Source organism: Chelonoidis abingdonii, chromosome 1, assembly GCF_003597395.2.
Source record: "Chelonoidis abingdonii isolate Lonesome George chromosome 1, CheloAbing_2.0, whole genome shotgun sequence".
Lineage (NCBI taxonomy): Eukaryota > Metazoa > Chordata > Testudines > Testudinidae > Chelonoidis > Chelonoidis abingdonii.
This window is the reverse complement of record NC_133769.1, coordinates 164,688,004-164,805,801: the sequence shown is the minus strand read 5'-3', so window position 1 is coordinate 164,805,801 and position 117,798 is coordinate 164,688,004. Positions and strand designations below refer to the sequence as shown.

At 44.1% G+C, this 117,798-nt stretch overlaps 3 protein-coding genes across 3 annotated transcripts; all 3 read left to right on the top strand.

Annotated features, from left to right (window-relative positions):
- The first annotated feature begins 8,262 nt into the window (after positions 1 to 8,262).
- Positions 8,263 to 26,269, top strand: TIPRL (TOR signaling pathway regulator). The gene is made up of 7 exons (XM_032791016.2): positions 8,263 to 8,464; positions 10,695 to 10,874; positions 11,722 to 11,821; positions 17,006 to 17,137; positions 18,919 to 19,014; positions 21,100 to 21,162; positions 23,131 to 26,269. The coding sequence occupies exons 1-7, from the start codon at positions 8,364 to 8,366 to the stop codon at positions 23,278 to 23,280; spliced, it is 822 nt and encodes a 273-aa protein (XP_032646907.1). The 5' UTR covers positions 8,263 to 8,363; the 3' UTR covers positions 23,281 to 26,269.
- Positions 26,270 to 29,822: 3,553 nt separating this feature from the next.
- Positions 29,823 to 47,605, top strand: SFT2D2 (SFT2 domain containing 2). The gene is made up of 8 exons (XM_032791002.2): positions 29,823 to 29,955; positions 32,511 to 32,597; positions 33,975 to 34,060; positions 35,995 to 36,076; positions 37,869 to 37,904; positions 37,994 to 38,052; positions 39,595 to 39,624; positions 41,196 to 47,605. The coding sequence occupies exons 1-8, from the start codon at positions 29,893 to 29,895 to the stop codon at positions 41,233 to 41,235; spliced, it is 483 nt and encodes a 160-aa protein (XP_032646893.1). The 5' UTR covers positions 29,823 to 29,892; the 3' UTR covers positions 41,236 to 47,605.
- A 9,750-nt stretch (positions 47,606 to 57,355) lies between these two features.
- TBX19 (T-box transcription factor 19) lies at positions 57,356 to 77,368 on the top strand. Its single transcript, XM_032791039.2, has 8 exons — positions 57,356 to 57,725; positions 65,541 to 65,805; positions 68,312 to 68,446; positions 69,307 to 69,368; positions 70,502 to 70,563; positions 72,726 to 72,914; positions 74,830 to 74,965; positions 76,264 to 77,368. Exons 1-8 carry the CDS (start codon positions 57,529 to 57,531, stop codon positions 76,493 to 76,495), a joined length of 1,278 nt encoding a protein of 425 aa, XP_032646930.1. The 5' UTR covers positions 57,356 to 57,528; the 3' UTR covers positions 76,496 to 77,368.
- Positions 77,369 to 117,798: the final 40,430 nt, after the last annotated feature.

Genomic DNA, 117,798 nt, shown 5'->3' with positions numbered 1-117,798 from the left:
TGGCCAGCATAGCGAGTTGATCAGCACAGGTGACCATAGAGTCCCAGAATCACAAAAGAGCTCCAGCATGGACCAAACAGGAGGTATTGCATCTAATCGCTGTATGGGGAAACAAATCCATGCTATCAGAACTCCAATCCAAAAGACAAAATGCCAGAATATTTGAAAAAATCTCCGAGGGCATGAAGGACAGATGTTATAACAGGGACCTGCGGCAGTGCCATGTGAAGCCTACCAAAGAACCAGAGAGGCAAACGGCCACTCCGGGTCAGAGCCGCAGACATGCCGTTTCTATGATGAGCTGCATGCCATTCTAGGGGGTGCCCCTATAACCACCCCACCCCTGAGCTTCCGTCCTCCCCCACTTCTCCCAGGCTACCTTGGCAGTTATCCCCCCATTTGGGTGATGAATTAATAAAGAATGCATGAATTTGAAACAACACTGACTTTATTGCCTCTGCAAGCAAAGATCAAAGGGGGGAAAGGAAGGCAGTTGGCTTACAGGAAAGTAGAGTGAACCAAGGGGGTGGGTTTTTGTCAAGGAGAAACAAATAGAACTTTCACAGCGTAGCCTGGCCAGTCATTAAACTGGTTTTCAAAGCTTCTCTGATGCACAGCTGCTGTGCTCTTCTAACTGCCCTGGTGTCTGGCTGTGTGTACTCAGCGGCCAGGTGATTTGTCTCAACCTCCCACCCCGCCATAAACGTCTCCCCCTTACTCTCATAGATATTGTGGCACACACAGCAAGCAGTAATAATGATGGGAATATTGGTTTTGCTGAGGTCTAACTGAGTCAGTAAACTGTGCCAGCACACTTTTAAATGTACAAAGGCACATTCTACTACCATTATGCACTTGCTCAGCCTACAGTTGAAGTGCTCCTTACTACTGTCCAGGCTTCATAAGCCATGGGAGCAAGGGATAGTCTGGGGTAGGTGTGACCGCGCAGTGCTGCCGACTGGGAGAGCAGCCTAAGGCAGAAGCCTCCAGCTGGCATCATATTCCAGGCAGGACTGAATCTCCATTAGGCAAAACTCAAGAAGAGAATGACCTGGAGTCATTCCCATTTTTGTCCAGGCATCCACGACAGACCGCATCAAGGCCAGCCAGGGGCACCCATGTCTCCCCAGGCACCCTTGACCAACCTAACCAAGGTCGGCCAGGAGTACCCACGGAACAACGACGACGACGGCTAGCAGTTGTATTGCACTGTCTGCCATCTGCAAGGCAAGGAGATGCTTCTGTGTAGCACTGCAGTACCACGTCTGCCAGCAGCACCCAGGAGACATACGGTGACAATGAGCTGAGCGGGCTCCATGCGTGCCATGGTATATCGTCTGCACAGGTAACCCAGGAAAAAAGGCGAGAAACGATTTTTTTGCCATTGCTTTCACGGAGGCAGGGGAGGGGGCCTGGCGACACGTACCCAGAACCACCCGTGATAATCTGTTTGCCCCATCAGGCATTGGGAGTTCAACCCAGAATTCCAATGGGGGGGGGGGGGCTGAGACTTAGGGAACTGTGGGATAGCTACCCACAGTGCAATGCTCTGAAAGTCAATGCTAGCCTTGGTACTGTGGACACACTCCACTGACTTAATGCGCTTAGTGGGGACACACACAATCAACTGTATCAAATCAATTTATAAAAAAATCAACTTCTATTAAATCGACCTAATTTCATAGTGTAGACATACCCTTAGTCCTGCCTTGAGTGCAGGTGCTGGACTAGATTACCTCAGTGAGGTCCCCTCCAGTTCTATGATTCTGTAGAGCAAAGGGGAGCTGGGAACTTGTGTAATGCTGCAGGCAGGGCAGTGGAACCCAGGTGCGAAAGCCAGGCGGCTGCTGAGCTAACCCTGCACCGCAGGTCTGAGCCCGGCCCCGGGAGCCGAGGGAACTGGGAAGCAGGAGAGCGCTGAGCAGCTCCTGCTGCAGACCGATCATCCGGGGAAGACCAGCATGGGGTGGCAAAGGAGCTGCGAGCCTCCTTGCACAGGCCCATTGTCCCATCGGAATAACACTTCTTTCCTTTCCTTCGCCTGCTGCTCTAGCCGGGCCCCCTGGCGTCCGAGTGAGGGACAAGCTCAGCCCCGGCGCGGGCAGGTCCCTCGTGGCCCGAGCCTGCTGCAGCGAGCTCCGCTCCTGTCCCAGCCCGCCCGCGGCGCACTGAGGCAAGGGAAATCGCAGCGCCTGTCCCGGGCCCAGCGGCCCCGATCGGGACCTGGCCAGCTCGCAGGGCTCGCTAGAAGCAGGAGGCCCCCACCCCCGAAGCTGTCTGGGCCCGCCGGCTCTGCAATCGGAGATGCAGCGCTCGGCTGCTCCTCTGCCCTAAGATCCAGCCTCCCTCCCCGCACGGGCTTGTCCCTCCTCCGCACACAAAGGCTGGTGCGGGAGGGAAAGTCGCGGGAAAGGGTGGGGCCGAGGAGGCCGCAGGAGCAGGGGGCAGCGAGAACCCACCCTGGGCCGGGAGAGCTCCGCAAAGGAGGCACAGACACACACCCCCTGCAGCTGCCCTAAGCGCCAGTGAACAAATCGGAGCGCTTCCGCCGTGGGGTGGGACACACTCACCGCCGGGCCGGGCCGAGCCGCTTCCTCCTTCCTCCGCTGCACTCAGGGGCGGGAGGTTTCGGGTTACAACGCCCGGGACCCCCCACAGCTGCCGCCAAGAGAGAGGCCCGGAGCAACTGCCCATCCCTCTTCCCTCCATCCCCCTCAATCCCTCCTCCTAACCTCCATCCTCCTTCACATTCCTCCTCCTTCCTCCATCCCCCTTTCCTCCTCTCTCCGTTCACATCCCTTCTCCCCTCCTCCCTCTATGCCCCTTCCACACATTCCTCTTCCTCCCTCCATCCACCCTTTCCTCCTTCCTCTATCCGCCTTCCACATTCCTCCTCTGCCTAGCCTAGTCCCTCTATGTCAGTGATTCTCAAACTTTTGTACTGGTGACCCCTTTCACATAGCAAGCCTCTGAGTGTGACCCCCCTTAAACATATTAAAAAGTGTTTTTAATTAATAACACCATTATAAATGCTGGAGGCAAAGCGGGGTTTGGGGTGAAGGCTGACAGCTCACGACTCCCCACGTAATAACCTCACGACCCTGTGAGGGGTCCTGACCTCTATGTCAATTTTCACATCCCTCCTCCTAACCTTCTCCTTCTAGCCCCCTTTCTGTATCTCCTCCTAATCTCCACCATCCATTTCCCTTTCACATTTTTTCCATCCAGCCTCCTGTCCACATTCTTCTTTTTCCACCACCTTTATCCATCTCTTTCCATCCCCTTCCTCTTCTATGCCCCTTCCCAGATCTTCTTCTCAACATCCTGTTTTCCACGCCCTCGATCCTCCATTCCTTTTGCTTCCCTCTCTTCTCTTTCCCACCTTGCCTTCTCTCCTCTATCAGTTTCCAATTCTCTTCCCATGTTTCTCCATCAGCCATCCCCCTTTTCACTTTCTTTCCTGACAGGTATCTTTTCTTTCCACTTCCCCATCTGCCACAACCCCTTTCCTCCTATTCCTTTGACCCTCTGTCTACCCTGTCACCTTCTCTGCAATTCTTTTCTCCCGGCCCCCCTTCATACTCACAGGTCCAAATTCAGAGGTGATATGTAACTTAGATTCCAGTACCCTAATTTAGACCCTTGTCGACATTGGTATATGGCTTAGTGTGTGTGGGGGGGGGGATCTATATGACCATAAAGGAGTCTTGCTGTATGAGGAGGTTGACGGAACAAAAAGTTTTGAAGCTAATGATTACACCCCACAAGGCTGCTCTACATACTACAGCAGAGGGGGCAAACTACAGCCTGCGGGCCACATTTGCCGCGGACCGTCCTCCCGGCCCTGAGCCGGCTGGGGAGCTCCTCCGGCCCTCCCCGCGTTCTCCCCTCCCCTGCGCCATGCTGCATGGGCGCGTCTGGATGTCAGGGTTGGCGCTCCTGCAGGCAGCGCAGCAGCGTGTCTGGCTCTGGCTGGGTGATGCAGCTGCCTAGACAGGCTTGCTCTGAGCGATGGTAAGGGGGCCAGGGCCGTGGGTTGGATAAGCCGTGGGTTGGTAGGGTGCGTGGAAAACTGGGGGGCGAGGTTGGATAAGCATGGGGTCTCAAGTGGCTGTCGGAGGCGGGTGTAGATAGAGCTGGGGTAGTCAGGGACTAGGGGGAAGGGGTTGGATAGGGGTGGTTTTGGGGGGCAGTTAGAGGTGGGGGGTCCTGGGAGGGGGCAGTTAGGGGACAAAGAGCAGCGGGGGTTGGATGGGTCAGAGGTTCTGAGGGGGCAGTCAGGAGGCGGGAAGTGAGAGGGGGCAGATGGGGGCAGGGGCCAAGCTATTTGAGGAGGCACAGCTTTTGCTACCCGGCCCTCCATACAGTTTTGCAACCCCAATGTGGCCCTCAGGTCAAAAAGTTTGCCCACCCCTGTACTACAGCCTCATGAAACTATTAGCTGATCTACAGTTTAGAACAGATAGAGCCCTTTGCATCTGGCCACTGCTCCTCTCCCCAAGATGTGCTTTCACCCCTACACTATAGTTTGCATGGAAGGACACATAAGGCTGTGCAAACTCTATGCTTCCCTTATGCTGGAGAATTCCCAGGATGATTCTGGCCCGTTTATGCTACAGGGCAGCCTAGAGCAGCCACAATCTGATCCAGCATCTAATCATCTCATTTTATTCAGTTGACCATCTAACATTTTCATCTAATCTTACCAATCCTATCAATCAATATGTTGGCACTGCATATTTTAGGCTCACTACACTATCATAGATATTTTGCTCAATCTTCAAAACAATGTCAGCTTGGGACAGAGTCCAAGTGCCAGATTCTCTGCTGCTGAGATCCACTCAGTGCGTGTGTGTGTGTGTGTTTGAGTGAGACAGAGAGAGAGTGTGCAAACGGGTTAAAGGTTAAATCTGGTTAAAGCTCCCTATGGGAATAGCTATACCGGTATAAGCACTTTTGTACTGGTACAACTTCATCCATTCTAGTCTAGGGGATGTATATTGTTTAATCTATACTGGTATAATTATATTTAAGGCTATGATTTTAGTGCAGAGGTCACAGTGTTCATGATAATTGTGAACTTGAATCAAGTCGGTGACCCTGCAGCCATGGCTCCTGTCCCATGGGCCTGGGCCTCCCCGCCCTGGGCATTGTGACATGGCGTGTGTGGTTGCAGCTGTTACAGCTCAGAACAACTGCACCTTTATTCCCTGCTGTGGAACAGCATGGGCACCTCCTCTAGGCTTCTGGTTCCCCAGCCATTGTCTCTGTTAGATGAAGACACCCGTCCCTCTCCTTTCTGACTGGAGTATTTCCTGGCTGCACAATCCTGTGATTCCCCCAGCAAAAGACAGGCTGCTTAAGCAGGCTTCTTTTGCCTTGTCTTTGGAGGTGGGTAACAGTGTACTTGCCACAGTGCTAAGTTACCACACAGCTCTTTCTAAGGAAGTACATTTGTAGAAGCAAGAAGTGTGTGAGGCAAGTGGAAAAGAACTGCATAAAAAGTTGTTGCAACCTTGTGTAAATAAATATGAAATGTAGACTAAAGTCTAAATAAGTAAGAAAAATAAAATATCAAAATAACCTATGTAAAAACAAAATGCAGCTGTTGCTTATTATTGTATGTAACAAAAGGTATAAATGCTTGCTGTAATTGTTTACCTGAGAGACCTGCCTAGAAGGGGGAAACCCTGTGTTCTAGTGCACTCTCTCCCTCTATGCAATTGCTTGAAAATAAAGTATCTGACTTTGCTGCACCCAACCAGAGAGTTGAGAACTATGTTTTTCTCTGACAACATGGAAAAAATATTAAAACAATAAAAGAAACTTTATGCATGCTAATAAATTTACCAAAGATTACGCCAACTCCAACATGGGCTCTGGGAGATGAGCAATCCTTCAGACTCCCACACAGGAATTTACAAGTTCATAACATCCTTTTGTCAAGAACAAAAACATTCATGAGTTTGTGAGGCACTCATTTATCCAGTTTGGGCCTTTGAAGAAACCATGAATAGGTAATCTGCCAGACAGAGTTTAAGAGGTGGGTCATTTACATTCCCTCACCCAGGGCTTAAATTCTCAAAAGATCATTTCTCGGAGCTCCCCTCCCCCATTCAAAACTCCAGGCTTTAGCCCCATGGTGCCTCCTGCGGGGCTGAAGCCCTGAACCACAGCACATGCCAGTGCTGAAGCCCTGAGCCACAGCGCCTCCCGTAGGGGGAAAGCCCTGAGCCCTGGTGCCTCTTGTAGGGCTGAAGCTCTGAGCCCTGGCACATGCCACGGGGCTGACCCTGATGCTGTCAATGGATTTGAAAATATTTAACGGAGCTCTGTTCTGGTGGCCTCCAGCTGAATTTAAGCCCTGCCCTCATCCCTCATGCATTTCCTAGGAAACCTGATCAATTAACAATTTACACTGTTGCAAAAAGTTCTTTGAAGTTCCTAACCATGATAATCCCGGGCCAGACACCCCAAGGAGAGAATACAGGGTTTCCAGCCACTGGGTGACACAGCAGCTGCATGGAAATTGTTCAGCTCTGCACTTCTGGGGCAGCCACCTACTGCACCTATGGCCACAAGTATTTCTCAAGTCTCCTCATTACAGTCACAGTTAAAATCATAACAAAACGAAAAAGACAGGAGGCCAGCCTAATCCCTGTCTGCTTTTTTCTCTTTCTTGCCCCTTGACCAGCTGCCACACCATTAGGCTGGGTGATTGTCCTCATGTCCTTGGTCAGAGTATTTCCCTTTATGACTCTGAAATGGGCAGGTCTTAAAGCTGGGCCCAGTGGCAGAAGGTGATGTACAGGCTTTTGCTAGGGCAAGCACGTGGGGGTGTTGTGGGCTTCTTGTTTCTCTAGAGGTGAAAATCAGCAGTACGGGGTGTGAATGGAAGTTGCCATAGGAGGAAGAAATGAGTTGGCTGAGCAAAGCATTTTTTTCTCCCCCCTTTAGAAGGCATTACCCTCCCCATTGGGGAATCAAACCTCAATCTCATACATGATACACACAATAACAACAACAAAGGGGGAATAGCCTTGCACAAGACACCAAGTATGGGCAGCTTAGACTACACAGGCCTCACCAAGCAACACCACCCCAGCTCTCTTTTCATTCTTAAAGGCTTTGGCTGCAGCAACAGCCCTGGGAAAAGACCGGGCCCTTTTTACATGCTCTTGCCCAACAGGCCTTTGGGGGCTATACAGCTCCTCCCACAACACCTGTCTGGGACTTTGTCCTCACTGAGGAGCTACTCAGCACCTTCTTCCTCTCACAACTGTTTCTTTCTTCCCTCACATAAAAACATGGATTTTTTTAATTAGAAAATTTGGGGGCTTTTTACCATAGAAAACTAGGATCCCTGGTTATAAGTTTATTTTACATGTAACCATTAATTTATTATACTTTGACTTGCTACTTCTACACCAAGGGTTCTCAAACTGGGGGTTGGGACCCCTCAGGGGGTCACAAGGTTCTTACATGGGGGGTAGTGAGCTGTCAGCCTGCACCCCAAATCCCCCTTTTCCTCCAGTATTTATAATGGTATTAAATATATAAAAAATGTGTTTTTTATTTATAAGGAGGGGTCACATTTAGAGGCTTTCTATGTGAAAGGGCTCACCGGAACAAACGTTTGAGAACCACCACTCTACACTTGTTTTCACAACAGAGAAGTGCCATGTGTGAAACAGAGCGACCATCTGAAGTGGAACTGGTAAGCTGGGGTGTGCTGCTTCTTTGGATACTGCAGATCTATGAATTCTGGGTGTCCAGCGGAAGAGGGGCTGGTCAGTCCAGGGGTAGGCTGGAGGGTTGAAGCACCTGCGATGCCCATGGAGATGGGGAGCTGACCCATGCAAGCAGGTACAGACAGCGCTAAGGGCAGGCGGCAGCGAGGTCCCTCAGCCTTGGGGACGCCAGAAAGCGCTGCAGTCCCCAGGGAGGGAGGGATGTGCCAACCGGGGCAGAGCTGTGGGCACCTGGGCCAGGTCGCAACGCCCGGAACAGGACTCAGGACCGCCCCCGCCTCCCTGCTCTGAGGGTTGGTTGGCACCGCAGAGACTTGCACGGCCCGTAGCGCGCGGCTGGGACAGGGCCCAACCCAGCAGCAGAGATTCCCAGCGCGCGCCCAGATCGCTGGGAGATGTTGGTTCCGGCTTCCCTGGGCCGTTGTCACGTGACTCCGCCCTCTCCCCGCCTCTTTTTCATCTTTCCATCTCCCTGGCACGCACCCAGGTAAGTGACCCCGGAAGCGGAAGTGCAGGTGGTGGGTTCCGGTTCCGGTGGTGCTGTTGCTGCGGGGAGGCCGGCAACCACCTTTTCCTTTTCTTCCCCGTCCCGGCCCCTCCCCCGGCTCCGCCATGTACCCCGTGTTCCAAAGCACCAGCCGCGACTTCACCTTCGGGCCCTGGAGACTCAACGCCGCCCGGACTCATATCATGAAATCGGCCCAGGCCGAGAGGTGGGGTCGCGGGGCGGGGGGTCGTGGCCGGTGATTCCATTTCCAGGCTGGATGGGGGCGGGAAGGGGATTACAGACCCGGCTCGGGTTTCACCGATCGGACCCTCCCTGGATGGGGGCCGGGGGCTGCCTGTGCTTGGTCAGCGGGTCCAGTCGGGCCGGGGAGCGCCTCCGACAGACGAAGTGGGTCTTCACCCACGAAAGCTCATGCTCCAAAACGTCTGTTAGTCTGTAAGGTGCCACAGGATTCTCTGCTGCTCCCACAGGTCTGCGTTGTAAACCTGGGCTCAGGCTGTGGTTTGAGCCCAAATCCCCCTGCTGCCCACGCTCAGGGAGAGAGCTCGCCCGTTGGTATAATTATACCACTCCCAAGCAGCGGCGGTAGCAATGTTGGCGGGAGAGCGTCTCCCGACGACATAGCGGTGTCCACACTGGTGCATTTGTTGGTAAAACTTATGTCTGTCATTGATGTGGATTTTTTTTTATACCGCTGACTGACAAATTGCTAATGTAGACATAGCCTGAGTCCCTAAGCATGGGTCATACAAACCTGGGTTTATAATGCAGTGTAGGCATATCATTACTGAGCAAGAGCTGAGTTTCTGGTAAGGTAATCTCCTCAAGAGGCACTGCAGAAAGATTTATTATTGAAAAAGAACTCCAATAAATGTAAGTCCCAAATGGCCATCAGCTGGGATCAAGAGTTTCTTTTGCATCCCTTGTGTGATACTGTGGAACATCTTTTGGTTTGAGAGGCAGGGATGTTTTTGGTTTCCTCTTCCTAAGGTATTCAGGGCTCTTGTGGATTCCTCAACTCAGGTTTTCTTACAAATGGACCACTCGCCTGTTCACACGTGGCAACAATTTCTGTTTCTATAAAGCAGTGGGGGAGACTGCTTCCTTCAAACCTAACATTCAGGTTTCAGACAAACTTTAAGTAAATATAAATATTTCAGACACATCAAGAGCAGATAGTATGAGCAAGATGCCATTTTTGCAGTCACTTTTCAAAGTAGAAGTGCATTGCATTTGTACAGTGCCCTGCACAATGGGTCTGTACCATGATGCAGTAAATTCTGAACTTGTTTAGCAGCAGGCATCTTTGATAGTTTGATATCTGTGGATCTCAAATCCTATGGTAAATTAAATCTGTCAGACTTACTTCGGCTCTTTTCAGTCTCTCGCCAATATGTGACTTTCAGTTTGTGTTGCATTTATTTTTGTGTGATTCATTTGTTTGTCATAAACTTATTTCTTAAAAAGCTCTTTTATGTAAGGCTGTGTCATGTTGAAAAAATGTTTGTTTTTTGTGAAGTCCTGAATGGACTATTTTATTTAATTGCATTTTGTAGCAAACTGTGTTGTAAATCCAGGCAGATGAAATCATAAAGTTTGGACACTATTTATCATAGTACCTAGGAGCCCTAGTCATAAAGCTGGACCCCATTGTGCAGAGCACTGTACAAATGCAATACCCCTGTACTTTGAAAAGTGACTGCAAAAATGGCACCTGGCTCATTCTGTCTGCTCCTGATCTGTCTTAACTTATAACTGCTTGCTTTAGTGACTAAAATAACTTTTACTGCATTTTTTATCTGATAGCTCTGCTCAATGATTACAGTTACAGAAGAGAGAGAGAGATGAATTCTTGTCTTTCTAATCCTTTTGTCTGCAGAGCAGATTCACCAGAGATAGTAATAGCTTGTCAGCTTGAGTGCTTCAATGTAGACACTTACTAAGGTGACAGGAGGGGTTCTCCAGGCACTGTAGTAAAACTGAAAGGCGGTAGTGGTGTCAGTGAAATAATACTTCCATTGATCTAGCTCTGTCTACACGGGAACTTAGATCAGCTTAAATACGTTGCTCAGGGGTGATGATCTAATTAGATCCAGGTCTTTGGAGTTGTGCTCTCGCTCTGCTCCAGCTCCAGGCAAAAACCTGCAGTTCCACTGCTCCAGAGCTGCTCTGCGCTCCAGCTCCAAGTGCCGCTCCAAAGCCCTGATTAGGCCAATCAGAAGTCGACAGTTGTGGCTGGTCTACTGTAGAAAATTTGAACTTCTCCATGTTTAAGAGATCTTCTGACAGTGTTGAGGAAGAGAGGAGACTATTGGAATGTTCTGTAGCGTGAAGGGACAATGATCACTCAAATTAAACTGCTTTTGGGCACAGTTACAAAGTCCTGCAAATGTAGATTGCAGCCTTATTGATTTAACTTCTTTGTCTGCATGCAGATTAGCTGATGAATTGCACATGCCTTCCCTCCCAGAAATGATGTTTGGAGACAACATCCTAAGAATTGAGCATGATTATGGCTTTGGAATTGAGTTCAATGCAACAGATGCTTTAAAGTGTGTAAATAACTATCAAGGTATGATTAAAGTGGCTTGTGCAGAGGAATGGCAAGACAGCAGGTGAGCACTGCAGTATTACCACAATACCAGGGTGAGCATTAATGTGATGGGTGATGGAGTGTGATATGGTGGCTAATGCAGAAGACTGGCAGCCAAGGCTCAGTCACTTAAGCTTTCTGTGCTTCAGTCTCCCCATCTGTAAAAGTGGGATAGTTATACTTGCCTGCTTCTCAGGAGTATTGTGGTTTACTTAACACTTGTAAAGGACTTGAGTTTGATTCTGCTTCCATTATAGTCAATAGAAAAATTCCTGTTGTGATTTGAATGTTGCAGGATCATGTCCTTTGACATCTTAAGGTGAAAGGTGCTATGCAAGTACAAAATGTTGCTATTGGAGGTTCCTTTTTGTAGAGCGTTTAGTCTTGATACAGAATTCTACTGTATATTTATCAAGTTAGCAGTGATGCTGGCAGTATATGAAGCGAGGCACAGAAGAATCAAAACTGTCCAAATGCTTAAGATGAAGTGGAGTATCGGTTTAATATCAGATACATTCTGCCAGCAGAATCCTTGGGTTGAGCAGGCAAACTTAAACTGTACAACACTTGACAACATTAAACTAAAGACTTCTGTCTAAAATCATATGAACGAAGCACTTATGCTATGGGAGTTGATGCTTGGAATGGTCTTCAAAATTACTAGGTAAGCATGGATATTGTCAATGAGAAGCAGTACTATATAGATGTGGCCTGACACTAGAGTCTTTGCACAGGCAAAACCACTATTTCCAGGAAGTTTTGGCTGTTTAAGGACTTCAGTGTTGGGACCAGAGTATATGTCTCTTGTATGTAGTATTGTAATGTTAAACACTTACTAAAAGTGTGGTATTTTGTCTTCCTTTGTTGAGGACTGAGGCTGAACACACGAAAGAAGTCGTTAAACCATATGATTGGACCTATACGACAGACTACAAAGGAACACTATTAGGAGATACTGTAAAGTTAAAAGTGAGTCTTATTTCATGAAATGATCATTGCATCACATTGTGTATAGATTTACTGAAAAACAGAGCATGCCTTCCAAAATAAGGTTACATAGTTTTGAAGAGATCTGTTTTCAAAGTGTAATTGGGGTTTATGGAGTCTTCAGTATTTTTTTCAGCAAATCACAGTTCACTTTGAGTAATGTTGAGGTTTTCTTTTTTATGTTTCTGAATTACATATAAAAATGCCCCCAAAGTCCCTTGTATTTGGAATATACGGCTGTGTATGGGGGTTCTTAATGCTTTTTGAGTTGCCACTGAAGTCCTGAACTCCCCAGATACATGAGCACCAAAGGTCTCCTGTAATTCTGTAGTACCCTAAGCATGCAGCGTGCCAGTTGGCTGTGATGTTGTACCCCAGATTTGGCTGTTAATCAGTGGTGCTGTGTTTACATACAGTAATAACTTGTGTTCCTACCTCATTTGTGACAACCTGTCCCCAATCATAACTAACCATTTTAAAGTAGCCCTGAAATATCCAGTGCATCTGCTTGATGTTAACAATTTAAAAAAAAAAAAATCCCTCAACCTCCTACCTCTACTAGGCAGATGAATTCTAGTTAATCCCCTAGCATTACTATAGTTATTTAAAAACCCTCAAACTCTTAGGTCCCTTTGGAATGAATTGTGCTATATAAATATAAAACTTCTCTTGTTGGCCAAATGGCACTTGGCTGGTACTTTTTCAGAGAGGGTAAGAATGATAGCTTTCAGTGTGTTCCTAGAACGAGAGGACCTGGGAAGTGAGAAGGATGCCCAAGTTTTCTGTGCTGTCAAGGAGAAGCATTTTTTATTATCTATCTATAAAAGATATTGATGTTCGTATAAGTTATGGAAGCTTACAATATTTATAACCAAAATACTATTCAGAAATATCGATTAATACATGTCCCACTGTCTGGCCTGGCTTATGATTATGACTGCCAACCTCAGGGCAGACTGACAAAAACAGGACACATATACCAAAATGGTGGTATGTTCTATAAATAGATTTCACCAAACCAGTGACAAGTATGAACTCCTGGATCACTATACCAGTCTTACAATGGAGTCACAGACAGTCCCCTTGGACTCTTCAGTCTATCTTGCCATCCAGTTAAGCTGGACTTAGTGATACATGATCATTTACACCAAAAATCACAAAATATTCAGTTTGCTTCCAGTCCCAAGAGGCAGGGCCGTAGCAACAAAGAACATGGCCCCCTCCGAACATATGTCCGGGGCCCCTTATCGAAAAAGTCAACGGCATATTTCGATGACTTTGTCGCATCTGAGATCACAAGATTCCAAGTGTGAGCTCCACATGGTACATACAAGGCACGGTCATTTATTTCTAGCATGCGGGCTTGAACTCCTTTATTCTTTCCTCTCATATTTGCGCCGTTATCATAAGCTTGGCCTCTCATGTCAGCAATGTCTATTCCTAAGTTGTTTGCCTTTTCAAGAAACGCTTCCAATAAGCCCTCGCCAGTTGTATCTATGAACATAAGAAAACCAACCAAAACGACTTCACGAATATTGACACCATCTTCGCCTTGCATGCAACAAGCGTAACACCACAAACATCTGTTCTTCATTGTGACACACTGGAAGTACAGCCAAAATAACTGATAAGATTTTGCTTTTTAAGCGTGCGCTATGTTGGTCTCTTGAATGTTACTGGACAAGTCTGAATCAGCTCGTTTTGGATCTTGTGGATGAGTATGAACATGTGTTCTCTGCCTCTTAATACATCTGTAAACGTTCGCTGAGGACAGTACATACTTGCAAGAATTTCAAACAGTCCCAAAGTTGCCATTCGAAGCGATCACCAAGGTTTTCATTACTTCTCGAATGCCAAGTTTCTTTCAGACAAGAATAATAACGACATCACCATTGCGTACAACATTTCTGCCAGAAATCTCTTCTTTCCGAAAGCCTGCAATTCGGTTGGTCATAGATAGTGCAATGTACAGTTTACTATGCTCTGATCGAGTTCAAACCATTTCACCATACAGTCTTGATGACCTTTGGCCTGTTTCATGCTGAGTGAAGTCTTTTTGACCAGGGCTTTCCAAGCAGATGTTCCACGGACGTACCAGTTATGTCAGCCAGTGCCAATAATTTACAACAAAACAAAAAATGGCATTCTTTCTACTGAGTTACATTAACCCTGAAGCTTCTTATTTTTTCTCGCATTTGCATGGTTCGAAGAAATGAGTACTTTTGAACCTCCGTCTTTCCTCGTTAAATGGAAATTTTAACTTTCTTCTGCGTGGTGGGCCACGTGCACATGTCACACACTTGGCCTGTCTAATTATAGACTGCCAATCTCTGGTCGTCAGTCAGTTGGTTCAGATTCAGACTTCTTTCCTGCCAGCAGGTGGAATATTGTCACAGTTTGTGTTGTAGAAACAACTGGCTTTCACCTTCGACTTGTTCACTTGAAGCCTTCTGAACGAATTCTCGCTGCTTAGCACTGTCCGTTATGTGGCTGTACCTGTAGTTGAATGGAGGCAAATACTTGACAACTTTGGAATTTTCTCAAGTTCCTTCTCGGCATCTTTTGCTGCCTTTCATTTACTAGCTCCGCTCTTATTCATTCTCTTAGACATCACAAAGCAGGCTTCTGTGTTGGAAACGATAAACTAAACAACTAAATTAATAACATTTATCTGCCGACCGCCATTATGAACGCAAATACACATTCTTTGAATGGGTCCAACTAAAATTCGAAACTGACCGACAGACAACTGATGTAGCCAATAGCATTATGATGTATCATAATGACTTCACGGTTTTGTCAGTAAAACCGACATGGATTGTGCAATAGCGTCAATAAATGTCACTTACCTAGTTATACCTTACATTTTTTTTTTGCCACTTTTAGGGGCCCCCTTCCTTGCGGGGCCTCCTCCGGTCAGAGGGTACGGAGGGCGCTCGCTACACCTCTGCCAAGAGGCCAATCATTTACCGCAGATCAGTTGGTACCCTAGATCTTACACCAAAGACAATGCGTGTAGCCAATCCTGTAAAAACTATCTAAAGGTTTTAAAAAAAAAAATGAGTTAGTTACAGGTTAAAGCAAGGAAACATACACGCACAAATAAGTTGCAATAAAAATCCCAAGAGTGACAGAGTTGTGATCTGTCAATTCAAAACAGGGCTTTGGAGCGGAGCACAGATCTGGAGCGCGGAGCAGCTCCAGAACATTGGAGCTGCGGGTTTTCGCCTGGATCTGGAGCGGAGCTGGAGCACAGCTCCAAAGCCCTGGTTCAAAATGTGTTTCAGGGCAGATCCAGAGGTAACCCCTGGTGATCTCTGGCTTCAGTTTAGTGTCCCTGACCCTGTGAGAGTTCAAACAGCAAAGAGATGGAAAGTTTTCATGTGTCTTTGGGCTTGTCTTCATGTATAGTGCTACAGCGACGCAGCTGCAGCGCGTTAGTGAAGACGCTACTGCATCGACAGGAGAGCTTTGCCTATTGGCATAGTTACTTCCTGAGAGACAGTAGCTGTGTCAGTGGGTCGGTATCACTGCATTGCTCAGGGGTTTGGATTGTTAAAGTTATACCATTATAGGTCTGTAGTGTCTACCTGGCCTTTATTTTATTTTATTTCCTTTGTTTGGCCTACAAGTCCATTGAATGACCTTCCTTGCATATGGCATTTCCAAGATGTGATAGGGCCATTCACCAGTCCTTTGTGTTGCAATGTTCCTTGATGGCCCATCTGATTTTGATGGTTCTTCTGGACAGGCTGGAGGGATCACTCTTCCCATAGTTCACAAGATTAGAGGAAACATTTTCAAAGTTATAAAGCAAAACTTACATACTTCCTGATAGTATGGAATGCAAACGTTACAAATATGATGAATTCATGCAGCAACTTACAAACAATCTATAGAATCTAAACACTAAATACATTCTTATAAGACTCATACCTATTTTAAGCAACACTAACACATAAATGAGCTGGTCTGGTCTCCAGCTATGAGTATGTTAGATCTTCGCTAATGCCTGCAGTGTTGGCAAGAGCTGGCACCTGGCGGCCAGCATCACAAATACACTCAGTACTTCCCCAGCTGTTTGAAATCTAGAACTTGAGACTTGAAATTAGAGGAAGGTTTCTAACCATTAGGGGAGTGAAGTTCTGGAACAGCCTTCCGAGGGAAGTAGTGGGGGCAAAAGACTTATCTGGCTTTAAGACTAAGCTTGATAAGTATATGGAGGGGATGTTATGACTGGGTAGTTTATTTGTACAATTTGCATTTTGGATATCGCAGCTATAATGTCTGCTCAATGGTCTGTGATGGGATTGTTTGATGGATGGGAAGCTGATTACTGCAAGAATCTTCTTGGTGCGGGTGGTGGTTGCAGCTCATGCTCAGGTTTAGCTGATACCCATTATTGGGGTCGGAGGAATTTTCCTCCGGGCGTTGCAAGGCTCCTGGACGGTTTTTTCGCCTCCTCGCCAGCGTGGGGGCAATGGGTTGTTGCTGGTGGATTCCTGCAGCTGAGGGTCTTCAGATCTCAATTTGCAAGATTTCAATAACTCCAGTCGAGGTTCGGTGTTATAAATGTGTATGGGTAGGGTTTTGTGGCCTGCCTTGTGCAGGAGGTCAGACTAGATGATCATATTGATCCCTTCTGACCTATGAGTCTATGAGTCTATGAGATGCTAAATTTCACTTGAAAAAAAGTAAGACCCATGCTCAGCCAGCCTCAATCTGCAAGATGACAGCTCATGGGAAATCCTAAACTTTGGGTTTCTTGTCTTGTTTGGCCATGTTTCCTCTTGGAATATTTAGCTTTTAGCAATCTTTTTCTATGAGAAGCTCAGAGACCTTTGACTGAGCACCACAGAAGTAAAGCTGTATTAAACCAGGGAGTTGAAGAGTACAAGGTTTTCAGCAGAACACGTAGTCTGCAGATATCTTATGCCAAGTTATGCTAGCGAGACAAGGTGGGTGAGATAATATCTTTTGTTCGAGCAACTTCTGTTGGTGAGAAGAGCTCTGTGTAAGCTTGAAAGCTTCTCTCTCTCGCCAAGAGAAATTGGTCCAGTAAAAGTAATTACCTCACCCACCTTGTCTCACTAATATCCTGGGACCAACACTGCTACAACCACACTGCCAAATTTTGCTAATTATTCTTAAACTTAATTTTCCTAGGTTGTTCCTACAACTGATCACATCGATACAGAGAAATTGAAAGCCCGGGAACAGATTATGTTTTTTGAAGAAGTTCTGCTGTTTGAAGATGAGCTTCATGATCATGGCGTTTCAAGCCTGAGTGTGAAAATAGTGAGTTTAATCACTTCCTATGTACATAATCTCACCTGCGCACCTCCCCCCCCCCAATCATCTCTAAGTTGAAGTTAAGGTAAAGTAAAAAGCAGACTTAATGTGTTATAGGTTTGGTTAAAACTCATTAAATTGATGAGTTGAGCAGCAGGCCTTCTTTCAGGTTAAATGTAAGACAATTGTGGCCTCCAAGACAAAGGCACACCCAAGGTCACACAGGAGTTCTAACTATGTTGGTGGAGGGGGATTTTTAAACTGAGTACTGATTTTGGAGTAAGAGAGGAGTGTTTTGTGGATGCGGGGAGAGAGCGAGACACGCACACAGAAGCAGAGAGAGAGAATGGTGAGCAGACATAGCCTGGAACCACATTAGTGTGGCTCTGCGACATGCTGAGAGGAGAGGTTTTGGGTCAGAGTACTAGCTGAAAGTTTGGTTTTGTGAGCAAAGAAACAGTCTCCTTTTTTGTTTCTGTGGGGTTTTTTGTTTTGTTTTGTTTTGTTTGTTCCTCTTGCATTTGAAGAAACAGGACTTTGTACATTGTTTGTAAATAAACAAAAATACCAGACTCCATCATGAGTGTTTTCTCCCAACGGGAACAACCCACAGATCCCTGAACTTTCACAAGCTGTTTGGATCCAGAGTGGTAATAGTGCAATAAACTAACATTTAAAAATTCCTTCAGTGTAAATAATCAAGGTGGTTTTAGTGTTACAGGTAAGGAACATTTTCTAAAGGGGATTTACCTTGCCTCTGTCCCTCTATAATAACAAGCTTGCTTCTGCAGTTTCTCACCTGCTTCACAAGGGGAGTTGAGGATTAATTGACTGAAATTTGTAAAGCACTTTGTGAGTACTGTAGAAGCGTGTATCAATTACTAGCAACATCCTAGTGTTCATTCTTTTGTTACAAAATCCTGGGAGCCTGTTAAATGAATAGGATGGGATCTATCCCCACTGCCTGGGTTCAAGGGGTGTGTCTATACTGCAGTTGGTGGTGTGCTTGCCAGCCCAGGTAGAGAGAGAGAGACACTTGCCCACTAGAAACAACAGAATGGCGATGGCAGCATGAGCAGGAGCTTGGGCTAGCCACCAGAGCACGTACCCAGAGGGCTGGGTGTGACTGTACTTGTGTGGCTAGCTCAAACTGCAGTCTGTCATTGCAGCCACACTGCTATTTTTAGCATGCTAATATAAACCGAGTTAGTGCATGTCTCTCTACTGCTGGGAAGCACGCTCACAACTGCAGTGTTGAATTACCGTGGGGGGTGAGGCCTGTCTTATGTGATGGCCTGGATCGTAATATTGAGGAGTTATGTCTGTTTAGGAGACATTTAATGCCCCAACTGGCCAGTATATTTAAAATAAGGGTTTTTTTGTATTTCTTTCTGAAAACATAATCTTGTAGAAGAAAAGGATATTGGTATCAGAGGTTACAAAGAACAATCTTTCCCCCTGTCACTGCACTAGGCAGGGCAGGATCATTATAAATGTTATGTAACAATCTGTTGAGTGGTGTTCATTATGTACATTGGTATTTTCTCAAATCTTTTGAGGCAACTATAGGAAATCATTAGGCACAGACCTTGACTGCACCATTTAAAGATCACTGGCTCCTATTCAGTTGTGGAGCTCCAGTGGAACTTATACTCTTCACAAGACCATGGCTTGGAACAGTCCGAGCGCTCCTAGCACTAGTGGTTCTGAACTTCTGGGCTAAATAGCTGCATATTTTACAGTAAAATGTCGTAATGTATTCAGTTAAACATCTGGTTTTTTTGCAGAGAGTAATGCCTTCCAGCTTCTTTGTGTTGTTGAGGTTTTTCTTGCGAGTTGATGGTGTACTTATCAGGATGAATGATACAAGACTTTACCATGAGGTAAACACCTAATATCCCCGAGGTCTGTTTTATGTTCCACTTGGCAGAATATGGCCTGTACAGTGTTACTGTCATTGTATGCAGTGATGTTGTAGTGGTGTCCATCCCAGGACATTAGAGAGACCAAGTGGGTGAGGTAATATCTTTTATTGGACCAGTTTATCTTGGTGAGAGAGACAAGCTTTTGAGCTTACACAGAGCTGTTCTGCAGGACTGGGAAACTAACTGAGAATAGCACAGCTAAAATGAGTAAGTTTCCCAGACTTACAGAAGAGCTCTGTGTGAGCTTAAATGCTTCTCTCTCACCAACAGAAGTTGATATGATGAAAGATATCACCCCACCTACCTTGTCTCTCTAGTGTTACCTTCTGTCAGAAGAATTGCAGAAGTCGCACCAATGCTGGCTGATGTTGGGTTAGGGAAAGTAGAGGCTAGCTGAACTGAACTTCAAATTTATTATTTTATGCATGTTTATTACGGTAATGCCCAAGGACCCACTAGGAGTGGAGCCCCATTGTGCTAGGCACGGTACAAACACAGTAGCAGACAGTCGACCTGAAGAGCTTACAGTCTAAACAGACAAGACAGACGAAGGGTAAGGGAAAGAAGTAGAACATACAAAGTGAATGATATGATTTTGTTCTCTATGCTAATTGCTCTTAACTTCCAGGCATCTCCTGGTGGCTTGTTGTGGCTCACAGCAGCATTTACTTATCTCATTTGTTCGTGTATCTTACATACTTTTCCAGTTTTTGAGGAGGGACTAAATTTTAGTGACTTGCATATAGAACTGAGTCAGAATTCCCAGTTCTCTGTCTGACTCATGCTGTGATTTTGGGGAAGTTGGTTTTTCTCTGCTTTAATTTCTTATCTCTAAAATGTGGATAACTTACCGAATAAATGATATTGAATTTTTATTGCTGTCTGGAAAGCACTTTGAGATGCTTGGATAGTATGTGCTTTAGAGGTCTCTTTTTCCTTTACTACTTCATTAAACCAGGTAGAAAGCTATATGACTACCGGGACTGGCTAGCTCATGGATTCTCAAACTGGGGATCAGGACCCCTCAGGGGGTCACGAGGTTATTACATGGGGGGTCATGAGCTGTCAGCCTCCACCCCAAAGCCCACTTTGCCTCCAGCATTTATAACAGTGTTAAATATAAAAAGTGTTTTTAATGTATAAGGGGGGTCGCACTCAGAGGCTTGCTATGTGAAAGGGGTCGCCAGTACAAAAGTTTGAGAACCACTGGGCTAACTGTTGCTGCAAGGGTACTGGTTATATGTGTACTGCTCAGTACAAGACATAATTCAGCATTATTTTGTGCAGCCATTTGAGTCACATGCACATAGTGACTGGCTCCATGGCAGGCAGATCATTCTGGAATAAAAGACAGTCTGCTGTGGAAGTCAAAATCCACTGTACTGTAGCTACAAATTCAGATATTGCCTTGAAGTCTGAATTTTCTGCTTCTCAAGTCATACAGCTCCTCAGACCTGTAACCATGCATTTGGAGGAGAAGGAAACTTGCGATGGTGAGGCACCTGAGGCATCTAAATTTGACCCCTTCTTCAGTATTTAAAAGTAGGCTGCTATATTCTGCTGCTTCTTCCCTGTCTCTGTTGTTGAAAAATATCCTGTTGCCTTGTTGCTCTATGGCTGATTTCTGGAGAGTGCAATTTTTGTGACACTGTTGCCAGACCAAGGTGCAAGAAACCCCTAAGATTGCACTTGAGCCGCAGCATCCCATGAAACAAGATCAGGGCACTTCTGGGATGAACATGAGGTATTGTTTGTTCCTCTCTTCAGTGCCATTGATGATGCCAATAACTGGGCTTCAGCTGAGCAGAGATTAACAAATATATTAAATCATAGTTCTTGTTTTGCAGATAAATGACTGCTGGGAGATAGATTGAAATTACTAAACTTCATTTTTTTCCCCACAGTAAACTTAAATCCTAGTCTCTACACTGAAAAATCTTTAGCCAACAAAATCCAGATGTATTCAAATTCAGTTTATTTACAAAGTTCAGTTCATGGAATAGTAGAGAATATATTTTTTGTAACTCTTTTCTCTCTTATTAGGCTGACAAGCCCTACATGTTACGGGAATACACATCTAAAGAAAGCAAAATTTCAAGCTTAACGGTAATGCATTTTAAACATGTTTTTTCCATGTATACTAGCTTCAGTGTCTTATGTCTAGTGTAGAAAGTGCCATATCTGGTCAGAGCTCTGCTTGTTTAGCCTGGACCTGAAGAGAGGCAAAACTCCTCCTGACTATTGTGCAATGCTATTTGGAGGAAGATTGATTCTTGGCCCTTGTCAATAATCAGTGCATAAGATGAGACGTGGTACTAGATTACTCTTCATCTTTGTTTGAATAGTTATAAATATTAGGTTATTAATAGAATTATTCATGCACAATTTAAGACCCCTTGATCTCCTGTGGCAATTAATTCTGCCGGCTAGTGGTTGCCTACCCTGCTAGCAATATTTGAGGTCTGTTTACTAGCATAGACTGATGCAGACTGGCTGATGCAACTACTATAATTAGCCTTTAAAACTGAAAGGCCTATGGTCTTATGCTACTAAAGTGCATTTGTACAATAGTATAAGCGTTCAGAGAGAGCTGCAAGACTGAGTTCTTAGAGATAGGAACTAAGAGTTGGGAGTACTGAGTTCTATTCTTGACTCCACCACTGACTCATTGTGGGACCTGGAACAAGTCACTTAATGTGTCTCTGCCTCATTTTCCCCATCTGTAAAATGAGGCTAATGCCACCCTAATTTCTGGGGGGATTTCTGGGGCTTTTTTATAAAACATTGGATATCCTTAAAAGTAGGGGATTTTGCTATAAGAATGACCCTTTTTTATTCAGCATACTGTATATGATCCCTGCATATCTGAATTAAATCTGTTTAATGACAGAATGTTAGTTTGTGTTGTAGAGTCCACATAGCTAGCGGAATGAGCTGGATACTGTTCTGCCACATTCTTCAAAATGATCATCTGAGCTACAGAATCTGTATTACTGGTCATGATAAAGGGACAGAGCACAAATGGATTTCTCTAGTTGAGTTTGCAAAGCTATACCTGTTAGGAAGAAATCAGCTTTTGACTTGTAAATTGGGAACATCGGATCTAAAATGCATTCAGAGAAAGTAGTATGAACCCCAGCATGTTACATTAAGAGCCAGTTCGAAATTCAACAGCACTGTGCTTTGGTAAAAGCCTGAACAGGTTGCAACGTGGGCTGCATTCTAGCAACTTTTGAGTAATCTTCCAGGTTGTAAGTTACTTTAAAAGGCTTGAAGTCAGTGTTCTCAGAATAACTCTCCAAATGTCTGTAAGTAACGAGGCAGTGTAGTCTTTGGAAGCACCTATTGAGAAGAGAGAGTTTGTAAAATGCCACTTTCGTTGAATTGTCTGGTTTTAATTTAAGATGCTTGAATGCAACACTTCTTAACACTTAGAATTAATGTATTTCTACTCTGAAAATGCAGGGTTTTTTGGTAGTTTTGTTTACTGAACAGATTGATTCCCTGTGTGTATTCAGAATTCTGTCTGCTGACTTCAGTGTCTAAAACTTTTACTTGTAGCTGTATTGGGCTCTTCAGAGCTAAGAGGAAGTGCATTGACATCAACAGAATTGTTGATATGCTAGTCTGTTACACCTGAGCTATTCCATTGAAGATGTTGGAGTCATTGGGAGACATTAAACATTGGACTCCACAATACCATTTTCAGCCACTTTTTGGAGCACAAATTCAGTTTAAAAAATACAATCAGTTTAAAAAAGTGAAATGTAGTTATGAGTACCCCGCAGTTGCCCCTGACTGTCCCTGCCAGTTTTTATGGTCTTAGTTATATTTTTCTATTAAATGTTTTTGTTCTGAAAGACTCACAGGGAGAAGGAAAACTGAGTGTACACAACATGCAGTTAAATGCATAAAGTACGTTGAATAAATAGTTGTCTGATCTTGTGTGTTAACTGTAATCAGTGAATATTTCATACAGATGGGAGTTTAAGTTGACTGGTTCCCTGTAAACATTGCTTTGAAAGTTTTCCTTTGTCTCTTGATTTATTTCTAACTAAAATATTTACTCCTTAGCATGTTCCACCCTCCCTGTTCACGGAGCCTAATGAGATCGCTCAGTATTTACCTGTAAAGGAGACTGTTTGTGAGAAGCTAGAATTCCCAGAGAAGTTGGATCCTGAGCCTACAGCCTCATCAGAAAGCACATGCATGGAATCTAAATAAATGTGACTTTATGTGGACTTGAAATGAGCCCTCTTCTGGAGATCATATGATCACTTGACCATTACCACTGGGGTAGTTTCACTATTTATGGGCTAAAGATCATTTGTTTGGCTAATTTTTCTGTAGCCTTAAGGGGGCAAAAAGCTCATTTCAGAAAGGTTTCACTAATGTATATATTGTCCTTTTTTTAATTATTATTATTTCAAACCTGTGTTTGGAATTAATGATAGACTGGTAACAAACAGGAGAATTGCCTTGGAGAATAAACCTCTCCCATGAATAGCTGTTTTTGTTCTGTTTTGAGCATTTGGCAGCTATATTGCCTAAACCGTCAACCGCTAGCACCCTGGATCAAGAATTTTGGCTCTTGGTACCGAGAAGCTAGTGTAATCCACAAAACTGAGCAGTTTTTAACAACTCTATGTAGAATTCTTCTACAATAAAAGGTTTTGTTCCCTGTGATGTATATGATTGACCTTCTGTTGTACATTAGAGATTTTGCTTGGCTCCCCTGGGTATAAGCTAATATACAAGTTAGGTAATTTCTCTGAATTTTAATCCTAGACATTTTATTGGAGGATATTTATTCTTCCCTCCATGAATAGCTTTAAAAAGCATTACAATTTCAGACACATTATAAAGATATCACCTTGTTCGGGAGCTATTAACTTAGAGCAGGGAAATGGCTTGAAGTTAACAGAAGCCCACACAATGGTAAGTTTATAAAGTACCAATTCACCTGATATCTAGTGGGGCTGGACTGTCTGACAACACTAATCTGGCTCTTACTACATTAGCAGCACACCTAATCCAAGTATCTAGTCATTAAAATGCATTCTACTGCATTGACTTCCCAGCCAGCACCCCATTTAGTTGGTTGTGGCCTGACAATCAAACTGCTAAGTCCCAGGTATTTCAATTCCTAAAGGGTTGAGGTATTGGTTTTTTGAGACTGAAGTTTCCCTAGCTTTAAAGGGACACTGTCAAATATGCTAGGCCTGAAATTTAGGTTTTATTTCTTAAATCCTACAAATCCTAATAGATTAAAAGTGCATTTGTGTGTATATTCATGCGTCTGTTCCAACACAATTTACACCTTTGTGGATTTAAACATTTACTCTATGTAGTCATGAAACCTAAACACATAAATGTCATTATAGCATGAGAACCAAGAACCTAAAGTGACAAATCTGGTTTCATGGCCATATTGAATGAAGTGCAAGAATTAAGTGCAGGTGATGACAAAAAAGTAAATCTTAAGTGTTAAACTGACTTAATATTCCATGATGGTGGCAATAGTTCAGATGAGGGAAGAAAACTTTTAATCTTATTAAGAAATGTATATATTCTAATTCTTCTCCGCATCAAAATATGCAATTTAGAGTTGATGAATAGTGATAAAATGTTTCACAAAAAATTAAGAAAACCATTAAGACTTGAAAGAATGAAAGCTGTTTTGGTTTAAGATGACACTGAATTTTAGAAAGAGCTTCTGCCATGATAGTGATGGCAGGTGTCTTTCTGAAGATTGGCTTCACTAGTGCTGTAAGGCAGTATGGTCTAATAGAGTGGGTATGGGGCTGAAAGACAGGAACTCCTAAGCAGTAGTCCTGGCTCTGCCACAGATTCACTGTATAGCAATGAGTAAGCCACCTAACCTTTCTGTGCCTCTGTTTCCCATCTATAACATGGGGGTAATACATTCCCACCTCACTGGATTTGTGAGGATTCATTTGTAAAGTATTATATCAGTGCAAAGTATTCCTGAATCACCTGCAGCCTTACATTTGGAAAAGACTAGCATGCAACACAAACATATTAAATGGTTTACTATCAGTTTGATTCAACTAGAGAAGAGGACTGAGTTTAAAATATAACTAACTACTCAAAGAGCTAGCTAATTTCCAGGTAGATATTACCCAGAGACATCTAGACTGTGGGATGACTGAATATGTGACCACCGAGAGGCAGGTAAACCCTCATATGCAAAAATCCCAATTTATTCTTTCTCCAGCACTAGGCCCCAGCTACCTCCAAGCTGCTTCTCCCCGCACTTGGTTCCTAGTCAAGCCCCCCATACCTAGATAGAGTGAATCTGGCAGGAAAGGAATTTGACATGGAAGCAGGCACAGTAAATTAATTTGGGGAAACACATTCAGGTCTCATTCAGTGAGGGGGGAAAAGAAAGCAAAGGATGGGAACAACAGTGAGCAAAGAGGGAGGGCCATTGCGGGTAAGTAAATCTTACTGCATTCTTTATTTAAGGCATATACCATTTTAGATGTCTCTTAAGAGGCTTAAAAAAAATCAGATATTTTGGCGTTGTGGTTGGTAGTGATGGAGAGGAGAGTTGGGATGCTGGTAACATTGGAAACATACCTGTGTCCTTGCTCAAAATACTTTGGTTCAGGTTTGGTCAGTGATAATGTTCAGCTCCATCACACTGAGGCAGGATGGAGGAGAAAAATCCACATAGTCCATGTCTATTATTGAGAAGGGGTGTATTGCACGTTTAGCATATATTGTGTGTCATAGCCATTCCATTACTGCTTCCAGTGTTTTTGTGATTTGTTTAAAACAGAGCTGTGAAGTTCGCACTTATCTCTGAATATGTACACATCTGAGATCCATCTTTTTTGACTACCATGCATTTAAATGGAACGTGCACCTTGGAGAAATCACAGGATCCTATTAGAAAGTTATACTTCCCTGCAAAATAAAATGCTGTATGGGGTTTTTTTCTTGTCACTCTAAATGTGTTATGTCGTGTAAATACACAAAAGGCTGTGAAATCGGTGTATTGGATGCTGCTCAGATACAAGCTTCCCAGAGGAAAGAAGCCAGTGCCAGTCTTACGTGATATGCACAGGTTGTATGCCTCAGAGGGATGGAGGATGTGCTTCTCTGGCAATTTTGTGGTCAGCTTAATATGTGATGGTCTATATTTGTAGTTGTCTATCACTAAATAAAATGTATGCAACATTTTATAGTTCTGTCAAAGTCTGAGTTTTATTAGAAAAACGTAAAAGGAATAACCGTATACTTGGATGATATATATTAGACCTTTTTTCAGATACTTGTATCTCATGATACACCATTTTAGATATGAAAACAAATAGGGGAGCATTTCCCAAAGTGCTGCTATGTAAGGAGGGGAACCCAAAGGCCTAGCTGGAGGGGCAAGAAAGATGTATGAACTAAGATAGCTAAACCTCAAACAGCCCATGGCAGGTTGAAGGCAGGATGTGATTGGTTTAATTTTTCTAAAGCAAGTGCATGGGCTCGGGTTTCAAAAGTTTGGGAAGTACTGTATTAGAGTATAACTTTCAGAGGTGATGAACACTCCTGGCTTCCTTTGAAGTCAGTCTGAGCTGGAATTCTTAGCACATCTGACTCTTTCCACTCTCCAAGAACTGATGCAAACTGTGTATACGTGTTGAAATTTAAAACTCACTTTAGTGCTAAATGTTCAGGAATAACACTGAAACTAAAGCAGTCTGAAGAATCACAGTACTGCATCTCTCAGGGAATCTTGAAAAAATTAGGGCTGTCAAACGGTTAAAGAAATTGTGAGATTTAAAAAAATGTGATTAATTGCAGTGTTAAACAATAGTAGAATATCATTTATTTAAATGTGGATATTTTTCTACATTTTCAAATATATTGATTTCAATTACAACAGAATGCAAAGTGCACAGTGCTCACTTTATTACAAATATTTGTAGCATAAAACATAAATAGTATTTTTCGATTAATCTCATAGAAATACTGTAGTGCAATCTCTTTATGGTGAAAGTGCAATTTACAAATGTAGATTTTTTTTTACATAACTGCACTTGAAAACAAAATAATGTAAATCTTTAGAGCCTACAAGTCCACTCAGTCCTCTTCCTTGTTCAGCCAATTGCTAAGACAAAACAAGTTTGTTTACATCTATGGGAGATAATGCTGCCCGCTTCTTCTTTACATTGTCACCTGAAAGTGAGAACAGGCATGTTTAGAATATCTAGCACGTAAATACCTTGCAATGCTGGCCACAAAAGTTCCATACAAACATCTGTTCTCGCTTTCAGATGAAATAAATAAGAAGTGGGCAGCATTATCGCCCATAAATGTAAACAAACTTGTTTGTCTTAGTGATTGGCTCAACAAAAAGTAGAACTGTGGGCTTATTGGCTCTAAAGTTTTACATTGTTTTGTTTTGGAGTGCAGTTATGTAACAAAAAATCTACATTTGTAAGTTGCACTTTCAGAATAAAGAGATTGCACTGAAGTATTTGTATGAGGTGAATAGACAAATACAGTTTTTCATTTTTGCAAATATTTCTAATCACAAATAATATAAAGTGAGCACTGTACACTTTGTATTCTGTGTTGTAACTGAAATCAATACATTTGAAAATGTAAAAAAAATTCAAAAATATTGATGATAAATTTAAATTGGTATTCTATTAATGTTTAACAGTGTGATTAAAGCTGCAATGAATTGATTAATTTTTTTAATTGAGTTAATTTGTTTTGCGTTAATCGCCTGAGTTACCTACTGCAATTAGTTAACAGCTCTAACAAAAAAAAAAATCCAAACAAGACAAAACACTGCCTGTCTACTGCTGGCTTCATGTCTGAAGAAAATTACTGGATGGTAATTAAATTAAAAAAAACAAAACAGGAAGTCCATGAGGGCTCTGAAAAAGCTACACAGTACTGAAGATACAATTCTTGCTTTACATGTCTATGGATGTACTTTCATGTCTGTGCAGATCATGAATGTTTGAAGCTAGTTTGTCTGGCACAATGTTGTCACTTATACATGCCCTGTTTTGTTGCCCTAGTTGAATTTCCCAGTGCCACAAACCGTTTTTAGAATGAGTGGAATATCCAATGAGCTGTTTGAAGAATGAGTCTAAAGTCTTGGAAGATAAGGTATAATTTTTTAAAAAATGAAAAATGAATGTTTTCATCAGAATATACCTATAATTACTGCGCAGAAACTGGATCTGCACTTCCAAGGGTGTAATCTTACTTATTTCTGTCCAGAGCTATGAAGAAATTGCTCGTTGCACCGGTGTTTTGGTGGGTTCTTGAACTGATGTTAGTACAAACCGTAAAATAATTTGTTTGGTGTAATTGAAGTTATTAAATGCTTTGACATTTTTAAGTCATGTACTTGTTAAAATAGTGCAACTTGACATTTTCAAAGTTTAGCACTGTGGAATATTCTTAATGGAATTTACAATTCCAAATTGAAGAAATGTTTCCAAATGCATTGTTTGCAAAACAGAGAGAAGAGAGCAGTGTCATTATGAAAGCATGTATATTGCTGTTCTTGTATTAATAGCTTACAGCATATTTAGTAACTAAGTGCCTGATCTTGTGCTCTTGAAATCAATGGAAATTTTATGATTGACTTCACTGGGTGCAGGAGCTAGCCCTATGTGTTACCATCTTTTGCATACTAGGGCCTGATCCTGCAAACACTTCTGCACATCTATATGCATGTGAATAGTGCATAAAGCATGAACTAAAAAATTTGCTGGAGCAGGCCAAAAAGGCAACTATGGTTGCGTATAGTCTCAATGTTTCAAGTCTTCAATGATCTTGCTATATAAAGAATTGATATTCTGGAAGCTCAGTAAAAAACCTTCTTAAGCATTAGCTAAATAAAAGAGGAAAGCAAATACGTACCCAAAGAAAGTAGTGAAGAAATGAACAGAACACTGTTTTTTGGAGTTTTTTAAAGTTGATTAGAAATAAGACACTATGTACAATGGTGGTTTTTAAACAATAGTGGATCAGGGAGAAAACTTAAAAAGGTGAATATGCTCCATTTTAAGAAAAATAATAAAATAGAACTTGCGTTTATATAGGTACTTGACATGCTATTTATATTATTTTGTAGTAATAGATCACCTGAAATATGGCTGAAGAAATGTGAGTGGACCCTTTTGTGCAGGAGAATGACTTAAGAAATGTTGCCAAATCCAAGCATTCAAAAATCATGATGCAGGTGCCCTAAACCAGTGAGATTGACTTTAAAAATACGATATTAAACATAATAAATGTTTGCTGCTTTTTTCATTTGTGTTCTGTTTTTTGAGCCTTTGGATTAGACTTCAGTCCCATTCCCCAGCATTTCTCCACAATGCTAATGTCTAGAAACTTTTTAAATGAAAGTTCAGATTCTCACAATTCCGGGAGCTGGGGCTTTAGGGAAAGCACCAAATATTGGGAGATTTGCCATAAAAGCATGAGCTGGCAATGCTGTGTTGGAGGCTGCTCTGATTGGCAGTGTGAGTGTGTAAAAAGGAGCAGCAGGCCACAAGTGAAGGCTGATGCCTCGCTAGTAGCTGCCTTGGCCTAGGAGGCAAGTGCCACAAGGGTCTAACAACACCTTTGAGCAGAGAGGCCAATACAAACTACAGTTCCCAGCACGCACTGCGCGAGCGGCTCGGGACTACATCTCCCATCATGTACTGCGCCGGATTAGCCGCGGGGTTGGCTAGAAACAGGCGACTTCCTTGCCACGTTGTACGCTGGGAGTTGTAGTCCCGGGGGCGGGGCGCGCCAGCAGCAAGGTAGTCGGGCACGGAAGCTGGTGTCGGACCGCGCAGGATGGACAAGCTCAAGCGGGTTCTGAACGGGCAGGACGCGGAGGAGCAGGGCGGCCTGAGCGAGGTAACGAGCCCCCCCGGCCCCTCCTGCTGGCCGGGCCACCGCGGCTTGTCCCTGCTGCGAGCCCGGGCGGGGGCGGGAGGCTCGTGTCAGGGACTGGGGAGGCGGGCGAACCCCGCGGCCCCCCCGGGAACGCTCTGGAGGGGGAGCGGTGCCCTGCCCCGCCCCGCCCCGGGGAGCTCGGCTGTGCAGCGCGCTCCGGCTACTGTCCGAGGGGCTGGGAAGCGAGCTCCGGTCCCACATGCGAGCTTTACAGGGTCACTCCCCGCCTAGTCCGATGGTTCTCAGCCAGGGATAGCGGTACCTCCGGGGGTACATTAGCTCCTCGGGATAGTTGTCTCGTTTTACAACAGGCTACAGAAGAAGTGCCAGTGAAGTTAGTACAAACTCAGATTTCATACGATGACTTGTTTATGCTGCTCTGTATCCTGAAATGTAATTACAGGGTTTATATTCCAAATGATTTATAATTATTTGGTAAAAATGCGAAGGGAAGCAAGGTTTCAGTAGCAGTGCGCTGTGACAGTTTTGTATTTTTAGGTCTGATTTTGTAAATAAGTGGTTTTTAAGTGAGGTCAATCTTGGGGGTCCACAAATCAGACGCCTGAAAGGGATATATAGCCTGGAACGGTTGAGAGCACTGACCTAGGATACGCCTCACTGCAGTGTAACCCTGAGCTCAGACTGAAGCCTAGCTCCCGTTCCAGCCGCACAGATATTGTGCTAACCAGGATCAGAGCTCATGTTTTAAACAAATGTTATCTGTACTATCAATAACTTTAAACATTGTCAGAGTGTTTAAAGGGAAAGAATTTTAGCCACCGGGTGTATCTCTCACTGTTTGTGCTCTTTGTTGACTCTCTGCATTTCTTTCCTCTTAGACAATGTAAATCAGTTCCTCCTTGGTTTATGGTTTTGTTTTCAGGTTCTGAGTGCTACATTGTTTGGGTTTCAAACACTGCAGGGGAATGCTTATTTGTTTCTTTTAAACAAATTGGTTCGTTTTTACAAAAATAGTGTAAACATTTTTGTTCTTGGATTTTATAAAAAGCTACTTCCTGCAAAGCTTAAATCTTGAGCCAAATTTGATGCCATGCAACTTTTAAAATAAAGGGGCTTAATTTTTTAAGAATGTTTTGTATGTGGAAAGTTGACTCAGCTCACTAGAAACTAGTCTGGTATCATATACTTAAATGATTTCCAACTGAATGCATGAAAACAACTTCATAGTCACATCCAACTTCTTTCCCTCACCTTCATCCCATGTCTCTAAAAGTAAATACACTCTAGTGTGTAAAGGGCTAACATCCTCATGTATTCATAAATCTTAGAGTTCAGTAACTTTTTGCTGTTCAATGTATCCAACTGGATGTTTGTGGGTAGCTAGGAAATATGTTGCAGGACTTAACTCTGACTAGAAGGATGAAATAGCACCATTATAGTTCTGGTCCATTTTTTAGATGAATGCAACACAGAAAACAAAACAAATTGTGGTGCTTTTTATAAACTGCTTTTTCTTTGAAAATTTTGAATGGAATCTGCCTGATTTCACATCCAGTGAATATCGAAATTAAGGGTGGTAGAGGGGAAATTGATGAATAATAACTGAGAGGATGGCTACATTACAAGCGCTGTAATGTCACAGCTGTGGTGCTGCAACTTCTCTGCTGCTGTGTTGTAGTGTAGACACTTGTTACGGTAATGACAGGCTTTTCCACCACTGTAGAAAATCCACCCCCACAAAAGGCAACAGCTAATTCTATGGAAGAATCTTCTGTCGACCTAGCAGCTTCTGCACCAGAGCTTAGGTTGGCTTAACTACATTTTTCAGGTTGTGAATATTTTTGCACACCTGGGTGAGGTAGTTCCAGTTGACCTAACTTTTAGGTGTAGGACCAGGCCTTAATGTGGAGGTGAAGAACCTATGCTCGCTGAGGGGGTATGTGTCTGCTAATAGAAGAACAGGAAAGGTTTGGTATGTAGGTATGAATATAGCAGAACGAACAGACTATATAGTGCTGTGGCAAGCTATTCACTTATTGTAAGTGTCTAGGACTTGATAGGGGCCTCATTCTGTAGGTAATAACATACAGCTCTTGTTTACTTCAGTGGGAGTTTTGTTTGCAGTGTAGTTTCAAAACTGAGCTCTCTGTTAGCAATATTGCTGTTGTATATGGATTCACTTTTTATTTATTTTTGTGTTCTAGTGGAATATTTTTCACATGGTGATTAAGCTGCTGATGGAAATAGAGCTATAAAGTTTGTTTTGTTAAGTTGGGACACAAGTTGATATGTTAAAACTGAGATTCTCAAACTGGGGGTTGTGACCCCTCAGGGGGTTGCGAGGTTATTACTTGGGGGTCACGAGCTGTCAGCCTCCACCCCAAATTCTGTTTTGCCTCTAGCATTTATAATAGGGTTAAATATAAAAAAATACATTTTTAATTTATAAGGGGAATCACACTTAGGGGTTTGCTGTGTGAAAGGGGTCATCAGTACAAAAGTTTGAGAGTCGCTTTGTTAAAGGATATGTGTCTTTATTTGTTTTTGGCTTTCAGATAGTTGATGCAACTTCATTAAGCTGGGGCACAAGAGTGAAAGGCTTCATCGCTTGTTTTGCCCTAGGAGTTCTGTGTTCTGTCCTGGTAAGTTCTTCTTTGTCTGTCAACTTCTGCTCTAGGAGGAGGCTTGTGATTCGAGCACTGCAATTACTTTTTATAGCACCCCAAAATGGATAACAAAATGATGTACAAACTGACCCTAGTTCTGCTAATTGCTTGGGATTTTGATTAGGCATCTGGACTGGAAAGGGAACACTTTGAAATACAGCTGTAACATTAAACTAAAAAGAAGATGATCAGTTCACTTCCTCTTTGATTTTTGGAGGACTGGGTGATGTGTGGATCATTACGCAACTTGTATGGAACGTGATTCTCAAGTACCAAGGGGAATGATATGAGGTTGGCTACATGGGATGGGACTGGTAAACTAGTGCTGGGGTTCAGGAAGGGAATAGGATTCAGGCCAGGCAGGAGGACTGAGCCGGGCAATACTAAGGATTCATCTACATAGGTAAGTTGAGGGATTGTGTGGGAATGTTATTTAATCAGTCTATGAAGGTCAGATCAAACTGTTACAACAGAGTCAGAAGGTACGCTTTTGTTATGAACATGGTCCCTGACATGGTAAAACTGGCCTTGTAGATGGAACTACATCCTTTTGTACTATATCCATGTATCGGATATTCCTACTTTTGCTTAAAAAATAAAGATTTGCACAAATATGGCAAAATTGCCTATTTGTGCAGAAATTGATTTCAGTTTCAGGGATTGTTCCATCCCTGATGAAAGCAAAAAATTCCCAGACCCTTTTTATATAAAAGGAAGCTGGGTTCTGTCAGAAAGTATAATGCTCTGACCACTATTAAGAATGTGAACAAACACAAACCAACTTTTGTAACTGCCATTTGGGTTTAAGCTTTTTAGTGCTTCTTCAGTGCCACTGAAAACACTGTTTTGGGGCTATTTTTGTTTCCACATGAAACGATCTTTATCCAGTCAGGTCTATAAAATCATGACTGGTCTAGAGAAAGTGTTCACTACTTCTCATAACAGAAGAACTAGGGGTCACCAAATGAAATTACTAGGCAGCAGGTTTAAAACAAACAAAAGGAAGTGTTTCTTCACACAACGCACAGTCAACCTGTGGAACTCCCTGACAGAGGATGTTGTGAAGGCCAAGACCATAACAGGGTTTTAAAAAAAAACCCCTAGATAAATACATGGAGGATAGGTCCATAAATGGCTATTAGCCAGGATGGGCAGGAATTGTGTCCTTAGCCTCTGTTTGCCAGAAGCTGGGAATGAGCGACAGGGGGTGGATCACTTGATGATTACCTATTCTGTTCATTCCCTCTGGGACACCTGGCACTGGCCACTGTCAGAAGACTGGATACAGGGCTAGATGGATCTTTGGTCTGACTTAGTATGGGCATTCTTATGTTCTCTTATCTTCCTTTTCAGGGTACTTGCCTGCTATGGGTGCCAAGGAAAGGACTAGTTCTCTTTGCAGTATTTTACACTCTGGGGAATATTGCATCTCTTGGAAGGTAACATTTCTGTAAATTAGCTACTTGATACAAAGGCAGAAAAAGGGAACAGAATGAGGGTGTGTGAATGTATACATGCTTGCCTGAGTGGTGGAAATGATGGGACGTGAGGCTGAATGTTCACTTCTATGTACGGATCTCTAAAATTGAGGAATAATAGAAGAGGAACAAACATGACTGATTTAAACAGTCCAGTTCTTGGGAAATGAAGAGGTTTCAACTGGTATTGTGTCTTTACTCTTTGAATCAAATATTGTCTGGATATACTTGCTGAAATAAGAGGAATCAAATCTCATGCTTCCTGCAGAGGCCAGGAAGACATTGTGGCTTTCTACACTTTCCTCTGAACCATCAGCTATTAGTCCATGCTGAAGGCATATCTATATAGCTAGTCTCGCTGGCCTCACAAGAGACCTTGGCCATTATTGGGAAGAGGTCTTCATTGATCTATTTACAGTGTGCAACTTACACAAAAAACAAACAAGATTTTTGGATATGTAAGGAATGGGGTGGCAAATAATATGGAAACTGCTGTAATGCCATTACATAAATCAAAGGTGCAGCCTCATCTGTGGTGCTGTGTGCCATGGTGGTCACCCCATCTCAAACAGCATATTACAAATTCGAGCTAGAACGCTTGGTTTTTTAAGGTGGGACACGAGTTGATATGTTCAAGGATATGTGGGTCCTTAATTTTTTTTAACCTGGACTTTGCAATATTTATCATGTAGAGATTTCTTTTTCATTTAAGAGCTATGAGAATGATCAAAAGCATGGAAAAACTTAAGACTGAAGATTGAAAAGATTGGAATTCTTTACCTTAGAAAGAGGGAATATGATACAAGTACTAAGTAATGAATTTTCTAGATGGGTTAGCACAGGAAACCCTGTTCTCCTTGTCTCATAACATAAGAATCAGAGGACACTTAAGTAAAATTAAAAGTTGGGAAATTCAAAGCCAGTAAAAGAGAGTACTTTTTCATGCAGTGTGTAATTTGACTGTAACTCATTGCCGCATGACTGGGAGGGAGGGGAGACTAAAGAAACTCCCATCATCCCTGGCATGCAGTAGAATTAAGCATGCCAGTGGCTATGTGGCTGTCCTGGGTATATGCCATCTGGCTGATCTTCACAGGAATACTCTACTTGACTACTCCTCTCTCGTCATCTGTGGCTGGCTTGAGATTGCTTTCTTCTCTCTCCCACCACCCCATCTCCTCCATTATATGTATCTTGGGCTGCTCTTGACTGAAGCAATGGCAGCCTGTTGTCAGCAACAGGTGGGAGTAGAGGAGTCATCTTAGAACCAGAGAGAAAATGTGTAAATTAGCTGGACCAAACAAGCTAAGATTTAAAAGAAATAAATGAACATTTGATCAATTTAATCTGAGCCTTACTATGCTACAAAGTCAGCCGAGTCCGATGGCACTTTAAGACTGTGTCTAGCATGTTGATAGGAAGTGAACTCATTGACTTGTGTGTGTAAATGCAGTCCAGGTATCTCAGGGATCACTTTCGTCAAATCAGAACGGAGACCTGGAATGAGACCCATTGACCTCCACCAAGCTTGTCCCTACACCCCTTTTGTAATGTTTAGACTCCATCTCTGTTCAAATCCAGATTACAAATGTCAGCAGTTGCTTCTTCTGAAGACTCTTAGTTTGTTTGGTGCCCAGTTCTTGGTATGTATCTTCCCCATTGTCAGTAGGATACTGATTTTTATTTTGTAGTACTATCTGGCTGTCTTTGCTATACAGATAGCACCAATCACCATAATAACATAGGCATTTGTATCTAGTACAGTAGTGACCCTCTATGACAGAACGTCAATTTATGACAGCACAGTAAGCATGCTTGATTAGGGCATCTTACAATCTAATTTTGTTGCTGTATGTAGATGGTTTTACCTGTCTGTGTTGTTTTGCTTGTTACAGCACTTTTTTCCTTATGGGACCTGTGAGACAATTGAAAAGGATGTTTGAGCCTACTCGTTTGATAGCTACTATTGTTATGCTAGTAAGTATCAAAGGATCTTGTTTTAACTAATCTCATTCAGTGCAAAATTCCAGTACAAAGTCATCAATACTGCTTTGATCTAGTTAGGTTTCACTGTGCTGCATTTATTCCCGTTTTTATAGCACTGGAGAAGTATATAGTTATAGAGAAAACTGAAAAAGGCAGATCCCCTGTTCTGAAGAGCATAGCCTAAATCAGGGCACTACAGTACAGGGGGCAGTGGTTTAAGTGCACGAAGAAGTAGAATCATCATCACTGGGGATTGGTAGATGTTGCTGAAGTGGTTTTGGAGAAATCTCACACACACATGCAACATGAAAGAAAATGTGAAGGCAGGAGGGGGACTGGGATTTATTTAGAAGAGGGTTTGGGATGAAACAAGTGGAGATGTAGGCAGACAGAAATGTAACGTTAGAATGTCAACCCTCTTATTTTTATCTCTTATTTCTACTTACCCTAGCTGCTAGTTTCACTCTTTCTTAAAATGCCTGTAGATGATGTTTCATAACAAGGTACTTGGAGACTCTAGTCATCCTCAGTTGACTTACAGCTTCATATATTATTGAATTTTTGTGGTATCTTTGCATCTTAGCCTAATGCATCTAGTTAGTGGTTTTCAACCTTTTTTCATTTGTGGATCCCTAAAAGATTTCCAATGGAGGTGCAGATCCCTTTGGAAATTTTAGGTGTAGTCAGCGGATCCTGAGAGGGTCTGCAGACCGCAGGCTGAAAACCACTGTTTTATGGTAATGACAACCTTTTGTGGACCCCTTAGACACAGATTGAAAACCACTGATCTAGGTGGTTACTAGTCTGTAGGCTCTTTCATCTGTGAAGCACCTCAACAGAGGGCTTATTTTCACGTACAGCAGTGCAGCTGCAGCGCTTTAGCGACGATGCTGTCCCATGGTATATTTAATCCACCTCCCTGAGGCGGTAGCTCTGTTGACTGGAGAAGCTCTCCCATCTACAGAGCGTCATCTACATGGAGGGTTAGGTCAGAATAACTACATCACTCAAAGGTGTGGATTTTTTACACCCCTGAGCCAACGTAGTTATACTGATTGGCTGGGTCTACACTACAGACCTGTAAGTGAAAGTGTCAGTCTTCAGATGTAAATTTAAGGAGTCTAGCAAAAAGCCCCTCCAGAAGTGTCATAACCGTGCAGCTCCTATTTTATAGTAGATATAGGTTGTAGACATTACAGATACCTGAAGTGGATGGATCATTCCTACATTCAGGCCTTGTAACATTTTAAAATAAATATAATAGTAGCTAAAAAGTACTTGAACATTGTTCATAATCTCAATAAATATGAACTGGGTAGCTGTGTAATACCCCAGGGCTGCTGTTTTAGTGATTTCAGCAGGAAGCAGATTCATGGCATGTTTAGAGACTGACAAATCAGAGCTGCAGCCAGAGACAGAGAGCAACTGGAAAGTTCTATGTTTCTATTTAGATAAGAAAGCGAAGTAGTATACTTGAATGAGTACACTAACTAAAAAAAACGGACCTGGGAAAAAGTAGGAACCTACAGAAATTGCCACAAGCTGTGGAAGCCTTCTGCTGTTCCTTGACTGCAGCTGTGATCTTCCTTTTGTGACGTTCACCAGCTTGCTGCTTTATTGCATATTCAGAAATAGTATAGATAGGACATTTTAAATAGCATTTTTTACATTGGATCAGGTAAAATATTGCATTTCCCTTCAATCTTCCTTTATATTTGCAAAAAATAAATATATTTTAACTGTGGAGTAATCTCTCTAACTGAAATTTTCTGTTCTCTTCTAGTTGTGTCTCATTCTAACATTATGTTCTGCTTTCTGGGTGAGTATTTGGATCTTGTATATAGCCAGTGCACACTAACAAATATATGTGCTCATTATTTGATTGCATTATTGTCTGTTTTCTTTCAGTGGCACAACAAGGGGCTTGCTCTCATCTTCTGCATTTTGCAATTTTTTGCCTTGGCATGGTAGGTAACTTTTTCTCTCTCACACCCACACACACACCACCCCTAATAGGGGCAGGTGTAGCATCTGAATTCAATGGGTATGCTATACTAAACTCTTCTAGGAGATGGATTTTGAGTTATAGTCAAGGGGGCACCAGCCATCTGCAGCAGCACCCTTTCCCCTGGCACTGCAACCGTAATCCTGGCCTGGTGTAGAGGGGAGGTTCTGGAGAGGGGTAGGAGAGTGCAAGCCTGCACCACAATAGCAGCTCCTGGGCCTGGCTGCAGTTTCAGACATTTCAACCTGGCACACAGGGCTGCAGCGTCACTCATGTTTGGCACCATTGATTTGATAATTTCTGTGAGTGCAGCTGAACCCATGAACCCCTGCTAAAGTTGCCTCTGTGTCCCCCACCCAGTAACCTGGATTAAAATTAGCTTTAGTTGATAGACTGTCAGAGGACTGTGAAGTTGTATGAATTATGGTAGGGGAGTTCTCCCTTTCCTCTCGCCACCCAAACACTAACCATCTACCCAAATTAATCCTAATAACCTGATCTTCATGAGTGACTGTCCAGCAAGGCGTTTGACGTCAGGTGGCTTGTCCCTGCTGTCTGTTCCAGAGTTCTACTTGGAATGGGCTGGGGAAGAGCACTTCTACTGCAGAATCTCTCACTGGAACTCTCTCCCAGAGTGTCTCTTGCTCTTTTTGGAACCAGCAGCAAGGTTCCCTTGTTTGGATCAGTTTGCCTTTGCCCATTCAGCCTTCCCTTTTACACTAGCTCTTCCTTTCTGGATTATATTGTTCTTGACTGTTCTCTTTATTTTGTGTGGTTTAGATCAGGATTGCTTAGGGCCAGTTTCCTTTTCATTATTATAACTTTTGTACAACTTCCCAGGTTCATTGCTACAGATGCTATAGAAATAGAAGGTTGACTAGGTGTCCTTATCCAAGTCACTCAGTACATGACTAGCCAGATGACCAATCCTACTTGCCCCAGGGCTTGGTGCATGTAGGGTTTCAGAGAGAGGAGAATTATTGTTAATAAACACTTCTATAGCGAGTCATAGCTTTGCTGTGGCTCTAAGTGAATTCCACAAAGTTGTTTTCAGGAGTGTTTTGTCTTTATGTACACTTGGCCCAGGTCTGCATTAGCGGGGGAGGGGGAGTCGACCTAAGATACGCAACTTCAGCTATGCAAATAGTGTAGCTGAAGTTGGCATATCTTAGGTCGACTTACCTGGCTGCGAGGATGGCAGCAAGTCAACCGCTGCCGCTCCCCAGTCAACTCAGCTTCCGCCTCTCACGAGCTGGAGCTCTGGAGTCGACGGAGGGCATGATTGGGGATCAATTTTATCGCGTCTAGTGTAGACGCGATAAATCAACCCCCTATAGATCGATCACTACCCGCCGATCCAGCGGATTGTGAAGGCCTGCCCTGAGACACTTCTATCTCTGTTTCAGTATGGTGTGGGGAGGAGTTGTTACTTTTATGTGTGACTCTAATGTAATCTGAAGTAGATGGTAACTCAGTTTTTTTTAATGTTCTCTTCCTCTCTTAGGTACAGCATTTCTTTCATACCGTTTGCAAGGTAAGCTTGATTTTTTTTTTTTTTTTTTCCTTAGTGAATATCTATTAAACTCTATCTTACAATTAAGTCCCCTATAAACTGTATGACTTTAAAATGGTTATATGCTGCCATTTTTTCTGAATAACCTTAGAGTTGGTTACAAACTAAACACCTAAGAATTTTTTATCCATGACTGAAATGCAGCTGTTTCTGGGATGGGACATGGCAGCAGGGGGATAGGAGTTCTTACCATTCCCCTCCTTTCTCCTCCTCCCAGTAAATTCTTCAGGAAACATCAGAGTTCCCAGCATGTTTGCTGGTTTTTTTGCTGAAACTCATCCACTACTTTTTTTTCAAATGTTGAATGCACTGAAAGGCACACTGCATTCTGAGGCATGTAAAGTGCATGAAACTGTGTGAATATGCTGTCAAATAAATCTCACAAGTTATTAAACTCCCCCATGTTCTCAAACACTGCTGCCCTCCAGAATATTGATGACAAGCTTGTCCTGTCAGTTGCCAAATCCACCCAGGTCCCCTGTGACAAAATCAAATGGCCTTCACACCTGCAGAAATCATCCCACGCTGCCCAATGAAATGTAGGCCCATCACTTGAGGGAGATGTCCTTTGTCCTCCAGCTGCAGAGGTGTTAAATATCTGCTTCACCTTGAATGATTTCTTGCAACATGTCCTAGCTCCTACACTTACCAATCTGTTCTACCTAGTACTTAGTGCATGTCTACATTTAAAATGCTGCATCGGCACAGCTGCAGCGCTTTAATGATGACACTCTTAGCTGACAGGAGAGAGCTCTCCCATCGGTATAGTTAATCCACCTTCCTGAGAGGCACTAGCTATGCTGGCAGGAGAAGCTCTCCCGTTGACCTAACCCCTTGTGTAGAAAGCATTAGGTTGGTGGATTTTTCACACCCCCGAGTGACAGTTATACCAATATAGGTCTGTAGTGCAGACCTGGCCTTCGTCTCAGTGAACTAAAGCCACTTTACCCCTGAATGAGAGCATCCGCACAGGTGTTTAGCATGGCTTCATTTCTGTGCATTTACTTCACACCTTTAGTTGATTTTCCATAACTTTACTGAGTGTTCCCAAGTAGTCAAGTCCTTAGCTATGTGGTACATAGTCTGCAATGGAATCCTAAGAATTGCCTTTTGAAAACATAAGCAATAATCCAAATTATTGCAGATGAACAGTGGAGCTAAATTAGCTGTCCTGTGGGAACCTTAATTTAGATTTTCTTGTATGCATTTAAGATTTATTTTAATACTTTTCTTAGTGTGTATGCATACAAATGTGTGTCCAGTTCTGGCTTCCTTCCCTCCCTTTTCCCCCCCGCCCCCGACAAGTACATAGGTGCATCTCATTTAAACAAAACTTAAAGTTGTCTCCACTATGTAAATATCATCACACAGGTTGCGTACACATATGTTATGCAGGGGGAATGCTGCAGCCTTACATATGGAAATGTACATTGTGCAGGAATAAATGTCTAAGTCTTCAAGCATTGTTACTGCAATGAAATCTTTGGGGAAGCAGCCCAGTCACGTCAGTATTTCTCTCTCTCTCTCCACAGGGATGCTGTGAAGAAATGCTTTACTGTTTGTCTGTCATAACAGGTATATGTGCTGTTTTGTGACACTCTAGGAAGTACAGTGGAATTACGCTAACCGTTTTGTATGTACCTTCCTACTTGTGTCTTAAATATATGCCTTGCAGCTTCTAGTGGTTGGCTTGTATTAAAATCCAGCATATGCGGTTACTTGTAAACAATAATAGCAGAATAATGAAGTGGTGCTTTCTGTAACATTTAGCCCAGCTGGACTGACATCTAGAATTCAGGTTTTTTGTTGTAGATAAATTACACAAGTCATGCAGAGTGAAACAAAAATAACATTTAAAGAGACACTGTTAGCCTAAAAATATTAGAGTAGATCCTACACTGGTGTAAAACAGCACAGCTCGATTGTCTTCAATGGAATTATGTCAGTTTACATCAGCTGAGGATCTGTTGCATAGTAAGACACCAAGCCTGCACTTTCTGACCTCCTCCTAGCTTTGAAATAACTTTTAAAGCCCTAATGTCTCACCATTTAGATTTGTTTAATTTTTTCACTGGACAATGAAACTCTCCTGATCCATTCTTACTTCCTGGCTCTCTTGCAAGAGCTCAGTGCTGCATGGTGGGATTTATAACCCTACCAGGGAAGGTTTCAGTCTAAATGGGAAAACTGTTTTGGCTGAATATTTTTGAAGTTTTCATTTCTTTACCCAACTACTAACGTTTGGGTTTAAACTACTGACAGTGTCTCTGTAAAATAATAACTCAAAAAGAGCATTGATCACCATGGGGAAAAGTGCTAGGAATTCAGTGCAACCAAGGTAAATTAAGAGGCCCTTTACCGTCTATGGACCTGATTTCTGCAACTTGCCTGCAGCAGCTAGCAGTATCACAAGGCAGGAAGCTGCATTTCTTACATCAAGTTAGGTGCCCATCCTGTTCCCAGCTCTAGTATGGGAGAAACACAGAACCCAGGACTTGGTAGGTAAGCAAAGGAAAAACTAAGCTTCGGTTAATTTTCTGGGCACAGATTCTATCAGAGATTCTTTCTAAATGGTCCATATGTCTTACTTTAAAGTAGGAAAGCATTTCTATACACCCTTTAAAATGAAAAATCTCTACAGAGGGTGGCAGAATTAGTGTTCAAAAAGGAAGAGACACTATTCTTCTGACTTACCACTCTCATCGGTTCATAACATTTCTCACTTCTCTGCAAAGAGGTGAGGGATCATTAAATCCCCCTGCGGTTCAAATATCAATCTGTGGACCAGAAGAAATGCACAAGCGTATGATCTTTAAGTGTCTATATTCTGTGAAGAGTGATAGTAAGCTGTACTTGCTATTGCTAAGGAAATATATGCAGGATTAAGCTGCCAACTTGGAACAAATTCTACCTAGTGGCTGGGATTTTTATGACGCCAACAAGTTCCAAGACCACCTTAGCATCCTCTTTCTCGGAATCCTTAGCCAAGTTCTTGTGTGAGCTCAATACAGAGTCATCCGGCTCCAAGTTGTACAGTGGCTCATTGGCAAACTTGGTATAAGTTCAGTCCTTAGACACTCTTATGCTATGTGAGATACTGCTTTACCACTTCTCCTTTTAATGCATCCTTACCTTACTAGTACAAATGCTTATCTTTCACATTATGGGCTAGGACCAAAGTCTGGTAAGATGATGATCAGTGAGGTTTTGTAGACGATTGTTTGCAAAATCTTGGTGTTTTTTGCAGGGTTCATCCTTTGTTCTTTAAGGCCCTACCTACCTCCCAAAGACTACCACATCAGGGAGCCCGGTCACAACTTGTAACCTCGGGGCAGACGTGGTTCCGATTTGTAACATAGCTAGGACCTTACCCATGGCTCATAACCAAACTAGGCCAGCAACAAAACAGTACATCAGTTGCACAGTTTCCTTCTCAGATTCTAATAAACGTTCTGGATGCCATGAGTTATTTAAAAAACAAAAAAAGAACCTTTTTGTCCTTCAGTCGTTCTAGATCGCTTAGTGCGTTCCATTGTCACAGGATTCTTCTCAAAGCCCATCATCCAGTTTAACAGGATATCTATGGGCTTCTTGTGGCTAAAGTTACTTCCTTAGAAATCCATTAGGAACAGAACAGACCTTAAAAATATGCTCCAGGTATGCTTGAAAGTATGGGAGAGCTATAGAGAACAGGTTCCTCCATAAAATAATCTGTGTTTATGAATGAAAGGGAATGGGGGAATTAACATTGAAATTAATATGCTGACGCCATTATTTTTTCCACGCTTATTCCTTGAAAGGAAGGAGCAGTGAAGGACCCAAGAGACACTTTTCTGTTTGTACCCCCATGGTTTTTAAAATCCGATTTCATGATACCTTAAAGCAGTAGCCTCCCTGGGCCGCCTAGGTTTTAACAAATAGCGTTCATCTCTCTCCTTCCCCAGGAAGAGGCTCAGCCACCTGGGCAGATGCCCTGATCTGTTATCTTACTCTGTGTTGCAGTCCTGTTGGGTGGAGACTGTGGAACATTCCCCTAACAACAACCTTGCTGCTGTCCTCTGTATGCACACCAGCTCTCCAGGGGTCCTGGCCACAAGATATTACTAAACTATTCCACTTCCACTATGAAAGCAATTCTGGCTTCAGCTGTATGCTACTAAGGTCCTGAAGCCTCTGTACCACCACCTGAAGTCTAGATCCTAGGGACTAGAGGGGTGTAGAAGTGCGACTGCTGACTTTTCGAACCACAGTAGCCTCCTGATTTGAGCCAGAATCTATACACAACTGTAACCTCTGACTGTGGTTTCTTGTTACTGGGCAGTGTGTTGCTGAGCAGGCAGCCTCTCAGGGTTGAAGCAGATTCCCTTAGGCACTGAGAGACGCAGCAGCAGACACTCATTAAATATCCATCAGGGGGTGGCAAGTGTAATCTTCTAGGCTCTGTTCAGTTAGGGTCCCCCCTCCCAAATCATCTGCACGTGGAGAGCTTGGGGAAAACTAGGGACAGTTGCCCCATTCACATTGTCTCCTGTTGGTGTTCTTGAAGCTGCTGCTTGACTGGTCGTTTTGTAACTCTGTTAGAATACCAAGTTCCCCCCCCTTTGGAGGTGATGAAATCCCACTTTTCACATGATTTGCAGACAGGTGGACACCAGTCATTGTCCAGCAATTGAATTTTCTCTGGGGAGATGATTCTCATTTGCTTTCAGGCTGCAACAAAGCCTAACTCTGTTTACACACATACAAAGCCTTGTCCATCTCTCACAAACGCATCACATTTTGGTTTGGGCAGTTTGGCTTCTTTTGGTGGCTTTATTATTTCAGCTGCTTCTGAGCTCTGATTTCCAGGGAGCTGCATTTTTTAATATGGCTTTCTAGTTTATTATGCTTCCTTAAGGCTGCATGATATAGTGGTTAAAGCAGAAAGCTGGGAGGTTTGTTTTTTTCCTGGCTAGGACAAGTCACTTACACTAAGGCACACAGGTTAACTGGGAACTGAGCCACCTCCCAGTCTATATCCTGCTAAAGGATCCTATCCAGGTTTTTTGTAAGAGTCTTTGCAGTGTTTACAAAATGCCTCTGTAAGAGGCAATTAGAAAATCTATCCCTTAATGCCTTGCTCGAGCCCAAGTTTATATTAGCACTAGCGTCTCTGTGGGAATTCTTGGAAAGCTCTATGTAAGTAGCATATGCGTCCTTTCCCCCCAAAAGTGCTGTTAACCAAGTCCATCATTGTAGGAGCGTAAGCAATTAAATCCTGCCATTCTGGATTGCTTGTTCCTGTACTTCAGATCACTCATTTCTTGACTGTCACTGCCTTCATAAAGGGCTAGCACTTGCACTGGAATGTTGCACCAGGGCACACAGCTTTCTAACCCAATCAGAAGCACTAGAATCAAACAGCAGTTTTATACACTGGATAGAACTTTTGTGTCTGCATATTAGCTGCTTAGAACCTTCATGCTAACTTTTTGACAGAATGGTTAATTTTATAAATAGGGAATTTAGGATTTGGAGCTGTACAGTAATTTGTTGCCAGCACACAGATTGTCTGGGTGTCTTAAATTTCAGATCCACAAACTAATTATTTTAAATGGCCAGTTTCAGCCCTACAGCTCTCGAGTCAATAAGTTTAGTAAACTGTATTTCATGTAGGGTTGATGAATGTCCTTAATGGAGTGAGGTACGGGAGGGGGACTCAGAACTTTGAAAGAAAGGGGAGGGCAGAGGGAATGGAGGCATAATAACTACTTTAGTGACAATAGTGTTCATATTATCCTCTGGCTTTGAAAAAATTTTCCATGAATGAATCATACTCTTGTGGTTGGGGGGCTAACTGGGTAGGAAAGACTCCATCCAGACTGTCTCCAATATGAGAAACACTCAGGTTTGTGGGTTCACCTCCAAATGGCATTGCCTAATAAAACCACTTCATTCTACTGAAACAAAGGCTTGTGACTTCTACTTGCTCGTTAACACCTCTGTTCAGATTGCTGCTATGTTTGATTGCAACTGAACACTTGCCTTGTTACTGAAAGGTTGCATTCCCATATTTGTGCCTGTAATTCACCTGTCCTCTTTGTATGCCTGCCTATTACAGTAGTCACTGTATTCTACCTGCCTTGCATACACAGCTCATCCACTATGGTATCGAACAACATAATAGTGTAGTTAATGTGGAAGTAATGAAACTGGACAGTAGAATACATTCCATGTGAACTCATTTGCACTGACAAGGCAGTTATTTTTGTTGTGAAACAAGCTTCCTTGTGTTTTCTGTTCTGGTGAGTGGTTATTTATTGATGGGTGGGTGGGTAGGTAAGTGTCTTAAAGCCACCAGATTCCTGTATACAGTTCCCCACATTCAGCACCTTTCTGCTGAGTGTGTAGTACATCAAGAACACATAGAAAATAGTCTTTCATTCATTTAAAAAAAAATCATATGTTGGATCTCAAAGCTTCTTCCCCTTGCCACGCTCCTTCCTAACTTTACAGAACACACAACCACAAGGGCTGAGATTTTCAAAGAAGCTTAAGGGACATGCGTACCAAACTCAGTGGGATTCAAGTATCTAGCTCCCTTAGGCAGGGTTGAAAGTCTCAAAGCAGCTTGTCTTTCATTTGCTGAAGCTGCCGTACATGTTAATGCAATGCTACTTTAACCAAAAAAGGCCTTAAAATGCAATTCTAGCCTGGAAAATAACTTTAAAAAAAATAAAATGCCTGACTTGTCAGATTCAGTAGGAACAGAAATTAGAAAAACCTTTTCACCTGGAAAGAAAGCACATTAAATAGAAAAGGCTATATGCAATTTTTAATCACTCTTCTGAGTGGAACCTGACTTTAATGACACATAATGAAGTGCACTTTGAATACTGACACTGCCTGAGGCTTTTTTAGTGATAACAGCATTTTAGAAAAAGAAACAAAATATTCACTCTTGTTAGTAATTTTACTATTGTTGAATATTAAAGACAAGTTGGATGGGCAATCTTGAAACCCAAGGATGTGTGTTTTGTACTCTGTACCAGGTCTTAGATACAGAAAGTAATCTTGTGAAAATTACTTTTCAAATTTCACATGATGTCGGTATGGATATTCCTGGAGAATACAGCAAAGCTACCAGAATTCTGCGCTGCATCCTGGGGCAGGTTTCATTCAGGGAATTGAAGCTCTGTGCCAAATTTGTGTAAATTGGGAGCAGATTGCATCTATTTTATCTTCAATGCAGATGTATGACCCACTGTTCCCAGCATGCAGTTTACTATGGTCCACATTTTTCTATTAAAAATCGTGTCCATAAAGTGTATTGTAGAAGTCTAGTGGGGGAACGCATTTGGCTAACCTTCATGTACCAAGAGATGACACTTTCTTGTATGTGATTGCAATCTGTCGTTTTAACTAGTTTAATTTCTAAAAATAGTTTGCAGTCAGTTCAGTTGCCTTATTTTCATCATGTTAATACCTTCTTTTCAAGATCAACACCATTGGTATCTGTAATATTCTTGTTAAAGGTTCTAAAAACTATTCAGTAAAAAACCCATGTTTTTGTCCTAAATGCAAATGTGTCCATGTTAAGACCATAGTAAATCCTAACCAGATTGTGAAGGTAAGCAAAGCTGCTAAATATGGGGGTATTCCATTTTTAAAATCTCGTGCCGAGCTTTGAAATGTAAATGTGATTTTTTTTAAAAAATAGCTTTATCAACTGAGAGAGTTCTGTAAAACAAACAAACATTTTGTGAAATTCTCCACTACAATAACTGTTTTGTATTATATGCTGCTTCTGGACCTTTTATATATATCCTGGTTGCTTTGTCTGACTTTGTAATTGTTCAGTAAACGTTTTTAACTTATTGCAAAAAAATTTCTGTAATGAAGCTAGATCCTAAGACGTGTGAACATAATTGTTTTTCAATAAAGTTGACACTGCAGTAAATGATCTGTTGCTTCTCAGTTGCTTTTAATTTTTAATTTAAATGATGCAGAGTTTTCAGGTGAAACCACAAGTGAAGTTAAGTAGTCCATAGAAAATAGAATAGTACAAAAGGACTTCTTTTATTTTAAATTCAGCTTGTGTGTGTGTGTGTGAGAAATAGGAGAAGATCGGGTGAGGTGGTATAGAGTGAATATAGACCTGAGAGCCAGGAACACTTGGTCTGATCCTCTCTCTGACACTTTCTTTCTCTGATCTTGGTCAAGTCCCTTGATCAAAAAGCAGAGACCATTTTTGAAAATGTTGATATGCCCTCATTTTTTGGTCTGCCTGTAGTTACTCACACTGTTAAAGAATTGGTTACAATTCTTTAGAATAAATGGAACAGTTACATGTCTGGTCGCACCCACAATGTGCTAGGCTCTATTCTGTGTAGGTTCTTGTACTGCATACTGTAGTATGAGTGCCTTTCAGTAGTGCATTAAGCAAGATGGCTGATATGTCGTATGTGTTCTCTCATCTCTCCCCAGGGGGAGAACTGTATGCAGTAAAGTATTTTGTTTTATATTGACTAATATACGCTGGTTAGCATACCTGTCTATTAATCTGATAATACTGTCTGCAACATATATTCCAAGCATTTAAGTATATATTATTAAGCATTAGTACAGAAATTATAGAGGCCAAATTGGCCTGTGCCTTTTGTTATAGTCCTGTACGCACATGCTAAGTGTCCCATAATACCTTGAAGTGAGCTTGGGCTCGAGTAGATAAGAAAACTGTCAGTATCAGTACATACGATTATTTCCTCACGGCAACAGGAAAGGCATTACCCACAGAAACCTAGAAGGTGACTTCATGCCTCTTAGTACTTGGAATGCATGTGCTCAGAAGAAAGATAGGGGTGCATAATGACCTGGAATGCGTGGGTTCAGAACAAAAGATAAACTGGTACATCATGGTGCCAGAAACAAACAAGGTAAACAGTGGTTGATTAAATTCAGTTTCAGGAGACAAATGTAGTACCTTTTTTACTGGTAAACAAGTAGTGTATAAAATGATGGCTTTAGGAATGTAACTTCTTGGAGCACACCTGTGTAATGTGAATGTAACATCATTTCACTGGATTGCTGTTCGAAGACTGGTGTATAGAACCTTTTTCCTGTACTGTTTTAATAAACCTGATTGACATTGATTATTGGGTCTCCTGAGTATATTTCACAACAAACCACCATGTGCTCAAGCAAGTGACTATACAATTGATCCACATTTAGGATTTTTAATATATACACATGTGGCTATGTTAGAGAAGGCAATGTCAAAGAAATGGACCTTGCACTTACAGCAGAAGGTGGTGAAGTTTGTGATGGTCCTTAGTTCCTGGAGGAATTCATTCCACAGTCTTTTTGGTGAGCCCTTGAACTGGAATTCCTGTGCTGTAGGAAATTCTGAAATTTCAAAAAAATATTTTTTTCCAAAATGAACAAAAATGGAAATTTCCTGCAGTACATGAACTCCGTTATTTGGTTTCAACATTTTCAAAATGTTTTGGAAGGTCCCTGCTCTGCCAGGAGCCCTGGGAGGTGGGTTGAGAAGTTGGAAGCTCTGGCAGTCCCCAGTCTGGGACAATCAGCCTGGAAGACTGCCCTGGAGCCAAAGAGCCTGCAAACCCGAGCTCCCCAGCATCCCTCTAGGCAGGCTGCCAAGCAGCAGGGGAGCTGCAGAGCTGAGAACAATTTTTCCAGTGGAAAATCAGAGATTTCCAACAGCATTGACATTTTTCTGCAGAAAATGTTGATTTGTCCAGAAAGTGAATTTTCTTGTTGGAAAATCAGACAGCTAGGGCCCAAACAACTCTGTCTTTAAGTGTTATCTCAACACACATGAAGACTCAGGCCTAAAGAGTTTACTGTCTATCAAGTCCCTAGATTAAGTACAGAAGGGTCCAATATGATCATCTAGTCTGATTTCCTACATAACACAGTCCAGAGGACATCACTAAGCGATTCCTGCATCAAGCCTATGATGTCTGGTTGAGCAGGAGCATGTCTTTTGGAAATGTATCTAGTCCTGATGTCAAGACTTTGAGCTATGGAGAATCAAACACATCCCTAGGTAAGTTTGTTTCAATGGTTAATTACCCTCACTGTTAATTTGCTCATGTCTAGCCTTCAATTTATCTAGCTTCAGCTTCCAGTCAGTGGAATCTTGTTACGCCTTTCTTAAGTCCTGGGGCAGAGACTGTGTCCCGTTTTTCTAGGTGGTGGGCAGGTAGCATATTTCCTGTTGGGGATGAGAGACTCAGAAGAGTGATTTGCCTCTTTCCCCAACTCCCTCTGTGCCCCCCTCGCCTTGTGTTTTTTTTTGTTTTTTTTTTTTTTAAGATTTTGATTTACTCAGGGGAAGTTTCCTGTGATGTGAGAAATTCAGTGTCAGGGAGAGGTTAGGATCTGAGAGGGTTTAATTTCTGTGTGTGCCGCCTTCATTGTTCCAGTCTATGTAGCAGCAGCCCAAAGTTTAGTGTATGATGGTGATTGCTTATCCAACATGTACAGGAGACGCTTAAGAAATAGGGTTCTGCTCCTTTTTTCTTTCTACTCCCGGGAGACTTGATCATGTGAGACAGGGAGTGAATACACTGAGATCTGGAGGACTTGCTGTAGGTATGATTGAGGGGAAGATTTGGAATGGGGATATTTTAGTTCTTTTGGCAGCCTGCTGGAGGTGCTCTCTCAGGCAGGTGGATGAAGGGGTAGCTTTGAGGGCTTGGGCTTTTGATTTTTGTGGTAGCAAGCATTGGGCAATGATGACATGGCAGAAATAAAGTGCATAAGAGTTGTAGGCTGGAGCAGCTGTTTCAAGACTGTCCCAGTGGCTTTGTCTTAGCTACCTCTCCGGATGACAGGATTGTAGGGGGACAAAAGCCCTGGCTTTCTTTCATGCTTTTTAGTGCAAGGTCAAAGGTTAAGGTACCTACTATACACAATTTATTGAAAACTGACCCCTCAACTTTGCAAGCTCACCATGATGGATGCTGCTGGGCCTATTTTGCATGGTCATCTCTGGCTTAGTCTTTGGTGCAGGGTAAAACAAAGGTGCAGGAAGTGCACTTGTGATTGCATTTGGGTTTAAATGTACAAGGGCTCTTACACTCATCCCCCAATATTGTCTACCTTGCCTAGCAGTGTGGGTCCCTCTCCTATAGGAGGCATCATGAGGTGGATTCTCTTCCACTGCTGCTAAACCACCATGACACCTATTAATTCTCCACATCCTTCCTGAACAGGATCTGACTCTTATGAGGAAGGCATTTTCCAAAGCTTCTGAGTCTGCCATCTATGGGATAGGGGCAAGAAGTAAAAATGATTATTTTTCAAAGATGATGCTCTCCTGCAGCTCCTATTTGCTTTGAATAGGATTTGGGGGACTCAGTCCTTCTGCAAAATCAGTCCACTTCAATTTAGGTGCCCCATGTATGGATTTAGTGCCTTAACTGTATCGAGGCCAAAATCCTAACTCTTCTTTCCCAGTGTAAAAGATCCCACCTACTTTCACTTCTGAGAAGGCTCTGAAATCTAAGGGTTAAAAAAAAAAATCCAAAGTAATGTTCAACCTCTGTTCCTCAGCTTCCCAACAGTGGGGCAATAATATCAATCCACCACAGAAGCGAGGTTGTGGAGACAAATTCGTGATTGTTTTAGAGCTTGGGGATCCTCAAAGTGAAAGAAGGGAGGGAAAGTACAATAATTACCTTACAAAATATTTTTAATCAGTCTAGTCAGATCAGATCTGTTTTCAATTTTCTTTTTCCCTCCCGAAATAGAAATAAGTAGTTCCATTTTCCTGTTGCCTATGATCTCCACTGAAATTCCAGACAATCAGGTCCCAACAGCACAAGTTGTCTACATATACACTAGAAACACGTCTGTTTGGCTTTGCATAGAAACTAACCCCTTCCCAACAATAATGAAAAGACTAATCTTTCCTAAATCTCTTGTAGTCCAATAATCTCCTAGGGTGCTAGATTCATGATTAAAAACACTGCTGAAAGCAGCTGTCTTCTTTTTTTAATTATAACTCCATACTTGGTGGATGTTGTTTCCTGCTAGTGTCATGGCGAATGAGGTGTTCAATTTCCCACGGCTGCTGGGACTGAATGTTCAGAGAGGCTTACTTATTCAGGTGGTTCAATGGATACTGGGGAGATGGAAAGAGTGATTCTCGTTCTCGTGGATTTCATTTTATCAAGAAGGGTTCTCTTTTATTTGCAGGCGTGGGCCTGAAGACAAAAACTGGCTATTGAATGTCAGATGGAGAACAAGCCTTGTTAATTATTTTTTCCTTCTATATCTCAGCAGCTGTTGGCCAAAAAGGGTTTGAGTTTAATCAGACAGTCAAAGAAATAATCCAAGCAATGCCTAGGCGAGCATGCTGATTGTTGGAGCTCAGCAAAAAAAAAGTCCTAGTGAATCTTTTTTTAATGGATTTAGCCTCTTTCCCCTTTGCTGTTTTTCCTGACTTTCTTGGGTCTATTCACTTAAAATTATTCACCAAATAATTATATAAATGAATTTTGGATTTGGCATTAGCTGTTCACCAGGACTGTCCAATAATTTGAAATTTGAGCTGCATTGGTTAGTTTTTGATTGGATGCAAGTCACACAATACTGCTTCTGCTCCCTGGTTGGATGAATATAACTCCTAGAATTGGGTTTTCAATGCAGACTCAAATTTATAAGCTAAATATTAGCTTTTTGTACATAGTCATTGTTTTGCCAAATATCTCTGGTGGTAAATTTGTGCACTGAAGTATTTACAGGAAGTAAATGCAAAAAGTGTATGAATGTCACTCCTGCAGCCATCCTCTCCCTATGACTACATGAGGAAGATAGAGTTGACCAGTTTTATGTGTTTAATGATTGATGAACACAAATAACCAGTGTTCTGTGTTCACTTACCAAGGAAGCTTCATATAGAAGCAAATACCAGGCATGGGGCCATTTTCATAGATTTCCAGAGTTGAAAGGGACCTCAGGAGGTCATCTAGTCCAACCCACTGCTCAAAGCAGGACCAATCCCCAAGTATTTTTTTTTTTGCCCCAGATCCCTAAGTGGCCCCCTCAAAGATTGAGCTCACAACCCGGGTTTTAGCAGGCTAGTGCTCAAACACCGAGCTACTCCCCTAGAAATAAGACTCAGCAAAGGTTTGGAACAGGTCAGGGAATCAGTAATTCCTACATTCAGCTTCTGATCCCAGCAGCCTGGAAATCCAAAATGACGACAGTTCCACCCTTTTTTTTTTTCTTTTTTTTTAAGTAAAAAAACATAAGAACGTGTACTGGTCAGACCAAAGGTCCATCTAGCCAGTATCCTGTCTACCAACAGTGGCCAATGCCAGGTGTCCCAGAGAGAGTGAACCTAACAGGTAATGATCAAGTGATCTCTCTCCTGCCATCCATCTCCACCCTCTGACAAACAGAGGCTAGGAACACCATTCCTTACCCATCCTGGCTAATAGCCATTAATGGACTTACCCTCCATGAATTTATCCAGTTCTCTTATAAACACTGTTAAAGTGGAAAGACAAAATTAAATTTCCCCAAACAACTCTGTTCACTAGTCTATTATCTGCTTTCTGGCCTACAACTCGTTCCATCCGGGCAGCTAGATCGGGCAGATGTTTGTATCTTCCCGAAAGCTTTATAAAGTGGGTCTTGGGGCATGCAGATGTTGTAAAGCATGAAGAATCTGGCGCAAGATGAGGCTTGAGATACAGATTTTAAACCGATCATTTTTGGCCTGAGTGCTCTGCAATATTTTTGGCATGCAGCCTAGGTGTGTCGTCAGGTGTTTGTGTTTTCCAATCCTAGAATAGTGACCAGTGCAGATCACCGCAGTTAGGATGGACTGTCACAAGGAGCATGAGTCACTATCTAGCCATTTTAAAAATGAGCCACATTAGCTCGCATCCAAAAACCCAGCTGACCAATTATTTGAACAAAATGAGCATTTTTCCCATTTCAATAATTCACATAGTTTTAGATCCATTTAGTTCCAACTTCGCTGATAAACAGTCAAATTCTCCATTGGGCAGATCTATGGTCTGAAACATTTTGGCCTCAAAGCTGTTTTCATGGGATAATGACTGGTGACAAGGGGCTCTAGAACAGAATGGCCAATGTTGTTCTTTATTCGAGGCATTATTCTTGCTTCCCTTACAGGATGCTGGAGCCCCAGTGAGGGGTTGCTGTTGCATCTCTCGATGGCTGTGAGAACAGTTGTTACGTGATGGGAGAATGAGAAAGTTGCAGGAGGACCAGATACAGAAGAAAAATGTTCTATTTTTGCCTTGAATGCAGCATTTGCCAAACTTCCAAAAGTTGAGCTCCGCTTCACAAAAATGAAATCAATCACCATCCCACCCAGAAACCTTGTCGTTAAAGGCCATCCATCTTAATACATCCTCGTTGCCCCTGCCCCGGCTTGTCCTTTGGGCCCTTCCAGGGTCCTTTGGGACCTTCCACACCTTGATGTAGATCTTCCTACCATGGCCCTGCAGCTCCTTTCTTATATACATTGATGAGCCATGAAATAATTAATAGCATTGACATTTAAAGTACCATTGCTGGCATCTGACTTTGATCCCTGAGTTCACACCTCAGAGCTATTTTTCAGGCTGTCTGCAGACTCAGGCAGACTTGCTAGCTCAGTTACACTCACTCCACAGTTTGATGGGTTTGTTGTTGTTTTTATTTTCTGCAACCATAACAGCTGTAGACTAATTTTTAAAAGGTAAAATAAAAGCTGGGACTCTGGAGGCTAATTGAGAGGTTTGTCTGTCCCACTTCAACCCCTCTAACTAGTCAGGGAGGGACACACCCTGCATTTTGGAAAATGCTGATGGTTCAATAACCCCAAAGCTATATTAATGCAGCTATAAGACTGAGATTCTACTTATGCAAATGTTTGGACAGTTGAGCACCTGAAGTGTATTTCCCTTTGCTGACATTTTTAAATGTGGGTACTGAAAGTTTGGCACTTCGATCCATCTTGAGGGTCCATTTAAAGTGCTTGCTATGGAAGTGTTCAGCACCCACAACTTCTGTTGTTTTCAGTGGAAGTGTTGGATGCTGAAGATCTCAGAAAATCAGGCCACTGGTTTAGTTGGCCTAAATATGGATCTAGGTGCTGGCTCTCGGCATCTGAGTTTGCATTACTGTGTGTGGTGCTCACATTAATATAACACACCAAAGGAAGTTGCTTAAACTAATTTGCTGCATCCAAAAAACAAACAAATGAACACCCCCCTTCTCGTGCCCCCTGAATTGTTCCAGTGTCACAAATAAGCCTGCTAAACATTAATCAAATCCATCATCTGCCTGTGACTAGCAAACAACTGGCCTCTAGAGATTCAGCGACAGTATCCCCTACTGCTGTCCTGCTTCCTTTCCTCTCCAACCACTGTGGTCTGTTTATTTCTGTGTGTACATTGATTTGCCTGGAGATCTGAGCAACCTGATGCTGGGAGTTTGGATCGATTTTCAGAGGTGCAGCTGAGCAGGTACCACTCCAGTTGAAATCAGTGGGCCTGATGGGCAGTAAGTATCTCTGAACATTAAGTCCCGTGTCATCTTATTTATCTGTCAAACGAACATGCCAAACTACAGCTATAGAAATAATACCGTCATTATGTGGCTGAGTCATCACTGCTGCAGGTCCCCATCTTTGACACTCCTGAGTTCTGAGCAACTGAATTCCTAACATTAAGTTTGCATCTAAATAATGTTTGCATTTAATCTCCTTGGCATGAAGTAAGAAAGATTTTAAAAAATGGCAGGAAATCTGTATGTATGTATTTAGAGCTGGTTGAAAAACTGATGATTTTTCCCAAAAACTTTGTATCAATGTTGAATTTTCAAAAGATTTCAACTAGTTTTAATTTATTTTTTGTATTTTTCCATGTTTATATATAAACAACTAAAAGCCACCTGCCCTGTCCTCTAGGTGCTTGTTACAACATTTGACATTGTGCAGTGCATACAAAAAGAACAACTTATCCTCTCCATGCAGCAGAAACAACCAGCTGAAGTATTAATTTATAAATACTCTACCCTACACAAATTCACTAACCCTCATCACCACCCATCTCATCAAAAACCTCCTGGCTTGATTTTCAGAGGGAGCTGAGCACCCCAAAATCCCGTTGACTTCAACACGCATTGCAGGAATCCAGCATGCTGAAAATCAGGATATAGTGGGTATTAACTGCAGGAATGAGCCCTAATATTGCAACTGAGAAAGGAAGCTGACTTCTTGGAACTGACAAGGTAATCTAACTCACTTCTTTATTACAGGAAAGCTGATCAGAATATGGTACTTTAAGGCTGACAGTATCTACGGGGGAGGGTTAGCTCAGTGGTTTGAGAATTGGCCTGCTAAACCCAAAGTTGTGAGTTCAGTCCTTGAGGGTTCCAATTAGGGAACTGGGGTAAAAATCTCTCTGGGGACAGGTCCTGTTTTGAGCAGGGGGTTGGACTAGATGACCTCCTGAGGTCCCTTCCAACCCTGATATTCTATAGGAAGCAAAATACTTTAAAAAACCAAGGTTTGGAAATAGCAGGGCTAAGAGGCACAGTGGCAAAAAACATTTGAGCCTTGTCTAAATTACAGCTTCCTCTGTTGCTACCACTGCTGGGAATTGAGTCCTGATTTGTTCTAGTGTAAACAAGTCTCTTCAGTCTGGTACTGCATGAAATCTTTGCAAGACTGGAGCTCCCCTCCTTTGAGGCTAAATTCCAATAGCCTCATTCTGTGCAGGACTCTACTGGAATCAAAGGGACTACTTGCAGAATGAGGTACTATTCAACACAAAAGGGTGCAAAATCCAGCCCTGTGTGCTTAGGAGCACGACACCGATCAGGCTTCTTGTCCTGTAAAGTCTGGTGGACTTTGTAAACATGCCATGGGTCTGATGGACCTTGTTAAATTCTGCAGACTGTTGAAAGTCTGCCAGACCCTTAACCACTCATTATAAAGTGCGCCAGACTTTTATCAAAGCAGGAGCTGAATGTGTTTCTTACAATGAAACGAATAACTCCAAAAATACGCCCTTCCAACTTCTCAGAAAAAATCAGAAGCATAAAAGCGCATCAAGGGCTGTTGAACTAAACAAGCTTGAAGTTCTCTGTCATGTCGTTTTTGGGTGACCTGAAATTATTAGTATACTTTCCAAAAAGAGAACTGTACCTTTTAAAAAATCCCATAGATCTGAACCGCTGCTTGTCCTAGACTCCTGACATTTTGAACATGCACTGAATTGTCCTCTAGGCACAAGACCAGATGGGCAAAATTTAGGTGCAGAGGGGCCTTTTTTTATTGTTGTTCTATTTTAAGAAAAAGGGGAGCAGGGTGAGCACATTGCGATTTCTGATCGAAAGCTCGCAAGACTAGCATCTCTCCACCCCAGTCTTGAATGTTGCTAGCTGACTCTTACCCCTTTGGCTGGGGTTTGCATCAGCACAAGCACAATTTCCATGCATTGTTTCAGTTTGGAAATGAAACAATTTTCATTAATGGAAACCCGGTTCTCAAACAGAACAATTAGACCCACTTCAGATTGAAAAAACATAAAAGCCCATTAATTTGGATGGAGAACTCTTCTTCCCAGGCAGCCAATTGCGTAACCAGGCTGCCTCCCACCTGACTTGATGAGTAATTAGGAGATAGTCCTCTGTTTGTATGTGCATGTGTGTCAACCTTAACACACTGGTGTCATTGTCCCATTGGGACTTCCAGGGGGGAGGAACAAATAGGTGGCCAAAGATCAGGGAGAGCAGATTTGTTAGTGTGGCTAATTAATTGGCTTAGGTTGAGGTATGCTTAGGGTTGTTTGTTTTTTGAGCCAGCTGAGAAGTTTGTGACAGTACACCATGACTGATCTGGGATGTAAAAAGCCCAGTGACTGCACTGTCTCCAGACTGCTCAATGTCGTGGAGAGCGAACTCCAAGCTGGCAGAGACAAAGGGGACCCGACCGAGAAACAACTCCAGCTTGTCTTGGAGGAGGCTGCGCTGTGGCAGAGGTTCAGGGAAGTCACTAACGAGATGATCGTGACCAAGAACGGCAGGTGAGTGCTGTACTGTCCCCAGTGTAATTAGCGTATCCTACGGTATATGGAGAATATTAGCAACTGCTGTTTACATAGACTAAAGAAAATTGTAGCCATGGTATAATGTTGTTAGTGCTGTGTGTGCATCCACATATCCTGTGCAGGGAGGGAAAGGCAGTCTCAGAAACAGCCTACAAACTAAGGAGGGTGTTCATGTTCCTTTCTGAATACTGACAAACCATTTCTGTGCCCTTTTATCCCTGATGGTAAGAGACACTGCAAGAAGATATTTATTGCCTTGGAACTGAACAAAATAGTAAAGAACATTTCCCAGGGGAAGGATAGTTCCACCTCCGAACCCCACTGCAAGGGCTTTGCAAATGATTCCCTCTGAACACTGCTTATTATAACAATACTCAGTGCTTAGATAGTAGCTTTTCATCTGTAGGGCTGAATGTGCTTTACAAAGGCAGAGCAGTGTCATTATCCCCATTTTACAGCTGAGGAAAATGAGTCACCTACCGGGGATCATATAAGTCAAAGTAGGTCTCAGACTAGAATCCAAGTCTCTCAGCTTGTTGGCCCAGCCACACACTGTCCTGTTTCTGTTGCCCTGATACGCAGTCCTGTACAAACAATTTGTGCTAGAAATGGGTGCAAGACAAGCCCGTTGGTAGCATATAGGTGTGGTACAGATTTAACAGTGCTGCTGCTCCATCGTCTTTGGCAGAGAACTTGGAAACTTGGATGGAACTTTGGTAAGTGATTTATTCACAAGATCTAAGGAAGTCAAAATGTCCTCTGCATTGCTCATGATTCTTCCTAGGTGCTGGGCACAATCAGTGTGTGGGGGCACTCTACAAAATGCAAAGGAGGAGACAGTGCTAAAGCTGGAGCCTTACTGAGTGGAAAAGTCTAGCACTCTGCTGAGCTGGAAGTGAGAACTGTCCACTAAAGGTGCTCCCACTCTAAACTGGGCAGACCTTGCCATTAGATCTGTAACACACAGGCGGTGACTAGAGGAAGGTCCAGTCACAAAGCAGAGCAGAAATTTCAGTTTTTAAAAGCACACAGTTCTTCCTTTGCTGGATTGTCTCTGGGAGATTTCATAGAAGATGTGCATATTGAGGAAGGATTGCAACAAAGAGGGAGAAAGAGCCAAATGGAAGGGCTGGCGTGTGTCAATCTTGCAGAAAGAGGTTAAGGCCAGCAATTTTCTGATGCAGAAAAGGGGTCATCGGGTGAACTGTGGTACTAGCTGCTAGCACCTGTCATGGATCATAGCAGTTAGAGATCAAAAAAATCTATTCACTCAGGAAGCCTACGCCCCTGCAAAAACAGCTGATATTCCTGAGTTATCAGCTATTGAACTGATACCACACTAGTATTGTGTTCTTTCCCATTACAGGTGAGTCTCATCTTATGTACATTTAACATGCACAAATTCAGCTTTGCACGGTCAGCCAAAAAAAAAAAAAAGAGAGAGAGAGAGAGAAAAATAACAATTTAAACACTGTGCCTGTGGTGCGGGCAATTCCGCCTGCCATTACACTCAATGTAATTTTGACTATACGTGATTTTCACTTTATGCGCTGACAGCGGAACGTAACCCCAGCGTAAGATGAGACTCGCCTGTAGTGACCTGTATGGAGAAACAGACATCTGTTTCTTCTAAAGGCCTCGTCTACTTTCAGAAGTTGTTCCTGTTTAAATTCAGTTGGTTCTTAAATGAATGTCGTTAATGCAGAGCCAACTCCTGTGTGGGCATTTGTTTTGCTGTAAGCATGGCTTATTTCAGCTTGGCTTAAGCTGTTTCCTAATCAATTAAAGCCAAACCCAGGCAAGCCTGTTTAAAGTCAGATAAAAGGGCTTTGCATTGATTTAACTAAATTGGTTACAAATCACACCCTTAGGTAAACCAATGCAACTTCCTTTTGTAGACCAGTCGGTAAACAATCAGTGTAGACTATACTGCCTATCCCTACACAGAATAATGCTTTACCAGAGGTAAAGTGTACAAGTGAATATGTGTGGATAATGATTTTTGCCATGGGGAAGGGGGAGTTTGATGGGTCTGTTATCAGGTGTTCATGGTTACTTTTGGGTGGGCTATGGATAGCTTTCCACGGATCAAATTCTCAATATTTTTGCTTTGTTCTAAACTCTGCCTTCATTATCAACCTGATCCTGCCCCCCCTGAAGTCAATGAGAGTTGTCACTAACATCAGTGGAAGCAGGACTGGGTCCTTTCTATAATAGAAAACGTAAGTTGTCTTATAAATAAGTTGAAGTACAATAGTCTCTGGTTTATGGCCCTAAGGACAGTTCTGTTATTAGAGGGTTTGGGGCTGTTACTATAAAATCATGTAGGCCAGAGGTAGGCAATCTATGGCACATGTGCTGAAGGCAGCATGCGAGCTGATTTTCAGCGGCACTCACACTGCCTGGGTCCCGGTTACCAGTCCAGGGGGTTCTGCGTTTTAATTAAATTTTAAATGAAGCTTCTTAAACATTTTAGAAACCTTATTTACTTTACATACAACAGTAGTTTAGTTATATATTATAGACTTATAGAAAGAGACCTTCTACAAATGTTAAAATGTATGACTGGCACACAAAACCTTAAATTAGAGTGAATAAATGAAGACATGGCACACCACTTCTGACAGGTTGCTGACCCTTGATGTAGCTTTTGTAAAAAGGCCTCTCTTTGAATTTCTAAAAGTATATTTTAATTAAAACCAGAGCACAAGCTGGGGAAACATAGACAATGCCCTGCAGAATCCAACAGGGCTGCCCAGAGGATTCAGGGCCCCCCGGGGCAAAGCAATTTCAGGGGCCCCTTCCATTAAAAAAAAGTTGCAATACTATAGAATACTATATTCACATGACACTGGCCTAACCCTGCTCCCACTGAAGTTTGTTAAAACCCCCATTGACTTCAAAGGGAGGAACGCGGAGCAATTTTGAAAATCCCATCCTAAGAGCTTTATGAACACCCAGGAATTAATCCTGACAACACACTATCAAATCAGTAAGTGTTGTTATCTGGAGAAACTGAGGCCCAGTGTGGTGAAGTGACTTGGCCAAAGTCATCTACCACATCGAAGGCAGTGCTACGAATAGAACCAGAAGAATGTAAGGCTGCATAGCCTTAAAGTTCAGGACTTAGCAGCACAAGTATAACATGTACAATGTAACAATTTCTAATAGATTAGTCTCCAGTAGGCACTGATGTTTCCCCAAATGTGCTTGCATCATAGTGACTCCAAGTGCCCACAATGAATATCAAATCAGAATTAGAGACTTTGATACTATAGCTGATATATGTATCTGATACAATGTAATGCTCCGGTATAATAATGTAATTGGCATAGCAGGATATAGAGACTCACAGAAATTAGAGGTAGATACATGTGATGTTTTGGGGATCACGCAGCCCAGGAAGGAGTTCTGTCACTGCCTGCTCTGTATCCTGGGGTGTCTTTATGCTGTGATGCGATGGCTCAGACCCCTGACACCAGTCGCCTGCCCACAAGCACAAGGTCTCACCCTGGCTTCCACCAGCCTCGTTCCTCCCTGCAGGGTGACATGAATGGTCCTTCCAGTCCTGAGACTCCCCAAATCCATCCTTCATGAATTCCAGGCACTTGGGCTTTCCCCTCTGGCTCCTCCCCGCGAAAGGCATGAAACCAGGCCTCAGACAGCAATTTACTTTGGCACACACACTCCACGTGGTTTGCACATCGTAGACTTGTTTGGCGTAAAACTAAACAAAAGGTTTATTTAAATAGAAAAGCCACAAATCCAAAGATGGAGGAGGAAGGGAAACAAACATACAAGTCACACAGAAAATAAACAGGAAGATGCAATCTCAGGCTTTCCATTTCCACATCGGATAAAGTCCCTTGTCTAATACAAGATTCCTTGTGCCTTGGAACAGTTTCCCTGTATACACCCTAGCCATAAGGAGCAACCAGTGTTTCATGGACAGCACCTGCCAACCAACTGTCCCTGTTTCTGGATGAAAAATTCAGTTTCAAGCCTTCTTTTTAAAAGGCTTCCCTTCCCCCCACTCCCTGTTTTTTCTTTCAGACTAGGTAATTCATGGTTACTCAGACTGGGGAAATCCCCAGTCATAGGTGGTGGAACTATGGGTGCTGAGGGTGTGGCAGCACCCCTTGGGCTTGAAGTGGTTCCTGTCATACGCAGGGTTTACACTTTGGTTCAATGGCTCTCAACACCCCTACTATACAAATTGTTCTCGCTCCCCTGTCTCCAGTTGTTTCAAAGTCTTTCCATTAGCTTTAATGGTTCACCATTGTCCTTTTCTGGGCTGGACAATGGCTGGGTACTTGAAGCTGGAATCATGTACACAACTGGCTTGGGAGATAGCCCCTCCCTGCCTAATTAGCATCACCTCACAACAGGGCCTAGAAGTAAAGTTGCATCACAGTTACAATTTACAACTTTCTATCTATACTCATACATACATTCCTAACCTTGGCATGTACACATCTCCTAATGATCATCAAGTTCAGAACATTGCAAGCTTTCATGAAAGACCTTACTCGATATGTTAGAGTAGCAGCTGTTAGTCTGTATCCGCAAAAGGAACAGGAGTACTTGTGGCCTTAGAGACTAACATTTATTTGAGCATATGTATTCAGTACGTTTTTATAGTACAATATCATTGTCTACAATCAGTTAAATCAACCATTCATTTCTGGGGTTTAGTCCATCTGTTCTCTCCTTGGGGCATCTGAACTCTGATTGCCACAAGAAGGGCTGGACATACCAGTTATTAAACTGATATACCACTTAATCCTAGTTCGCGATAGTATGAAACACATCTGAGCTGTGATGCTGATGCAGTGAGATTCACCACTGTTTTTTTTCTGTGCTGTTTGTTAGAGTTGTTTCCATATCCTAACCATAACTTAACTCCTGATTTAAAAAGTTTTATCTAAGTTATAGCCCCCAAATCACTGTAGTATCTGAGTGTCTCAGAATCGCTAAAGCATTTATCTTCATATCACCCCTGTGAGGTAGGGAAGTGCTATCATCCTCATTTTATAACTGGGAAACTGAGGCACAGAGAGACTAAGGGCTGGTCTATATTGAAAATTTACATTGACATAGCTACATCTCTCAGGGATGTGAAAAATCCCCATGCCCGAGAAGTGCAGCTATGCTGATCTAACCACTGGTGCAGACAGTGCTAGGTTAACAGAAGAATTCTTCCATCGACCTAGCCACTGCTTACTAGGGAGGTGAATTGACTACAACAATGGTAGAACCCCTCCCCCTAACCCCATAGATCACTCTGTCATACAGTCAAGTATCAGAGGGGTAGCCGTGTTAGTCTGAATCTGTAAAAGCAGCAGAGAATCCTGTGGCACCTTATAGACTAACAGACATTTTGGATCATGAGCTTTCGTGGGTGAATTCCTAAACATAACAAAGAAGCAGAGTTTGCACCCCTGTTTTCAACCTCACTGCATGCTTTCTAAGGTTTGCAGTGGTAGGACATAGCGGTCTAGCAACCTGTCCTTAGTGAAAACTGGGGGTGGGGAGGAGGAGGTTGTGTGCCTTTCCCAGGTTTTCAATTAATATGGATCAACATGGAGAGTCATTCCCATGGACAGCTATCAGTAGGTGCCACCAAACTCCTTGCTGTTATCCCTACAGAAACTTAAGTTCTCACCCCCAAACAGTCTACCCCCAGACTCACTTCCCCTCCTGATCATTTTCAGAACAGCACTCTTCCACCAGGCCACTTTTCCATGGACAGGCCAGAGTGCTGCCCCCAAACCCTCTTTTCCCCACCTCTGCACTCTCCCAATCACCCCCAGGCTTACTCTCCAACATGCTCCCCGCACAGCCCCTCCCCCCCCACCCCCAGCCTCCCTGCTTGCCTACCACCTGCAGCTTTTAAATGTTGCTATGTATCACTGACATGGCTAACAGCTGGTGCATCTCATAGCTTGCAAGTTGAATGAGAGAAGTGTGGGCCTCAAGGGGGAGTGACGATGCAGGTGTGGGGAGTGATGTTAATGAGTGGGGCTGTGGTGAAACCAAGGGGGCAATATGTGTTGGGGGGACCATGGCAAGAGTAGGCTTATTTACAGCATGGATTGTGTGTGTGTGTGTGTGTGTGTGTAAAAATAAAACTGTATGATGTATACAATGTAAAAAAACAAAACAGTCTCCACACACTGAACAAGAAAACAAAAATTCCACAATGCAAAGCTATTTGCTAGACATCAGTAGAACGAATTCCCGCTCAAGATGCACATGCAACAAGTGTGCATTTTTGTGCACTAAGGGCCTGATCCAAAGCCCACCAGTGTCAATGGGAGTCTTTCCATTGACTTCAATGAGCTTTGGATCAGGCCCTAATTGAAATGATCTTCCTCATTCACTGTGCACATTAATCAACCATATAGATATGCAGGTGGCTTTAAAGCCTAGCCTTATTTCATATAACAGGGTTCAGAAAAGAACTAGGTAAGTTCACGGCAGATAGGTCCATCAATGGCTAATAGCCAGGATGGGCAGGGATGGTGTCCCTAGCCTCTGTTTGCCAGAAGCTAGGAAGTATTTTTTCACCCAATGCACAGTCAACCTGTGGAACTCTTTGCCAGAGGATGTTGTGAAGGCCATGACTATAACAGGGTTCAAAAAAGCACTAAATAAATTCATGTAGGATAGGTCCATCAGCGGCTATGAGCCAGGATAAACGGGGATCGTGTCCCTAGCCTCTGTTTGTCAGAAGCTGGAAATGGGCGACGGGATGGATCACTTGATGATTACCTGTTCTGTTCATTCCCTCTGGGGCACCTGGCATTAGCCACTGTTGGAAGGCAGGATGCTGGACTGGATGGACCTTTGTTCTGACCCAGTGAGGCTATTCTTATGTATGTATGTTCCATATGCGCCTTCAAGCATCCTATATAATTCATAGACTCCAAGGCCAGAAAGGCCATTTTGAATATCTAGTCTGACCTCCTGTATAACACAGGCCATAGAACGTCCCCAAAATAATTCCTAGAGCAGATCTTTCGGAAAAGCACCCAGTCATGATTTAAAAATTTGTCAGTGATGGAGAATCCAGCACAACCCTTGGTCAATTATTCCAATGGTTAATTACTCTCCCCATTAAAGATGTACACCTTATTTCCAGTCTGAATTTGTCTAGCTTCAACTTCCAGCCATTGGATAGTTTTACATTTTTCTCTGCTGAATTGAACAACTCCTCCCATCTTAGTGAATTTTCTAAAATGTCTATGTAGTGAAGGAAAAATTTCAATCTGCCTGTGTTGATATATTTTGTTTATGGTCAGAGTTATGGTTCCCTATTGGCTGATCAGGGATAAAAGTGGGGACATGTGAATGATTTTTTAATAGTTTTCTAGAAACTGAGATGTTACAATTATAAGATCTGAATTATCGCTGTCTTTTAGCTCTGTACTACTGAGGCATAGGGATTTCCAACCACCTCTCCAGTGGAATAAAGTTGGTAGCCCTAAGAGTGTGACTGGTGCAGGACAGTATTATCAGTTCTGGTCCCATCAATCAGGGTGATTTTGGTGTGAAATTCCATATTTCAGGTGAAACATAAAAGCATTTTGTGACTGCTTCTGACTGATCAACAGAAAACGAAAACAGAGTGATGGCAGCCCTTTAACATCATCTCTGGTTCAGCCAAAGTGAGAGTAATTTGTTTTTTGAGCAACTCAGGGAGCGTCTTTGCAGAAACATACTAACAAGCCTCTTTTATAGCAGGACTAATGGTGCTTCTCCTGCTCCTGCCTTCTGTTTCCACTACAGACGGATGTTCCCGGTTTTAAAGATAAGCGTGTCAGGTTTGGATCCCAACGCCATGTACTCTTTCCTGTTGGACTTTGCCCCGACCGACGGCCACCGCTGGAAGTATGTGAATGGTGAATGGGTGCCCGCTGGGAAACCAGAGCCACCAAGCCACAGCTGCGTCTACATTCACCCAGACTCTCCCAACTTCGGGGCACACTGGATGAAAGCCTCTGTTTCCTTCAGCAAAGTGAAACTTACCAACAAGCTCAATGGAAGCGGGCAGGTACAGGACAATGTTTCCCATACACCTCTTGTCTTCCATCACAATCACCTACCAATCAAGAAATATCAAGGGTGCATTTATGCAATTAGAGGGGCCCTCTTCACCCACAGATGCCAATTATTCTCTGGAGCCCAAACGTAAACAGGAATAAACAGGTCTTAATTGGCACTTTCAGATTTTAATGGACTTCTTGATGTTAAGAGAGACAGAGAGTGCTGTGGGTTACTTAATCATCAGGGGCTTTTCATAGTTTCTCTTGTGTGCTGGGTTTTTTACATAGAACTTCAGAGAAAGGGGAAAAAACGGTTGTGGGTATTAGGTTTTTGTTGTTTTTCCCCATGTTGTTTGGTGTAAGTGGAATGTTGGCAAGAGTCAGATACCAGAATAAAAGGCTGCTCCTAAATGAAATAATTACTATGTCTGCTTCTGCCTCATGATAATTATCAATATTCTATTGAGTCAGCTTTGGTCTTTGAAAGGAAACTGCATGTACTAGAAATAAGTGACATTCACTTTGAGCCCCTTAAAAATACAAACAGAAAAATTGGTTTGGACTGTTTTTTTTAAAGATGTATCTGAAAGTAAAATATTGCACAAGATCTTTCTGTTTGCTTGTTTGTTTTTGTACAAAACTCCTATATTGGAAGCTACTTGTCAGCCAGGAGTCAATTCCTTTCAAGTAAATATTTAGGCTTGGAAGGATTTGATTTTTATCAGTAAATGTCAATTTTACTAGGTATACGCACAAGCTAACAAAAAATATTTCAACTGATGATAATCAAAATGTACAGATAGGTAAAGTAAGAAAAATGCTGCTTGAGAACATATTAGTTTGACTTAAGGGTATTGATTTAAGCATAGTTTGCCATGATGTTGACAATTCGTGTTTTAACAATTATAAAGCTTTAATTTTTCAAATCTCAACATCTACTGTCATTAAATAATAATCATCTGACCCGCCTCTCGTTGTCTGTCATGCCCATAATTTTGTGCAACTGTGAACTTTTATATATATATATAAAAATAGAAAAAATGCTTAAAAATAAACATCAATATTATCTGTCAAAATTATATGTATGTATAAAAAATTGAATTCTGCCAAACCTATAAATACTTTCTTTACTTTAACCTTAGTCCTGAGTAGTATCTTCTTATTGTAGTATTTCTAATTTGTTTGTTGTCATTTCTATTATGCTCACCAAGGCACCTCACAAGCCTTAAAATTTAGCTTTAGAGCACTCTTATGAGGTAGGGAATTGTTTATCTCCATGTTATGGATGGGGAAACAGAGGCATGGACAAGTGACATGCTTTGGCCACGGTCATACACGGTGTCAGTAGCAGAGCTTTGAATGGAATCCAATGGCTGCCACGTTCTGGTTCACCATCTTAATTATAAGACCATCCTTCCTTCCTAACCCCCAGAAGGGAGGATATTTTTGAAGGATGGGAAAAAATGATGGATAAACAAATCTGTCTGAGGCTCTACTTCCTCTTCTTAATCACAATGTGATACCTGTAGGGAAGTATTTTATAATAACAACAAATAATTGTATTGTTCACTGAGGACCCCTGGTTTGTTCAGCACTATGCAAAACACAGAAAAAGAGTGTGGTCCCAGTGCTTTTTAGGCCAACGCACCTCTGGGTGGGGATTGTCTCGTCTGTTTGTACAGCTTCCAGCACAGTTGTGCCTCAAATCTGACTGGGGTCTTCTTTGGGCACTATCATAATATAAATATTTACTGCTGCATTAGAAGCATCTAATGTAATTCAGCTAGAGTTTGTCCCTGTCCATACCCACAGCTAGGACAGAGGGAGGAGAGAAGAAATCCTGCTCTCTCTCCTTCAGCAACCAGGAATTGGGGAGGGGACAGAGTGTAGTATGGAATCACAGAGAGGATGACCCTGGAGAGCTGTGCTGACATTGGGTTTGCACTGTGATGTTGGTACATGATGTCCCCTCAATATGGGACTGACAACGAGTATCAATGACATGATGCAAATACCACAAGGCCAAGGTTAGGTCATTGCTCGTAATTCCTCTGTGGCTCTGTTTGGTGACAAACATAACTCTTCAGTTGTTTCAGGCTGGGTATTACTGATGGAGCTGTGACAGTCCATGATAATGTCCATACTGGGTCAGACCAAAGGTCCATCTATCCCAGTATCCTGTCTTCTGACAGTGGCCAATGCCAGGTTTCCCAGAGGGAATGAACAGAATAGGGCAATTATCAAGTGATCCATCCCCTATCATCTAGTCCCAGCTTCTGGCAAACAGAGGCTAGGGATGCCATCCCTGCCCATCCTGGCTCATAGCCATTGATGGACCTATCCTCCATGAACTTATCTAGTTCTTTTTTGAGCCCTGTTATAGTCTTGGCCTTCACAACATTTTCCGGCAAGGAGTTCCACAGGTTGACTGTGTACTATGTGAAGAAATACTTCCTTTTGTTCGTTTTAAACTTGCTGCCTATTAATTCCATCTCTCTTCCTTGTTTTCTGCAGATAATGCTGAATTCCTTGCATAAATATGAGCCTCAGGTTCACATCGTTCGTGTGGGAGGTCCACACAGGATGGTGATGAACTGCTCCTTTCCAGAAACTCAGTTCATAGCTGTCACTGCTTATCAAAATGAAGAGGTAGGTGGGTAATAATGTCACACAATTTGGTCATCGCGAGTGAGAAATATTAAAAACCTAAGACCTGCCAGATCAGCACACACCAATGGTGAAAATAATCCAGTATCCTGTCTCCCTGTCAGTCCAGAGTGGATTGAAGGCCCATCTAATCGAATACTCTCTCCTTGCTGGAACAAAATATACCTGTGGTCCACCTTGTCTAGAATCTGACTGCAGTACCAGAAGAGGTGAATAGTCAGGCTAGTCTGATATTCTGCGTGCTGCCATACTGGATTGGTCTATCTGTATCAGTAGCCCATCCCCTTACCATGCTGGAACAAACTGACTTTCTGTCTTGTCCCATATCTGTCTCTAACACTGGCCAGTGCGAGATATTTCAGTGGAAGTATAACCCCTCCACTCTTCCTATAATGCACCCAGACTATTGTACTATACCATGGGGAAATTTCTTCCTGACCCCAAGCTATAACCAGGCTGTGCCTTGAAGCTTGAGGGCTGGTGGCCCTTGTCCCTTTTTTCCTAGTTAATGTCACTACAGATATTCATATTTCTATGCAATTCAGCAGCTTTGGGAGAAGTATTCACAGTAATACAGAATTTGCCATATTGAATCGGACCATTAGTTCATCAGTTCTGGTTTCCTGCTTTTGGCAGTGACCAATGTCTGATGCTTCAGAGGAGAGCAATGCTCCCACACAACGCACCTGACTGACATATAGCCACATGGTAGATAAAATGCCTGTCTTTTGTTTCACTAACTGAGGCAGAACTCAGTCCATTCAGTGTACTCTGGACAATGCTGTGTCAAGTCTCTGTTAAAATTACCTTCACTAACATGCCTTGTTTTTTGTAAACCCAAGATAACAGCTCTCAAAATCAAGTATAATCCCTTTGCCAAAGCCTTCCTGGATGCAAAGGAAAGGTGAGTTCGGCTTTTACTCAGCTTGATGACTTTTGCTGCTGTTACAGTTAAAATTGTAACAATACTCTGAGAAATATAAGGGGCAAATCCTAACCTCCTTTCCACTGCTATAAATCCAGAGTAACTCCACTGAGGTCAGTGGTCTTAATGCCAGATTTGTCATCGCATTGTATTTGTCATCACATTTAGTCCTACATGGGTGAATGCACTGCTGATACAAAATACTGAAATATCATCTATTGGTCATATTTTATAAGAAGACTACTATAATTACAGTATAGTTACATTACGGTTATCTTTGGTTTTGCTTTTCAGTATATAATTACCACTAATTCATAGAAATAGAAGTTTAACGCGCTGACTGTTTGTGCTTCTTATTAACCCTTTAATGTTGCATTTCATACATATAGTGTTAAATTTTAGGTATGTAAGCTCCATTGTATTTACACTTTAATTATTCTCAGATATTCTCATTTCATGTAACTATCCAGTTATATGAATCAGTAGTAACCACAGATATCAACCTAACTACTGTCAAATTGCAATGTTACTACACTGTAATTACTATACCTTTATGGTAAAGTGTGACCCATTTCATTAAAATAGTCTCCATAGAAGATCACTGTATTTAAGAAGTTAGAGAGACCTGCACTGTCAGAAAATAAATGTATTTATTTGTCATCTTTAAATGGTTTGTATGTGCCACCCATGCTAAGAAAATATGGCTCGTTGTCCCCCTCCGGTGGCTGGACCATGTATAGAGGTGTATGGGTCTGCTACTGCCTTGAAGTTAGTGGACTTGGTCCTTTCACTCAAGCAAAAAAGGCTCATGTACTTAGATCCAGAGCGCTAGGGTTCAATCCCCAAAAACGACAGAGCCAGGGGCAGTGTTGCACATGGAATGAGGCTGGGGTTCCTGTCTTCTTGACTGCACCTCCTGCATAGTGCAGAGCCTGTCTATAGTTCTCTAGTGATCAGTTGAAGATGGCGGACTTCCTTTTTTGTCATTTTCCTTTGTTGATGAAACCTAAAATTGAACAATTTTCAGTTTTTTTTTCAATTTCCATTTCCCTAACCCTTTTACCTTCCTTTGAATACAGCACAATGTAACCACTCATTATTTTGTCTTTCAGAAACCATCCCCGGGACACTCCCGAAAATGTTTTGGAAGGTCAACATATGACATATTCTCACTGTAAGGTTTCTCAACATCATTTTTCTCATGGGAACTTGAAGTATTATGTAATATAATAGGTATTATGGACACAGGATGCGCTAGACTAGATGGCCGCTATAGAATCCTGTCACTGATGGAAGCCAGTACTAGAAATACTTCAGAGGGAGGTTCAAGAAACCATGTAATAGGCAGCTATGGGATAATCTACCTACAAGGACATTTTCTTTATAATGCTCGAAATTTAGAGGTTTGCTTGAGCCCAGCAGTTTGAGACTTATAACCTTTCCAAAGCTGTGTTCTTTTTTTGTTTTAGTATTATAACTCTGGAAACTCTTGTTATCCCTACAAGTGTCCCATCATTATCGCTGGGTGAATGCTTCATAAAAAATAGGGGTGAGGGTGGTTATTGTTTTATTGAAATTTGGCTTTTCTTCCATTCATAAACTCTGATATTTGGGAAAAATGTTTTCTTTCCAGATTTGTACTGACATCTTTCTCTTCTTGCCCATTCCACAAACTATTTTGATTTAATTTCCCATTATTATTTCTAATTGCCGCCATGTACTTTATAATCAGTCACACTGGCAATTCTGGTCCCACATCTAAATGAACTTTGGATTGCCCATCTTGTTTTGTTCCTGAATGAAATTAAGTTTGTACAAATGCCCATGAACAGACTGCATTATGAAGTCCCAACCATAGCAAACAACAACAAGATATTTAATTTGCTCAATAGTTCACAAGAAAGTCACAGCTATCTGCTCAGTATTATTAATACTGGGTGTTTGTGCATCACAGCCCTCCAGTGTCCGGAGGCCTACAGAGTACAACTCTTCTATTTCAGTCCGGTTGAAGAAGAGCCTCTTTACTTCCAGTAGTAGGTACTTCTGTTTGTGTGCCAGAAGGCCCTGGGTTCGTGGTCTCCCTTATCATTCATATGGGTAGCTGGCAACTGTGGCATCTGTATGTACAGCACATGGTGGGTGTTACAGAATATGTAGCCCATGGATGTGCAGCATACGGAATTGCTTGAGAGGCAGTGAGCTCAACATTGTGGATAGGCATAAAGGCATCAAGTTACACTGTTCTTTAGAGAAATGCCAAACTCAGGTGCAGTTTGGGTGGATTCCAGAAGGAGGCACAGCCAGCTCTCTTTGGACAGAGGAACAGATGAGTCTTCTGTGGGGTTTTTGAGGGAAGTGAAAGTTGGAGTGAGGGGTTAGGACGCGATCCTAGAAGACAACTCTATTCAATATAGATACTGATTTGTTTGACTAAAACTATCTTGCTTGGTAATTATAATTTGCAGGCAATAGTGTCATTTAAAAAAAATGACAAATGAAACCCAACTCCTGATGTGTATCCTGGGGATTAAATTTGATTTGTAGCCTGTCTGAATTTGTACCTAATGTACAACTAACATAGGGTACATGCTTCTGTTTGGGCTGTTTAAACTCCATGGGATAAAAAAGTCTCTGCGTTAGCAAGTGTTTTGCACCCCTTTAAAATCTGAGTGGACAATCAATACATGAAAGTGCCAGGTTAATAGCCAAGATCTCTCACTCTGTAATCTTGGCAGACCTTGTTAGGGGTTGGTACCTTGCTATCCTCTTTTGAATTAGAGGGCAAACTGAGGTCCTGACCATTTGTGCTCATTAAAGATCCTATGGTACTTTTCATAAGAGTAAGGGTATCACCTCTGTGTGCTGGCCAAATTACACTGCTAGTAAACTAAGTTTGTTTTCCTAAATCTGCCCCTCTTCATTTGAATACTGTAGTATTCTTCACATCCTGCCTTAAGCTGTTGTGTAGTACTAAGAGTTGAAAACATTATCTAAGTTGTATTTGCTCTGTGCTGATAAGAAGCTGCCATGTTCCACCCTACGTTGCATTTCACTGGGGGAGTGAATGGCTTCCTTTCTAAAATTTGTGAAGTGCTGGGGGATCATTTGGGATGAAGGTGCTATCTAAGCATTAGCGATATTGTTATCTGGTATCTAAATGTCTTTTTTGTGGCTTAGAACTAATTCTTTGGTACAAAACAAATGCCAGGCAACAAGCAGGTTTCCTATTGTCTGGAATTCTTGTGCTCTGGCAGGATATATTATTAGGAAGCCTGGTTACTTTCCTTATTCAGATTTTATTAATTTTGCTTGCTGTTTCTTCCTTTCCCCTCGCAGTAGGTGGCTGGTTGATTTCCAACCCAGAGGCAGTGTGCGCAGCAGAAAACTCTAATTATCAGTATGGAGGAGCTTTGTCTCTGCCTGCCCCGCATTCCCACCAGGGCTGTGAGCATTATGCGGCCCTTCGAAGGCATCGGGCTGCACCATATCCTGCTTCATACATGCAGAGAAATCATTCCCCAACAGGTAAGGCTGCAATGTCTCCTCACACATAGCCTGCACAATTCTTCCTTACATTAAAAGAAACAGCAAAGCAAGAAAAAACAGAAGTCAGTGGAGAGAGCACAGTGTGTGTCTCTTCTGTATCAGTTTGCACTGAACTCTAAAAATAAAATAGCTCCTGAACTCCATACATGAGGAGAGTATTCAGAAATGTAAAGGTGCGGTTCACAGAAAACATTATCTCTAGCTTGCCTGCATATATATATACCTGCCCCTGGAAATTTCCACTACATGCATCTGATGAAGGGGGTATTCACCCATGAAAGCTCATGCTCCCAAACGTCTGTTAGTCTATAAGGTGCCACAGGATTCTTTGCTGCTTTTACAGATCCAGACTAACACGGCTACCCCTCTGATAAAAGGCTAAGTAGGTGAAGATAGATGAGAATGGGAGAAGAGCAATTGTTTTTAAATTACTTTTTATTAATTATACTAAAACTCCCAGAACCATTTCAGACCTTCCTTTCACTCCAAGTAATGAAACAGTATCCCTCCAGAGTCTAAAGCAGCCCTTAAGGGAATATTAAGAGCTGATTTGGGAACAGGTTTTTGTATTGTCAGTGTGTCCTTAGAGCCCCCTCTGCCTGTAAATTCTCTGAGGTGCTCTGCTGTGTCCCATTTAGTCCTTCATCTTCCTGTCGTGACTGCCAATTAATACCAATCATGGTGGCAGTTTCTCTGGTATGGATACATGTTCACCAGGAACAGGACTGAAAGCATCAGTTTGTTTCACATAGGTCATTTAACAATCAGCAACTGGTAGTATCTTTGCTCATTGTCGGCTTAGGCTGGATTTGAACTGACAATGCTAGAGATGAAAGTTTCTACATTCCATTTAAAGCGGGTTAGAACCCAGAATTTCTGTTCCACAGGAAATGCTGACATTTCCAAATTTGGTTTGTTCTGAATCAGAATGAAAAACAAAAATAAATTTAAAAGTTCCCGCAAAACAAAATTTTTGATATTTTTATTTGTTTTTGTTTTGGGTCAGCCAAAATGGTAATTTTTTGATAAAATAAAAATTTTATTGAGATTTTGACTTTTTAAATTCTAATATTAGTCATAAGTAGAGCTGGTTGGAAATTTTCCATTGAAACTTGGCTTTTTTGGAAAATGTCAATTGTCTGGACCAAAACATTTCACCGAATCTCTTGCAGATTGCCAGAATACAAGCAAGTTTTCATTGGAAACCAGCTGGTGTTCCGTTGTCCACAGCTCCATACCTGGGAGCCTGCCAGCCCTGGCTTGCTGGCTGGAGCTGGGTCTCTTGGGCTGGTAGGGTTTCCGCTTTATGGCTTTGGGGCAGATCCACCTGCCATTCTGCCCCGGGGTCAGGGTGCATAGCCCCACCAAGCTTCCCCTGTGGAAACAGGAGCCTGGAAGGCCTGGGACACCCAGCTATTCACTCAATTCTATTTATAATATAAAATACATTTCTAAGCAAACAATCATTTTGAAATGAAAATTTGAACCGTTCTGTTGCGATAAGGTCGGCACAGAACACATCAACCTTTTCAAAACGCTCACCATTTTTTTCCAAACAAAATTTAGTCCAAATAGATATGTTTCCATGGAAAGTTTTGATATCAACAGTATGGCATTTTCCAATGGAAAAATGTTCTGTTTGAAATTATTCAGCCAGCTCTGGTCCTGTTACCATTCCTCTGCCATCCAGACTAGTGTCGTGAGTCACCTTTTGAGTGAAAAAACCAGCAGTAAAGTAAGTTTGTTCTTCCCTGTGTGCTTGTTGTCGCAAGCCCATGGGGAGGAGCCTTAATTAGCCAATTAAATTCTCTCTCAGTCCTGCCTGTTTTCTACATTCTTTTATTGCCTTGCAATAACTTGGTATAGTCACCAAACTTTTGTGTTCCCTCCAAAGTGAATTTGATCGAGAGCTCAAGCAATAATCTGCAGATGTTTCCAGGACATGATAGCTGGACTTCTTTACCATCCACTCCACATACCAACTTGCTTTCAGTACCACATGCCAAGGGAACTGCCACTGCGGGTCCTAGGTAAGGATACAGTGGAACCATAGATATTAGAGAAGGGACAAGCCCAGAAGTTTCTCCTTCACTGCGATTAGGCAGCATGGCTAGGAAGCTTGTGCAAAGGTTTAGAACTCAGGACTTTCTGACCAAGCCTAGCTCTGCCACCGTCTCATTGCATGGTCTTGCCCAAATCACTGTACCTCAGTTTCCTAATCTGTAAAATGAAGACAATAATGTTTACCAGCAGAGTTTTGTGAGGCTTAAATAGTTAATCTTTGTGCTGTTCTTTGAAATGGAGAGTACTAAATAAATGGTAATTAGTATTAGCCCCACCCTTTAGCTAGTGCACATTAGTCCTTTCAGTCTATTATTTAACTTTTAAGAGAATACTTAGTCAAGGGAAGGAGAGGAGCGAGAGTGAGCCAGCACTTAGTGTAGGAATGGGAGTCAGGGCTTCTGGGTTTTCCTTCCAGCAATAGAAAGGCATTTGATCCAGGGGCTATATAAATGGGACTGGGTGATAGGACTCTTGAATTCTATGCCTGGCTTTGGTGATTGACCCCAGGAAAATCACGGCTGCGTTTTTATAAGAATTCACTAATTGTAGGATCCTTATTTTCTGGGTGCCCAACCTGAAAATCCTGGCTTGATTTTCAGAAGAGCTGAGCACTTTCAACTCCAGCTGACATCCATGGGAGCTGCCGGTGCTCAGCACTTCTGAAAGGCAGCGTCTCCTTTCAACACATACAAACTCAGGCATCCCAAATTAGTGGGCACTAAAATATTTTGGCCTTAATCTCACTGTGTAAAATGAGGCTGATAATACTTGGTTTCACTGGGGTATTGTGAAGTCCAGTTCATAAGAAGTTACAAAGGTATCAAGTATTATTAACAGAGAAGTTGAAATGTTTTGAATTTAGAAGTTTGGATGCGGATTTTAATTTTAAAATTCTGAAAGTCACTGGAGAAAGTCATTTTAAAAAACATGTCCTCTCCTTGGCTGATCAGCTGCAGAGCTGGTGGAACTATTTTCAAAATTTAGAACTATAAACCTTTTCAGATTTCAAAATTAGCTTCACATTTCCTCCTCTTTCCCCCGTTGCCCCAAACCAGCCCTAGCTCTTAGTGGGTTTTCACATAGGAGCTGCCAGTTGAGACCAGTGGCCTGTTGAGTCTGGAATGCTATCATGGACAGTAGCCAATACTGGGTAATGCACTTTACTTTGCCACATTGTGCCATGGAAGCGGGAGGGGGTGTTAGTGTTAATCTACTTTGAAATACCTGTTTAAGTTCTATTGTGGTTTACTCTGCTTTGTTCTAGCCACTATCCCTGTCTGTGGACAGTCAGCAACAGTGCCCTTAATGTTGCCAACCCAGGGAGTGACATGAATGGCAGCACTCCAGGCACGTTCCTGCGAGGTAACATCCCTTTGCCCACCACTTCTGCCTCGATTCCTATGCAGGGAGCAGCTGCCAGCAACATGGAAACACCAGGGGAACCCACTCTAGCCAGACTAGCTGATTCTGCCTGGACATCCTTGCATTCGTTTTAAAGGGCGGGAAGCTCTTTAGGAATGTTCTGGAAGATCCAAGCAAGCCTGACAGGACAAGAACTCCTCCTACTATCACAGTTCAGAGTGGGGAGGGGACATGTACACAAGGAACCTATTTCAGCGATGCACCAGATTCCATGATAAACCTTGCACCTCTCTATTTCCAAATGAGCAATGAAAGATTGAGTCAAGAGGCCTAGTACAAAGGAGAGGGAAGAGTTAGAGGGGAGTTGGCCTCTTGTTGTACCATTCAGCGCTACAGCAGACAGATGACTGATCCAAGTCTTTAGAGTCAGCTTTGCTTCCATGTCAAAGCAAAGGGGCCCGAGATTTAGGTCCCAGTGAACAGAAGTGGCATCTGGGTATTTTAATGGGATTTCAAAGGCATGAGTATTGTAACTTAGGCCAGCCACAATTAGATTGCTGGCAGGGACTTCATAACAACCAGAAACCATGACATCCTCATACAGTCCCTGAGCAGCATTTTAAAGTGGAAATGCTGCCCGGAAATGCCCTAGTGTTTTTAAATACTTGTTTTATGAAGTTCTTAAAATTCTTGAAGCTAACTTCCAACTTGGAGGAAATTGCCTTCTGTCTCCCTAAGACACTCCCCTCTAGTTTCACCTGCATAGGGTGGTATTCTTCCCTTCCTCTCCTACAGCTGTTATGTAATCTTTCTGTGCTATAAGAAAACCTAGCAAGGCTGCCAAAAAATTGGCTGCATTTCAGCGTTGAAGTGGTTCCTATACAGAGTTCGTAAAGTGATGTATGTTCTTTAAGTGGCATATATTTATTATTATTTTTGAGCAAATAGTTACAAAAGAGAATATTAGAATCTTGCATTTCCACTTTGCTTCAGGGTGCAGACAGAGTAAAAATAAACCACAAATGAAATGATTTGGCTTAGTTTCACTGTCTTACCAAAATAATAATAAAAAAAGCACCTCTCTTACTTTAGAGGCTTCAGACAAAGTTCAAAATAATCTCAGCCCAGAAAGGAACTGTCAGTTCCTAGCTCTGCCACTGACCTGCTGTATAACCTTGGGGCAGTCCCTTCCCTTCTCTTGCCTACGTCCTCATTTTGCCTGTCGTGTCTATTTAGATTGTAACTTCTTCAGGGCAGGGATTGTCTTACTGAGTCTGTGTACAGTGCCTAGCAAAATGAGGCTGTGATCTCACGTGGGACATCTAGCTGCTAGTGTACTACCACCACTGCTACTAGCTTCCCGCCCCCAGCAGACCATCTCCCCCCATTTCCCAAACACCAGCTTCCATCAAGTCTCTTCAGACCCCGAAGCCTGCCTAAGGCCTTGCTCCACCCTGATACCAGCCACTGGAGTAGCTAGGGAAAGCCACAGCTCATGCTGTGCCGTTTATCCTGCTTTCAAGCAGCATTAAACTGCACCAAACTGAATTGCAACATCCGTGAGTACAGGAGAGGCCTGTATTTATGCAGCTGTAGCGATGCCAGTGGATGGCTATCCACGGCATATACCCACTGTAGACAAGGCCTAAGAAGACAGACCTTGCAGCCTTCCCTGAAGGTCAGCAAATCTGAGATACACAGAGAAGAGTGTAGTTAGTTGACTGTTGCTCTAGAGGTGGCCATCTGTACTATGGTAAAAGGAAAGTACGACAGTTCTTAAATTCTCTTTAAAACCAGTAATCAATTCTTGTTGACTAATGAGAGGTACTATATTAACAGCACGACAGGCTTAAGTCCCCACTGTAGTTACATAAGAGGCCAGGGCAGACCAGGCTTCCCATGACTACTCCACGTTGTTGTGTCTGCACAAGTGTTTCAACGGGTGTCAAATATGATTGTGGGTCTTCTCTTGACCGTGAACTGGACTGATACCAGTCTCATTCAGGCACCCCAGGGCAACTATCAGAGTAGAAGCATTTTCAGTCAGGCTGGCTGGTGTACAACTGACTAAGCTAAAGATGAAACACTCTGGTACCAACACCCCTGCGCTGTCCCCTTCAGATTCTCTCGGTATTGTTGAGACACGTTATTTCCTCTCAGGACACATGTTCCAGTCAAGGCCACGTCCCCACCTGACTCAGCACTGCCATTAGTTTATTTGAGGTGGACCCCTTTGCCCTCAGAACTGAAACCACCAGGTTGCTTCACTGCCACAAGCCAGCCATCCGCTAATGACTCTTCATTACAAGACACTTGGTCAAACGGGAGGTAATGACTTTGGTAAAAAGTGATGAAGTCTGTCACCCCACTCTAGTTTCCTGCAATTATCTGCACTTGAAGTGCAGATGAATGTTAGTTTATCTTTGTTTTCCAAATCCTCTTCAAAGCATGATAATTAAGTTTCTCAGTGTTGGTCTCTTCTGGTTTGTAGACACAGATTTTAAACAAGTGGTTCTGAGCCCTTCTGATCACTGCAGCAGTCTCCTCTAGGAATAGGTTTATTGACTAATTTGTGCTACCCTCTGCTGGCTGTTTCCCCTTTCACAGCACAAAAGCTACATTGTGTGGTTATGGATATTGCAGAGGGTAGGGTGACCAGAGAGCAAATGTGAAAAATCAGGACAGGAGGGTGGGTATTAATAGGAGCCTATATAAGAAAGACCCAAAAATTGGGACTGTCCCTATAAAATCAGGACATCTGGTCACCCTAGCAGAGGGTAACCAGTGACGCCACAGTGTTACAGGATTTGCTGTTCTCCCCAAATAGTTAGATGACAAAGGATGAGTTAACACATCTTCTAACTTGCTCTTTTTGCCAGATCCACATACTGGCTCTTGAGTCATTGAGCTGTGCTTTGGCTATGCTGTTACCATCACAAGAAGTTATGCAAACTGTGGTTTTATTTCATTGATGTGGAAGTGGGGACAGAATGCAGCGAACTTCCCCATAGGTGTGTTAGCTCTACAGGACCGACAGGAGAAAAAAATGGATCAGGGTGATTACGTACATAGGCCTACATCCACAAAAGGTACTTGGGCATCTAAGTCCCAGGGTTGGCTGCACTGTGATCCACAAAACTCCCACCAAATCCTGTAGGAGCCTAAACTTACTCAGGCCTTGGCTACACTTGAGAGTTACAGCGCTGGTGGTGACTTTACAGCGTTGTAACTCACTCCCCGTCCACACTGGCAAGGCACATACAGCGCTGTGTCTCCTTGGCTACAACGCTGCTTGTACTCCACCTTGACGAGAGGAATAAAGAGAACAGCGCTGCTGCTGTTGCAGCGCTGGGGTGCCAGTGTAAACAGGGAATAATCTTAGTACTCTGTAACTGACCTCCGGAACCTTCCCATAATCCTTTTAAGTAAAGATAACTCTTTGTTTTGTTGTGATGCCTCTGTTTGTTTTGTTGTGAAATTGGGGCTCCCGGACCTGCTTATCAAAAAAACAAACACAGCTACTGTTTGCTGTGAATGAGCGAACAGGCAGGGGGCTCCCTTTGAAAGGCTCACAGCTATTGTTTGCTTGAAGAGAGGGGAAGGGAGGGGGCTTGAGGAGAGAAGCAGCACAGCGCTTGGGAAGGAGGTAGGGGGTCCGTTTTGGGGATGCTGCTTATCTGGTCTGTGAGGAAAAAAACAAAGAGGGCTAATTGCTTTCAGTGAGTGAGAGAGGGGTAGGAACTTGCAAGGCAGCTGCTGACACACAGTGTTGGCTCCAAACATCCACTCACTCGCTCCCCCACGCTCCCTGTCACACTCCATCCCACCCCCCTCTTTTGAAAAGCACTTGGCAGCCACTTGAATGCTGGGATAGCTGCCCATAATGCACGGCTCCCAATGCCGCTGCAGATGCTGCCAATGTGGCCACGACAGCACACTGGCAGCCGTCAGTGCGGACAGACTGCAGCGCTTTCCCTACTCAGCTGTACGAAGACAGGTTTAACTCCCAGCGTTGTACAGCTGCAAGTGTAGCCATACCCTCAGCCCTTAAATTGCTGCCTCTGGGGATGAACATGGCTGCTTTCTTATCTCCCATCTAAACCCCTAGGACTCTGCACGGTGGAAGGGTCCCAGTTGAACATCTACACCACAACTAAACAAACCATTAGCCTGAGCTCCACAACCCTGAATCAGCTAGCATCATAGGACTGAGGTGCCATTTTCTAAAAATGTAGTATTTGGTGGAAGATAAAACCTGAGCCAAGCAGGGGGTATCCCTCTTTTACTTGGGAGATCTGGACAGTTTGTGTAAGGACATCCGTTTCCCACAGAATGGATTTCCACAGTAGTACCAGCTGGTTAAATGTGCCAGCAGCCGAGGTATGTTATTCTTCAGGGAAATGTTGTGCAAATGGGGAGAGGATTTTGAAGTGGCACTTGCTCTTAAAGGCAACTCAAGAGGAGAGTATGAACGGCCACAATTGGTCAGGACCTCAGTTCTAATCTTGTCAAGTGTTGCTGATGCGTGTGTGTGTGCACGTGTGCATGTTCTGCAGACATTCTGTCTTCTGCTGAGGTACAATGGGATGGGTGCCCAGATTTTCCCAGAATGCATTCATCAAACATAGGCAGGCACGGCAGCATGAAAAGCATGGATATGGAGCCATGACTGAAACATGGCTCTGTTGTGGGAACAGCTATGTGGTGACACAGTTCAGCCACGCTTGTTATAACTGGCTTAGATGAGCATGTCAGGACCTGGTTCCAGAAGCATGGTTGGGTGGCATATTGAGGACTACGTTGAAATTGCAAGCTATCACTTTAAGAGCAGGGGGGTTTCCTGGTCCTGCGTCCAGCCTAAGGAGCTCTCTAGGGAAGCATGCAACTAGCAATCAGTCTGTAGCCAGCCAGCCTAGAATAAGGTGGAGTGAGTTGTGCCTCTCTGTTTAGGGAGCAGCCTGCTTCGTCTCTCTGCTCTGGTTTTGGCTCTTGTGTGTCATTGTTCTGAATTCTAAGAAATAAAGTAGTGTTACATTGCAACTTCCAGTGAGAACATTTGATGTTTTTATCCAACTTCTCTGTTCGGATGCTGTGAACACAACAGGTTGCACTTGTATTATAGCCGGGGTTACAAAGGGAAGGGCGCACCTAATAAATCATCTTTATTTAGCTGCACGGTGCTCTCCACACCATCCTGGGTCATATCCTAAGTACTGACCAAGATGGAAAAGCACCAGCTATTGAGTCACCAGCATCACTTCTAGCAGCACATTGCTCTTCCCGCCAGCCTGTGACTCATTAACACAACCATTGGTGATTCCTTGTTGCAGCCCTCTGCCCCTTTTTCCACTATTGAGAGACATGGCTCATTAAACCCACATCATAAGACATTCAGTTCCTAAGTTCTCATGTTGATCATTTATTTTCCAAGACTAAACTTTTTTTGGGGGGGTGAGACAGTTGAAGCACGTGCTCCCATGGGCAGATGATTATTTGCTTAGAGTCAGAGTTACCATGTTTATTGCAAGTGAGATGTTTATTTTATCCTCCCAGTGTGGAAATATCCTAATTATGGATGGAGGACACGTAGAAGGAAACAAAGATTCGCTAGGAACTCTGCAGTGCTCTGTCTGCCGTTAGAAAGTCCCATTTTTCTACTTTATATTATTTGACAGTCTCTCAGCTTACAGTGGTTCTGTGATGTTTTGGATTTGCCCATGACAAACAGGATACAGAATGTGCATGGAAACCAAAAGGCATCCTTGGGACAGCTGGAATACCAAAACACCTTGAATTAGACACTGAGGGAAGCCCTTCCAAAAAGCGCTTGTGTTCTCTTTTTACCATATCATCTAAAACTCTAGGTGGTGCTCTGGCTCTAACAAACTGGATGGCCCTTTAAAAATGTCTTTGAAATGTTGCTTACTGATCGCTATGATTCGTAACAGCCATTTGTTTGTGTGTTTTTCCTGTTGCAAGATTTCTTTTTAGAAAGGGATGAACATGGCCTGGACAAAAAATAGAATTTTAAGTTCCCGATGATGAGAGGTTAGCAGAAATCACATTGAAATATTGTGGCTTATGATTTAATATGGCATAAACTAGCCATCTGCTCTATCTATTTATACCATATTTGTCCCTGTGGTAAGTGAGCACCTATACAATGCAATCCTGGTGCTGTTCTGAATAACTTCATGCTTGTCTGTCTGTACATATGAACAGAAAGGGTAATTGGGCCTTCAGAATGGCCAGACTTTAAATTGTCCTTGATTATAACATATGGGGTGAAGGTGATGCTCAAATCACATGTATTTGGAGTGGTAGGATCATAATAGATATAGAGAAGGCCCATTACATGATGAAATCCATCCCCTGCTCAAGAAGATGACTGTTCCCCAAATCAATTTCATCATGACTTATAGGATGTGGAGTTTGCACTGTGCCCTCAGTGGAGAGTCTCAGAAGAGCTAGGTTCTCTTTCTGGCTCTACACTGACCTGCAATGGGACTGTGGATAGGCCTTTGCCTCTGCTCCCACACCATTAGTCTGCCGTGGGTATTTAGACTGTAAATTCATCAGGACAGGGACTGTCTCTTACTGTGTGTCTGTACAGTGCCTAGTGCAGTGGGACTGTGATCTCAAGTGGGGCCTCCAGGCAGCTCACAGCAAATTAATAACAATGTAATAAGATATTAACTGTCTCCTTATACTGGTAGTGTGTGTGTGTATGTGTGTGTGTGTATATATATTGCTAGAATTGTATTAATGTATTGATAAGGATAAAATCAATTAGTAGAACTCCATTTCTAAAATGTAAGTTACTCTTCCACTGACTATATATCTATTCATTGAGTAGAAAGATGATTTGTAAAATTTTTAAAAATGGGTTTTTGTGGGGAGTTAGAGGCATAACTCCTTTCTATTGACTGTGGAATGAACAACAGAAAAAATGTTTAAAGAGACTTTCACACTGCAGCAACTTTGAAAGGAATGACAGCAGTTTCAAAGCTAACTAAATTACATAGTCAGTCATTTTCTGGGAGCCAAATGCAAATATTTGTGCACAGGTAAGAGAGGTTCCCCCTCCCTGGCTCTACTTGGGTTGTGTATGTAGCTGTGTAACAGATATGGTTTTGATTTCTGTGTTGCGCATCTTTGCATTTCTTGGGGCCTGATTTTCTATTGCCCTGGATCTCTTGCAGTCATTTACACTGTTGCCAAGTGGGTGTAAATTTCTTCCACATCAGAATGGTAGCATTTTACATCCATTCTGCCATCACTTTGCACCGTTGTAAATAATATGCAATGTGCAGAGCAGCAGAGAATCAGGCCCCTAGAATCTGGAGACAGATGTTACTTTGGGACCTCTACTTAGGTTCTTGCGCTTTAACCCACTGAAGACCAAAAAGTTAAGTGTGCGTGTGTGTGTGTATAATCTGTCCTCTTAACCATTCACTTAGCTGTTGCTGGCAGTCTGGAAAATGACCCAGTTCCAAGTCTGATGTGATTGACTGTCCCCCATTCCCTCTCTGCCCCTTCCTATGAAAGTCCCTCTGTGTATAACAAAATACCAGGACAGAAAATCAATTTCTGTAACATATGCTGCTGTATGCCTTTCAGCTCTGTGCTGAACAGCCAGTCCTACAGACAGGGCCGACTCTAGCCATTTCGCCGCCCCAAGCACAGTGGCACGCCGCGGGAGGCGCTCTGCCGCTCACCGGTCCACCGGAGCCGCCTGCCGCCCTCCCAGCAACCGGCAGAGTGCCCCCCGTGGCATGCTGCCCTAAACACTCGCTTGGCGTGCTGGGGCCTGGAGCTGGCCCTGCCTACAGAGAGGAGACATATTGCTCTAGGTACCTCATGTCAGCATACAGTGAAATGCCTTGTGTGTATCCATTTAAATTCAAGACTTCAGCAACCTGGAGCAGATTTTCTCAAGGTTGCCCATAGCAAGAATTGTAGTTCTGGGAGCCTGTATGTCTCTTCAATGACTTGTCTGTTAAAAGGGTTGATTTAAGTGGACAACTTTACCAGCATATGCCCTTTACATGGGGATTGCTGGAAAGCAGTGTGTCTGGCTCTGCCACTGATTCTGTAATCTTGGACAAGTCTGGTGATAGAGGAACTATGCCTGTAAAATGGGAATAAAAAGGGGATATTGATCTCCCTCTCAGAGGTATTGGGGGGCTTTAAGTGGTATTAGTAAAGTGTTTTGCTGGCGGTAAATGCAATATAATAAATGTACTGAGTGTTACTAACATTATTGTCCTTGTATTATACTGCCTAGGAAACACTGTTTCTCTTTAAAATTGTTTCTGTCAAATTAGTACAGCCCAAAATGAAAGTTTAGTCATTGTGTATATATAGTATTTTCATGACATGAAAAAAAAATAACCACCCATCTTCATGAAAACAAGATTATTTGAGTTGAACTTTCCCCTGTGCGCTGGTAACCACTGGAGTTAATGGATACTGACTTCTGTCATGTAACAGGGCCCTGATTCAACAAGGTACTAAAGCGCATTCCTAACTTTAAGTATTTGAGTAGAAGATAGGCATGTGCTTCAGTTAGGCATGTAAGTACCTTGCTGAAAAGGGGTGGAGGGGGGCTCACTTTGTAACCCTGATCCAAATCATATAACTGGATACAGGAAATAAAATTTCAGCCTCTCACCAGCATGTCCGTTACACCCTACAGTGCTGGAAGCACAAGCCTATTAAATATGGGGGTGAGTGAATGAAACTGACTAGAAGCAACAGTGAAACTGAGCAATCTAGCACCACTGTCCAAGATTAGTAGGATTACTGAGATCAGATTTACTCATGTCAGTCATCGCATTGACATCAGTGGGTTTACCTGTGTGTGTGTGTGTGTGTGTGTGTAAGGACTGCTCCTGTGAGTTTGCCAGCTTGGCCTCCTCGCTAACACTCACTTCATGGAGCTATAAGCCGTGGTGAGCTCGAGCCAGTTCACGTGAACTGGTTGTTAAATTTTAAAGTGGTTTTTGAACCGGTTGTTAACCCGCTTCCCTGCGAGGAGGTGCTGTGGCTTTGATGGGCTGCGGCTGGGAGGTGATGTAATTCCTCCTCCGGTCGCCAGGGGCGTTGTGGGACCTATGTGAGCTGCTGTCTGGCCCTGGGCACTGGTCCTGTTGCTGCTGCTCCCCTGGCCTTGGGGCTCCCATTGCTGCTGGGTGGGTCCCCGGGTGCTCTGCTGGGCCTGGGCTGGGTCCTGCTGCTCCGAGCTGCTCTCCCCATGAGTACCCGCCACCCTGCCTGCAGCCAGCCCCTGCCCTGTCTCCAGCCAGCCTCCAAATGAAGCCAGCCTGTCCTGCACTCCTCTGTCTCCAGCCAACTCCTGCGGCACCCCCCTGTGGCCCTGCCCAAAGCCAGCCAGTCCCACACCTCCCTGTCTCCAGCACCCCTCTGCCCTGCCTGCAGCCAGCCCTACACCCCCCATCTCCAACCAACCTCACACCCCCTTGCCTCCAGCCAACCCTGCACTCTCCTGTTTCCAGCCAGCTCCGCACCCCCTGCCCTGCCCGCAGCCAGCCCTGCACTCCCTGTCTCCAGCTAACCCTGCTCCACACCCCTGTATGCAGCTCCCCCATGTCCAGTGGTGTCCTGCAGTTCCCAGGGCAGTAACCCTGCACACCTGCTTCAATGAGGGGCGGGGGGAGCAGCTGGGACCCACACATGTGCACACCCTAGGGTGACCAGACAGCAAGTGTGAAAAATCAGAACGGGGTGGAGGGTAATAGGAACCTATATGAGAAAAAGACCCAGAAATATAAAATTGGGACATCTGGTCGCCCTAGCACACCCCCAGGGAGTGGTGGGGCCCCACACATGTGAAAAGGAGCTCATTTCTAGTTCAGGCCTAACCTTTTAAAAAAACTTTAGGTAGAGTTAACAAACATCTGTATTTTCCCGGACATGTCAGGCTTTTTGGTTCTTAAATTGCTGGCCAGGAGGCATTTTAAATTTCAAAAAATCTTCCCAGAAAAATACAGACGTATGGTAACCCTAACCCTGTACAAAAAGTACATACTGTGGCACATCCCTTGAATCAGAACTTTTTATAGGGAACTGGTTGTTAAGATTTTGGCAGCTCATCCCTGGCTATAAGGTACTGCATGTGGGAGGAAGCACTAGTTCCTCAATTTGTTTTGATGAAACATTTCAGCTTTCAACATTTGTTTTAAACTAGTTGTGGATTTTTTTAAAGTTGCTACATTGCCTGGCAATTTGGTAATGTGTGTTGTGTGCCAAGCCAAGTGTCCTGCTAGGCTGAGAGCTCTCTAATGAGGCTCTAGCCTGCTATCTTTTGATTCCTCATCCCTTTAGGATCCTTTGACAAGGGGGCGGGACTAACTCATGGAGAACAGGGGTTAAAAAGCCAGTTTCTAATCAACCCGAGAGCTCAGGGGAATTTTGCAAGGGAGTTTAGAGAGGGAGCTTGAGCAGTGGCATAGCCAGGTTTTCAGGGTAGGGGGAGCAAAAAACATAAAAAAGGCGCGCCCCGCCCTTAGCTTCCCCCCAGCTATGCCCCCTTGGCTCCCCCCCTCTGGCCATGCCCACAGACCGCACCCCCTTGCCCCTGCTCACCTTAGCTCCTGCGCTTCTGTGCCGGCCTGCTACCCTGTGGCTCCTCCGGCCATGCGGTGGGCAGCGTGGCAGGCAGGCGTGGCTTCTGAGCCGGCCTGCCGCCCTGCGGCTCCTCTGGCCATGCAGCGGGCAGTGTGGCCTCTGCACCGGGCTGCAGCTGCCGCCGCGCGGCTCCTCTGGCCGTGTGGCCAACAGGCGCCGCTTCTGCGCCTGCCGGCCTGAGTGAAAGCAGCTGCTTCCACTGAATCCCACCAGCTACGCTACTGAGCTTGAGAGCCAGATATACTAAGCAAACATATCCTAAACTTAGACCAATAACCACTCCTTCAAAAAAACCCACAAAGGACAAACAGATGCACACACAACCCCCCTCCCCCTGCAAGAGTAAAAAAAATAACGCAGGCAGAAGTCCACAGCGGAGTGGGAGCTAATCCAGTTTATTGCACTGAATGCAGCATGTACGATTACCTGCCCTGTGGGCAGGTGGCATGTGTGTGCATTCGGTGCAAGCAAGTCATGGCCCTCAGAGATTGAATATGGGCTCTTGAGACCTGAGTGGGTCTATTACAGGAGCTAAGGGAGATGGAGAGGTACATGGACAAGATTTTCAGAGACATACTAGAGCAGTTCCACCCCAGTTTGACAGCCTGTGTGCTGTTCAGGAGGATGGAAGTCTCAGGGACGCAGAACATCAAGCTGGAGTGAAGGGAAACAATCCCATAGTTGGGACCCTCCTTCCAGATGATGTCATGGCATCCTCTCACACTGAGGATATGGGGACCCCAAACATTAGAAAGATATCCAAGTAATAGTAATGGGGGATTCAGTTTTTAGAAAGAGAGTTGGGTTTGTGGTGACCGCTGGGTGTGAAGGTTGAGAACCTATTGAGACATCTAGATAGACTTATGTGCAGTGCGGGGAGGGGAGGGAGATAGGAGGGATGATGGGGTCATGGTAAATGTACGTACCAGTTACAATGGGAAAGGTAGGAGAGAGGTTCTGGAGACCAAATTTAGGCTGCAACATAAGAGATTAAAGTCCAGGACCTCCATGGAAGCATTTCAGAGAATGCTACCATTTCCATGTGCAAGGCCAGTTAAACAGGCAGAACTGCAGGGTCTCAATGTTTGGATGAGACAATGGTGTTCAGAGGAGGGATTTAGTGTATTAGTAGCTGAGGAACCTTTTGGGAAAGGAGGAGCCTATGCAGGAAGGAGGAGCTCCACCTAAACCAAAACAGAATCAGATAGCTAGCATGTAAAATTAACAAGGTTGTAGAGGAGTTTTTAAACTAAAATCTGCGGGAAAGCCAACGGGTTCAGACAGACACATCCCTTAGGAGAGGATTTATTAAAGGGGATACTCTCTCAACTTCTGCCTTCTCCTGTTTACTATGATATGAAGTACAAGTACAAACTGAGGAGAAACACTCAAATGAAAGAGAGTCTCATTCAGTAACGTCCTACATGAAGGCAGACAACTAAATACTGACAAATTTTATAAGTGCTTGTATACAAATGCAAGCAGTCTAAATACTAGGATGGATCAACTTGAGTGCCTAGTACTAAGGTTGGTATGAGGATATTGATATAATAGGCGTCATGCCCCTTGGTATTTCAAGACCTCGAGTTCCACTTCAGGGCACGCTGTTCAGTAACAGGGAAGTTAACCCAGTACCAGCTGTGACTTTAATGCCTTAGAGATACCAGCTATCCGCATTGCTTATTAACTCCCAAGGCTTTGGCCAGCCTTAATATAGATTTTAAACAATCCCCTTGAAAGCCCCAGTCCCTCTTGACACCAAGTAGGTGGATGCCTGTGATAGTAGGCCCTATTCACCATAATATCAAGGAAACTCCAAGTTCCTCTGTTTTCAAAGGACCAGACACATGCCACAGGTCAGTTCCTCCTTCAATCTCCCGCCTTTATACAATTATTCAATGCTCAGTCTGATCCTGTAATCAACTTTGTTAGGCATTATTACTTAAATGAAAATGAAGCAAGAAATATTTGCACAATTCTAAGCGTACTAAAGGCACAGACAGAAAAAGATAAACTCAGGTTACTATCTTATCAAACTTCTGTTCAAAGTAACAAAGTTCTTATACAGTCAACTTTGGAGACTTATCCTAGCTGTAGCAGCTAGGGGTCCTTTACCTGGCAGAAAAAGTCCTTGCCTCTTTGGATCCAATCTGGTAAAAAAGAACCCTATTTCTTTCTAGGGAGCTTTTATCTGAAAACCCTGCCATGTGACTGTTTTGACCCTACCACTCACAGATGCAAAAGGTGATAGAGATGGCGGGGGAGTGGGGAAGTCCAGGAAGTAATTATTCAGTGAAGTCATCCTGTGTGACTCATCCCTGGGTGGGAGTTCCCCCTTCTGAATTGTCCCCTGTACTGGTTTCTATCTACTATATTGAGAATCGAGGAGTTTCCTCTGGACATGTTGCTTTTTAATGAGTATCAGTCGACCACTCTCTCCCCAAGGGTTGTAGCTGCTTTTATGGGTGAAACTCAGCAATGATTAATGAGTCTAGTCATTATGGAGTCTGTCCTAACCATGTGAGGGTTATGTAACACACATGTACAGATATTCTTCTGAACATGAGAAATACAGAGATTAGCATCTGAGTGTTATTGTCATCCGTTCACTAGCATTTAGGAAAGTCCAAACACTACATATTTAACTGTAATTTTAACAAGTTAATTTTAATAACATTCCACCTGCATACAGACTCTCAGCTGATACATATGCCTGAAGTTGGCTTAAGCCTCCATGGTCACACTAGGCATCACAGAAACATGATTGAATGCTGATAATCAATTGGGGACAGTAATACCAGGGTACAAAATATATAGGAATGACAGAGTAGGTCTTGCTGGTGTGGAGTGGCACTATATATGAAAGAAAGCATAATAAAATAAATGTAGTAAAAATCTTAAATGAATCAAGCAGTACCAGATAATCTCTATGGATAAAAATTCCGTGCAGGAATAATATGAGTGTAGCAGTAGGAATATACTACCAACCATCTACCTGCTCAAAACAGAAACAAAAAATGCAATAATAATTGGGGATTTCACTGATAGCCATATTCACTGGGTACATGTCACCTCAGGACAGGGTACAGAGATAAAATTTGTAGACACCATTAATGGCTGCTTCTTGGAGCAGCTAGTTCTGGAACTGCAGGGGAGAGGCAATTCTTGATTTAGTCCTAAGTGAAGCATAGGATCTGGGCAGAGGGGTAATTATAGCTGACCTGCTTGGTAATAGCAACTACAATACAATTAAATTTAACATCCTTGTATGGGGGAAAATACCAAAGAAACCCACCACAGCAGCATTTAACTTCAGAAAGAGGAACTACACAAAAAAGAGGAAGTGAGTTAAAGAGAAATTAAAGGGAACAGTTATAAGAGTGAAATGCCTTCAGGCTGCATGGAGACTATTTAAAAACACCCCAACAGAAATGTCAAACTAAAAAAATATCCCAAATTAAAAAAAAAATAGTAAGAGGGCCAAAAAATGCCACTATGGCTAAACAGCAGAGTATAAGAGGCAGTTAGAGGCAAAAAGGCATCCTTTAACACTTGGAAGTCAAATCCTACCGAGAAAAGTAGAAAGGAACATACACTCTGGCAAGTCAACTGTAAAAGTATAATAACGCAGGTCAAAAAAGAATTTAAAGAGCAACTAGAAAAAGACACAAAAATTAACAGCAAAAGTTTTTTCAAGTGCATCAGCAGCAGGAAGCCTGTCAAACCATCAGTGGGTACACTGGACGATCAAGGTGCTAAAATGGGGAGACAGAGGACATACAGAGCCCCTGGCATCGGGTTAGCAGACCCAGCAGTTGCAACCAGAGCTATAATTCTCTACTGATCAAATAATTACTTGATGGCAGCCATTAACACCTTCCAGCATAACAACCCCCCACCGCTCAGCTCTGCCGATTGTCCTAATGGAGTTTCAAATGTTGATACCTTGAATGGCTTATTTCCCAGACAGAAAGAAAAGAAATAATAAGGGTGGTGAGAGGGGAGATGTATATGTGAGAGAAGGGGAGATAAACCCACACAGACACCCTGGCGTGGGAGAGGAGCAGAGAATGTGGGGCACACTAAGCCATTGGCCTGGGAAAGAAGGGGGAATGGTGGACACAGAGCCCCTGGCATGGGAGGAAAGAGTGTACACTAAGCCCCTGGCATACAGGATTTGGGGGTTTCAGGCAGTTCCTGAAACAGAGGGGGAGGGGAGTGTGGGACACAGGAAGCTTGTAGGGTGGATGGAAGGAGCCCCTGGCATGTGCAATGAACTCGACCTCTGGAATCTATGAAGTGTGAGTGCCTCTAATTTAAATAACATAATAAACCCGCTGCCTGGTGGCAGGTATCCAAGTGAATGTTAAAGATCCTCCGGTACTCTTTGGCAAGAAAGAGAGAGAGTGTTGGGAAAAAGAACCTGGGTATTTTGACCCACATCCTCCACAAAATACACAATGCAGAGTGTGTGTGTGTGTGTGTGAATACCCACATCCTCCACAAAACACACAATGCAGAGAGAGAGAGTATTTTGGGGAAAAGAACCTGAGTGTTTTGACCCACATCCTCCACAAAATACACAATGCAGATAGGGTCTAATATGTAAGCTATTGCTAAATGTATAATGGCCGCTTCCTTTGCCTACGCAGTGGCTGACTCATCACTGCTCTGAGGTACTGTATTTTAAAACCCAGCTCCCTTCTCTGCCATTGCTACTGGAATTCGAACCTGACCATTGCAGGAGGCTGGTTTTAACTGTTTTCTTCTCCCTTTGTGGCCCTGGAAAGGGAAAAACAGCATATGTTTGGCTCACCACCTAAACTCTTGCTTTGAAGCATAATTACATTGACTGTATCCTCCCCCCCAAGTTTGCACTATCCAATGCAAAGGAATGATTCCCGTCGACAGCGAATGTATGCCAAATCCCACAGCCTAAATCATTGTTCAGTTGGGGGTGGAGGGGAACCTCTCCCATTTTATTTCTTTTCTCCTTGGCAGCCAGTTGCTGGCACTTTTTTCCTCTCGGTCCAGCAGATGGTGTCAGACGGCTGTTTAATGACTCCCACCGGGCTCAAAAAGGAAAAGGGATCATTCTGCTGATAGAGCTGAAAGATGTTAAGAGGAAAGTAGACAGTTTTCAAGGATGTGCGTGGAATTTGAAAGCCCAGACATGCTGTTACTTCAATTGTGTTGTGTATGTGCATCCTACTAGCCTAGCTATTTTGGGTGGTTGCTTCTTAGTTTTGCTATTCATCACACCGAGAGCCTGGCTCTGTGGTATTTTATGTCTCTTTCCCAAGAGGTTAACAGGACACTCTTTCAGCTTGATTATGTTACTCTTAAGCCACTGAATTCATGTAAACTTAGTTTAGACTGTGATTTTTTTTATTTGTCCATTACCATTTCTCATTGCCATAGTTCTTGTTCTGATTCCTAACAGTAACTAATGAAATAGGAGTAAGAAATAAAAAATCCCTGTTTGTTTTTCTAGTTGTCTGACCCTGCAGCAGGGAGAGTGACACAGCAAGACAGCCTCTGCAGCATGCTGCTGTGAGTGAGAAATGCACATTCCATGCTCCCAAAGAAAAGAGGTGGGACAGGACGAGTGATAGACCATGAATCTCCCATCCTGAGGTCAACAGTTCAGATGTGGGTCCAGCTTGGCTGAAAGGTAACTCAGTACTGTCAGCCTCAGGATGCTTCTCATACAGGCCTTCAACAGGGTTGGATCACAGGATGCAGCTGCTTCGTAGCAAAGAGCACCCATTAAGTGAATCTGATTGCCACTGGAAGTTCTAGGTAGATTGCCCCTGGATAAATGTGCTATGCACACCCTTATGTGCTGGGGTAGTTAATAGGTGGACCACAGGCCAAATCCAGATTGTCAGACACTTTTGAGCAGACCCCGAAATCTTTTTATTTACTTATGATTATTATCATTATTGTTATTATTTTTAAAAATATTTTCTCTGGAGTCTGGACCTTGACCAAGAAATTTGACAAAAAATAATTGACTACCCCTGTTATGTGTCACTGATTTCAAAGGGTTGAATAGGAATGACGGCAGCGTGGTAGGTCATGTGATGGATTGATTTAAAAAGCAGAGAGAGAGACAAGCTGCAATATTTGAGTGCAGATTTCAACCTTCGCCCCCGCCAACATCACCATCACCAGCATTTTCTTCGAGAGGGTATTAGAGTCTTTAGATCTGGGATGACAAGTAGAGCAGAGCAAATAACTGAGTTTTGTTTTCTGTGGCTGAACCAAAAACTCCGCAAAATAAAATGTGTTTAATTTTGAACCTAAACTGAATTTTTTGGTTTTCTTGCTGAAATGAAATGCAGCAAAAATTTCATTCAAGTCAAAGGCAATGTTGCAAATGTCAACTCAAAATGATATTTTGAAACCAAGTATTGGTTTGAATCAACATTTCAAGACAAAATATTATTTGGATCAATATTTTTGAAATGAAACATTTTGACGTTCAGTTTTTGGGAGGTTGAAAGTATTCACCGAATTTGACCGAAATTTGGAAATAATTTTGGAATTATACATTTTTTTGGTTAATTTACTACTAGCTGAATTTTTTTTTGCCCAGCTCTAGCTACAAGCCTATAATGGGACTCCTTTCATGAGATGCTATGATAGGATTTTCAGTTGTAGTTAATGGGTTGGGTGCAGCCAACTTCTTTCCCAGCCCATTGTCCAAATGGGGTCCTTTATAAAACTAGGGTCTAGGTGCTGATGTTTGGATTTTGAATGCCCCACATTCTTTGAGGGTGGGGTTAGATGCAGGCAGGGATTAGGTCCAAATTCATCTCTGTGCTAAATGGTTAATAAAATGGAAAACATTGAACCACCCTGATATGATAGTCAAAGGCATAATTTTTGCAACACCAAGAAATTTGTTTTATAAAGTGACAGCATTTCATGATGGCATAATGTATTCCCTTTGGTATATTTATTCTTGAGAAGTCCCTAAGAATAGCAGAAGCAGTATATAAATGTCCTGGCCAGAGGCACAGAAAAGGAGGGAACTGCAGAACAGCGCTCCTTAGCGACTGAAGTACTGCTGCTTTGCCTTGCTACCATGGTCCTTTGACTGGACAAGAGATTGTAATTCTCCTGTACGCTATTACATAAAATCCACACCCAGGAGGGAGAATGACTGATGTTTAGATAGCATCTTTTACACCCAAGGGACCCAAAGCTCCCTGCAAACTGTTAGGTTGTGCAGGTTCCATTCTGGCCCCTCTAGGGGGCAGTGTGGTTTTGTGCTGCTCCAGGGTCATCTCATGGCAGGATTGTGTCTCAGGAGGCACAATTTATCCTGGAGCACCATATAGGGAAAGCTGTGCTATCCACTCTGTTGGTATACAGTGACCTCCTTTCCTTGGCTGGCCAACTTGCCTGTCTGGCATGGAGAGGGGGCAGGGCTATGATCATGCTCCTCCTTTCTGATCCCTGGTTCCTTGGGATGGTTTGCATCTCTGCCATGCTAGGAAGGGCTATCTCCATGCTCTCCCGAACAGAGTGACTGTGATTTTTGCCTTGTCCTTGATTGAGTGTGCATGGAGGGAGAGAGGGGGAACATACAAGGAAAGGTTGCTTCTACCGCCCCCGCCCCCATTCTGCACACCTACAGTCAAGACCTTAGTTACAGGAGATGGGTTAGTCACCTGAGCAGCAGCTTTGTAGTACCTTTGTTCCCTTGAACTACTGGTTCAAATCCTGTTCATGGCAATTTAGCTCTTCACCGTTCCAAGGTAGCTAGGTTGAGTATCCTGTAGCCCACTATATGGGCTGAGGGGGACTAGAACCTTCTGAAATGGTTCCTAAGCCTTGACAGCAAAAAAAGTTATGATGACCCTTTAACTGTTGTCATGGTAACAAAGCAACCCAGGCTGTGGTTTGGGTTTTCAACAATAGGTGGTAATCTCCCAGATTATCAATTTGAGAGGGAGCTGCCTTCATGACAGAATGTTACAAGATAGTCGAGATGGGTTTAACCAGTTGAGCTGTGTCAGGCCAGCCGCCTAGTGTGTCCCTTTCGATGTGCTGGATTTCTGCTTATTGCGTCCGAGGGATCTGAAGAACTAGATAACGCTAGGGACTCACAAAGGGATACAAAGCCTTTAAGGGACCTTAAAACTGTACCATCACCAATTCAGCACTAGCCTGGGTTGACTGATACCAAGGTCACACTGACTGTTCCATGGCCTATGTGAAAAGTGTGCTGATCTCAGGCCATATGTTAGAGGACAAAAGGCCACCTTCAGTATTTGGCCTCCTTGTTGGCAGTCTCAGCAAAGAGGCTAAGGACTGATAAGGAATGGACATCCTTTTCACCCTTAAGGGCATGTCTGCTCTTAAAATATTACATGGTGGTGCTGCAGCTGTGGAACTGTAGTGCTTTAGTGTTGTGCTTCAGCGGCTAGTGCACTTATTCCTGTTGCCTAAAGTTCCTGTCTCTAATCACTTGTCCTGTTTAGATGGGAGGGATTCTCCTGTCAGTGAAGGTAATTCACCTCCCCGGGAGGTGGTAGCTTGGTTAATAGAATAATTCTTCTGTCAACCTAGTGCTGGGACTTAGGACAGTTTCCGCACACCCCTGACCGATGCAGTTAAACTGACCTAATTTTCTAGTGTAGACCATGCCTTAAAATGTCCTCCTTTAATTGCTGATGGATCTTGACAGGGCAATGCAGGAAGCTTGTATTGCTGCTGCCTAGGCCACATCTACTCGGTTGGTGGATTGCTTCAGTCTCCAGGCCATCTTTCACCAGCACTAAACTCCCTTTAAAAATACTATCAAATGTAGATATTGCTCAGGCATCCGAATGATATTTTTAATACTTCCTGTCTGTACGTTAGAGAGACTCTTTCAAGATAAAAGCCAATGTTCTTAAAAAAATTAAACATTCTTCCCCAGTCACTTTAATAACAATTTCTATTATTCAAATATGTTTTCACCATTTATGCTGTTTATTTTATTTTTTTGCTCTTCACTCAGTGTGGCCAGTGAATCTAGTCTGGTTAGTTTCACTCTTTGTTTATAGTCACTTTCACTCTCTGATTCCCATGCACTAGCCCAATGCTCTTGTACTGGGTTCTCAAGAACATAAGAGCAGGTTTGAACTGACAAAACTTGCTTCCCTTGGAGTTTTGTTTCAGATTTAAGAAAATGTTTCTGTTTTATTTGCATAACAAAGCTGGTACTTTAAAGATCCAGCTCTCATTGAAGGGAATTTCCTTTCTTCAGAGTGAATTCAGCAGAATATTATTGGATTCCTGTAGGAAAGAAACTCCCTTCCAGTGATAGAAGTGGATTTTTAAGGCTCAAGGAGTGTTGGTTTATTATCCCTTCCTACAACAATTCTGGTTTTGCAAAATGTAAGTAATGCTCCAAAACTTCTAGATGTTGTTTCTTTAAATGTTTACTTCTTTTGCAATGTGACTGAAGCATCCCAATAATGGGCCACAAATGACCAGCTTTTGCTCAGTAAAAGGCTTTGAAAGGCTCCAGGTATGGCAGGCACTGCATGAAATCAGACCCTGCTTTATTTTTAGACAGGATTGTTGATCTTCATTCTGCTTTTGGCATCAGCAACTTTTGTCTTGCAGGAATCAAGATGTTTTCTGGTTGCTCCAGGTATGCAGCCATTTCCTATATTATTCAATAGTATGCATGTCTTGACCATAAACTAAACGCTGCTATTTCCCATATTTTGAAGCATTATCTTCCACAGAAAGAGAAATGTTTCATTTCTGTTTTCAGTGGTGGAAGGTACAGCACTCTTCTCGTTATTTAAAATTTCCCACGTTCTAGATATGTGACAGAGTGCTTCGAAGCCTAGAGCTGACCCAGAATTCTGGTTGCTGAGCGTATGTCTTCACTGTGAAATTAGGTCGATTTAATAGAAGTTGATTTTATAGAAATCAATTTGATACAGTCAATTGTGTGTCTCCCCACACAAAATGCTCTAAGTGCATTAAGTCGTCCGACTGCATCCACAGTACCAAGGCTAGCGTCAACTTCCAGAGAATTGCACTGTGGTAGCTATCCCGCAGTTCCTGCAGTCTCTGCCACCCATTGAAATTCTGGGTTGAGCTCCCAATGCCTGATGGGGCAAAAACATTGTCGCGGGTAGTTTTGGGAACATGTGGTCAGTTGCCCCTCCCTCCCTCCGTGAAAGCAACGACAGATAATAGTTTCTCACCTTTTTTCCTGGGTTACCTGAGCAGACACCATACCACGGCAAGCATGGAGCCCGCTCAGCTCACTGTCACCGTATGTCTCCTGGGTGCTGCTGGCAGATGCGGTACTGCATTGCTACACAGCAGCAGCTCCTTGCCTTTGCAAGTTAGCAAAGACAGTTAGCAGCTGTATTGCACCGTCTGCTGCTGTCTCCTGGTTCCTCCTGGCTAGTCTCGAGGAGGTTGGTCGGGGGCACCTGGACATAAATGGAAGTGACTCCAGGTCATTCTTTTCTTTAAGTTTAGTCTAATGGAGATTTAGTCCTCAGGGGTGGCTCCAGATACCAGCGCAGCAGGCACGTGCCTAGGGCGGTAAGCCGGGGGGTGGGGTGGGGCCTGACGGTCATTGTGAGGGCAGCAGTCAGTCAGCCTTTGGTGGCGTTTCAGCGAGAGGTCTGCCAGTCCCGCGGTTTCAGTGGTAATTCGGTGGCGGGTACGTTGAAAGCGCGAGACCGGCGGACCTCCCGCAGGAAAGCCGCCGAATCTGCATGACCGGGATGGACCTCCTGTAGAAATGCCACCGAAGGCTGCCTGACTGCAGCGCTTTGGGCGGCAAAAACATAGAGTCACCCCTGTCAGTCGTGTCTGGAATATCATGCGAGCTGGAGGCTTTTGTCTCAGGCTGCTCTCCCAGCCGACAGCACTGCGCACCTGTCGAAGCCTACACCTTGCTCCCATGGCTCATGAAGCTTGGACAGTAGTAAGGAGCAGTTCAACTATAGACTGAGCAAGTGCAGAATGGTGGTAGAATGTGCCTTTGGACGTTTAAAATCTTGCTGGTGCTGTTTGCTGACTAGGCTGCTTGCGATTAGAAGAGCACAGCAAGGCGTGCTGCGCATCACAGAGGTTTTGACAACCAGTTTCATTTCTGGCCAGGCTTCGGTGTGACAGTTGTGTGTGTTTCTCCTTGGTGCAAACCTGCCCCCTTTGTTGATTTTAATTCCTTGTAAGCCAACCCTGTAAGCCATGTCGTCAGTTGCCCCTCCCTCTGTGAGAGCCATGGCAGATAATTGTTTCGCACCTTTCTTCCACGCAGACATCATACCACAGCAAGCATGGAGCCAGCTCAGATCACCGTGGCAGTTATGAGCACTGTAAACATCACGTGCATTATCCTGCAGTATATGTAGCACCAGAAACTTCAAAAGCAGGCGTGGAGGCGACAACAGCGCAGTGATGAGAGTGATGGGGACATGGACACAGACTTATCTCAAAGCACGGGCCCTGGCAATTTGGATATCATGGTGGTAATGGGGCAGGTTCATGCTGTGAAATGCCAATTCTGGGCCCGGGAAACAAGTGCAGACTGGTGGGACTGCATAGTTTTGCAGGTCTGGGATGATTTCCAGTGGCTACAAAACTTTCGCATGCATAAGGGCACTTTCATGGAACTTTGTGGCTTGCTTTCCCATGCCCTGAATCACAAGAATACTAAGATGAGAGCAGCCCTCACAGTTCACAAGCGAGTGGCAATAGTCCTCTGGAAGCTTGCAATGCCAGACAGCTACCGGTCAGTCGGGAATTGATTTTGAGTGGGAAAATCTGTGGGGGCTGCTGTGATCCAAGTAGCCAACGTGATCACTGAGCTGCTGCTATCAAGGGTAGTGACTCTGGGAAATGTGCAGGTCATAGTGGATGGCTTTGCTACAATGGGATTCCCTAATTGTAATGGGTCGATAGATGGAATGCATATCCCTATCTTGGCACTGGACCACCAAGGCAGCCAGTACATAAACTGAAAGGGGTACTTTTCAATGGTGCTGCAAGCACTGATGGATGACAAGGGACATTTCACCAACATCAACGTGGGATGGCCGGGAAAGGTACATGACGCTTGCATCTTCAGGAACTCTGGTCTGTTTGAACAGCTGGAGAAAGGGACTTACTTTCCAGATCAGAAAATAACCATTGGGGTTGTTGAAAGGCCTATAGTTATCCTTGGGGATCCAGCCTACCCCTTAATGCCAGAGCTTATGAAGCCATACACAGGCAACCTGGACAGTAGTCAGGAGCTGTTCAGCTATAGGCTGAGCAAGTGCAGAATGGTGGTAGAATGTGCATTTGGACGTTTAAAAGCACGCTGGCGCAGTTTACTGACTTGGTTAGACCTCAACGAAACCAATATTCTCATTGTTATTACTGCTTGCTGTGTGCTCCACAATATCTGTGAGAGTAAGGGGGAAACGTTTATGGCGGGGTGGGAGGTTGAGGCAAATTTCCTGGCCGCTGATTACGCGCAGCCAGATACCAGGGCACTTAGAAGAGCACAGCAGGATGCACTGTAAATCAGAGAAGTCTGAAAACCAGTTTCGTGACTGGCCAGGCTACGGTGTGAAAGTTCTGTTTGTTTCTCCTTGATGAAAACCCGCCCCCTTGGTTCACTCTACTTCCCTGTAAGCCAACGGCCCTCCCCTCCCCCCCTTTGATCTTTGCTTGCAGAGGCAATAAAGTCAGTGTTGTTTCAAGTTCATGCATTCGTTATTAATTCGTCACACAAATGGGGGGATAACTTCCAAGGTATCCCAGGAGTGGTGAGGGAGGAGGGAAGCACCAGGTGGGGTGGTAGATGAGGGGAGGAGGGAAGGACAAGGCCACACTGCACTTCAAAACTTATTTATTGAATGCCAGCTTTCTGTTGCTTGGGCAATCCTCTAGAGTGGAGTGGTTGGGTGCCCGGAGGCCCCCCCACCGCATTCTTGGGTGTCTGGGTGAGAAGGCTATGGTGCTTGGGGAGAAGGGCGGTTGGTTACACAGGGGCTGCAGCTGCGGTCTGTGCTCCTGCTGCCTTTCCTGCACCTCAGCCATACACCGGAGCATATCAGTTTGATCGTCTAATAGTCTAAGCATTGCTTCCTGCCTCCTCTCATCACACTGATGCCATCTATCATCTTGATCCCACCACCTCTCCTCTTGCTCCTGCCATCTGTCCTCTCGCACGTTGCTCCTGTCCTCACGTTCGTTTTGTGCTTTCCTGCACTCTGACATTGTCTGCTTCCACGCTTTCTGCTGGGCTCTTTCAGCAAGGGAGGATTGTATGAGCTCAGAGAAAATTTCATCACGAGTGCATTTTTTTTGCCTTCTAATCTTTGCTAGCCTCTGGGATGGAGATGTTACAGGAGCGTTGAAACATTTGCAGCTGCAGGAGGAAAATAATGGGAGAGTAGTCTTTAAAAAGACACATTTTAGGGAACAATGAGTAGACTCTTTCACAGTGAACCAAGCTGTTAACATTACATAGCAGGTGTGCTTTCTTTACAAGATTGCATTTTGCCTCTTATATTGAGGGCCTGCCAGTTTGGTGTGAGAGATCACACACGCAGAGCTGGCAGGCAACAGAATTCGGCTTGCAGGCAGCCATGGTAAGCCACAGTCTTTTGGCTTCTTTAACCTTCATAACATGTGGGAATGGTTTCAAACAGCAGCACCCTCATTTCAAATACCAAGCACCCATTGGGTTGGCCATTTAAAAGTAGGGGCTGCGGTTTTCAGGTTAAAATGCAGCACAAACCCAACTACCCCCTCCCCCACAATTATCTGGGATGATCGTTTCAGCCCTCCCTCCACCGTGTGGCTAACAGGCTTTGGGAGTACATTCAGGAGAGCTTCATTGAGATGTCCCTGGAGGATTTCCGCTCCATCCCCATACACGTTAACAGACTTTTCCAGTAGCTGTACTGGCCGTGAATGCATACCAAGTCTTCAGGGAAAATTAATCATTAAACACCCTTGCTTTTAAACCATGTATTATATTTACAAAGGTACACTCGCCAGAGTCCCTTCTCTGCCTTCTAGGTCTGGGAGCCTGCCTTTGGTGGGTTGGGAGGGTACTAGATTCAGGGTGAAAAACGGTTCCTGGATGTTGGGGAAAACGATTTCTCTGCTTGCTTGCTGTGCACTATCTTCAACCTCCTCCTCCTCCTCCTCATCTTCCTCGTCCCCAAAATCCACATCCCTGTTGTGTGAGAATCCATTGATGGAGTCTACGCACAGGGCTGGGGTAGTTGTAGGGGCACCCCCTAGAATGGCATGGAGCTCATCATAGAAGCGGCATGTCTGGGGCTCTGACCCGGAGCGGCCATTTGCCTCTCTGGCTCTTTGGTAGGCTTGCCTGAGCTCCTTAAGTTTCATGTGGCACTGCTGCGAGTCTCTGTTACAGCCTCCGCCCTTCATGCCCTTGGAGATTTTTTCAAATGTTTTGGCATTTTGTCTTTTGGAACGGAGTTTGGATAGCACAGATTCCTCTCCCCATACAGCGATCAGATCCAGTACCTCCCGTTCGATCCCAGGGCCACCCAGAAGGTTCAGGGGGCCTGGGGCAAAGCAAGGGAGCTGTGGCGCTTGTACTCACCCAGCAGCGGTCTGGGTCTTCGGTGGCATTTTGGCAGCGGAGGCCCTTCAGTTGCTCCGCATCTTCGGCAACACTGAAGGGCCCCCGCTGCCGAAATGCCGCTGAAGACCTAGACTGCTGCTGGACCAGGGCTTGTGGGGCCCCTGTGGGGCCCGAGGCCTGGGGCAAATTGCCCCACTTGCCCTCCATCCCTGGTGGCCCTGTTCGGTCTATGCTGGAGCTCTTTTGCGATTCTGGGACTCCATGGTCAGCTGTGCTGATGAGATCTGCATGGTCACCTCTGAGCTTGCCACGCTGGCCAAACAGGAAATGAAATTCAAAAGTTTGCGGGGCTTTTCCTGTCTACCTGGCCAGAGCATCTGAGTTGAGAGTGCTGTCCAGAGTGGTCACAATGGAGCACTCTGGGATAGCTCCCAGAGGCCAATACCATCAAATTGCAACCACATACCCCAAATTCGACCCTGCAAGGTCGATTTCAGTGCTAATCCCCTTGTCGAGGAGGAGTACAGAAATCGATTTAAAGAGCCCTTTAAGTTGACAAAAATGGCTTTGTCGTGTGGATGGGTGCAGGGTTAAAGCGATCTAACACTGCTAAATTCGACCTAAACTCGTAGTGTAGACCAGAGCTAAGGTACTAGCTATCTTCCCCCACCCCTCCCCTCAAGTGGACTTAACTGGGAGATGGCAGGATGCTCAATAGTCTAATTAGGCAATGGTTGATGAGCTAATGACTGCAATCATAAATGATAGGGAGGAAGTACAAAGGAAAAGGCTGATGGAGGATGGAATCTGAAGATAAGGAGATCTTTCCTTCTTTCCCCGGGATTGGGTGAAGGGGAAGTTACTTCCACTTGTATGATGCTGCACAAGGCTGTACTGGAAAAGGGGGACTCAGTAAATAACATTGTGGTGCCTACAAATGTGTGTCTGTACTGTTTGAAGTAGGCCAGAGGATGAAGAAGATACAGTAGAGTTGTCACAGAACCCATGGCTTGATTGTCAAAGGTGCAGAACACCTGTAGCTCCAATTGACTTCAGTGGGATTTGACTCTTAAAAATTGGACCATTCACTGATCAATATTGTACTAAGGATTCAAAAACAGGCAATGTAAACCCGTAATGGGAGCTGTGCAAAAAAAATGATTTTTCAGTTCACTGGGCAAAAAAAATCACACACACAAAAATTGTTTTGGGTCAAACAAAATGTTTCATTTCATTTTTGAGTTTTTAAAATCTTTTAAAAACAAAATGGTATAAAAGTATAAAATTGTATAAAAATAAAATAAAGTAATTTTGAATTGAAAAATCTAAACATTTAATTTCTAAAATGTCAAACAAAACTTTTAGATTCTTTCTTACCTTTTTTTTGACTGAAACAATCTGGCAAATTTACCACAAATTTGCAAAATATTTCAGTCACCTGAATCTGCACTTTTCAGCAAAGAAAAGTTTTGCCTGAAAAATTTCACCCAGCTCTACCAATAACACTTACGTATGCCCATTATAAAGGATTTATGAACATCAGTGTTCCACCTATAGTCTGAATCTCCTTTATCATGACCTGTTAGCTAAGTCCTGTCTTCATTCAAAAAGCCAAAGATAATAATACTTAACATCTTTCATCTTTAAAGTTCCTTATAAGCCTTAACCAATTAACCCTCACAAGATCCCATTGAGCTAGATAGGTAAGAGTTGCCACTGCCACTTCACAGATGCACTGAAATGTTAAGTGATTTGCTTGGAGCTACAGAAGTGTGTAGTGTCCGAGCTGAAACTCAGCTCAGTGCACTTAGACAATGGGTGAAATCCTGGGCCCACTGACAAAACTCCAATTGACCTCAACGAGGTTAGGGTTTCACTCCACATTTCTCTTACCTTGCATTACAAGCAACTTTCAATTGTCACAAGCACCTTGTGAGATAGGCAAATCAGTATTACCTCACTGCACAGGTAGGGAAACTGAAGGTGCTTTTCCCCAAGTCAGAAAGATGAGATTAGAAGTCAGGACTTTCTGTCTCCAAGTGCTGTGCACTCAGACCACAAATCCATGCTTCCTCTTGTGTAGTCTCTAATCACAGGATATCTTTGACTCTGGGTCTCAGTTCTTGGTTACACCCACATGATTCCCCTCAAGGGAATTGCACAGATTTATTTTAGGGTATTATGGTTGCCTTAAAGGAATGGTTTACAGTCTTCCTTGGACTGCAGACCATTTCTGAAGACAAAGATCCTATTGTGGACATTTTCCCTCCTAGCCTCCTGGTTCAGTATCTTCCCTGGGGCAGCTGTTATATTAAGTTACTGTAGAGAAGATGAAAACAAATCTCTTTATTGGGATGGGTGCAACTGTGATACATCCCATCCATTTTGTTGTACCTGTGCTCTTTATTTCCTCTCATGATACAGGTTTCAGAGCGGCAGCCGTGTTAGTCTGTATCCGCAAAAAGAACAGGAGTACTTATGGCATCTTAGAGACTAACACATATATTTGAGCATAAGCTTTTGTGGTTTTAGTCTCTAAGGTGCCTCTAAGTACTCCTGTTCTTTTTTCCCATGATATTGGAACTTTATATAATAAGTAAAGAATCTCCCTTTGTTAAAAAATCATCTATTGCTCTGGTCTCTCCAGGGTCACTTTGCCGTTGGGTCCTTTCCCTTTATGTGTTTTATGTTCCTTCAGTTTTGGTGGCGTCTGAAAATTTGGTGATGTTTATGTTTGCACCAAATAGACACTCAAGAAAGGAATACATGAATAAGAGTGCAAGATGCAAAGAGGCTTGAGTAGGTGTTTTGTGATAATTTAGTTGGAAAAGCCTTAGGAAACTAACACCAAGCATGTTTCATATCTTAGGGGAAAGCCACTTGGAACTCTGCCTTTCCCCAAATCTCTAAACCCCACTTTCCTGGGCAGATCTGAGACTAATTCCTCCCCCACCCCCAAGTCCTTACACCCTTTTCCTGGGTAGGCTTGAGAGTAGGGTAGGATTGATGTGCAGTCCCTCTTACTCCCAAGAGCAAACACCACCAAAACAAAAAGTACAAAAAAGCCCCTCCCCCCCAAGATTTGAAAGTATCTTGTCCTCTTATTGGTCTTTCGGGTCAGGTGTCAGCCAGGTTACCTGAGCTTCTTACCCCTTTACAGGTAAAAGGATTTTGGTGCTAGTGGCCAGGAGGGATTTTATGGAATTTTATACAGGAGGGTTGTTACCCTTCTCTTTACACTTATGACAGAGCCAAATCCAAAATCCATTAGAGTCAATGGGAGTTTTTCCATTGACTCAACTGGAAATAGGGTGACAAACTTTAATGTACTATGGTACTAATTTAGAAAAGCATTTAGCACATGCTTAAATCCATTTTTATTCAACAAAGTGTTTCACTATGTGCTTATCTTTACGCAGACACTTAAGTCCTGAGAGAAACTCTTAGGACTTATACCGATATAATTATATTGCTGTAGTTGTACCAGTATAACTCCCTTTGTGGATACTGTTATTCTGGAATGAGAGTGCCTTTTTCCAGTACATCCTATACCACTTTCAAAGTGACATAACCTATATTGGAAAGAAACACTCATATTCCAGAATGAGTGTCTGCACTATGAGTCATACAGGTATAACTGTAGCACTATAATTATACAAGTATATTTTTGCTGGTAAATGTCCCCATGTAGAGGAACCCTTCAAATTTTGTATTCCTGAGCTGAATCCAATGAGGCTCACTTGTTCCTGCTGTCTGGATGAGTCAGCAGAATAGATCTGTGCCTTCATACAAGGTCCTAAGGCCTGACAGTCCATCTCTAATTTTAGTCAGTGGAGTCTTACATCTTCATCCCAGAGTGCTATGCACATTGTAGACCAAATCTTGCTTTGTGTTCTGCAAGTAACCCCCAGTCATGTCCTCTTTCCCCTGGCCATAACCACTATGAGGTGGATCAGCACGGGGTGTAGCACCTGATGACTGCCCTATGCCAGAGGTTCTCAACCTTTCCCACACCACAATCCCCTTTTACCTACCAGGACCACCTCGGGGATCCTACCTGGATCCCCCTCCTGTGTAGCAGGAGGTCACAATTCCCAGGTTGAAAACTCCTGCCCTATGCTGAGTGACTTGTAAGGGGAACAAGGTTCCTTAGCTTCAGGTCTGCTTTGCTCCATCAGTGATACAAAGCAACCTGATCAAGACCTAGAGAAGGAACTGCTTTCCTGGCTTCATATAGTGGACTTGTACTCTTGTGCTGTGTTGATCCAGGTTTCTTTATCAAACCCTAGAGTGGACCTGACCAGACCCATGCACTTCGGGCTAGCAATGAGTTCACTGGTTTTGCATAACTTTGCTGCACCAATACTTAATATTAGAGCTCATTGTAAAGCGTTTCAGAAAACAAAAATTCAATTTGCTGTTTTCTGGTCCCTGCTGATTAGCATTATATGCAACAGATTCCTCCAGGTTAACACAAGAAAAGAAGAGAATTTCAGTCTTTTGTGCTGTCGTAGTCTAAGGATAACAGCTGGGAGATAGTCATGGCAAGTTACTGGTTTACAATCTTCCCATGGCCAAAAACCTACACAAAATCTTTACACTGTTGCTGTTTGTTTTGTTATTTCAAAGCAGTCTTTTAAAGCTGCCATTATCATAGATGCTTGTGTCACCAAATGTTTATGAGTCCGAGAGAGAATTCTGTAAGCCTTCCTCATCCTCATGCAATAGACTATTTCATGATCTGCTTATTTTTCACTATAAATTAGGCAGTATATTGTAAACACAGATCAGAATATGAAGCTGAATCATATAAAGACAGAACACATGACAAAAGACCCTGTGTTCAGTAGAAGATACCACCCGCTTGAGTTATTATCTTGGGAAGCAAAAGACAATCAAGTGGGAGAGTCAGTGCAGTATAAAAGGAAACTTTATTTCATTCATTTGTGGTGGTGCCTGGTGTCTTGTGTGTGTGTGTCTTCATGAAACACACTCTCTGTATTCCACCTCCAACACAAATACAGAATCGAATTTAAAATGAAACGAGATATGTTTCAGAGATAAGGTGGGGGAGGTTATATCTTTTATTGGACCAACTTGTGTTGGTGAGAGAGAGACGCTTTTGAGCTTACACAGAGCTCTTCTTTTGATCTGGGAAAGGTACTCAGATTGTCACAGCTAAATACAAGGTGGAAGAGATTATTTAGCATAAGTAGTTAACGCATATTCTAAGGTGCTATTCAAGGTAACTCACTCACTCACTCACTCATGCCCGTCACCCCAATCGGGGTATGGGCCGCCAACCACAGATCTCCAGAGGTAAAGTGGCCTGTTAACACCCTGGCAGTCATAGGACAAAAAAAGGGGGTTAGTGGGTTACGGACTGTTGTAATAAACTATAAATGAACTCACACAGAAAAATGATAAAAGACAAAAACGTCATATCACCCCTGGGCGAACACTTTTCACAAAGCAATCACTTCATATCTGACCTCTCAGTCCTCATCCTCAAGGAAACCTGCACATCTTCAAAAGATGAACCTTGAAGCTTAAATTCATTACTTTGCTAGGCACTCAAAATCATGGTCTAAATAAAGCCACTAGATTTCTGCAGTGTTGTTGTAGCCGTGTAGGTCCCAGGATATTAGAAAGACAAGGTGGGAGAGGTAATATTTTTTTATTGGACCCACCTCTGTTGGAAAGAGAGACAAGCTTTCGAGCTTTTCGAAGAGCTTTGTAAGCTCAAAAGCTTATCTCTCTCCCCAACAGAAGTGGGTCCAATAAAACATATTATCTCACCCACCTTTTCACATTGGATTTATGGCATATTATAACAATCTGTAACCCACTAATCCTCATCTTGAGTCCTATGACTGCAGGGGTATTAACGGGCCACTTCACCTTGAATGGTCCCTTAGAATCTGTAACTACTTATGCTAAACTATCTGCGCCACCTTGTTTTTAGTTGTGACACCCTGAGCACCTTTCCCAGACCTGAAGAAGAGCCCTGTGCAGGGGCAGTAAGTTATATGGGCCCGTGGTGCCTGGGCTTCAGCAATATTCAGGGCCGAGGGCCCAGCTCCACCAATGTCTGGGGCCGGGTCTCTTCCCCAGCCCTGCTCACCTGCCCCAGGCCCTGGAGTGTCCCTGCCTCAAGTGGATTGCTGCCCCCTGCATTTCCCCACTGCTTCCGCTCTGCTGGTTCCCGCCATCAACTGCTGCTGCAGAGTCCTAGTGTCTCCCTTCACTAATGCCAGGGGAGGCTGACCCTGCCCTTCCACCTCAGACCCTTGCTTTTCCCAGTGGAACCCTCCACCAGCACGGGGCCCCCCCGCACCTCCACTCACCGCTCATGCCCCTGCTGGGCAAGGGGAAGTCCCACCCCCAGTGAGGCTACAGTGAGGGGCAGCAGCAGTGGAGGAGATGCACATGTGATGACAGTCCCCCCCGCACCTACCACAGGGGGACGAGGGGGCTTCCTGGACCTGAGAGGGGCCCTAAGAGCATGTGTAGTGACAGTGGTGAGAGGTGAGTGTGCTGCCGGCGGGGAGAGCACTGGGGGGGAGTCCTTGTCTCTGGCCCAAGCCCCAGGGCAGCCTGACTGCACCGCAAGCTCCTCATTCCCAGCCATAGCCCTCATCTCCCCACACCCTAACCCTCTGCCCCAGCCCTGAGCCCTCTCCTGCATTGTGAATCCCTCATCCATGGCCTCACCCTGCAGCCCTCACCCCTGCACCCCAACTCTCTGCCTGAACCCCTCCCACACCCCACACTCCTCATCACTAGCCCCACCCCTGAGCACTCACATTTTTACATTATTGTAAAATATATATATTGGCTTACAAGGCAGGTGCGGAGGGGCGGGACTTGGATCCGTTCTGGGCACCACCAAAAATTATACAAAGGTACTGCCCCGCCTCTGTGTGGGCTCGAAAGCTTGTCCCTCTCACCAACAGAAGTGGGGCCAATATCTGCGGGATGGGTTGTCACTCCTGGGGTGCAGTGTGGGAGCTGTGAGAACTGCTGCGCCCCTCTAAGACACACACCTGGGCTGTTCCTGCCAAAACTGCTGTGCTGGAATTACAGCCAGCCTCATCAGGCCTTGTTAACACCCAATGGTGCTCAATGGTCTGTGATGGGATGTTGGATGGGATGGGATCTGAGTTACTGCAGAGAATTCTTTCCTGAGTGCTGGCTGGTGAGTCTTGCCCAGATGCTCAGGGTTTAGCTGATCGCCATATTTGGGGTTGGGAAGGAATTTTCCTCCAGGAAGATGGCAGAGGCCGAGGATTTTTATAGCCCTTCCTACTGCAGCGATAAGGCCATGGTTTCACTTGCTGGTGGAAGATCTTTGGCAGCTTGAGGTCTATCAAACCACATCTGAAGACTTCAATAACTCAGACATAGGTTAGGGGTTGTATAGAAGTGGATGGGTAGGCTTGTTGGCACTAGCTTTGTGCAAAGGAGTCAGACTAGCAGGATATCCATCATGGTCCTTCTGACCTACTGCGTCTTGAGTCTATAACACAACAAGTCAGGGCGTCCTTAGGATTTATGAGTGCCTCAGGCGGGATTATTAAACTGTGTCCTCGTGCTGTTTGCTCTAGGAAGAACACAACAATAAGCACTTAGAACATTGGAAAACTTGCGGCGGACAGACTGCATGTTATTAAAACAGGTTTAAGCCAGGTATAGTTAAGCCACACTGTAATGCTGATGGACTAGCTCAAAGAAGTAGCACTATAGAGAAAAAATTCTGATTTGACAGAATGATTCAAATAATATAATTTTTTTAATTTGTCAACATTTTATTGGAAATTTCTGTGAAGAGGTATTGAAACAAGGATTAGTTTTTAATTAAAAGCAATCTTTCTGGCTTTTTGGGCTGCAAAATCAGGAATAATGTCACCGTATGACAAAGACAAAGTGATGTCTTGTTCGATTGCAAGAATAGCAATCAAGTGTTCCTGACTCCTTGTAGCACGGAGACAGTTTTTAATGAGTTTTAGTTTTGAGAAACTCCATTCTCCTGATGCTACTGTTACAGGAATTGTCAGTAGAATACGACTGGCAATGTACATATTAGGATATATGTCAACAAGTTTGCTGGTATGAATAAACTGTACAATGTCCATCATCGATTTTGCATATGGCAACACAGATGACAGTATTCTCAATTCTTCATACAGTTCAAGTCCATTTAAATCAAAATGATCGCCGTGTTCAGGAGGCTTTCTAGGTCGGGGTCACCAGTGCACTTTCCAGCTAGGGTGTTCAGATCCAGGTGTCCTGATTTTATAGGGCCAGTCCCGATATTTGGGGCTTTGTCTTATATAGGTACCAATTGCCACCAGCTAGAGTGACCTGACAGCAAGTGTGAAAAACCGGGACGGGAGTTGGGGGGAATAGGAGCCTATATAAGAAAAAGACCCAAAAATCGGGACTGTCCCTATGAAATCAGAACATCTGGTCACCCTACAGGTGAGTGCCTTCCCTTCCCCCTTCCCAGAGACCCCAGCAGCCAATCCCCTCTCTCAGACTGTGCTGCATTCATCTCTCTCTAGGACCCAGCAACCCTGCTCTTACATGCTCCACTGCTTCCTGTCTGTCCAGGCTCCCAGCAGAGCGGTGCCCCCAGACCTAGTGGTGCCCTAGGCAGCTGCCTGTTCTGCCTATGGCTAAGGATGGCCCTGACAACAGTAGGTGGTACCACACACCTAAACTGAGCTAGCTGAGTGCTGCTATACTTAAGAACTCAAAGACAGGCAGGAGACACCAGCTAGTTTACCAGCTCCCTAGGCTCATCCCTTCATTGGGAGTATAAACCCAAAATTATACCGTCTAGCATTGCACGGGGATCTGTAAAATGTAAGCTCATAAATAGTGCATCCTTCCCTCAGTGTGGAGAGGAATATACCACAAGCCCGTGTTAACCAAGCTGAGATTTTTCCCCAGACACTTTACTCAAAGGCACACTGGTTTAGATAAAGCAAGAACCAAAGTTTATTAACTACAACAAGATAGATTTAAGTGACTATAAGTGATAGCAAACAGATCAAAGCAGATTACCTGGCAAGTAAACAAAACCGCAAACTAAGCCTAAAATACTAGAAAGTTTGGATCTGAATTAGCAATTTATCACCCTGGCTGATGACACAAGCAGTCCACCAGATTTCCATACACAAGCTAGACATCCTTCTAGCCGGGGACTAGCACTTCCCCCAGTTCAGTCTTTGGTCCTTGGGTGTTTCCAGGAGTGTTCTTGTGTGGGGAGTGAGGCCATTAGATGATGTCACACCCCACCTTATCTAATGTTAACATATGGGAGGAACCCTTTGTTCCAGAAACAGTTCCCATCCTAGTTTGTGGAAAAATATAGATATCCAAAATGGAGTTCAGTATCAGGTGGTCTGGTCACATGCTCTTGCTGAGTCATAGCAGCGATTACTTACAGCAGGGATCGACAACCTTTGGCACACAAACTGTCAGGGAATGCCACTGATGGGCTGGGCTGGTTTGTTTGCCTGCCACATCCGCAGGTTTGGCCGATTGCAGCTCCCATTGGCCGTGGTTCGCCGTCCCAGGCCGATGGGGAATGCGGAAAGGGCGGCCAGCACATCTCTCGGCCTGCAGCGCTTCCCACAGCTCCCATTGGCTTGAAATGGTGAACTGTGTCATGGGATCTGCAATCGGCCGATCCTGCAGGTAAACAAACCAGCCTGGCCATTCAGTGGCTTTCCTTGATGGGCTGCTATCATAGCTTTCTACTCAGATTTGAACCTTAGAGTTCATAAACTGAGAAGCTAGCATGAACCCCTCTAAGCTTAATTACCAGCTTAGATCTGATAGCCTGCCACCAACCAGGAATTCCAGTGCCTGGTACACTTGGGTCCCCCAAAACTTCCCTGTGGGACCCCAAGACTCAGATGCCCTGAGTCTCCTAACAAACTCCACTACACAAGGGAAGGATAAACTGCCCTGCCACCTAAAATCTCCACCCAGAATTTCCTACTGGAGACTTAAACAACTGAGAGTTAACTGTACTGATGAAACCTCTTTACATCACAATACCAAGAAGCATGTCTCTCTTACCACAAAGGAGACAACCAAATACAGAAAGAACAGAAACAGAAAGTATCTATCTCTCTTCCCCCTCCCACCAATTCCCTGGTGCTGCAGAGATCACCTTCGAAGACTAACACAAAGAGAATTTCCCTCCCTTTCGTTCCGGCTTACCTACCCAGAGAGAAAAACTCAAACAAGTCTTAAAAAGAAAGCTTTATATAAAAGAAAGAAGAAAGACAAAAAATTCTCTGTATCAGGTGACAATACACAGGCCTATTGCTTAAAAAGAAAAATATGAATAACGACCTTATCAAAAAGATAACACAATTTAAAACATTCACGCAAATTAACACATGTAAATAACAAAATACAATAAAGCCTATTATTTTTTACCTCTTGTACTACAGCTTGGAACACTGAAGATTAGAAGCTTGAGATAAGAAAGATCCTCTATAAGCTGAGAGCCAGACAAAGACACAGACCCAACACCCTCCTCAGCTTTGAAAATCCGGTTTCCTGACTGGTCCGCTGAGTCAGGTGTTTGGTCTCTTTGTTAACCTTTACAGAGAAAAAACATTAACCCTTAGCTATCTATTTATGACAGCTGTGTGCCAAAGGTTGCTGATCGGAGGATGGAGACCGGCTCGATGCGGGAAGGGGCGGAGCGGGAGATACCTGTAGACGGGTGATGCAAGGCGGGGGGGAGACGAAGTAGGCACTGGGACGCTCTGGAGGGGGGGACGGGGATGAACCCTTCCTCGCCAAAGACCCCCCCAAGTCTTCGCGCGTTCGGCCGCGATTCCCGCCCACCGCCCCTGCCTCTCCCTTCCCCCCCTTCCTAGGCTCGTCCCTTCAACCCCGGCCCCCGCTACCCGTTCCCCAGCGCGCGCAGCTCCACCCGTCTGAATCTCCCTCAAAAGCAACTAGCAAGATGCCTACAGGCTCGGAGCCAAAAGAAGGCAGCCTTGCCCCAGCCCACACAGAGGGGCCTATCTCGGTGCCGCTCCATGAACACCCCAGCATGCTTCCTTCGCCCTTGATAGCGCGGAGGCGCCCAGCAGTCAGTAAGCTGATGAGAGACGCCCAGGATGGCTTCAAACTCTCCTTTCCTTTGCCACAGCAGCCCTGGGTTCCTTCAGTATCCTCCTCCAACAAACCCTGTCCTAAAGGAGGAGTGGGTTACTCTGTAGGCTGCTGTCCAGCACTCAGAACAGGTGCTAGACTCCATGGGTTCATTCCTAGCTCCGAGGAAGGAGAATGGTCCATGGTTTGAGCAAGAGAACTAGGCTCAGGAAGCTTGGCTCTAAATGCCTGGCTCCGAGATGTGCTCTAGGGATGAAGCGCAGAGTCTTGGAGCAGGACTCCTGTTTCTCTCAAGCCTGAGAGAGCAAGATCTAATGTGTTAGAGCATGGGACCAGAGATCTTGGCTACTGCCTGGCCTGGGAGTTTTGCTGAGAAGTGCGCTCAAAGTTCAGACTACCTCTCCAGGGCGCAAGTTCCCCACCTCTTGCAGCTAGTAGCCCAGCGGGGACCACTCTGGCTCCAGAGAACAGATAGTCGCAGTGCCATGTTTAGGTGCCTTTAAACACCACGAAGCGACGAATGGAACCGCTTGAAGGGGAACAGGAGCCGTGGCAGCGTCAGGAGCCCAGACAGTGCCGCCGTGGCCGTCGCGCAGGAAGAAGAAATTTCCCGAAACCAAAGGGACAGTGAATTTCCACAGCAATTTGCATAACAGGGGCGGCTCCTGGCAGCTTTCCACCACCCTCTCTAGCCTCAAACTCGCCAGCAGCGCAGGATATCAGCGCCCATTCATAATGTTTTGGGTTGTTTTTTGTTTTTGTTAGGGACCAGAGTATGAAAGGGGCAGAGACCCACTCTGTGTTCTGTTGTACACCACCCTAGTGCAACGGGGCCGGGGCCCCGCGGCTCTAGGACTACAGTAATACACCTCAAAACAGCAGAGTAGGGTTTTGAACATTAAAGACCTGCCCCTTCAACAACCGTAAGGAGCTGTCATGGCCCCTCCAGCTCCCAGCCCTTCGCCCAGACGGGGCCGTTGTCTGGGGTGGTTCGCACTGGCTGAAAACTTGCACGTTCACGTCACAATGGGCCTCGATGGGCAGCAGATTCCTGGGCCACCACGCTAGGTGGAGTTGAAACTGGTGCCATGGCGAAATGGGCTCTTCAGCCAGGAAAGAGTGAAGTCCCGGCCTCGTGAGAGTGAAGCTCTTGACCAGATCGATCTGGCCACAGATCCTTCTCAGCACACCCCGTCATGCAGTCGCCGCCCCAACACTCTCCCTCTTTCCCCGACCTTCCACTCCAGCCTGGAGATGCAGGGGCCTCCTCCCTCCAGCCGCAAGCTGGTGATCCTGAACGTGGGGGCAGCGCAGTCCTCACCGCAGCATCGTAGGGTCCTTGTGCGAACATATCTGGGACGAAATACCTGCATCCAGGTACAAGCAAGGGATTGGGGGAGGGAGGAAGGGAGTGTTCAGGCCTGGCCCCTGTGCAGTAAAAAAAAAATAAAATAAAAAAAGAAGGAAGGGAAAATCTGAAAGGAGAGGGGATGCCAGGGGTTCCTAGCTGAGCAGATCAGCTTGCTCAAGGCTAAGCAGGGGAGAATCATGGAGGGGAAGGGCGACTGGAGAATGGGTAGCTAACGGGATTCCCTGGTGACAGTCAGTGGGCTGGCACACTCCCCTGTCCCCTAACCAGTCCTTACTTTCCCTTCCTTTGGCCTGCCAGCGAGATGCCTATGGCTACCTGCCTAGCAGGTGAACGCCAGAACGAAGCGTCACTGCTCCTGGCATCTCAGTGAGCTGGGAGAACGGGGTTGCCGCCAGGGATAACTTGTACCTAGAAACGTGAGTAAGTGTTTGGGTGCTGGGGAGAATGTAGATGGTCCATCATGCATTAGGGGCCCCTTCCACACCAAAAGGCCCCTCTGCTTTGTCGACGCCTACACAGGACTACCACTGAGAGCAGGCCCCTCTGGGGGACGCAGTGGAGGGCAAACACTGCAACAATGCTACTTGAGAGCTGAGACAGACGTGAGAGAAAGTCCAAGCTCTGATCGGTTGCAGAATAGAAACCCAGCTAGGATGGCTGCCTCCCACCCAGAATGCCAGGGGGTCTAATGAACAACAGTCTTGTTCATTGGTCAAGTCCCACAGCAGCTGCGGACAATGGCGCAGGGAGCCAGCAAGGACAAGGCTCCACACCATCTCCCCCGCAATGCTACGCTTCGCGGAGCATCGGGGCCAGGCTAACACCTGCACACGAGCACAGATCAGCGGAGCCAATGTGCCTCTAGCTCAGGGAGAAGCCCAGGAGCATCTGTCCCAGCGACCCGCACTGTGGGGATACAAACTTAACCTCGCCCCGCTGCGCAACCCATGCAGCACCCCAGCCGCAAAGCCCTATCCAGAGGCACCACGACAGGCTTTCACAATGGGGTGCTCTCGCCTCCCCCTCCCAGCACAATAGATGTGTAACACGGGCAGCCAGAAGGATGCGGGCCCAGAAGATGGAACCCTCCGACCAGCTGCACCTGCAGGAGCTGGAAAGGCTACTTCCAGGCTGTATTCGGGTAAATAACCACCCAAGAGATGCTGCATGCTGCCCCCCTAATACCCGCGCGCTCCGTCAGACCAAGGAACCCTCAAAATCCATCCGGCCTCTGGTTGGGGTGGGGTGGGACCCGACACTCCTGCCCAGAGAGGCTCTGATAAGAGCAGGGACCAAAGGTGGCTGCCCTGCAAGAGACGTTTTACCCATCCCTTCTGACTAGCAGTGCACCGCCGAGCTCTGATCTGTTTAACCAGAAGCCTCCACTGAAGCCCGGGGCTGAGCTCCAACGCAGCCATCATTCCCCTCTCTCCCAGTGAGAAAGAGAAAAAAAAAGGCCTGGATCAGACCCAAGGTCCACTTAGCCCCCCATCCTGCCTCCCCCCAAGGGACTCCAGGAGAAAAGCGAGACCCCTGCAAGCAGTAAACGTGGGCTGGCCCCCATTAAGGGCTCCCTGATCCCTACCAGAAGCTCACCAGTTCTGAAGCTTCAGTTCTCTCCCCAACATCCACCCTTTCCACGGAATTTCCTAATGCTAATAAGTCATCCAGATCCCGCTCTCCAGCCAGCCGAGCAGGACAGGGCTGGAGTCGGATCTGGGGCCCTTCCCCTGCCAGTAGGAATGAGAGCACATGGGCCTCTTGGCTCAGGGAAAGGAGCCTCAGTGGCCCAAATCTGGGTAGCTCCTGCTCTCAGGCACAAGGGGCCATTGCGATTCATTTACATGTGGGAGGTGGCGGAGCTGGAGAACACTGCCTGCCAGAACCAGGGGTGATGCCAAAGCAGCCAGGAATGCTCCACAGATCACGACAAGGCAGCAGATGCTCAGGCATAGACATGTCACCCTGCCGCACAGACAGAAAAATACCGCCACTGGCCGAGGGGCTAAACGATGGAAATACTAGGCCCAGGTACTCCACCCCTAACAGGCCCTGCCGAGCAGGTCCATGCAGGTTAAAAGGTGCTCAAAGAAGGGGGACATAGGCTGCAGACACAGGCAGCCTTACTTCAGAAAGCTGGCAGAAGGTTGAGCCTGAGAGGACCACAGCATGGAAAGGCCCAGGCAATGAGCCTTCCTCTCATAAGAAACAGCAGATCCTACTGTCCGGACTTTCTTTAGCAACTGAGTGTTGAGATATGGGCCCATGTCCCCAAACTGAGGGAAAGAACCCTGGTAGCAAGACTTAGATGCTCTGCAGGGAGGGCCTGCTGGGGTGCTCCCACAGGGCCACTGGCTGGGGACCTGATGAGAGGGAGGGACCAGTCCCTCTAGCACTGCCTCAAGGCTGTACCCACGATGGCAGCTGGAGGCCAGAAAGATCAAGCGAAAAGTCAGGAAACTAGCTACCTCTAACTGCCCGAAGACAGCCAAAGGCTGGTCAGATGCACTAATCAGCTGAGACTGCCAGCCTCCATCTTCCCCCTATTCACACAACCCTTTCCCCAAGGCGAGATTTTTGGCTGATGTATCAAGGCCTCCCACTCAACTGTCTGTGAGCTACTGCATTAGGAGGGGGGGGGGGGGGGAGAGAAAAGGGGAGGGGGAAGAGGGAAGGGGGGGGGAAGAAGGAGGGGAGGGGAGGGGGGGAGGGGGGGGGGGGGGGGGGGGGGGAGGGGGGAAGGGGAGGGGGGGGAAGGGGGGGAGGGAAGGGGGGAGAAGGGGGGGGGGGGAGGGGGGGGGGGGTAGGGGGGGGGGGGGGGGGGGGGGGGGGGGGGGAGAGAAACGCCACACTGGGGATTACCTCGATGTTCAGAGCAGTGGGGACGGGTTCCCTGGGCAGCCTGACCACCCGCCTGTGCAGCATACAAACCCAGTATTTGACAACAGCCTTGCACGTAAGTAGCAAATCTCAGGCTGCAACGGGACCCCACACGAAATCGCTGGCAGTTAAACCAGCTGGGGCGGATGGGAAAAGCCAAGTTGCAGCCATGAAATAGACCCCAGTTTGCAAGAACTGGAATAGCGCACCTGCACAAAGAAGCCTGTGAAGACTGATCCTGGCCCTGCTAGCCACTGCTCCATACTCCCTAAAAGTGTGATTTTGCCAGAGCTATTTGGCCGGCTAGACCCAAAAAGTTAATATAGGAGTCGCATCAACAGTGAGTTGCAGCGTTGCCGGAACCAAGGTCCTGGGCCCTGTTTAATTGAAATACTGTAAGGGGGTCCTGGCCGAGATGCAAAATTAGGGATGCAGAACAGGTCTAGGCATAAGAGTTCCATTACCATGTTGTACACACATGTCTACAAGAGTCTTATTTGACAGCAGCAAAAGAATGGCAACCATGCAGTTCTGCTGGCATCAGCCAAAGGTATTAGGCGTGGTCTCGGCTGAGACCTGCCCCGTTTAATGCCTTCTCTGGACATCCAACTCAGCAGCTCGGAGGGTTAGGAAGGATGCCCACTCAATCACTACAGGACCTGTGAAAGAGGGGGGAACCCCGGCCTCTTGGGACACACTAGAAACGAGACTGGTCAAGCAGTAGTGCGCGACCGTGCACTGGCGGCCATCCTTTGTCCTTGCTAATTCACTATGAAAAACACCCATAAACCCTGTGA

Excerpts from the sequence above, each read along its gene's own strand:
- TBX19 (XM_032791039.2), top strand. The coding sequence starts at position 57,529 with ATGACTGATCTGGGATGTAAAAAGCCCAGTGACTGCACTGTCTCCAGA. Across the intron at positions 69,369-70,501 it reads TTCCTGGATGCAAAGGAAAG|AAACCATCCCCGGGACACTC; the intron begins GTGAGTTCGGCT and ends TTTGTCTTTCAG. Across the intron at positions 72,915-74,829 it reads GAGAAATCATTCCCCAACAG|TGAATTTGATCGAGAGCTCA; the intron begins GTAAGGCTGCAA and ends TTCCCTCCAAAG.
- SFT2D2 (XM_032791002.2), top strand. The coding sequence starts at position 29,893 with ATGGACAAGCTCAAGCGGGTTCTGAACGGGCAGGACGCGGAGGAGCAG. Across the intron at positions 38,053-39,594 it reads CAATTTTTTGCCTTGGCATG|GTACAGCATTTCTTTCATAC; the intron begins GTAGGTAACTTT and ends TTCCTCTCTTAG. Across the intron at positions 39,625-41,195 it reads TCTTTCATACCGTTTGCAAG|GGATGCTGTGAAGAAATGCT; the intron begins GTAAGCTTGATT and ends CTCTCTCCACAG.
- TIPRL (XM_032791016.2), top strand. The coding sequence starts at position 8,364 with ATGTACCCCGTGTTCCAAAGCACCAGCCGCGACTTCACCTTCGGGCCC. Across the intron at positions 8,465-10,694 it reads AAATCGGCCCAGGCCGAGAG|ATTAGCTGATGAATTGCACA; the intron begins GTGGGGTCGCGG and ends GTCTGCATGCAG. Across the intron at positions 11,822-17,005 it reads GAGATACTGTAAAGTTAAAA|GTTGTTCCTACAACTGATCA; the intron begins GTGAGTCTTATT and ends TAATTTTCCTAG.